This window comes from Cololabis saira, chromosome 14 (genome assembly GCF_033807715.1).
Source record: "Cololabis saira isolate AMF1-May2022 chromosome 14, fColSai1.1, whole genome shotgun sequence".
Lineage (NCBI taxonomy): Eukaryota > Metazoa > Chordata > Actinopteri > Beloniformes > Belonidae > Cololabis > Cololabis saira.
In genome coordinates this window covers 44,403,052-44,547,230 of record NC_084600.1, presented here as the reverse complement: position 1 = coordinate 44,547,230, position 144,179 = coordinate 44,403,052, and the positions used below count along the sequence as shown (strand labels likewise).

The 144,179-nt window shown below is 40.0% G+C and overlaps 2 protein-coding genes across 2 annotated transcripts; one reads left to right on the top strand and one right to left on the bottom strand.

Annotated features, from left to right (window-relative positions):
• Positions 1–47,378: 47,378 nt before the first annotated feature.
• Positions 47,379–64,768, bottom strand: LOC133460115 (lysosomal proton-coupled steroid conjugate and bile acid symporter SLC46A3-like). Its single transcript, XM_061740646.1, has 6 exons — positions 64,571–64,768; positions 57,658–58,209; positions 55,318–55,639; positions 53,555–53,638; positions 52,605–52,761; positions 47,379–47,907 (listed from the first exon to the last, which is right to left on the bottom strand). Exons 1-6 carry the CDS (start codon positions 64,766–64,768, stop codon positions 47,793–47,795), a joined length of 1,428 nt encoding a protein of 475 aa, XP_061596630.1. The 3' UTR covers positions 47,379–47,792.
• A 4,956-nt stretch (positions 64,769–69,724) lies between these two features.
• LOC133459401 (synaptojanin-1-like) lies at positions 69,725–136,693 on the top strand. The gene is given in 35 exon segments (XM_061739295.1): positions 69,725–69,821; positions 74,286–74,441; positions 77,471–77,557; positions 79,651–79,918; positions 81,715–81,940; positions 85,000–85,083; positions 88,466–88,527; positions 90,664–90,760; positions 92,139–92,314; positions 93,417–93,498; positions 94,849–95,001; positions 97,219–97,384; positions 101,732–101,755; positions 103,094–103,285; positions 107,002–107,086; positions 107,239–107,379; positions 108,071–108,263; positions 109,436–109,594; positions 111,098–111,254; positions 112,214–112,337; positions 114,988–115,200; positions 117,038–117,116; positions 118,532–118,694; positions 121,706–121,894; positions 122,768–122,902; positions 123,067–123,105; positions 127,322–127,366; positions 128,493–128,534; positions 129,541–129,590; positions 129,671–129,860; positions 130,028–130,071; positions 131,880–132,026; positions 132,028–132,123; positions 133,554–133,577; positions 136,567–136,693. Coding segments are annotated over 33 exon segments (4,053 nt in total). The 5' UTR covers positions 69,725–69,821; positions 74,286–74,317; the 3' UTR covers positions 133,575–133,577; positions 136,567–136,693.
• Positions 136,694–144,179: the final 7,486 nt, after the last annotated feature.

Below are 144,179 nucleotides of genomic sequence, written 5' to 3'. Positions count from 1 at the left end.
ATCTTGTGTTCTTTATAACACGTGAAATTTTAATATTTTCGGCGGAGGCTTCAAATAAGCCCATTGGGTTTTTTGCCTCTTCCTGCACCGTATAGTATTTATATTTGATTTTTCCTGTATATTTTTAAAACTGTGCAAAACAATAAACTAAAAAAAAAACTAAACTAAAGGTTATCACTCTGAACTGTTACAGACGTCACTGTCACTTCTTTATTCCTCCTCACCGGGTTTCCAAGTCTCAGAGAGATCTATGAACTCGGGGTTCTGACATTTCCAGAACGCTTCACACGGCCTGAGTCGGCACGTTTCTTTCTGTTTAGCTCTTTAAATGTTGTCAGCGTCTCTTTTTTTAGCTCCACTGCTGCTTTTCTCTGTCCTTCTGCTTCTGAAACTCCTCCGTTTCATGTCGGTGAAGCTTGTCGTCTGCAGGGACCGGTCGTCTGCAGGGATCGGCCGTTATTGGAGTTGTGGTTTCCCTCGTTGCTCCTGCAGGCGACCGCAGCTTAATGCCTGTATTTTCCATATTTTCCATGCATTAGCGACTTCTCCTCGTGCACTCAAACGCAGCACGCTCCCCGGGAGAACCTGGATCTGCTGGGGGAAACGCGGCGGTCGCTGCGTTTCCCATCGCTGCTCGTACTAACAGATATCCCTGAATGGAAAAGCAAGCTGGTTGTGCAGAAACCACGACCAGGGAAATCTGCTGCGCCGCTTTAGCTTCTCCACATCACACACACCGCAGCCGGCCGACTCTGTAATCACCCGCGCACGACTATTTCCGTGCTATCTGACTACGGATTACGCAGCAAATTGCCAGGGACGGCGGACGTTTCCATGGAAAAGGCTGGAAGCTCAGAGGAAATAATAAACAGAAGAGAGGTGGAGATTAGACGCAGAGAAGAAGGAGAAAGAAAGATCGAGGATGTTTGAAACATCCTAACTCTGATGTATTGCAAGTACATAAGGGGGTCCCACAAGGTTCAGTTCTTGGCCCTTTATTGTTTACTATATATACACTGCAAAAACTCAATCTTCCCAGGAATATTTGTCTTATTTCTAGTTAAAATGTCTCATTTTTAGTAAAAAAAATCTCATTACACTTAAAACAAGAGTCATTACCAGAAAAATAACTTGTTATTTGATAATTTTCACCTGTTTCAAGTACATTTTCACTTAAAATAAGTAGAAAAATCTGCCAGTGGAACAAGATTTATCTTCTCATTACAAGCAAAAAAATCTTGTCCCACTGGCAGATTTTTCTACTTATTTTAAGTGAAAATCTACTTGAAACAGGTGAAAATTGTTGTTTTTTCCAGTAATGACTCTTGTTTTAAGTGTAATGAGATTTTTTGGCTAAAAATGAGACATTTTAACTAGAAATAAGACAAATATTCTTGTTAAGATTTTGAGTTTTTGCAGTTCTTGGCCCTTTTTTGTTTTCTATATATATATAAATAACCTTGGACAGAACATTTCAAATTCAACGTTTCATTTCTATGTTGATGACACTTATGATTATAAAGAATAATTTAAAATCAAACTGAATATGTAAACTGCATGTGCTCACTAATCAAATCTGTGTATGTGTTGAAATTAAGGTGCATTTTTCTGTCTTTTCACTGAAAGTACCATGCTGTACCAGACACTGATAAGAGAGGCCCCTGAGCAATAAAAACTTGGGCCACCCCTTTCCCCCCTTTCTCAAGTGTAATAAAACTTGTTCTCAAGACAGAGACGGGCAGATCTCAGCAGGACGATTGAGAAGCAGGCTGCAGAGCTTTGCTCTGCTGTATCTCCCTCCCTCATGAGGCCTACTTTAATTCTATCCCAGTCTTGTGTCTTTTTATTTACCTTTTCCAGCTCAATTAAAGAACCCGGCGTGATGAATTCGATCACAACACACTGTCATATACGGCTCTGCATCCACTCCTGCAAAGGCTGTTGAATATCTACAACATTTTTGACAGGGTTCAAGCACAGTCGAAATTTTGTGAATAACGTTGAAATTTCAACTTTATTCACGAAATTTTGACTTTTTTCTCAATATTTTCGACTTTTTTGCCTGACTTCCTGCCTGACCCTGATTCTCTTCCGTAGGAGTTCAGACTGTCTGTATGCAAGTGTTTTAATTAATTATGTCTTTATGTAATTAATGTATTTGTTTGTTTGTTTTTTATCTTTTAATTCTGTAACTGTGTTGCTGCTATCTTGGCCAGGTCTCTCTTGTAAAAGAGACGTCCGATCTCAACGGGATTAACCTGGTTAAATAAAGGCTAAATAAATAAATTATTAAAAGGGTCTGACAGTCACAGCTGGTTCTGCTGTTTCCTCCTCAGATTCATCCCGACCCTTTGAGTCTCTTTATCGTTCGTCTTCTTCCTCGTTCACGGTTAATCTGCAGCGTAGCGACACGCTAACGCAGACACGCTAACGCAGCCAGGAGTGTGTTTTCTGTGCAGCATCTGCGTCGGAGGCTGCAGACGCTCCACCAGGGATTGGAGACGGAGCTGGATGTTACAGCTGTCGGGGAAGTGAAGTCAGCCCAACAATTATGTCCTTTAGTGAATAAAGATATGAAAACTGTCTGAGTCTGAGACGGGAGTGTCATGGTTGCTCCTCCAGCCCTCAGTAATTTTCCACTCCCCTCTCTCCTGCTCACTCCATCTGCCAGCCACGCCCACCTCGTCAGCCACGCCCACCTCGTCAGCCACGCCCACCTCGTCTTTCATCCATTCACCTGCTCTCCCAGCTGCAGCTCCTCAACAATCAAGACAGGATAAAAGCTCCTCTCTCCTCCAAACTCACTGCCAGATCGTTCATGGTTCTCATGCAAGACCTTCCGGCGTTCTCCCTTCGTCTGATCTCCCAGTTTGGACCCTGCTGGCTCCCGACCCACCGGCCTCGTCTCGGCCCTGGTAAACGTCTGGTCTCTGTCCTGGTAAAGGTCTCAGCCTTTCTGTTTTTGAGTGCATCTGAAATGCCGTACTAAACAATACTAAAAAGTATACTTAAGTTCGGCACACTGAGTAAATATCAGTACTATTATATTATATGCATTAGTTCATACGTTCTACTCAGAGCCACACGTAACTTCCTGCCGCTGGGAGGGGGGGTTGTTACCATGGTAACAGCAGCAGTAGCAGCAGTAGCGGCCCCTAGGACTCTATGTCCCCTGAAGCCGGTCCCTCGGACTCTGCCTTTAAACATTAAACAAAACTACATTAAAATATATATCCAACATCAGAAAAAGGAAAAGAAGGATGAAAGAAATAGAGACGTTGTTTCGCTGGAGACGACAGGAATCTGAGCATGTGCAGATTGTTCTAGCGGCGGCTCTCCCCCTGGGAACCATGTGTTGAGGTTCAAGTGCGACGTATCAATATCAGTCCCGTAGCCGACACCAATCACTGGAGACGAGATGTTAGACCTGGATTATCCTGGAACAGATCTGGATCCGTGGGTACCAGGACCCACATGGACCAGATGTCAGAACCAGAACCAGAGCCGTTCCCAGCAGATGAAGATGAAGGCTTTGGAAACTAATCAGCTGAACCAGGATGGAGCTGATCAATGTCCTGCATGAACAAGTTCACATGAACCCGTTCATTTCTGTGAGAACGTTGAACTGAACGCAACATATTTGCAAATAAAGAACCTGAACTTGTTCATTCTGCAGATCAGGAACTGGAATCTGTTCAGATTACGTGAGTTTAAGCTTCACTTTCATTTTTAAACTATGTGAACTGAACATTGAACTAGTTCATGAGAAGCAGGAACTTGGACAACACTGTGGAAAAGTTTCATTAGATTATTCTGATGGACGTATCGCAGAAATGAGACGCTGCTTCTCTTTCCTGGCGGCGTGAACCAGAACTCTGGTGTTGGGGTTTTTACGGCCGTCTGAACAGAGAGGCGGCGGAACAGCCATCAAAGTAGCATCCACATCTAACGCTGCTGGAGGCCTGTGAGGTTTCCTGGTCCACCTCCACCCCCCATGACCATAACCCCCCAGAACTTAGCAGCCACAATCAGCTCATAACTATCAAAGGTTCTCCAGTCCTTCCTGTGTTTGTTCCAACGTTCTCTGAAGTTCAGGAAACGAACATGTGCAGCAGGTGAGCTGCAGCTCTACGCCTCGTTAGCAGCCCAGGGGGCTGCTGGGAAACCTCACACTCATAATCATAATCATACCTACCATAACCTACCCTACCATACCACCTACGGCAGGGGTTTGCTACAGATGGATTTGTGCAGGTGAGACGAGCCTCAGGTTCTTCCAGGTTCCTCTAATCCAGCGGTCACCAAGCTAAAATGTTTTAGAGCCATATTGGACCAAAAACACAAAAAACAAATATGTCTGGAGCCGCAAAAAATGAAAAGTCTTGTATAAACCTTAGAATGAAGGCAACACATGCTGCATGTTTCTATATTAGTTAGAACTGGGTCCTCAGCTGTGTAGCATGCTAATGTACCTGCTAATGTCTTTTACATGACTCTTTTAGTTATTGGACAACTTCTCGCTACAGAGCAAACATTCAGGTAATGAATTCAATGATTCGCTCCAAGAAACCCTTTGTCCGGTTTGTTTCCAACAGCCACCTGCGTGGCGCCCCCTGCTGGTGGAAACGCGTAGCTATGACACAAATCTTCGTTAACAGAAATGTTGAAATTTAAAGGGGACCTATTATGGATCTAATCCCTATTTTAAACAGGCCTTGAATGTCTTAAAAACAAGCTTTTGATTGTTTTTGCTAAATAAATTAGAAATTCAGCCTCTAAACCATGTCTTTATCTTCCCATTCTCTAACCTCATTATCTATGCAGGATTCTGAGTGGGCGGGGCTATGATAATGAGGCTCTGTGCTGATTGGCTGCTGAATGACGCGATACACCGCTATGAAAAAATGGAAAAAACCTGCTTTTCATTATAGGTCCCCTTTAATATTTATTCTACACATTTTTACAGCATAGGAAAACGTTAAGAATGTTTGTGTCATGTTTGTCCTCCTACAGAAAACACATTAAAACAAAAAACATAATTCCCTCCCCATCGATATCCATTTTCGGACATTTTTGAAAAAGCTCCAGGAGCCACTAGGGCGGCGCTAAAGAGCCGCGGGTTGCCAACCCTTGATCTAGGTTCTCCAGGTTCCTCCAGGTTCCCTAAGTTGGGAAACCTCACACTCCTCATACACCTAATGCAGAGCTAGAAAATCAACTTGTCGTTTTGAGTTTCAGTTCCAGTCGGCACTGATGGATGGAGTCGGGGGGGGAGTTCCCGGTTTCCTGGTCCTGGTCCTGGTCCTGGTCCTGGTCCTGGTCCCGGTCCTGGTCCTGGTCCTGGTCCTGGTCCTGGTCCCGGTCCTGGTCCTGGTCCCGGTTCCACTCGGCCTTCCAAGACTCCATAAACCAGGACTGAACTCTGATTTGATTAAGACCTTCTCTGTGAATCTGTTGGATGTTTTCATGGAAGCTGATCAGTAGAAACAATAAACCCTGTGGATGACTTCATGAGAACGATCACACTGACCCGGCTGCTGCTCCGATAATTCACCGTTCTGTTTTTCCTCCGCTAACTTTCCTCTTTTCTCTTTCTCTTTCTGCCGTGATTTACATACGTTTTGCATGCAGAGTTTGTAAGTTTCAATGTTTCACGGGTTTGTTTTGTTGTCTTGTAAACGAGCTCTGACATGCCGTTGTGTAAATCTGGGACCGGAGCCGCGAGGTCCAAACATCCATCATGCACCGGGGCTAACCGGGTCCGGAACATTCCCTGCACAAACACTAAAACATGTGTGCATTCTTCTGTTCTGCAGCTCAGCTCTGATTTGTGAGGGTTTTACTTTCCTGCTGCAGCCGAGTCTGCAAGTCATGGATACGAGGGGGGGCATGTTTTCTATACTCAAACTCGATATTAGTTATAACTGGGGGAAGATTTTTTTTTTCATTATGCACTTTGAGAAAAAAGTCAAAATGTCGAGAAAAAAGTCAATATTTCGAGAAAAAAGTCGAAATGTTGAGAAAAAAGTCAAAATTTCGAGAAAAAAGTCAAAATTTCGAGAAAAATGTTTAGGAAAAAGTCAAAATTTCGAGAAAAAAGTCGAAATGTTGAGAAAAAAGTCAAAATTTCGAGAAAAAAGTCGAAATGTCGAGAAAAAAGCCGAAATGAAGAGAAAAAAGTCGAAATGGAGAGAAAAAAGTCGAAATGTTGAGAAAAAAGTCGAAATGTCTAGAAAAAAGTCGAAATGTTGAGAAAAAAGTCAAAATTTCGAGAAAAAAGTCGAAATTTCGAAAAAAATGTTGAGGAAAAAGTTAAAATTTCGGGAAAAAAGTCGAAATGTCGAGAAAAAAGTCGAAAGGAAGAGAAAAAAGTTGAAATTTCGAGAAAAAAGTTGAAATTTCGAGAAAAAAGTTGAAATTTCGAGAAAAATGTCGAAATGAAGAGAAAAAAGTTGAAATGTTGAGGGGGGGAATGTTTTCATGGTCTAGGGGGGAGAGTCGTAGTCAGGACAGCCTGAACCAAGTCAAGACCAAGACCAGAGAGTCTGCAAGTCCGTTCTGCTATCAGGCACCACTACTATGGAACCAACTTCCAATCTGGGTTAAGGAGGCTGACACCACCTCCACCTTTAAAACTAAACTTAAAACCTTTCTGTTTAGTAAAGCCTATAGTTAGTGTTTAGTAAACCTCTAGCTGGTGTTGGTAAATCTCTAGGTAGTGTAAACTCTAGTGTGTTAGAGTCAGTAGTCATAGTTGCAGCTATAGAACAAGACTATAATAGTTAGTCTCAAATATAGGTTGGTGGTAGATATGCTGCTATAGGCCTATGCTGCAGGGGGGACCGACATGATCCAAAACGCACGAAGAATCGTACGAAAAAACGTATGAAAAAACGCACGAAAAAACGTACGAAAAAACGTACGAAAAAACGCACAAAAAAACGTACGACAAAACGTACGAAAAAACGTACGAAAAAAACGTATGACAAAACGCACGAAAAAACATACGAAAAAACGTAGGAAAAATTGTACGAAAAAAACGTACGACAAAATGTACGAAAAAACACACAAAAAAACGTACGAAAAAACGCACAAAAAAACGTACGGAAAAACGCACGACAAAACATACGAAAAAACGTACGAAAAAACGTACGAGAAAACGTACGAAAAAAACGTACGACAAAACGTACGAAAAAACGTAGGAAAAATCTTACGAAAAAAACGTACGACAAAGCGTACGAAAAAACGTACGAAAAAACATACAAAAAAAACCATACGAAAAAAACGTACGAAAAATCGTACGAAAAAAACGTACGAAAAACCGCACGAAAAAACGGAGAAAATGTCGAGAAAAAAGTCAAAATTTAGTAGGGGGGGGGGTAATTAAATAATGTCTTTACCACCTTACACTTATAGAACAAGACTATAATAGTTAGTCTCAAATATAGCTTGGTGGTAGATATGCTGCTATAGGCCTATGCTGCAGGGGGGACATGATCCGCTGAGCGGTGCCTCTCACCCTTCTTCTCCTCTCCTCTTCCCTTCCTCTCTTCTCCATTTCCATTTTTATTTATTATAAATATCTCATAGCTATCATTTTTGTCCATCATTCCTGTAGTTTCTTGTGCCGGCCCCCCTTCTCTTCTCTTTTCTCTCTTTTGTTCATGGTGCAGCATCCTCTGCTGGTGGTGAAGAGCATCTCTGAATGCAAAACACCGGATCCTGCAGCGTGGGAGTGAGAGGGGCAGGGTGACGGCCCGGTCAGGGTAACGGCCCGGTCAGGGTAACGGCCCGGTCAGGCGGGGGAGAGATTTGTCCGTCAAGACTCCTCTCCCTGGCCCTGCCCCTTCTCAACCTTTCCCCGACCCTGCACCCCAACCTGGGACTTGCTGATTGGGCCGGAGCTTCGGGAGCTGCGTGCTGGCCTGCGGTCCCCACCCCTGGTCATCCCGTTGCTGCTTCCACCTGCCTGCTGTGCTGCTGACGTCCCCGACCCACCAGTCTGGCCCTCGGCTGGAAAGCGTCTAGAGACATCTGTTGTATTAGTTCAGGGGTCGGCAACCCGCGGCTCTTTAGCGCCACCCTAGTGGCTCCTGGAGCTTTTTCAAAGATGATTGGCCTTTTATTTCTTTTCTTTTCCTTTTTTTCTCTTTTTCCTCTTTTTCTCTTTTTTCTTCTTTTTTCCTTTTTTTCTCTTTTTTTCTTCCTTTTTCCTTTCCTTTTTAATCTCCACATTTCGACTTTTTTCTCGACATTTCGACTTTTTTCTGGAAATTGTACTTCAACATTAATCTCGACATTTTGACTTTTTTCTCAATATTTCGACTTTTTTCTCAAAGTGCATAATGAAAAAAAAAAAATCTCCCCCTATTTATAACTAATATAGAAACATGCAGCATGTGTTGCTTTCATTCTAAGGTTTATACAAGACTTACGGTATTTTTTTGCGGCTCCAGACATATTTGTTTTTTTGTTTTTTTGGTCCAATATGGATCTAAAACATTTTGGGTTGCCGACCCCTCTATTAGACGCTATATATGTTTTCATGGTTTAGGGACTTGTAGTCAAGACCAGACCAAGACCAGTTCAGACCGAGACCAAAAACAAACCTAGTTATTTCATCGTCCTGCGTGAGTTTTAGACCATCAGCACCGGAGTTGTTAAAGTTCCTACTTCTCATAAACTAGATCAAAGTTCAGTTCATCGTTTAAAAATGAACAGTTCACGTTCTTGGTTCACCATTTTCACTTTGAACTCGTTCAAATTCAGTTAATTTCAATATTTTTTGTTGAGAAGTTTGAATGAAACCGATGCTAAAACTGTTCCCTGGATACAATCATGTTTTTGTCCTGGTGGCTTTTCAACTTTCCTCAGAGGCTGTAAATCTGTAAAAACGCTCGGACTGGTTTTTCTCAGCGCAGGTGGACATGATTTGCACAGAAAGGTTAGATTTTTACCGTCCGACTCTTTGGGAGACGATGTGTAAAATTCCTGCAGATAATGATAAGGCTCATCGTCTGACGTCTCGCTCTCTCTTCACTGGTCGTGTAAAGATGCACCGTTGCCATGGAGACGGTGCCCGTTCATGCACAACACTGCTTATAAACGTAAAAGAGAACATGGATACAAGGTCTGGATTACATTAAAGACAGAATAAGATGTTTTTTTAATAACTTTCTGAAGGAGGTAAGAGATAATGTCGACTTCAGCGACACATTCAAGTCATTCCAGAGTTTTGGATCTAAATGTAACATTAAATTGATGACCAGATGTTGGACAGTAGGCTAAATGAAGATTAATACTGTGTCTAGTTGGATATGAATTAAAATCAGATGAAAAGTAAAAAAACTGCTGGAAAGTGAGAGGAAGATCTCCAACTAGACACAGTGTTAATCTTCATTTACCCTTCTGTCCAACATCTGGTCATCAATTTAATATTACATTTAGATTCAAAACTCTGGAATGACTTGAATGTGTCGCTGAAGTCAACATTATCTCTTACCTCCTTCAGAAAGTTATTCAAAAAACATCTTATTCTGTCTTAACCTTCAATGTTCTTATCATGTAATCCAGACCTCGTATCCATGTTCTCTTTTACGTTCATATTTATAATTTTTGAATTTGTTGTACATTATCTTTGTTACTTTATCACAGTTGTTGATGGGAGTGGAACTCTGTACAAGTTCCCTCCATGTACTGTTTAAAAAAAATTGTGCTAAATAAATAAATGAAATAAATGAAACACAAGCCCCAGACTGCTGGCTCTCATTTACCGTAATAACATAAAAGTCACTGCCCTAACTGTCCCACATCACTCCTCTTTTGAATGCTTAGCTGTAAAACTCACCGGCCCCAAATCCACCATCACTGTTACCATCTACAGGCCTCCAAAACACTCTGCTGTTTTCCTCCATGAATTCTCATCACTACTCACATTTGTGTGTGCAACGTCCCCCACTGTCCTCCTCCTTGGTGATTATTTAACATCCTCATTGACAATCCATCCGACATCCTTGCCCAACGACTTCACATCACTCCTGGACTGTCTCGGTATCAACATGTCAACCTCCCAACCCACAACAACGGCCACATACTGGACTTAATCTGCTGCACTGACATTAGTCCCACCAACCTTGATATCACGGATCTCCCCATTTCTGACCACAAAGCAGTACTTTTTGACATTCACACCCAGCTGAACAAAGCCAAAGAACAACAGACCATCTCCTTCAGAAACATCAAACACATCAACACCACAGTTGATGTGGCTGTGATACCGGTTGATGTTGTTTGGATTAATATTGCTAGTTGCTTGTTTGTCATGCTTATGCTGTATGTTATGCCTAGGCCTATATGTTATGCTTTTATTCTTGTAAGGTGACCTTGGGTCACTTGAAAGGCACCACCAAATAAAATGTGTTATTATTATTATTAAACCGAGCCGAGCCGAGCCAAGTAGGTGCTAGTCCAGGAGTCGGCAACCCAAAATGTTTTAGAGCCATATTGGACCAAAAACACAAAAAACGAATATGTCTAGAGCCGCAAAAAATGAAAAGTGTTTCTATATTGGTTAGAACTGGGGGGAGATTTATTTTTCATTATGCACTTAGAGGAAAAAGTCAAAATGTCCAGAAAAAAGTCGAAATGTCGAGGAAATAGTACGAATTTCGTGAAAAAAGTTGAAATGTTGAGAAAAAAGTCTTAATGTCAAGATTAAAAAGGAAAGGAAAAAGGAAAAAAAGGAAAAAAAGGAAAAAAAGGAAAAAAGAGAAAAAAAGGAAAAAAAATGTCAAACATTTTTGAAAAAGCTCCAGGAGCCACTAGGGCGGCGCTAAAGAGCCACGGGTTGAGGATCCCTGCTCTAGTGGAAAAGCGCCAAACTTGACCGAGTGTAGTGAGGGTTAGGGTTAGAATGTCTCATTTTTTACTAAAAATTAGACATTTTAACTAGAAATAAGACACATATTCCTGGTAATAGTTGAGTTTTTGCAGTGTGGCAACCCTAGAGTAGGTTGTAGTGGAAAAGCTCCATAAAGCTCCGTCCCTGCAGACCCAGCAGGTTCTGCTCTGCTCTGATCAGCTAATGAAGATAACATGGCCTGTGATTTTCATAAATCCCTTCATATGTCTCTCCTCCTCCTCCTGGTCTCGCTTTCATGCCGTCCATCTGTCCCACGGCTGAACACGCCGGCTGTGTTTGGTTCTGTTTTAGTTCTGTTTCCCGCAGAGAGCCGGCTCTGATGTGGTCGCGCTCCGAGGGGGTTGGAACGGCGAGGAAACAGAGAAGCAGCACGTTTCAGAGTAAACGCTGAGGCCCGTAAACGCTGAGAGAATCAGGAATACGAGTAGATCAGAGATCTGTGTGCAGATGGACGGATGTCTGACCCAGCAGGACGGCTCACAGCTTTAGCTCAGCATGTTTCTGTGGTCTGGAGATCAAATACATCATTTAATAAGCTGAAATAAATGAAAAGGTTATGGAGTCGGTCCCCCCTTTACCTCCTAGTTATTGATACCAGAGCCCATTTAAGAACCCATTTAACCAGAGTCATGTGACAGCTGAAGTAAGAGAAACCATGCAAACTGTGGAACAATAATAATAATAATAATAATAATAATAATAATAATAATAATAATAATAATAATAATAATAATAATAATAATAAAAATGACAATGATAATAATAATAATAATAATAATAATAATAATAATAATAATAATAAAAATGATAATAATAATAATAATAATAATAATAATAATAATAATAATAATGATGATGATGATGATGATAATAATAGTAATAATAATAATAATAATAATAATAGTAATAATAATAATTGTAATGATAATAATAATAATAATAATAGTGACATTAATAATAATAATAATAATAATAATGATGATGATGATGATGATGATAATAATATTAATAGTGACGATGATAATAATAGTAATAATAATAATAATAATAATAATAGTAATAATAATAATTGTAATGATAATAATAATAATAATAATAGTGACATTAATAATAATAATAATAATAATAATAATAATAATAAAGTCCTCATAATCCATTACTCTTTACCATCAAAGCAAAGTTACTTTACTTATTACTCAATGCTTGTAGTAATGTGTAATACAGTAGAACTTATACCAATCAATCAATCTTTATTTGTATAGCACTTTTAAAATCAAATAAAAACCAGGACTACCAAAATAATCACAAGACACACAGACTTAGAATACTAAAACCATTCCAGTAACCAGTACATTTGGGAATAATCTTATGATCTTCCCGTCAGATTTATTCCCAACAAATCAGAACAACTTCCAGGATGCCAATGTGGATGTTTCCACTGCTGCTGGTGTGGAAGCAACCTGATCTCACAAAAATCCGTGAAATGCCCACGACCTCTCACCACTATTTTCCGTGGTATATACACGGAAAATGGTATAATTCCGTGTGAGTACCACGGATGTTGTACCATGCAAAGCCAATGGGATCTGTTGTCGTGATATATACACGGATTATGACATCATTATTATTATTTATATATTATTCTTTGTTATAGTGGCTAAATTATGAGTTTTTGGCTGCCGCTCCGAGCCCACTACTCGACGCCGAAGAGGAAAAAAGAAAGTGTTCTGATTAAAATAAGGAAAGTTGGACTATATAACAATTGCATTCATAAGAATAAAGTTTAAAAAAAATAAAAATGAAAGAAATAGTCTCTTCTCCCCGTGTGTGTCTGCCTGTCATGCCGGGTGCACGCATGTTGTTTACCACGGAGGGGGGGGGGGGGGGGGGGGGGGAAATGTCCCCCCTATCCCCCGTGGAAATTGCGTCGTGGCACTAACGGGTAGTAACAGCGTGCTGCCACTCAATCGCTTTTTTTTATTGTATACTATTTATATACTTATTCTAACTTTTACTGTGACCACCAAATAATGTGGTTTTCCTGTCCTCCATATCATCCACAACATCTTGATCTAAGTCTCCGTGAAAGTCAGTGTCACGGTGTACGTGCAATTTTAGTATGACTCCTACGCAGTCCATTTTAAATGAGGCCCCAGAACAATAGAATTCAACGTAAAATGCTGGATCTTGTCCATTAAAAACAATATTTTTTGGAACATAGTGTAACGATCACAGATAAGATAAGGCCTTGCCCGCCTGGGCAACACATCAGCATTTGGCCGACTGGTTATTGCAGTTGACTGTGGTCTGGGAGACTGGTTAGTGGAGTTGACTGTGGTCTGGGAGACTGGTTAGTGCAGTTGACTGTGGTCTGGGAGACTGGTTAGTGCAGTTGACTGTGGTCTGGGAGACTGTGGTTCGAGACACGCTCTGGGCACGACTTGTTCGCCACGGTATTTTCCTCATTGTGTTATGGTTTTCTTTTAATATCTTTAACATTTCTAAACACAAAAACACGAAAGTGTCCTTGATAATTCAATAATGCAATTGGTTCATGTTTTAATTAGTTCTCCTTCGATTATGACATGGTATTAATGCTCAGTAGGCACAGGAGGTTTGTTATGTATTGTTATAGGTTTGCCTATGAGGCCTATTTCGTGTCTATTTTTGCACAATTCACTAACGCTTTGAGCTAGGAGGCTGAAATTCTAGACTCTGTATCAGGAGGTGACTCTCATCCACTGTGCCGAGCCTCAGACCTGTGTGACCTTCGGAAGTGTCAAAGGTCACCGCGTGTGTTGCTTTTCGGGCCTGCAAAGTCTATTTCGTGTCTTTTTTTGCATAGTTCACTAACGCTTCGAGCTAGGAGGCTGAAATTCTAGACTCTGTATCAGGAGGTGACTCTCATCCACTGTGCCAAGGTCCAGACCCGTGCGACCTTCGGAAGTGCCAAAGGTCACCGTGTGTGGTGCCTTTTTCGGGCCTTTTCTGTGTGTTTTTTGATTAATTCACTAACGCTTTGAGCTGGGGGGCTGATTTTTGACTATGTTGCAATGCAGAAGGCCCTTTGCTGGGATCTTTTGGTCCCGTGGCTGTACGACTTCCACAGAGCTAGTTGGCATTGCAGAGGGTTCACAGAGTTGAGACTTGGCATGCCCAATCTAGGCACCATATGGAGGCCACAGGTCAAGTTTTACTTGGTTTGGTCAAATGTTGTGGCAACGGCGTCCATTTGAATGTTGGAAAAGGTGAAGTTTCAAAGCCCCGCCCATCGAAAAGTACAGGTCTGATCTGCACCAAACTAACGTCTGTCTGTTCAGGGGATGCCCCCAAACAACATATAAAAAATGTGACGAATGTGATAACGTTACAAAAGCTCATAATTTATCCCATCTAAAAAGGATTATATGTAAATAATAATAATGTCATAATCCATGTATATATCACGACCACGCCTCCCATTGACTTCGCATAGTACTATATCCGTGGTGCTCCCATTAAAACCTCAATAAAACACTGCTAAAACAGTGTTAAAAACATGCTTTTACAAACTGACAGTAACAACCAGTACATTGCGCGACAAAAACTCATAATTTAGCCACTATAATAAAGAATAATATATAAATAATAATAATGTCATAATCCGTGTATATATCACGACCACGGATCCCATTGACTTTGCATGGTACAATATCCGTGGTGCTCACACGGAATTATACCATTTTCCGTGTATATACCACGGAAAATAGTGGTGAGAGGTCGTGGGCTTCTCAGTGCTACTGTCATGCAGAAACCAGCAAAAGTCATGACTCATGACTCATTTCATTTCAGTAATATAATAACTGCACTTCTGTTAGAAATTAGTTCCACTTCGCATTACAGAGAAAAGTTTATTATAGTTTATTATCACACTTTACTGCCAAACTGTTCAAAGCAAAAGAGTTCAGAAGGATGACGGTGATGCTGGTGACACCACCGCCTCGCCTGTGATATGAGGTTAACCCTCTCCCTGATGGTTAATACGTGTTTCTAGGATGAAGTTTATATGTGTTTCTAGGATGTAATAGAACTCTGAAGTATTCAGGAACAGGAGTTCCCAGATGTGTTTTATAGCAGCTTCAGGAACCGAACATCTCACAAACACGTCAGTAAATAACAGCAGCATTCTTCACATTTCTGTGTTTATCCGGAGCCGCGTGAGTCTGTGTTGTGTTTGTTTGCGTGTGAAGGCTAATACAGATCAGTGTTTCTGATTCAGAGCTGATGTGAAGGCTAATACGTATCAGTTTTTCTGATTGGGAGCTGATGTGAAGGCTAATACGTATCAGTTTTGGGAGGGGGGATTATTGGGAGCTGATGTGAGCCAAAACACCCACACCACCAAACCCCCCCCACCCTTACCCCCACCCAAGCCCCTCATTTCACTCAATCTGCCTCCCTTAGTCTCTTAACTCCACTGAAACTTTTACAATCATGACTCACTTTCCTTTGTTGCCTCATTCATACATAGATATGACCGTGTGTGTGTGTGTGTGTAAGGAAGAGTATCATGATATTAATGTTGAAGTACAATCTCAAGAAAAAAGGCGAAGTGTCGAGAAAAAAGTTAAAATTTCAACAAAAAAGTCGAAATGTCGAGAAAAAAGTCAAAACTTTGACTTTATTCTTGAAATTGTACTTCAACATTAATCTTGACATTTCGACTTTTTTCTCGAAAGTCAAAATCAAAACAAATCAAGGCAAACTAAAGCAAAACAAACGCCCAGCATTTAGTTGCGCTACTATGTATGTATGTAATAATAGAAGTAATTATGATACATATCATTACATTATCATTACATGATAATGTAATGATATGTATCATTACAATCAATACTACAATACAATAGAGAACAATAGACAGCAATGGTATAACAATATGGAAATTTCCCCTCTGGGGGACTATTAAAGGATTTCTTATCTTATCTTATCTTATACTTGAATAACTATATAAGAGTAGATATGCTGTATATACTGGTTCATATATTTACCTCCAATTATAAACATAAAAATGACTATAAATCTATATATCGACATATCTACATATAACTACAAATCCGTATTTATTGATAGAGATATAGATACACAAATACTGTACGTATAATACAACTCCATATATCCATATACATACCTACGTATAACATATCTATATCCATAATATACATCTATATATCTACATATATTAATAAATGTTCATATCTACTTGTTTATTCGCATCTGTATTTTGAATAGAATGTTTCTTTGTATCTTTTTTTAAATGGTGATATGTTTGGACTTTGTTTTAGCTCCGTGTTCAGGCTGTTCCAGTTTCACTCCCCAGGTCGACATATATAATATATAATAATATATATATACATATATAATACAGAAGCTTCTTCAGTGTATAAAATTAAACTGACCCCTGAGGTTGGAGCTCCTTCTCTAGAAGGAAATATTTTACAATCATGAGTCACTTTGCTTTGTTGCCTCATTCATACATAGATGTGTGTGTGTGTGTTTGTGTGTTTGTGTGTGTGTGTGTGTGCATGTGTGCGTGCGTGCGTGCGTGCGTGCGTGCGTGCGTGCGTGCGTGCGTGCGTGCGTGTGTGTGTGTGTTCTGATTCCAGCTACCGAGGTCTCGCCCGTTTATTACGGTTCACTTGAGCTTGTTTTTCCAGCAGATTTTTCCGTCCAGATTTAAAACTTTCCAACTTTGTGAGTCAATGAAAATGTTCAAGGTCATTTGTGTCGTTATTTTAAATATAATTACATTAACACAACAGGAGAAGTTTCAACAGACCAACACAGAGGACAGAAGTCCAAGGATAATTCAGATGATTCAATCCCTCAGATTGAACTGAGGTGGATTAATCCACCTCAGTTCAATCGTATTCGAATTCTGTCCAATTTATTATAAATTCATGTTTAATTGTGTCTTGCCGCATTTAATGTTGATGTAAAGACTTTGAATTACCTTGTGTTGAATTCTGCTGTACAGATAAACTTGCCTTGCCTATAGAACAATGGCTAATAAAGATCTAATCTGATCTAAAGTGTCGGTGGGCTGAAGTGAGAAAGTGTTGGCTTTTTAAAGATCTCTAAGAGGCTGTAACTTATAAACTCTGAGTTTGGACCCGGAGCAGCGATTGTGCCGTTTGTCCGTTTGCAGCAGCCGCCTCATCAAAGCCGTCCCACTGTTTAAAAACCCTTCCTGCCAGCTAACTTTACTTTATTTTATGTACTTAATGGACCCCAGGAAGAGTAGTGGTGGCCAAGGCGGCAGCTAATGGGGATCCATCCAATAAACTAACAAACAACTAACAAACTCGCTCCCTCACGAAGCCACAAGATCCAGATCCAGCAGAGAGGAACCAACACAAGCCGTCAGGAGACCAAGGCCCCGTTTCCACGTAGTAAAAACGGTGGTGTTTTCATGCGTTTTGGCTTTTCATTTACATTTACACACATTGTGTTTTACACAGTGTGCGAAATACCCATCCATATTCGGGGCGGGGGTCCCTAACATGCATTTTTTTTTTTTTTTTTTTTTTTAAACAGTGTGGCCCTATACAATAAACCCATACAATCTAGGACAAATACACGCACACTTTTAACCATTTTAGATTCACGTTGTTTTACTAACAGGAGGCAATATTGTGCATTACGATGCAGAATGTTATTTACAAATTAAATCCGATAATTGAAATAAATAAAAGACATTAATTGGCACCACACTGGTGCACTTAATGAATAAATACCAGACAAGACACTGGCGCACGACCAGTGCATTGCAGAAACGAATAAACAAATAAAATAGGCTAATGTTTTTTTTTAGATAAATAAAAAAAAATACAATGAAAATTAATTGTACATTCAAATAACAGTAATAACAACAAATGCCACTATCGGACACGTGCAATCAGTGCACTTAAACAGATCCTCAGCCTGCACAATGATGACTGATTATTTAACGTTATGTAACCATCCAGGAAATTATGTTTTAACACAGCTGCAGCTGTGTTAAAACATGTGAACACATTCACAAATTCCACTCATAACAGGTCATCACGCAAAATTTAAAAAAAAAATCTCAATGGCTCTCAACAGGTGGGTTCACGCAGCTTACACATAAATCACACTCATAACAGGCCATAACGCAAAATAATAATAACGATAATTAAAAAAAAAAACATTAGCTCTCAGGTGGGTTCAGGCCATATTAAGCAGGCTGGCCTCTTACCTTAAGTTAAAATAGACCAAATGTGCCTTTTCTCGACTTCTTGTGCTTTCCGTCCTGGTTTCCATTCCAGGAAGAAGAGAGGCGATGTCCCGCTTTAATCCAGCTTCTGACAAATGGAACCGGGTCGACTTTGTCCAGAGGAGGTCCGTTGAGGTCACAAACAGGAGTGCAGACAGGATTTCTTCACGCAACCTGTTGCGCGCCTGGCTGTCCGTGTTATTAACTGCGGAAAAGCCTCGTTGCGCTGTGCTGGCGCACATGGCTAATTTGCATACTAATTTGCAGGACTTGTGTTAAACCAATAAAAGTTTGGAATTGTGAATACTTGATATGGCGATCTCTTAAACATATTTCATTGACCATTAGTGACAATCAAATTATCATATTATATTATATAGCCTAATTAATTTTTTTTTTGACAAAATTGAGACCCCCCCTAAATTTGGCTTTTGAGTCCTTCAGGGGGGTTCAAGGGTTAGTCAGGGGGGTCGGACCCCCCGAACCCGCCCATATTTCGCACTCTGGTTTTACACCACAATGCGTGCAAATCCAGGAACAATGTATATTGTCACCACGGGTGATAGTTAACCGTTAACTTATATTTATAATAAATACCAGCAATGGTAAGGACAACAATACCAGAAGGTAATGGACATAATGGACATAAAGTACATACATACACGTCAGTGATGGTCAGAACTACAATACCAGAAGGTAATGGACAATACATACTTACTAAATGAGGAACAACAATTACATAAAGAGTGTTCACAGTATTAGAAAGTAATCTGTAATAATTTGTACGGTGAATTAAACCAATTTGTCAATTCTATGCCATAATTCCTGTTTTCCACTCATTTACTAGGTTTACATCTTTGGAGATCCTTCCAGCTCTGAACATCCGATAACTCCTGCTAACTTTCGTCTCTCCGGTCATTTAAGGCCTTTTATCAGCACATGTTTCACGTTGTTTGAGACGTTTGTTGGGTTTGAAGGGAGGGGTCAATGAGTCGAGGTGGAAGGAAACGTTTCCTCAACGCCGTTGACATCTCGCTCATAAATCCCCGGGAAACAACAGCCGTCTAAGATCTGGCTGGAAGAGCAGGACGTACTTAAACTAAGAGCATTTATGTTGTTTTTTTGTGTTTTTCTAGTCTTTGTAATGCCTGAGACTGTTGGTCTTAGGAAACAGCAACCATTGTGAGGAGAAGGTAATGGAAAAACCGATGGCACAAACTGCAACTTCCTTCGCTGGGAGTTTGGCACCGTAAAGAGATCAAAAGATTGAAGTGTTTCACGTGGCGTTTTAATACAGCAGGCGTTTCTCTAAATCTCCCCGGCTCTTAAATGTGCCTTTGCTTTTTTACTGGCACAGGTTTTACGAGCCGTCTCAGCAGCAGCAGCGGCCGCTACGACGGGGAGATTATCAATGAGGTCGGGGAAAGGTCGGCTTGTCTCTTTCCGCCTCATTTCCACCGAGCAAACGCTGCATCACCGACCGCTGCATCTGATACCGGGAAACAACGGAGTCCTCGGCCAGAGAGCCGGGTCACGTAATTCCCATTTAAGAAAATGGCAACACATGTTGATTCTGAACGCTGACGAGCAGCCAGGTTTCTTATCAGCCCGGCGAGTTTCCTGGCGAACGGAGGAAACCAAAACACGTTTGTTCGTCCCCGGACGGACGGGCGTTTCGCCTAAAAAGGTATCCGATGTGTTTAATCAGGATTTATAAAAGGAACATTCCAGGTTTAATTGAACCCCGGGGCTGTTATTAGAGGGGAAGGAGCGTGAACGTTCATCAGGAACCAGCAGACGTTGAGCCGAAGCCGAGTTGAGATGTTAGCGATGGCGCGTTTTTTTTTTTTTGTTTTTTTTTAATTTTCACAATTCACATTTTCACATTCACAATTTCTATTTTACCCACATTCCTACCCTCCCCATAATTGCCCGGGGGAAAAAAAAAAACAACAAATAATACAAACAACAATGAACAAAATGAGAACAAAATGAAATAAATATAAAAAAAAAATGTAATAATAAAAAAAAAAATTAAATGGCAGCAACAGCGATATCAATAAACTATATATCTATACATACAATTAAACAGTAAATAACAAATAAAATGATAATAAAAGAGGTAAAATAATAAAAAGCACAAGTTAACGATGGCGCGTTAGCGCTGGCTAACTTTTTTTTTTTTTTTCATTTTCTCAATTCACAATTTCACATTCACAATTTACCCACAATTCCTACCCTCCCCATAATTGCCCAGGGGGAGAAAAAAAGACAATTCATACATTAAGGGAAAACTAAATTAAATAAATATAAAAAAAAAAATTAAAAATTAAATTAAAATTAAAAAAAAAAAAATACTCATTGGTCCCCCTTGGAAAAGTTCTCCAGTTTTGAAAATAATGGAGACCAAAATTCTTGAAAGATATGTATTTTTCCAAAGTGAATTTTTCCAATGGTAAAAAAACTGACATTTGATGAGGGGAATCATCTTTCCAAAGTAAAAGTATATATTTCTTAGCGAAGTATGTGATCATAATTAATATCCTGCTTTTTTTTCCGGTCTAATTGAAGATCCAGTGTGTCATTTAATAAATACAAATTGGAGCTTAACTCAAAATTAATTTCTAAAACTGATTGTGTGAAGGAATGAATTGATTTCCAAAAACTTATTAAAAGATCACATTTCCAGAACATACAAATGTTCCATCGGTTCTTTTACATCTGGGACATTTTGAAGAAATATCCTTTGAAATTTTGTGCATTTTAATTGGAGTTAAATACAGTTTGTGAATAAATTTAAAATTAGCTTCTTAATTTTATCACTAGTAAATTAGAAAATGGCAACACATGTTGATTCTGAACGCTGACGAGCAGCCAGGTTTCTTATCAGCCCGGCGAGTTTCCTGGCGAACGGAGGAAACCAAAACACGTTTGTTCGTCCCCGGACGGACGGGCGTTTCGCCTAAAAAGGTATCCGATGTGTTTAATCAGGATTTATAAAAGGAACATTCCAGGTTTAATTGAACCCCGGGGCTGTTATTAGAGGGGAAGGAGCGTGAACGTTCATCAGGAACCAGCAGACGTTGAGATGTTAACGATGGCGCGTTAGCGCTGGCTAACCTTAACGGTGTCTTAGCCGACGTCTCCTTCATCTCAACGCCAGAAAAACTACAGAAACTACAGAAATTAAAGCTGCAAGCAGCGATGAACGTTCCTCCACCCTTGTGCAGGTTCAGGCGGCAGTGGAAGCTTGTAGGACTTGTAGATTCTTCAGAACTGGACATTTAGAGGATGAAACACCCACGACTCTCTATATCAAACCATTCAAAAGTTATGGTAGAAAGTAGGAACTATCAGATATGGACCAATCAGAAGAAGGGGCGGGGCTAATTTGCACCAATTATGGTCAAGGACTCTAAACTGAGTCCGATGACACCACCCACGAGTCTTTATGTCAAGCCATTCAAAAGTTATGGCAGAAAATAGGAACTATCAAATATGGACCAATCAGATGAAGGGGGGGCGCGCTTTTTGGCGTCTAGCGTCGCCACGGTAACGCTTTTGACTTTTGATGGAGTGAACATTTTTAGTGCAATAACAAAAGTCGTTTCCAGTGAATTTTAGAGGCTTTTTCTAGCCAGAATGGTGAATGCAAACAAAGTCTAGAAAACATATTTTTGCCTCAAAGGCCATGACTGGAGCTACAGTTGGAGTAAAACAGAAAAAATAACTTATGAACTCAACAGCTCAGTGACATTTTCTATTGGCATTTTATGACCATTTTCCGACTCTCACAGTAAAACGGGACAAAGTTCATCCCTTTTCAGCTCAATACGGGACTTTAGTTTATAAATACAGGACTCTACATCTGCCTAAAACACAAGGAACGGGGAACAAAAGTAGACGCCTGCAAAGCAGAATGTTAAAATGACCTCAATCTCAATCAATCTTTATTTGTAGCAGGTTTTAAAACGACCACTGTTGACCAAAGTGCTTAACGGTTAAAATCTAATAAAAACATGGACGACAGGAACCAAATTCATGCTATTACCTAAGTGAGGCTAGTAATAGCAATTACCCGTTTCCCAGGGGCTACCATTATTAGCCATGTTGGTGTGTAATCAGTTTTAACTCTTTATCGTCCTAAACCCCTTTTCCACCAAACCGGTTCCAGCTGGTTGTGGACCAGTTTATGGATTGATTGATACCTTATTTGTAAAAGTATAAAATTACATTCTCTTCAAATACAAAAAAAACAAAGCAGTTTTTGGAGCCGACCAAGATGGTAAAAGTGTTCTCATGACAGCGTTTGAACACCGGTGTGAACGTGTTGATTTCCGTGTTTGTCTCCAACCCAAACCAAACGAACCCAAACCAGAGGGAGTTTCCTGGAGTTTCCTGGAGCTGCTAATATGCTGCTCTCTGGCCGTTCCTCAGAGCTCAGAAACTGGCACCAGTGTGTTATTTGACGGTGGTTTCCAGCAGAAACCTGCCAGCGGTCGAGTGTTTGGGTTGGACCGATCTGGACAAACTGGAGTCTGTATTTACGTCCAGCTGGAGCAGCTTCACCTTCGCTGGACCGGCGGCTCTGTAGACGTACCAACAACTAAATAACTACCTTTTACACTCGCTGCAAAACGATAAATGGAGCTTTGGTTTGCTATGAAAGGAAGAAAAGGAAAAAGAACCACAAAAAAACTAGTTTATTGGTGGCACCTGCCACCCGGCCGTCTAAACGTCTCTTACGTGAGCTTGTTCATACTGGACCATGACTGAGGGTTGGGAGGTCACGACGAGATACCTGATAGGTGGTTTCACCTGATCACCTCTCTGCAAGTAAAATAACTCAATTAAACGTTAACAGATTTAATTACGTCTCACACAATGGATACACAATGGATTCCTACAAATACTGGAAGCCTTTGTGCCTCAAGATTCTGTCTGTCGAGGACGTTGAAGATGCTTCATAATTGGATTCATGATAGCAGGATTTCTGCTGATAGGAGGAGGGGGATTCCTGGCCTATCGACAAACGCGTAAGTCGTCGACAGCTGTTCTGGCTCTTTCAGAGCTGCCGGACGTGGCTGAAGGGTCAAGCACGGCTATCAACGCTCAGACTCTAACGTTGGGGGAGCAGAGCCGTAAGCTGGATGCGATTCTCGAACAGAATCGCAGGTTGCGGCGGTCTTTGAGCTCATTGGCAAGATGGATAAGACCCTGGAGAAGTTGGAAGCTCGGCTTGGCGGGAATTGATCACAAATTCGTCTGATTGGAGTCGCCATTGATGAACCAAAGACTGAAGGCAGACGGAAAATTACTGACGCTGCCTGTTTTCAATATAATTGTTGATTCTATAATCTGACCTTGACAGAGCGGTCTCAGGCCGATCGCCTCTGGTCACAATCTCCCTGGTGGAATGTAAACAAGATGACTCTGCCCCCACTAACCCTCCCCCTCTCCCACGAACACCTGTGGATCCCTGTCTCAGAACTGACCGAGCCGCCTGATAACATCAAGGACATTGGCTGAGAGCAGCTCTGGGCGAAGGTTCACGGACTCATTGCTTCACAGACACTTACTGATAAACACACACACCTCTTTCAATTCAACGCCTTCCTCGGCTCCTCCCTTTTATCAGCCCCCCCCAACACTCTCCGTGTTTCGAGCGCCAGACGGCGATCACTTGGATGTGTCGGGACCCCTTCCAGAACTTGGAGGAACCAGGAGGAACCTGGAGGAACCGGGGGAACATTGGGAACGTGAGGGAACCTGGAAGAACTTGAAGGAAGGTGGAAGAACGAGGAAGAACGTGGGGCTCGTCTCACCTGCGCAAATCCATCTGTCCAAACGCAGAACTGGACAGAAACACCTTTCCTTTATTTAGTCATTTTAACCATTAAACAAAACTACATTCAAATCCAACATCAAAAAAAGGGAAGGAAGGATGAAAGAAATAGAGACGTAGTTCTGCTGGGAGACGGCTGGTGATCTGAGCATGAGCAGATGTTCTGCATGTGTTGAGGTTCAAGAGCGACGTATCGATATCAGTCACATCAATCACTGGAGACGAGATGTTAGACCTGGATTATCCTGGAACAGCAGATCTGGATCCGTTGGTACCAGGACCCACATGGACCAGATGAACCAGAACCAGAGCCGTTCCCAGCAGATGGAGGATTTCCCTGATTGTCAGAGAGGAAGAGAAACCCGTGGGACAATAGTTTCATGTTGTGATTATTAAACTAAGAACACGTCCGGACTCTGATGTTTCTGTTCGGCTAAAACCAATGAGATTGACACTACAGCGATAGTGACCTGTCCAATAACCAGAAAACTGCATTCTTTGGGGGTGAAAATAGGCGTCTAGACCCTCTATAATCTTAATATGTGACTTCATTCTAGAGATGTGGAGATTTTTGTGCCAAAAATGACCTTGAAAATTAAATTCGACCTTCATGTAAATATTATCAGTTGTTTTGTGTTTACTATTTTTTCTCTTGTACATTGCTCATTTTTCCACATTTTATATTGCTCTTTTTTTAATTATTTTGCTATTTATTGGCTATTTCTATTTTAATTTTTTTGTATAAACCGTTGAGCGTGTGTGTGTTTTGGCTGCTGCACGACTGAATTTCTCCTCTGGGAGATCAAGAAAGTCTTCTATTCTAGTCTATTCTATTCTATTCTATTCTATTCTATTCTATTCTATTCTATTCTATTCAACATGACCTTGAAATAGGAAATTTATCTCAGAATTGAATTCCTAGCACCAAAAAAGTAGAGAAAGTGACAATATACAACAATCTAGGACTAAGAGAAGCTGAGATATGACCTTTGGTCTTTTCGGCGAGAGTCATTTTGAATTTTCTGCAAACCGGCCACTAGGGGGCGTTTTTAAAAACCTTATGTCCATAACTAACATGCCAAATACCAAACACGTGTCACCAAGTGCACAATCATTATGATTTTTATTCCCTCCCACCTAAAAACCTTCAGCTGCTGTTTTTGTATCTGGTTGATTCTCCTGCAAAGGTCGGGACTCGACCTTTAGAAAAGGTGGTGGTGAAATCTCCAGCTCACTTAAGGTGAATCTGTGAGAATTATGTCATCAAAGTGTTTCTTCACCTCCAGGATTCCTGGAGAAAGTATTTCCTGGAGGGCGTTGAACTATTGTTTCCTTCAGCAGAATGTTTCTGCATCCACCCCGAGCTTCCTCTCCTTTAATCAGACCTTCTTAATCGCACACGGCTATACTATCAAAGATCTATTATATATAAAATAGTGACTAAAATGAAATGTTAACAGTGACTGATGTTGCATAGACGAGGCTCGACATTCACACGCTTGAATCTGCTTCAGAACCACGAAAATGTAGATGTCGACCTTTTCTTTTTAGTCGCCACAAAGTCCGGCACTAAATGCACTTGTAAAAAAGCCTGTAATAGTTCTATCTGCCAGTGTGCAGTCTGTCTAACAAATTGTTCCTACATATGTTGGATTATTTTTTTTTAAATATCACAATTAATAATCATAATTAATAATCAAGGTGCAAAAAACACCTCGGCACACAAAGCAACAACATCATCACAAGACTTGCATGTGGGTGTTTGGGGGGAGGCTTACTGGGGGGGTCGGGGATCCCGGCACGGTGCATCCAAGTGATCGCTGCGGCTTCGTGGCGCTCGAAACCCGGAGACTGCGTTGGGGGGGGGCTGATAAGAGGGGGGGCCGGGAAAGTGTTGAGAATAAGGGAGGTGTGGTTATCAAAAAAAAAATAAAATAAAGTTTAAGTTTATCAGCAAGTGTGTGTGTAAGCGGTAATTCTGTGAGACTTCCCCAAAACTGCTGCTCAGCCATTGTCCTTGGTGTTATCAGACGGCTCGGTCAGTTCTGAAACAAGTCCACAGATGTTCTGGAGAGGGGAGGGTTAGTGGGGGCAGAGTCACCTTGTTTACATTCCACCAGGGAGATTGTGACCAGAGAGATCGGCCAAAACCGCCCTGTCAAGGCCAGATTATAGAATCAACAATTGTATTGAAAAGAACAGGCAGATCCCAGTAATTTTCCATCAGCCTTAAGTCTCTGGTTCATCAATTCATCACTAATCAGCTCCTCCTGACCAGGGGCGCTCATACTTTTGCATCCATACGACCTGACCAACACGATACAAGCCGTGTTCAGTGAGGCCCGGTCCGGTTCGGCTCCACGGTTGCTCATCGGGGGGTTTGGTTGAAAACAAGCCTCTCCCACCTGAAGGTTCGGGGAGGTGGGACCTTCGGACCGTCGGTACCTGGTTTCCTGGTGAAAACGGAGCAACGGGGGAAACCTGCAGCCGTATCTCGTGTTGGAAAACCGCTGGGTATGAGTTCCAGCTCATAATATTCACCTCCTAGCCCTCGTTGCCGTGACAACGGCTCTAATTAGGAGCCACATCCAGACCCTTTAACAGAGAGGAGCAGATGTGGTGAATACAGATGTGGAGGCCGGGTCACTGATGGAGGTTTACTGGCTCTGATTGGACCAGAAATCGCTCTCAAACGTAATCAGAGTGAGACGTTAATTCAGAACCTTCACCGGGAGAACGACCTGGACGGTTCAAGGCTGCAAGATCAATAACACTCAATAAATACAGGGATGAAATAAACAGAGAATAATGACAGCTCACCGTGAGGATGGTGAGGATGGTGAGGATGGTTACCACGGCAACCGTGGCTGGATGATTCCTGGTATCAGAGCTCGGTGTTTCCTCCTCTCCTGGTTATCAGCCCTGACATCAGGGGGGGGGGTTGATTAATCCGACCAGCCCGGATATTGATCCGTGACCTTTCTCTCACTTTACTTCCACAGACGTGGTGGGGGTTTGATTCTCCTGGAGACGTGGAATCACCAGTAGCTGATGTCGCCGCTCTAATGACATTCATGGCTTTCTGAATCCACGTTCCTCTTTCTGCTGGAACGATCATCAGTAGAGCACCTCCTTAGTGGAGCCTGGCTCAACACATTCATTCATTCATTCATTCATCCTGTCACCAGTCGGTACATGACGACCCAAACACAGGACAGACCAGGAGGCACGAGTTCCAGAAATAGGGGGATTTAATATCAAAAACCAATCCAATGGATGGATGGATGTGATCTGGAGCAGCTTGGTGAGAACCAGCTGGTTGGGGTTCAGAGCTGCAGGAGGTGACATGAGGAGACTTGAGGAGGGTCTAAACTGAAACTCTGCAGTCTGACACACCAGAGTCTGTGGTTTTGTGGTTCTGGGTTTGATCCAGCTGCCGCTGCGGCTGAAGTCTATATTTAAAATGTTCAGTCGATCCTCTCAAGTAGAAAATAGGGAGGTGAAGAAGGGAGGGAGGAGGGAGATGGGGGGATGAAGGAGAATAAAGGAGCCTCACATTATTGGCAGTTATCTGGGGAAGGAGTGGCGACCGCAGGAAACCACGATCCAGATGTGACGGAGAGAACGTGATCACCGCAGATACGGAGAGATAAATCAGGAAGCAACAGGACGGAGGAGAAAGAAAGTGTGTGGAGACCGTTCAACCCTGAACAGGGATTATAAACCTGGAGAGACGGGACAGAGCAGGAACTCTGAGCTGGAACATCCAACCAACCTGGAACATCCAGCCAACCTGGAACATTCACCTCACAAACACAAACACAGATGACGAGTGGAGGATGAGAGGATCACCTGATGACGACATGGACGACTTCCAACCCGGACCAGGATCAGACGAGAAGAAAGACTTGTGAAAACACCAGTTTAGTAAATTAGAGCTTGTTGAGGAGACGTAGACACTTAAAGGACCATGTTTCATAGGTCTGTACCCGTCTCCACCTAGACTTGTAGTCAAGACCGCCTAAAACAAGACCAGGACAAGACCAAGACTAGAGAGTATCAAGACCAAGACTAGAGAGTATCAAGACCAAGACTAGAGAGTATCAAGACCAAAACTAGAGAGTATCAAGACCAAAACTAGAGTACCAAGACCAAGACCAGAGAGTATCAAGACCAAGACTAGAGAGTATCAAGACCAAAACTAGAGAGTACTAAGACCAAGACCAAGACTAGAGAGTATCAAGACCAAGACTAGAGAGTATCAAGACCAAGACTAGAGAGTACCAAGACCAAGACCAAGACTAGAGAGTACCAAGACCAAGACCAAGACTAGAGAGTATCAAGACCAAGACTAGAGAGTATCAAGACCAAGACTAGAGAGTACCAAGACCAAGACCAAGACTAGAGAGTATCAAGACCAAGACTAGAGTATCAAGACCAAGACTAGAGAGTATCAAGACCAAAACTAGAGAGTACTAAGACCAAGACCAAGACCAGAGAATATCAAGACCAAGACTAGAGAGTATCAAGACCAAGACTAGAGAGTACCAAGACCAAGACCAAGACTAGAGAGTATCAAGACCAAGACTAGAGTATCAAGACCAAGACTAGAGAGTATCAAGACCAAGACCAGAGAGTATCAAGACCAAGACCAGAGAGTATCAAGACCAAGACCAGAGAGTATCAGGACCAAGACCAGAGAGTATCAAGACCAAGACTAGAGAGTATCAAGACCAAAACTAGAGAGTACTAAGACCAAGACCAAGACCAGAGAGTATCAAGACCAAGACTAGAGAGTATCAAGACCAAGACTAGAGAGTACCAAGACCAAGACCAAGACTAGAGAGTATCAAGACCAAGACTAGAGTATCAAGACCAAGACTAGAGTATCAAGACCAAGACTAGAGAGTATCAAGACCAAGACCAGAGAGTATCAAGACCAAGACCAGAGAGTATTAAGACCAAAACTAGAGTATCAAGACCAAAACTAGAGAGTATCAAGACCAAGACTAGAGAGTATCAAGACCAAGACTAGAGAGTATCAAGACCAAGACTAGAGAGTATCAAGACCAAGACCAGAGAGTATTAAGACCAAAACTAGAGTATCAAGACCAAAACTAGAGAGTATCAAGACCAAGACTAGAGAGTATCAAGACCAAGACTAGAGAGTATCAAGACCAAGACTAGAGAGTATCAAGACCAAGACTAGAGAGTATCAAGACCAAGACCAGAGAGTATCAAGACCAAGACCAGAGAGTATCAAGACCAAGACCAGAGAGTATCAAGACCAAGACCAGAGAGTACCAAGACCAAGACCAAGACTAGAGAGTATCAAGACCAAAACTAGAGTATCAAGACCAAGACTAGAGAGTATCAAGACCAAGACTAGAGAGTATCAAGACCAAGACTAGAGAGTATCAAGACCAAAACCAAGACCAGAGTATCAAGACCAAGACTAGAGAGTATCAAGACCAAAACTAGAGAGTATCAAGACCAAAACTAGAGATTATCAAGACCAAGACTAGAGAGTATCAAGACCAAGACTAGAGAGTAACAAGACCAAAACTAGAGAGTATCAAGACCAAGACTAGAGAGTATCAAGACCAAAACTAGAGAGTATCAAGACCAAAACTAGAGTATCAAGACCAAGACCAGAGAGTATCAAGACCAAGACTAGAGAGTATCAAGACCAAAACTAGAGAGTACTAAGACCAAGACCAAGACTAGAGAGTATCAAGACCAAGACTAGAGAGTATCAAGACCAAGACTAGAGAGTACCAAGACCAAGACCAAGACTAGAGAGTACCAAGACCAAGACCAAGACTAGAGAGTATCAAGACCAAGACTAGAGAGTATCAAGACCAAGACTAGAGAGTACCAAGACCAAGACCAAGACTAGAGAGTATCAAGACCAAGACTAGAGTATCAAGACCAAGACTAGAGAGTATCAAGACCAAAACTAGAGAGTACTAAGACCAAGACCAAGACCAGAGAGTATCAAGACCAAGACTAGAGAGTATCAAGACCAAGACTAGAGAGTACCAAGACCAAGACCAAGACTAGAGAGTATCAAGACCAAGACTAGAGTATCAAGACCAAGACTAGAGAGTATCAAGACCAAGACCAGAGAGTATCAAGACCAAGACCAGAGAGTATCAAGACCAAGACCAGAGAGTATCAAGACCAAGACCAGAGAGTATCAAGACCAAGACTAGAGAGTATCAAGACCAAAACTAGAGAGTACTAAGACCAAGACCAAGACCAGAGAGTATCAAGACCAAGACTAGAGAGTATCAAGACCAAGACTAGAGAGTACCAAGACCAAGACCAAGACTAGAGCGTATCAAGACCAAGACTAGAGTATCAAGACCAAGACTAGAGTATCAAGACCAAGACTAGAGAGTATCAAGACCAAGACCAGAGAGTATCAAGACCAAGACCAGAGAGTATTAAGACCAAAACTAGAGTATCAAGACCAAAACTAGAGAGTATCAAGACCAAGACTAGAGAGTATCAAGACCAAGACTAGAGAGTATCAAGACCAAGACTAGAGAGTATCAAGACCAAGACCAGAGAGTATTAAGACCAAAACTAGAGTATCAAGACCAAAACTAGAGAGTATCAAGACCAAGACTAGAGAGTATCAAGACCAAGACTAGAGAGTATCAAGACCAAAACTAGAGTATCAAGACCAAAACTAGAGAGTATCAAGACCAAGACTAGAGAGTATCAAGACCAAGACTAGAGAGTATCAAGACCAAGACTAGAGAGTATCAAGACCAAGACCAGAGAGTATTAAGACCAAAACTAGAGTATCAAGACCAAAACTAGAGAGTATCAAGACCAAGACTAGAGAGTATCAAGACCAAGACTAGAGAGTATCAAGACCAAGACTAGAGAGTATCAAGACCAAGACTAGAGAGTATCAAGACCAAGACCAGAGAGTATCAAGACCAAGACCAGAGAGTATCAAGACCAAGACCAGAGAGTATCAAGACCAAGACCAGAGAGTACCAAGACCAAGACCAAGACTAGAGAGTATCAAGACCAAAACTAGAGTATCAAGACCAAGACTAGAGAGTATCAAGACCAAGACTAGAGAGTATCAAGACCAAGACTAGAGAGTATCAAGACCAAAACCAAGACCAGAGTATCAAGACCAAGACTAGAGAGTATCAAGACCAAAACTAGAGAGTATCAAGACCAAAACTAGAGATTATCAAGACCAAGACTAGAGAGTATCAAGACCAAGACTAGAGAGTATCAAGACCAAAACTAGAGAGTATCAAGACCAAGACTAGAGAGTATCAAGACCAAAACTAGAGAGTATCAAGACCAAAACTAGAGTATCAAGACCAAGACCAGAGAGTATCAAGACCAAGACTAGAGAGTATCAAGACCAAAACTAGAGAGTACTAAGACCAAGACCAAGACTAGAGAGTATCAAGACCAAGACTAGAGAGTATCAAGACCAAGACTAGAGAGTACCAAGACCAAGACCAAGACTAGAGAGTACCAAGACCAAGACCAAGACTAGAGAGTATCAAGACCAATACTAGAGAGTATCAAGACCAAGACTAGAGAGTACCAAGACCAAGACCAAGACTAGAGAGTATCAAGACCAAGACTAGAGTATCAAGACCAAGACTAGAGAGTATCAAGACCAAAACTAGAGAGTACTAAGACCAAGACCAAGACCAGAGAGTATCAAGACCAAGACTAGAGAGTATCAAGACCAAGACTAGAGAGTACCAAGACCAAGACCAAGACTAGAGAGTATCAAGACCAAGACTAGAGTATCAAGACCAAGACTAGAGAGTATCAAGACCAAGACCAGAGAGTATCAAGACCAAGACCAGAGAGTATCAAGACCAAGACCAGAGAGTATCAAGACCAAGACCAGAGAGTATCAAGACCAAGACTAGAGAGTATCAAGACCAAAACTAGAGAGTACTAAGACCAAGACCAAGACCAGAGAGTATCAAGACCAAGACTAGAGAGTATCAAGACCAAGACTAGAGAGTACCAAGACCAAGACCAAGACTAGAGCGTATCAAGACCAAGACTAGAGTATCAAGACCAAGACTAGAGTATCAAGACCAAGACTAGAGAGTATCAAGACCAAGACCAGAGAGTATCAAGACCAAGACCAGAGAGTATTAAGACCAAAACTAGAGTATCAAGACCAAAACTAGAGAGTATCAAGACCAAGACTAGAGAGTATCAAGACCAAGACTAGAGAGTATCAAGACCAAGACTAGAGAGTATCAAGACCAAGACCAGAGAGTATTAAGACCAAAACTAGAGTATCAAGACCAAAACTAGAGAGTATCAAGACCAAGACTAGAGAGTATCAAGACCAAGACTAGAGAGTATCAAGACCAAGACTAGAGAGTATCAAGACCAAGACTAGAGAGTATCAAGACCAAGACCAGAGAGTATCAAGACCAAGACCAGAGAGTATCAAGACCAAGACCAGAGAGTATCAAGACCAAGACCAGAGAGTACCAAGACCAAGACCAAGACTAGAGAGTATCAAGACCAAAACTAGAGTATCAAGACCAAGACTAGAGAGTATCAAGACCAAGACTAGAGAGTATCAAGACCAAGACTAGAGAGTATCAAGACCAAAACTAGAGAGTATCAAGACCAAAACTAGAGATTATCAAGACCAAGACTAGAGAGTATCAAGACCAAGACTAGAGAGTATCAAGACCAAAACTAGAGTATCAAGACCAAGACAAGAGAGTATCAAGACCAAGACTAGAGAGTATCAAGACCAAGACCAAGACTAGAGAGTATCAAGACCAAGACTAGAGAGTATCAAGACCAAAACTAGAGTATCAAGACCAAGACCAGAGAGTATCAAGACCAAGACTAGAGAGTATCAAGACCAAGACCAGAGAGTATCAAGACCAAGACCAGAGAGTATTAAGACCAAAACTAGAGTATCAAGACCAAGACTAGAGAGTATCCACTGGTCAAATCCACATCAAGACTGAACTTTTTAATGCCCAGTCTCTTTCAAATAAATCAAGCCTGGTCCACGATCACATCCTTGACAAAGATATTGACCTGATGTGCCTCACGGAGACCTGGCACCAACCTGAGGTCTTTTCCTCATTAAATGAAGCCTGCCCCCCTGGATATAGTTACCTGCAGAGAGCTCGCTGCACTGGCCGAGGTGGTGGCCTGGCGGTTATCTACCGCAATACTCTCAAGCTGTCCCCTCTGTCTCTACCTGAAGTGTCCTCATTTGAATATCTGGCCTTCAAATCAAAACCTCCATCCAAGATCAATGCTGTATTAATTTACCGGCCGCCCAAACCACACCCATCCTTCATCAAGGAAATTCATGACCTTCTCACCTCCTTCTGCTCTCTATCTTCCAATAACATTATACTGGGTGATATGAACATTCATGTTGATAACCCCTCCTCCCCCCTGGCAGCTGATTTCCTTCATGTGTTGGACTGTCTCAACCTCACACAGCATGTTGATGCACCCACTCACACCAGGGGCCGCACCTTAGACCTGGTCATCTCAGACTCCCCCTCCATCAATAATCTGGCAGTATATGACCTGGGTGTCTCTGATCACAGCATTATTTCAATGGACATTTCCTGCTCATCCCACCTCCCTCAGCCTAAACGCGAAATTCATTTTCGCAATTTAAAAAACATCAACCCTGCCATTTTGCATTCTGACCTCCAAATGCTGGCCTCACTTAACTTTCCCTCAGTTATGGAATCGGTTGAACACTACAACCATTCTCTTCGCCACCTCCTGGATGTACATGCCCCTCTCAAAACAAGGACTGTGTCTTTCTCCCGCACTGCCCCCTGGTTCACCAATGAACTGCGCAGGATGAAAGCTGCTGGCCGGGCCATTGAAAGGCGAGTCAAATCATCCGGCCTGGTGGTACACAAGCTGGCCTACAAAGACCATCAGAAGGCCTACGCAGCAGCCCTTAAAGAAGCCCGGTCCACCTATTATTCAAACATCATCAACAGCAGTCCAGGAAATTCAAAACAACTTTTTTCCACCATAAATCTTCTCCTAAACTCCAAAAACCAAACCCAGACAGAGTCCACAGCCGAACACTGCAACAAATTTCTTTCATTTTTCAAGGACAAGATCAACTCCATCCGGCCCCAGCTCGCAGGCTCCTCAGCACCATTTCTGCCACCTGCCTGCCCTCAACCTGCACCCTTCAGCACCTTTGTTCCTGTCACACAGCCTGAAGTTGAGAGTCTCATCAAAACAATGAAACCCTCCACTTCCACTTTGGATCCCATTCCTACAGCACTCATCAAATCCAACCTGTCTGTCATAAGCCCTCTCATCACACAAATAATAAACCACTCGTTAAACTCTGGTCATGTCCCGCCGTCACTCAAGACTGCCATTATCAAGCCCCTTCTGAAAAAACCCAGCCTCGACCCAGAATGTCTTTCCAACTACCAGCCCATTTCCCATCTTCCATTTCTGTCCAAGGTGCTTGAAAAAGCTGTTGCCACACAATTACAGGAACATCTTCAACACCATTCACTATTTGAAACTTTCCAATCTGGTTTCCGTACTGCCCATAGTACAGAAACAGCATTATTGAGGGTAACCAATGACCTTCTCATCTCCGCCGACTCTGGATCCCCCTCCCTGCTCATCCTCATCGACCTTTCAGCAGCCTTCGATACTGTTGACCACCACATCCTCCTTAACCGTCTGCACACCGACGTTGGTCTCCATCACTCCACACTGGACTGGTTCACCTCCTACCTTGGTAACAGGACAGAGTATGTCAGCTTGGGATCTTCCAAGTCCCAAACAGCCCCTGTTACGTGTGGTGTCCCCCAAGGATCTGTCCTAGGACCTCTCCTTTTTATCTTGTACATGCTGCCCCTGGGTCGTGTCATCAGCCGGCACGGAGTCTCGTTTCACTGCTATGCTGATGACACTCAGCTGTACCTCCGGACTGACCCCAACCTTCGTTCCACCCCAGTCCCCTCATCTTCACCTACTCAAGCCCTCTGTAACTGCCTGGAGGAGATTAGGGCGTGGATGAGTCACAACTTCCTCCAACTCAACAGTTCCAAAACCGAAGCCATACAAATTGGCACCCCTCACCAGGTCCAGTCATCACCCATAACCACCATCTCCTTCTCCGGTCAAGACATCCCCCTCTCCACCTCTGTTACAAACCTCGGTGTGAAGCTGGACCCACAACTTACCTTTGTAAACCACATCAAACATCTGTACAAAACCTGCTTCTTCCACATAAAGAACCTATCCAAACTCTGCCCCTTCCTCACTTTCCCTGATGCAGAAAAACTCGTCCACGCTCTTATCTCCTCCAGGCTTGACTACTGCAACAGCCTGCTCATCGGTATCCCCAACAAACACCTTCGGAAACTCCAACTCATTCAGAACTGTGCCGCCCGAACTCTGATGAGAACCTGCAAATACGACCATATCACCCCTATTCTCCAGAAACTCCACTGGCTTCCCATAACCACAAGAATCCAATTCAAGATCGCCCTCATCACCCACCTCTGCATCTACAGCACTGCCCCTCAATACCTCAAAGACCTCCTGACCCCTCACTCATCCACCCGGAACCTCCGCTCACAAAAGACCAACCTCCTCTATCAGCCCCGCACACGACTCCGCTCCATGGGAGACCGAGCTTTCTGCACCGCTGCCCCCCACATCTGGAACTCCCTCCCTGAACACCTCCGTCAACCCCAGTCTGTGGACACCTTCAAAAAGGGGCTTAAAACTTTCCTGTTCAGGAAGGCTTTCCCTGGTCTTTCTTAGATGTTTTTTACTATTTTTATGCCTTTTTTTTTACTTCTCGTCTTTTATGTGCCCTGACTTTCCCTTGTTTATGTAATGCACTTTGAGATTATACATGAAAAGTGCTCTACAAATAAAATTTATTATTATTATTATTATTATTATCAAGACCAAGACCAAGACTAGAGAGAATCAAGACCAAGACTAGAGAGTATCAATACCAAGACCAGAGAGTATCAATACCAAGACCAGAGAGTATCAAGACCAAGACTAGAGAGTATCAAGACCAAGACCAGAGAGTATCAAGACCAAAACTAGAGTATCAAGACCAAGACTAGAGAGTATCAAGACCAAGACTAGAGAGTATCAAGACCAAGACTAGAGAGTATCAAGACCAAGACCAGAGAGTATCAATACCAAGACCAGAGAGTATCAAGACCAAGACTAGAGAGTATCAAGACCAAAACTAGAGTATCAAGACCAAGACTAGAGAGTATCAAGACCAAGACTAGAGAGTATCAAGACCAAAACTATAGTATCAAGACCAAGACTAGAGAGTATCAAGACCAAGACTAGAGAGTATCAAGACCAAGACCAGAGAGTATCAAGACCAAGACCAGAGTATCAAGACCAAAACTATAGTATCAAGACCAAGACCAGAGAGTATCAAGACCAAAACTAGAGAGTATCAAGACCAAGACCAGAGAGTATCAAGACCAAGACCAGAGAGTACCAAGACCAAGACCAAGACTAGAGAGTATCAAGACCAAGACCAGAGAGTACCAAGACCAAGACCAAGACTAGAGAGTATCAAGACCAAGACTAGAGAGTATCAAGACCAAGACTAGAGAGTATCAAGACCAAGACCAGAGAGTATCAAGACCAAGACCAGAGAGTACCAAGACCAAGACCAAGACCAGAGAGTATCAAGACCAAGACCAGAGAGTACCAAGACCAAGACCAAGACTAGAGAGTATCAAGACCAAGACTAGAGAGTATCAAGACCAAGACTAGAGAGTATCAAGACCAAGACCAGAGAGTATCAAGACCAAGACCAGAGAGTATCAAGACCAAGACCAGAGAGTATCAAGACCAAGACCAGAGAGTACCAAGACCAAGACCAGAGAGTACCAAGACCAAGACCAAGACCAGAGAGTATCAAGACCAAGACCAGAGAGTACCAAGACCAAGACTAGAGAGTATCAAGACCAAGACTAGAGAGTATCAAGACCAAGACTAGAGAGTATCAAGACCAAGACCAGAGAGTATCAAGACCAAGACTAGAGAGTATCAAGACCAAGACTAGAGAGTATCAAGACCAAGACCAGAGAGTATCAAGACCAAGACCAGAGAGTACCAAAACAAGACCAAGACTAGAGAGTATTGGGGGGGACCTGGACCAGGACTTGGACCAGGACCAGGACCAGGACTTGGACCATAAGGGGGGCAGCTGGGCAGAGCAGGAAAAGACAGAGAGAATGAAAAACAGAGAAAGGAGAGACACAATGGCGCAGGTCCTGTAGACTCTCCAGAGGATCCAAAGGTCTTTATTCCTGAACATCGGTCACATAAACCCCCTCAGATAAGTGTTGGTATCAACCAGGGATGGGAGGAGAGGAGGAGAGGAAGAGGGGGATTCTCTGGGTGTGGGAGAGGAGGAGAGGAGGAGAGGAAGAGAGGAAGAGAGGAAGAGAGAGCTGCTCTCAGCTCTGGATCCACATCACAGTCGGGGAATCGTCATGTGATGTGGTGATGATTGTTCTGCTGACTCAGCTGTGTTTGGAAACTGGAGACCCGGGACCTCCATCCCTTTAATCCCCCCCCCCCCCCAGCCCATAGCGTCAGCGCTAACCACACCTCCCTCTCTAACCAGAAACCTCAGCTCGTGGCCAGGCCTCCTGCCCCAGATGAGCTGCCTAACCTCCGACGTTGAACCCCCAACATCAACCCCCAGTCCAGCTGCAGATCCCCAAACTTCAGGAGGGAAATCAAATAAGAGCCAGCTCGGGCCAGACGCCGTGCATGCTGGGAGTTTCACACTGTTCCACAGCTGTTTCACCTCAACACCGTCCTGCAGCAGGAGACGGTTCCCTGAGGTCTCGGTGGTCAGATACCCGCCTGTCTTCACGTAAACACCGTCCTGCAGAGAGACGGTTCCCTGAGGGATCGGTTCCCTGCCAGGAAGGGTCTGATACCCGCCTGTCTTCACGTAAACATGACTCTGGGTTGTTGTTCATCAATGTTTCTTCCATCAGTCCAACGACGCTGAGCTGACGCCTCCTGGTGCATCATGGGTAGGTTTATCTTTGGAAGTGTCTTCCAAAGATGTCAGAAATGGAGGAATAACACGTTCTCGTCTGTTTACAAAATAAAAGCCTGTCCTAATCCAGGACCTTAAAACTCAACATTCGTACTTCCCTTCCTGGTTATATTTATATTTCCACATTACTTCCTCACAACAACCTCAGACCGGGAAGTAGGACATCGTTTTTTCACACGACATGATGCTGCACGAGACGGAAGTTACACAAGCAGAAACGTAACATCTCACTGCAAAAACTCTAAATCTTACCAGGAATATTTGTCTTATTTCTAGTTAAAATGTCTCATTTTTAGTCAAAAAATCTCATTACACTTAAAACAAGACTCATTACCAGAAAAATAACTTATTTGACAATTTTTACATAAGTAGAAAAATCTGCCAGTGGAACAAGATTTATCTTCTCATTACAAGCAAAAAAATCTTGCTCCTCTGGCAGATTTTTCTACTTATTTTAAGTGAAAATCTACTTGAAACAGGTGAAAATTGTTGTTTTTTCCAGTGATGAGTCTTTTAAGTGTAATGAGATTTTATGACTAAAAATCAGAGATTTTAACTTGAAATAAGACAAATATTCCTGGTAAGATTAGGAGTTTCTGCAGTGTGAACGTGGAAACAGCATCTCAGAACCAAAACAAGACCCTGAACATCTTAAACTCTTAATTTTCACACAAGAACGAGGATTTGTGGGTTGGATGCTCCAACTAGAGGCTTCATTACCTAAAAATAAAAAATAAAAACAATAATTGCAAAAAAACAAGTCACAGAAATGAAAAAGGATTAAAAAAAATGGCACCGTAGGTAAAATGAGGGACATCATGACCCTTAAGTGTTCCAGGTTAAAGTGATAAAAACATCTGTAATATATTTACTACGGAAGAGAATCAGGGCCAGAAAAATAAAAATAAAAACAAAAATGTTGAGAAAAAGGCAAAATTTTGACTTTTTTAAAGGAGAAAAATAAAAATAATATTTAAGTTTTTTCATTATGCACTTGGAGAAAAAAGGCAAAATGTTGAGAAAAAAGGCGAAATTTCTACTTTTTTCACGACTTTATTTTTGAAATTGTATTTCAACATTAATCTCAACATTTCGACTTTTTTTTTTTTTTTGTTACATGTTACTGGACTCAAGTGACCTTGTGTTGTTAAACCCGGATCAACACTGACACCTAGTGGTCAGTGTGTATATACAGTTGAGGACGATTTTATTAGCCCCCTTACAAAATAGTGCTTGTTTTCTAAGTGTTTTCCAAGTGATATTAACCAGAGCAAAATAAACTGAACACAGCTTTTTGTAGATTTCGTAGTTTTATTTTGGATGCTTACACTATTTTATATTCCACTCAGAAATGAAGATACAGTATTGTACAAAACACAAAAACTACCAGGGTCAAAATTATTAGCCCCCCACACCCTAATAGTCAATTGTGTATCCTTTTTGCTGTATTACTGCCTGCAGACGTTTGTTGTAGTTTACAACAAGTCTCTCACACTTCATTTGAGGAATCCTGGCCCATTCTTCTTTGGCAAATCTCTCCAGTTCCTCTAGATTTGATGGGTGCCTGGCATGGACCATCGGCGTCGCCAGACAGATTTTACTGGGGCACGTGCCCCAGTATTGATCTGCAGTGCCCCAGTAAAAATTTCACCTGTAAAAAATTAATTTCGGAGTTTTAACTCCACATAGCATATACCAGTGTTGTGCATGAACGCGTTCAAATTAACGAATAATCCTTCTCATTTCACCAGCGGCGCGCATATTTAAAATGCTCGACGAGCCCGGTGCAGTCTTTACGAATGTAGGCTGATTTATGGTTCCGCGTTACACCAACGCGGACCTACGGCGTAGGGTACGCGGCGTGCGGACCGTATGTTTCGCGTCGCCGCGTACCTTACGCCGTAGTCTTCGCCGTCGATTTAACGCGGAACCATAAATCAGCCTTGACGGGTGAAGAGAGACGTTGCAGACGCAGCGTCAGCGAGCCGTCAGATGATGATCCGCTTATCATTATCTGCGGGAATTTTACACATCGTCTCCCAAAGAGTCTGGCGGTAGAAATCTAACCTTTCTGTGCAAATTATGTCCACCTGCGCTGAGAAAACAAGTCTGAACGTCTGCCTCGTCAACTTCAAATTGTAAACGTCATGTGGAGTTAAAGCATCAGTCCAGTGGGAGAAAATATCTGCGAGACCTTAACAATCAAAAAAGTTCCCAGAAAGACCAAGAGGTCTGATTTCCCAGTAACAGGTAGACAAATTGATAATGCACTACAATGTTGGAGATTTACAGCCTCTGAATAAAGTTGAAACGCCACTATAATACATGATTGTATTCAGCAGGGTCTCCAACCCTGTCCTGCATGTTTTACATGTTTCCTGCATCATCACACCTGATTCTAATTAATGGTCCTAAATAGCTCGTCATCAAGGTCTTGACACTTCTGTTGATGACACAGCCACTTGTATCACGGTGTGCTGAAGCAGGGAAACATCTAAAACATGCAGGACAGGGGTGCCTCTAGAACCAGGGTTGGGAAACACTGATTTAAAGCACCATTTCAGCTTGTGCTAACATTTTTTTTTACACACAGCGCTGTGCCCCAGTACAGTCTTAAGTCTAGTGACGACCCTGGCATGGACATGTTTCTTTAGGTCCCCCCACAGATTTTCTATTGGATTTAAGTCAGGGCTTTGTGCAGGCCATTCAATGACATTCACTTTGGTCGTCTGGAGATAGTTCTTCTCCAAGAGGGAGGTGTGTTTAGGATCCTTGTCATGTTGGAAGATGAAGTGACGTCTCAGACCCAGTTTCACAGCTGACTGCCTAAGGTTCTCTTTCAAAATAGCCAAATATTTTCTTTATTCATGATTCCATCCACCTTGACAAGATTTCCTGTTCCAGACGCACTGAAGCATCCCCACAGCATAATACTCCCACCACCATGCTTCACTGAAGCATCCCCACAGCATAATACTCCCACCACCATGCTTCACTGTGGGGATGGTGTTCTTTGGGTTGAATGCCTGTCCTTTTTTTCTCTAAACGTAAGCAGTGTCCCTGTGGCCAAAGAGCTCTCAGACTGAAGTCTGGCTTGAAGGTGCCTCTTCCTCAAAAGTGGGATTTTTCTTGGTCTGCACCCGCGTAGGTCATTCCTGTGCAGAGCTCTAGTTATGGTCTTCTTCGAGACAATGATTCCTGATGTGGCCAAGTCATTTGCCAGCGCCTTGGAAGTTAATCTGGGGTCTCTAGAGACGTCTATCACCAGTTTCCTCTCCAGTCTCTCTGAAATCTCTCTCTTTCTACCTCTGCCAGGCTTGTTCTGCACTGTGTTGCTGTCTTTGGAGCGTTGAATGATGCCTCTCACTCCAGTCCTTGACACCTGGAAACGGTTGGATATCTTCGTATATCCCTCCCCTGCTTTGTGGACATCTATAATTCTTATTCTGAGGTCCACACTGATCTCCTTTGTTTTTGGCATGTTGCTTCCTCAACTGCCAGCTCCATAATGAGGCTTTTATACCATGTTTTGGCTTGAGTTAATTAACTTAACTGAATTGAGTGCAATCACCTGTTTGACCTGATTACCTTTATGCACATCACCTGCATAAAGGTGAAGGTTAAGCACATCACTGCATAAAAGTGGCTTGTGTGATGACTTAATAAATGGTAATTTCTTAAAGGGGGCTAATAATAATGTCCCTGGTCATTTTAGCTTTTTCTTACATAATAATGTTTTGGTGCACAAATATAAATGTTTTGGCCCATATAATGACGAATTGTATGTTCAGGAATGCTCTGTTAGAACCGCCTTGCTCTGCTAAAAAGGATTATGCCAGAAAGAAACTTGAAAAAACTTAAAATTCCATAGGGGGGCTAATAATATCGTCCTCAACTGTATGTATGTATGTATGTATGTATGTATGTATGTATGTATGTATGTATGTATGTATGTATATATATATATATATATATATATATATATATATATATATATATATATATATAATATATATCCATCCATGTTCCAGGTTACTGCAGGTCTGGAGACTCAGAATGGACTGAAATGACCTGGTGTTGATGAACCTGGATCAAGACTGACACCTACTGGTCAGTGTGTATATACTCTGTTTGTGTGTGTATGTGTGTTTTTATTATATATAGGCTATATATATATATATATATATATATATATATATATATATATATATATATATATATATATATATATGTTTATTTTATATATATATATATATATATATATATATAGAGAAATACATATATATGTTTATATACATATTTAATACATATTATATACATATTTAATTTCTATATATATATATATATATATATATATATATACACACACACACACACACACACACACACACACAACATAACCAGTAAAGCAGGAATTCACTAAATTCACTAAAATAAGTTAAGGTACAAAACTTTTAAATCGTGTTGAAGGTGAAACTTCCTCCTGTAGGTTCTAATGTTAAATCTTAAATCTGCAGCACACGCTCTGATAATTATATTATATTATAACATCTGTTACCTAAAGACAAGACTCTGTCTGTATGAAACTCACCCTTGACTGGATTTAGCCGGTAAAGAGTTTACACGCTAAATCTCAAGAGTTTACACGTTAAATCTCAAGAAACAACCATTTGTGCCTCTCACTGCAAAAACTCAAAATCTTACCAGGAATATTTGTCTTATTTCTAGTTAAAATGTCTCATTTTTAGTCAAAAATCTTATTACACTTAAAACAAGAGTCATTACCAGAAAAATAACTTGTTATTTGACAATTTTCACCTGTTTCAAGTAAATTTTCACTTGAAATAAGTAGAAAAATCTGCCAGTGGAACAAGATTTATCTTCTTATTACAAGCAAAAAAAAACGAACAAATCTTGTCCCACTGGCAGATTTCTTACTTATTTTAAGTGAAAATCTACTTGAAACAGGTGAAAATTGTTGTTTTTTTTCCAGGGATGAGTCTTGTTTTAAGTGTAATGAGATTTTTTGACTAAAAATGAGACATTTTAACTCGAAATAAGACAAATATTCCTGGTAAGATTGTGAGTTTTTGCAGTGCAGTAAATAAAGAAAGCAGAGCCGAGTCCCTTTTGCGGTTCTTTATTGGGTCAGTAACGACACGCGTGTCACATGTTTTGGTCCAAGGAATCAGAGGAATCACAGGAAACGTGTTTGTGCAGCTTCTGCAGGAAAAGAGACTGTTCTGTTTCACTTCCTGCACTTTTATAAAAGCAGAGAGCGCGTCGGCGTCTCAGTTCAGCGGGCTGATAACTGAAATGTGCTTGAGTTTGTCGTTAGTTAAACCTCGTTAATCACTGGAGTCTCTGTTTCTGCAGCCACTGCTTTTACTGACACTCTTTCTGTCAAAATAAAGTCCTGCCGGGAAGAAAACGACCGTTATTTGTTCATGTTTAAATGCACTTGAATGAATGAGGAGAGGAAAACCTTAATGTTCACTGCAAAAACTCTAAATCTTACCAGGAATATTTGTCTTATTTCTAGTTAAAATGTCTCATTTTTAGTCAAAAAATCTCATTACACTTAAAACAAGAGTCATTGCCAGAAAAATAACTTGTTATTTGACAATTTTCACCTGTTTCAAGTAAATTTTCACTTGAAATAAGTAGAAAAATCTGCCAGTGGAACAAGATTTATCTTCTCATTACAAGTAAAAAAATCTTGTTCCACTGGCAGATTTTTCTACTTATTTCAAGTGAAAATGTACTTGAAACAGGTGAAAAATATTCTTAAGATTTGGAGTTTTTGCAGTGTAGCGATAGTGTAGTGATACATGAAACTCTATGACGAGCCGTTTTAACATTTTAGTTTTACCATCCAGAATTAACATTGCAGATATTTACAACTGCATTCTGACTATAGTCGTAATTACATTGTGACTAGTCAGAATTTTCATTCAAGATATCTGCAATTACACTGCAAAAACTCAAAATCATACCAGGAATATTTGTCTTATTTCTAGTTAAAATGTCTCATTTTTAGTCAAAAAATCTCAATACACTTAAATCAAGACTCATCACTGGAAAAAACATCATTTTTCACCTGTTTCAAGTAGATTTTCACTTAAAATAAGTAGAAAAATCTGCCAGTGGAACAAGATTTTTTTGCTTGTAATGAGAAGATAAATCTTGTTCCACTGGCAGATTTTTCTACTTATTTCAAGTGAAAATTTACTTGAAACAGGTGAAAATTGTTAAATAACAAGTTATTTTTCTGGTAATGACTCTTGTTTTAAGTGTAATGAGATTTTTTGACTAAAAATGAGACATTTTAACTAGAAATAAGACAAATATTCCTGGTAAGATTTGGAGTTTTTGCAGTTTACATTTTGACTAGGCAGAATGGAAGTTAAAGTTATCTCCAATTTGAGATATCTCTATTTAAAATTAATTTCAAGATATCTATAACTTGATTATAGATATCTACAATTAAATTAAGACTATCCGTAATTCCTCTTCAAGATTTCTACAACTTGGTTCTGACAAGTCAAAACTTAATTTCAGATATCTAAAAAAGACGAAGTAGATATCCTGATCTTGAACTGGAATTATGACTATAGTCAGAATTAGATTGTAGATATCTGAAACTGGAATTACTGCTAATCGTAATTCAGTTGCAGATATCTGTAATTCACATTACAGATATCTACAACTGACTTTTTGACCAGGAAGAATTGAATTGTGGATATTTCTGCAACACATATCCAGTTTAGCTGGTAAATATTAAAAAACGGCTCGTCATAAAACTGGACATTCGTACTTCCCTTCCTGGTTATATTTATATTTCCACATTACTTCCTCAGAACAACCTCAGACTGGGAAGTAGGACATCATCTCTGTGGCAGCTGAAACTTTAATGTTTTAATGTTTCCACTTCTCCAATGTGGTCGTGGTTTCACATGATGCTGCACGAGACGGAAATTACACAAGCAGAAACGTAACATCTCACTGCAAAAACTCTAAAGCTTACCAGGAATATTTCTCTTTTTAGGGCCCGAGCACCGACAGTTTCCTCGTTTTTATTTTTCCGACTAAATGAGGGCCTTTTTTCCCCCTAAACGTGCCCCAAAAGTCACCAAATTTTGCACCAAGCCAGGCCTGGTGATAAATATGATATTTAATGGTTTGCATTAATGGGCGTGGCCTAACGGCTCAACAGCGCCCCCCAGAAAACTTTGTTCCTCAAGCCCCACAATACGGTTTGTCTTACATGCACGAAAATCGGTACACACCTGTATCATGTCACAACTTAAAGAAAAGTCTCTTGGAGCCATGGCCCAAACCCAACAGGAAGTCGGCCATTTTCAATTAATTGTGTAATTTTGGCGCAATTTATGCCATTCCTTCTGCCGTTAATTCAGCCCGAACCGTAACGTGCACCCAGGTGTGTTATACATCAAAATGTTCAAAAGTTCAATCTCTTCAAAAGTGTTACCGTGGCGACGCTAGACGCCAAAAAGCGCGCCCCCCTTCATCTGACTGGTCCATATTTGATAGTTCCTATTTTCTGTTAACTTTTGAATGGTTTGAGCACAAGGGTGAGAGGGCCCGTTCATCGCTGCTTGCAGCTTTAATTTCTAGTTAAAATGTCTCATTTTTAGTCAAAAAATCTCATTACACTTAAAACAAGAGTCATTACCAGAAAAATAACTTGTTATTTGACAATTTTCACCTGTTTTAAGTAAATTTTCATTTGAAATAAGTAGAAAAATCTGCCAGTGGAACAAGATTTATCTTCTTAATACAAGCAAAAAAATCTACTTGAAACAGGTGAAAATTGTTGTTTTTTCCAGTGATGAGTCTTGTTTTAAGTGTAATGAGATTTATTTGACTAAAAATGAGACATTTTAACTAGAAATAAGACAAATATTCTTGTTAAGAGTTTTTGCAGTGTGAACGTGGAAACAGCATCTCAGAACCAAAACAAGACCCTGAAACCCTTAGTTTTCACACAAAAACAAGGGGATTTGGGGGTTGGATGCTCCAAAAAGAGGCTTCATTACCTAAAAATCTAAAATAACAAACAATAATTGCAAAAAAAACAAGTCACGGAAATGAAAAAGGATAAAAAAATGGCACCGTAGGTAAAATGAGGGACATCATGACCCTTAAGTGTTCCAGGTTAAAGTGATAAAAACATCTGTAATATATTTACTACGGAAGAATATTAAGGCCAGAAAATAAAAATAACCTTTTAGAGGAGGACGATTTTTTTTTCATTATGCACTTCGAGAAAAAAGTGGAAATGTTGAGAATAATGTTCAAATACAATTTCGTGAAATTTCATGAGTAAAGTTGAAATACATTTCGACTTTTTTCTCGAAATTGTACTTCAACATTTTTCGTGAAATTTTGAATTTTTTTCTCGACATTTCGACTTTTTTCTCGAAATTTCGACTTTATTCTCGAAATTTTGACGTTTTTCTCAAAATTGTATTTCAACATTAATCTCGACATTTCGTCTTTTTTTCTCAACATTTTGACTTTTCTGTGCACAATAAAAATATCTTCCCCTCTCAGATATTTTTCTCCTTCATGGCCCTGATACTCTTCCGTAATTTACACATAAAGTCGGATCCCGAGACTTTTAGACGACATTAGCATCTTCCATCGGTCCTGATCCATAAACGGTAAATAATAAAAGATTTTTCCTCCAAAAAAACATTATTATTGTGTACAAAGACAAAATTCATAAAGTGTTTAATGTCCGAACTACGGAAGAGAATCAGGGCCAGGCGGGAGAAAAAGTATTAGAGGAGAAGATTTTTTTTTTATTATGCACTTCGAGAAAAGTCGAAATGTCGAGAATAATGTTCAAATACAATTTCGTGAAATTTCATGAATAAAGTTGAAATACATTTCGACTTTTTTCTCAAAATTGTACTTCAACATTTTTCGTGACATTTCGAATTTTTTCCTCAACATTTCAACTTTTTTCTCGACATTTCGACTTTTTTTAATCGACATTTCGACTTTTTTTAAAACGACATTTCGACTTTTTTTTTTAATCGACATTTTGACTTTTTTTCTGGACATTTCGACTTTTTTTAAAACGACATTTCGACTTTTTTTTCTCGACATTTCGACTTTTTTTCTCGACATTTCGACTTTTTTTCCCTCGACATTTCGACTTTTTTTCTCGAAGTGCATAATGAAAAAAAATCTTCTCCTCTAAAATATTATTTTTATTTTTCTCCGGCCTGGCCCTGATTCTCTTCCGTACCAAAGTGCACGTTCCCCTGAGGAGGCAAAACTCACTATTCCTTAAAAATAAAGATCCTAAACATTTATGATTGTCTGAGAAACTAAAGCTTTTGTCCCACAAACGTTTAGTCCCTTTAAACACGTCCACGTGTGAAGGAAAGAGTCGTTTTCCAGCGAAGACACAGCTGTTTTCAGCTGCAAACAGCTCGGAGAGGAAGAAAGTGTCACTAGTTCAACTGTTATTAGTGGTTTACTGCTGGTTTAGTCCTGGTTTAGTCCTGGTTTAGTCCTGGTTTACTGCTGGTTTAGTCCTGGTTTACTGGTTTTTACTGGTGGGAGTCCAGGGAGCGGCTGGGAGTCGGGTGTCGCTCCATCAGCTCAGCAGAGGACGGTTATCGTCGTTTTCCTCCGGACTTCCCTCCTCCGAGGAAACAGGCTCCGCCCCCCCGTCGCCGTCGGCAACGTCCACGCCGTACAGAGACACGGCCCTGGAACAGAAGAAACGTAGAAATAATATCATAAAACAGAGACACGGCCCTGAAACAAGAACAACATAGAAAAAATATCATTTATACAGAGACACGGCCCTGGAACAGAAGAACGAGATGTTACATCACAGAAACGAGCTTCTGTTTCTGCAGATTTAACAACATTAACTGGAGTCTCACTGCTTGCAGGAGTTGGTGTGAAAGTGCTGAAATAAGGACTTTATTTTACTATTAAAGGTTATTCTGTGACTGAAGCAGCAGAACATGTTTAACCTCTGGACTGTCAGAGTCCAACGTTACACCACCGGCGCCTTCAGGTTTGACCAGAATGTTGAATAATAAAAAACAACTTTATATGAGGGTAGAAAAGTTCAAAACCCTGAAAGTTGAAATTATATACATACATACACACACATATATAGATAGATCTAACTTATTTTGCACTTTATATAAGGACCAGCCCCTGTGATTAATGTAATTTTGTGGTTATGTAATATGAACAATGACAATAAAGAATCTTGAATCTACATTATGAATGAATCTGTATTTTATTCAATTCAATTCAATTCAATTTTATTTATATAGCGTCTAATACAACAGAGTTGTCTCTAGACGCTTTACAGAGATCCATACCCAGAACATAAACCCCCGAGCAGTTATTACATAAACAATGGCAGGTAAAAACTCCCCTAGTGGGAGAAAAACCTTAAGCCAAACAGTGGCAAGAAAAACTCCCCTTTAGGAGGGAAGAAACCTTGAGCAGGACCAGGCTCATAGGGTTAAAGGTTTTATAACGTAAAAGCAGAAATAACAACAGAGAAAAAGTCATTATTTATATAATATATATATATCTGCTTTTACGTTATAAAACCTGTAAACCCACGTGGACGTGTGCACTAAACCGACGCTGCGTCAGAAACCACATTAATGAGCTGAATAAGGAAGTGAGTCCTGGTGTTTCCTGGGAAGTTCAGTCAGTCACTTCCCTTTTCTCAGGTAGTCGACCGCGGCGGCGGCGGCGGCGGCGCACCTGGAACCTGGTTTCATGTCTGGGTTACTCGTAGATATACGAATAAATAACCTGGAACCTCAGAGCAAACACCGCTGACCCCCCCGGCCCAACATCCCCCTGGCCGATACCCCCCCCACCACCAGCTGATAACGGGATGCTGCTCATTTTTTAAAGATAGGAATGAAGCAACGAGTTGGAAAGAAAAAAACTGTGTAAACATTTCCTGGAAGAGAATCAGGTTGAGTTTCCTGCTAAAATAAACCTGTTTGGTGAGTTTTTTTTGCTTTGTGTGAAAACAGAAACAGATCTGGAGTCACATTTCCTTCAGGATTAATAAAGTATCTATCTATCTATCTATCTATCTATCTATCTATCTATCTATCTATCTATCTATCTATCTATCTATACATACTAAAGTATCTATCCGTCACGGTTTGTTACTTCCTGTTTTATTTTGAAGGCCGTGTTTTGTATTTAAGTTCTAGTTTGATCTTCCTGTTTCTCATCTGTCCTGATTGTCGTCACCTGTGTCTCGTTAACCCTCGTCTATATCTGGTTTTATCTTTCCCTGCTGGTCCGTTCCGTTTCCTCCTCCGTGTTTTAACGTCAGGTTTTAGTAGTTTTACTTTTCCACGTCAGGTTTTAGTAGTTTTACTTTTCCCCGTCAGGTTTTAGTAGTTTTACTTTTCCACGTCAGGTTTTAGTAGTTTTACTTTTCCACGACAGGTTTTAGTAGTTTTACTTTTCCACGACAGGTTTTAGTAGTTTTACTTTTCCACGACAGGTTTTAGTAGTTTTACTTTTCCACGACAGGTTTTAGTAGTTTTACTTTTCCACGTCAGGTTTTAGTAGTTTTACTTTTCCACGACAGGTTTTAGTAGTTTTACTTCTTCATGTTCTGGTTTTTGTTTCCTGCTCGGCAGCTTTGGTTTGGTTTTGGATGAATAAATCACTACTTTTTGGATCTGGGTCCGACTCCAACCTTCCTGACACTTTCTATCCATTTATCCATCTATCTATCATTTATCTATCCATCAAAGTATCTATCATCTATCTATACTGTATATATCTAAAGTATTCATCCCTAACTCATCCCTCCATCCTACCCCAGGACGGAGAGCGGGACTCCACAGAGTCCTCCCTCTAGTGCTGGGCGGTATGACCAAAAATTTATATCACGGTATTTTTCAAAATTATATCGGTTTCACGGTATATCACGGTATTTTTTTTTTCATGCACAACTGGGTGTTAACCACATTTTCTAATTATTTGGAAAGGAATTGCTGCAGTAAATTGGCTTAGAATGGCCTATTTTACTGTCATGAGGAGGAAATATTGTAGAAAAACATTAATGTCCACACTAGTATAAATACAGGTTTGCATGGCCTCACGTGTGCCGGCACTAGGACCCCGCGGACGCCTGGTGTGTGGTCGGGCTGTGTTTTCCTTCATGCTTCCCTGCAGCGTCTCATGCAAACACAAACACACGTACCTGCAGAAACATTTCTTTATATCATGTTGTCTGTCGCCCGCCATATTTTTTCCTTTTTTGGCCGGCGCCATAGTTGGCTGGCTACAAACTCTATACATCCCATAATGTATAATAATATGCCTGCGCTCTCAGCAGCGGTACTCGCATCGTTAAGGCTGATTTATGGTTCCGCGTTACACCAACGCAGATCCTACGGCGTAGGGTACGCGGCCAGCGGCCGTACGGTGCACGTCGCTGCGTATCCTACGCCGTAGGCTCTGCGTTGGTGTAACGCGGAACCATAATTCAGGCTTTTCTAGGCAACGAAGCAGGTTGACTCCCGTTGCAGAACAGCGCTGCAGAGGCGCTCCTAAACGTAAATGATGATTTTTTTTTTTTTTTTTTTTTTTTTTTTAAATGGTAGAAAAAACATGAGCATACAGTGGTAGGGGGAACACTGTCCAGCGGCGCTACGTTCCCCACGTTGTGTGCGCTACTGTACATACTCACCGGTATTACGGTATATGAAGAAAAATAAACACCGGTATTCGGTATGAACCGGTATACTGCCCAGCACTACCTCCCTCCCTCCATCTCCTACCCCAGGACAGAGAGAGGGACTCCACAGAATCCTCCCTCCATCCCTCCACCCCTCCCTCATCCCTCCATCTCTTACCCCAGGACAGATAAAGGAACTCCACAGAGTCCTCCCTCCTTCATCCCTCCCTCACTCCTCTATCCCTCATCCCTACCCCAGGACGGAGAGAGGAACTCCACAGAGTCCTCCCTCATTTTCTTCTTCCGGCTCTCGGCGAAGGCGGACGCTTCTCTGCTCCTCTCCCTTCTCTATCTGCCCGGCTACTGCTTTTTGTCCTGTCTCGTCTTCAGAGTCTCTCTTTTTCACTCCTCCGAAACTCTACAATCATGCAATTGATCAACTGGTCTCTCAGCACAATTGACCAAATTTTTGCAACCAGAAGTCAGGGGGTAAGGGAGCCCTCCTGCCCCGATGGGACATTTTTTGCTGGATATACAATGGATTCCTACAAATACTGGAAACCGTTGTGTCTCAAGATTCTGTCTTTCGAGGACGTTGAAGATGCCTTCATAAATTGGATTTATGATAGCAGGATTTCTACTAATTGGAGTGGGGATTTTCCTAGTATATCGACAAACGCGTAAGTCGTCGACAGCTGTTCTGGCTCTTTCAGAGCTGCCTGACGTTGCTGAAGGAATAAGCGTTGCGATCAACACTCAGACTCTAACGCTGGGGGAGCAAAACTGCAAGCTGGATGTGATTCTTGAACAGAATCGCAGGCTGGCGGCGTCTTTGAGCTCGTTGGCAAGATGGATAAGACCTTGGAGAAGTTGGAAGCTCGGCTTGGCGGGAATTGATCACAAATTCGTCTGTTTGGAGTCGCCATTGATGAACCAGAGACTTAAGGCCGACGGAAAATTACTGGAGTCTGTCTGTTTCCTTTCTTTCAATACAATTGTTCTATAATCTGACCTTGACAGAGCAGCTTGGCCCGCTGCTCCAGTCACAATCTCCCTGGTGGAATGTAAACAAGGGACTCTGCCCCCACTAACCCTCCCCCTCTCTCAAAAACATCTGTGGACTTGTTTTCAGAACTGTACCGGGCCGTCTGATAACATCAAGGACAATGGCTGAGAGCAGCTCTGGGCGAAGTTTTTCACAGACTTACCGCTCACACACACACTTGTTGATAACCACACCCCCCTCATCTCAGCGCCTTCCTGGCCCCCCCTCTTATCAGCCCCCCTGACACGAAGGCCGCGGCCCTCACTTGGATGAACTGTGCCGGGATCCCCTGACTTGCCCACCCCCCATACCCATGCAAGTTCTTGTGTTGATGTCTGTTGCTAGGTGTGCTGAGGTGTTTTTGCACCTTGATACTGTGTATTGTATTATACTCAGTGTATTATACCCCCCCCCTATCCCAGTGTTACCCTTTGGAAAAACAGGTGCACAATACCATCGTGTCGCCGCCGGTGTATCCGAAGTCAAAAACAGTTTTTCTAAGCTGACTTAATAAACCTGATTCAGATTCTGATTCTCATCCCCCCATCCTACCCCAGGACGGAGAGCGGGACTTCACACAGTCCTCCCTCCCTCCTCCGTCATCCCTCCATCTCTTACCCCAGGACGGATAAAGGAACTCCACTGAGCCCTCCCTCATCCCACCATCTTACCCGAGGAAGGAGAGAGGAACTCCACTGAGCCCGGCCGCCAGCAGGAACACGAACCCCGGGTTCCAGGACACGGTGGCGGCGTAGACGCTGCTGAAAACGGCGGCCGCCACGTTGTTGGTGAGAGACTCCAGGAAGGAGAGGCAGGCAAACAACGCACCTGAAATACAATAAATAAATACAAATAAAACCAGGAAGGAGAGGCAGGCAAACAACGCTCCTAATAAATACAAATAAATACTAATAAATACAAATAAAACCAGGAAGGAGAGGCAGGCAAACAACGCTCCTAATAAATACATACATACATACATACATACATACATACATACAAATCAATAAAACCAGGGAGGAGAGGCAGGCAAACAACGCACCTGATAAATACAAATAAATACTAATAAATACAAATAAATAAATACAAATAAATACATAAAACCAGGAAGGAGAGGCAGGCAAACAGAGCTCCTGAATAAATACAATACATTACAATAAAGAATTACAAATAAATACAAATAAAACAGGGTGCCTGAAAACACAAGAAATAAAAATAAAGAAATAAAGAAATAAAACAGGGTGCCTGCAAATACAATACATACATTACAATAAATAAATAAATACAAATCTGAATAAATAAACAATTTTTTTAATGAATCAATACATTGAATTTAACCGATTGCAAAATAAAAAATAGAATAAATTTAGAAAATAAATAAATAAAAAGAAATTTTAAAAGAAATTTTAAAGAAATTAATTTAAAAAAAATTGTATAAATTAATTAAAAATGTAAAAAATAAATAAATGAATAAATACAATTTCTTTTAATGAATAAATTAAATTTAACATTAAAAAGCAGCTTCACAAGTTTTCACTGAAAAAATAAAAAATGGAAAAAATAAATAAAAATAAATGAGTGGAGGCTCTGAGGGCCTCTACTCATTTATTCATCCACTCACCCTGCTGTGATTCCGGGATGATCTTTGACATCATGGAACGAAGAACCGGGAACGGAACGATGGCCAGAAACATGGGAACCCTCGCTGGAATAGACAATAACAACAAAACACATCATTCATGTAAACACCTAGAAAAGCTCCTAAATACAATCAAAACTGAACTTAAAAAAATTAAAAAGTGGTTTGATGTGAATAAGTTATCATTAACTAAAACTACATTTATTATTTTTGGAAATCCACCTATTAATCAAAGTGTACAAATCACTATTGATAATGTGGAAAGAGTTTCTTGGAGTGGTTATTGATCATAAACTGTGCTGGAAGCCTCACGTCAACTTATTAAAAAACTAAATATCAAAAACCATTGCAATTCTATATAAATTTAAAAATATTCTAACATTAAACTCACTAAAACTCTTATATCAATCTTTAATAAAACCATATATAACATATTGTATAGAAGTATGGGGACACACATTTAAGACAATCACCAAACCAATATTTTTACTCCAAAAAAAAGCAACGCGACTCAAACAAAGTTGGATACAAGCACCAACAAACAACCAATTATTTATTCAATGAACTGGTGGATTCAAAACTGCACAGATTCTGTTAAAATCAACAAGAACATGCTGCCAGACTGTGTATTTATTTTGTGATGTCATGACCGAAAATAAACTAAACTGAACATCAACACACAACAACACGAGGAGAAGCTCTGACTGGCTCTTACTGAAATTAACAACTAGAATGACATAAAACCTTATTATGCAAGACTCTAATAAAACTAATCATAGCTTTGTATCTTTTCTACGTCTCGTAAACTTCAATCTGTCAATCAATAACCGGCACTTTGTTCCTGATCAAATACATCACATACTATAATAGAGAGAAATAAGTTTGAATTGCTTTTGCATATTTTGTTCTTATTTAACATTGAAAAGCAACTTTTTCACTGAGAGTAAAATAAAAAATAGAATAAATAAATTAAAATAAATAAATACAAATTTAAATAAATATTATTTTTTTAATGAATGAATAAATTAAATTTAACATTAAAAAGCTGCTTTACAAGTTTTCACTCGCAAAAGAAAAAATAGAATAAATAAATACAAAATTACAAAATAACGTATTTAAAAAGATTAATATAAATTAATTAAGAATTTAAAAAATAAGTAAATAAATAAAAAAAATTTAAATTTAACATTAAAAAGCAGCTTTACAAGTTTTCATTGATTGCAAAATAAAAATAGAATAAATAAAGTAAATACAAATAAAAAATAAATAAAAATTAATTGTTTTAAATATTTAAATAAAAAAAACATGAATGAATGAATTAAATCTAATATTAAAAGCAGCTTTACAAGTTTTCACTGATTGCAAAATAAAAAATAGAATAAATAAAAAAAATTAATAATGTAAAAATAAATAATGTAAAAAAATAAGTAAATAAATACATAATAATAATAATAATAATAATAATAATAATAATATTTTTTTAAATAAATTAATACAAATAAAAAAATAAGAAAATAGAAAAAAGGTCACATGTCGTTATAAACTTCTATAAAAAGGTCAGCGTTAGTTTGTAGTTGCTGAGACGGGTCACCTACCAGTGAACATGAGTACGGTGAGTCTCTCACCAGTGAACATCAGTACGGTGAGTCTCTCACCAGTGAACATCAGTACGGTGAGTCTCTCACCAGTGAACATCAGTACGGTGAGTCTCTTACCAGTGAACATCAGTACGGTGAGTTACTCACCAGTGAACATGAGTACAGTGGTCCGGGCGAAGGCCAGCAGGACCAGTCCCGCGGTAACAGACAGGATTCCCAGCAGGACGATGACGAGCTGAGGAACTCCACAGTAGGTGAAGGCCGACACGCCCACGAAGCTGGTGAGGAACACGGTGGTGGACAACGCCGCGCCGTAGCCGATCAGGATCTCCGTCCAGCACAGCGGCTCGTTCAGCTCGTACAGCGTCACCATGGAGACGCCGCCCACGTAGGAGAAGGTGAAGCTGGTGAAGACGAGCATGAGGAGGACGAGGACGGTTCTACGCCGGCCGCCGGCCCCGGCAAACACCTGGTGGTAAAGTTTGGACGATACAGCCTTTTATTAATATCTCAATGTTTTTAGGCCACGTCACGATACACGAAATATATCTCGATATTTTGCCTTAGCCTTGAATTAACATTTTGATGCTACAATCACACCTGTATGATGATTCTATATGTCTATGCCAGGGCTCATCAACCCGCGGCTCTAGAGCCGCATGCGGCTCTTTAGCGCCGCCCTAGTGGCTCCTGGAGCTTTTTCAACAATGTTTGACCTTTTTTTCTTCTTTTTCTTTTTTTCCTTTTTTCTTCCTTTTTCCTCTCCTTTTTCACCTCGACATTTCGACATTTGACTTTTCATTTTTTGCGGCTCCAGACATATTTGTTTTTTGTGTTTTTGGTCCAATATGGATCTTTCAACATTTTGAACACTGCAAAAACTCAAAATCTTATAAAGACTTTAACTTCAAACTTAACTAGAACTTAAAATTTACTTGACACAAATGAAAGTTCAATTGAAACACGTAGGAAAAACAGCTAACCTTTTAAGTGATGTGTGTTATCAGGTGTAATGGCATTTTTAGGTTAGAAATAAGAACATTTCTTGGTAAGATCCTTAGTTTTTTGAGTGAATCAGTGAATTTGGTCGACTGGTGTAAGTTTTGGTGTAAGGTTTTAAATGCACAGCCATGAACCTACTGGATTATATAATTTAGTCTTAGTGATGTCAATTAACATCTAACATCTTATGTATATTTATAATTGCTCTTTAACTAAACAAATATATGTTTTATCCGATTACTCGATTACATTGCAAAAACTCAAAATCTTACCAGGAATTATTTCTAGTTAAAATGTCTCATTTTTAGTCAAAAAAAATCTCATTACACAAGAGTCATTACCAGAAAAATAACTTGTTATTTGACAATTTTCACCTGTTTCAAGTAAATTTTCACTTGAAATAAGTAGAAAAATCTGCCAGTGGAACAAGATTTATCTTCTCATTACAAGCAAAAAAATCTTGTTCCACTGGCAGATTTTTCTATTTATTTTAAGTGAAAATCTACTGGAAACAGGTGAAAATTTAAGTTTTTCCAGTGATGAGTCTTGTTTTAAGTGTAATGAGATTTTTTTTAACTAAAAATGAGACATTTTAACCAGAAATAAGACAAATATTCTTGTTAAAATTTTTAGTTTTTGCAGTGTATTGATTTTGGTCGACAAATCGTTGCAGCCCTATTGCAATATCGATCTTTTTCCCCACCACTACTGGATATATGGTCCAGTCCTACCTGGTAGAATCCCAGCAGGGCCTGCTTCACCACCCCGGCCCCCCCGGGGGGCCCCAGCTCGGGGGGAACCTCCTTCACCGTCTCCTTCCTGTTTCCTTTTTAATCTTGACATTTCGACTTTTTTTTTTTCTCGACATTTTGATTTTTTTTTTTACTTTTTTCCTGAGATTTCGACTTTTTTCTTGACTTTTTTCTCGACATTTGAACTTTTTTCTCGACTTTTTTCTCGACATTTCAACTTTTTTCTTGACATTTTGACTTTTTTCTTGAAATTTTGACTTTTTCTTGACTTTTTTCTCGACATTTCTATTTTTTTTTTACATTTTTCCCGAGATTTCGACTTTTTTCTCAACATTTCGACTTTTTTTTCCGACATTTCGACTTTTTTTCTCGAAATTGACTTTTTTCTCGAAATTTTGATTTTTTTTTACATTTTTCCCGAGATTTTGACTTTTTTCTCGACATTTCACCTTTTTTTCCGACATTTCGATTTTTTTCTCGAAATTGACTTTTTTCTCTAAATTTTGATTTTTTTTTACATTTTTCCCCAAGATTTGGACTTTTTTCTCGACATTTCACCTTTTTTTTTTCGACATTTCGACTTTTTTCTTGACTTTTTTCTCGTCATTTCGAATTTTTTCTTGAAATTTTGACTCTTCATTTTTTGAGGCTCCAGACATATTTGTTTTTTTTGTGTTTTTGGTCCAATATGGCTCTAAAACATGTTGGGTTGCGACCCCCGGCCCAGTCGTACCTGGTAGAATCCCAGCAGGGCCTGCTTCACGGCCCCGGCCCCCCCGGGGGTTCCCAGCTCGGGGGGAACCTCCTTCACCGTCTCCTCCAGCAGGAACACGGCGTACAGCAGGATGAGACTCTGGCACAGCGCCGACGTCAGGAAGGGCCAGTTAAACCCGGCGGCCCGCAGGAAGTACCCGGTGGAGAGGGCGGCCACGCCCGACAGCAGCCCGATCATCATGTCCACGCCGGCCATGCGCAGCGTCTTCTGCCGCTCGTCCTTGCACAGGTCGGCGATGTAGGCGAAGCAGCCGCCCAGGAAGGTGCCCAGGCCCCCGAACAGAGAGCTGACGAACGAGGCGGCGATCAGCAGGTAGATGTTCAGCTCGAAGAACGACACGGTCAGGAAGGCCGACGTGTAGAGCAGAGTGCCCACCAGGGGCAGCACGATGGTCACCTTACGGCCCCCGCGGTCGCTGTACGCCACCAGGACCAGCGTCACCATCAGGGACGGGATGGTGGAGAGAAGCTCCGAGTACAGGGAGAAGAGGGAGGCCTGACGCTGAACCTCCTGGAACAGAGAGAAGAGACGGTTACGTTCAGTAGAGGGAGAAGAGGGAGGCCTGACGCTGAACCTCCTGGAACAGAGAGAAGAGAAGTTCATGTTCAGTAGAGAGAGAAGAGAGAGGCCTGACGCTGGACCTCCTGGAACAAGGAGAGAAACAAGAGAGGTTGGAGATAGTTAGAGACAGGTTGTAGATAGTTAGAGACAGGTTGTAGATAGTTAGAGACGGGTTGTAGATAGTTAGAGGCAGGTTGGAGATAGTTAGAGGCAGGTTGGAGATAGTTAGAGGCAGGTTGGAGATAGTTAGTTACAGGTTGGAGATAGTTAGAGGCAGGTTGGAGATAGTTAGAGACAGGTTGGAGATAGTTAGAGGCAGGTTGGAGATAGTTAGAGACAGGTTGGAGATAGTTAGAGACAGGTTGGAGATAGTTAGTTACAGGTTGGAGATAGTTAGAGGCAGGTTGGAGATAGTTAGAGGCAGGTTGGAGAAGGTTAGAGACAGGTTGGAGATAGTTAGTTACAGGTTGGAGATAGTTAGAGGCAGGTTGGAGATAGTTAGAGACAGGTTGGAGATAGTTAGAGACAGGTTGGAGATAGTTAGAGACAGTTTATAGATAGTTAGAGACAGGTTGGAGATAGTTAGAGGCAGGTTGGAGATAGTTAGAGACAGTTTATAGATAGTTAGAGACAGGTTGGAGATAGTTAGAGGCAGGTTGGAGATAGTTAGAGACAGTTTATAGATAGTTAGAGACAGGTTGGAGATAGTTAGAGGCAGGTTGGAGATAGTTAGAGACAGTTTGGAGATAGTTAGAGACAGGTTGGAGATAGTTAGAGACAGGTTGGAGATAGTTAGAGACAGGTTGGAGATAGTTAGAGACAGGTTGGAGATAGTTAGAGACAGGTTGGAGATAGTTAGAGACAGGTTGGAGACAGTTAGAGACAGGTTGGAGACAGTTAGAGACAGGTTGGAGATAGTTAGAGACAGTTTGGAGACAGTTAGAGGCAGGTTGGAGATAGTTAGAGGCAGGTTGGAGATAGTTAGAGACAGTTAGAGACAGGTTGGAGATAGTTAGAGGCAGGTTGGAGATAGTTAGAGACAGGTTGGAGATAGTTAGAGACAGGTTGGAGATAGTTAGAGACAGGTTGGAGATAGTTAGAGGCAGGTTGGAGATAGTTAGAGACAGGTTGGAGATAGTTAGAGACAGGTTGGAGATAGTTAGAGGCAGGTTGGAGATAGTTAGAGACAGGTTGGAGACAGTTAGAGATAGTTAGAGACAGGTTGGAGACAGTAAGAGACAGTTAGAGACAGGTTGGAGATAGTTAGAGATAGTTAGAGACAGGTTGGAGATAGTTAGAGACAGGTTGGAGATAGTTAGAGACAGGTTGGAGATAGTTAGAGACAGGTTGGAGATAGTTAGAGGCAGGTTGGAGATAGTTAGAGACAGGTTGGAGATAGTTAGAGACAGGTTGGAGATAGTTAGAGACAGGTTGGAGATAGTTAGAGACAGGTTGGAGATAGTTAGAGACAGGTTGGAGATAGTTAGACGCAGGTTGGAGATAGTTAGACAGTTTGGAGATAGTTAGAGACAGGTTGTAGATAGTTGGAGACAGGTTGGAGATAGTTGGAGACAGGTTGGAGATAGTTGGAGATAGTTAGAGACAGGTTGGAGACAGGTTGGAGACAGTTAGAGACAGTTTGGAGACAGTTAGAGACAGGTTGGAGATAGTTAGAGACAGGTTGGAGATAGTTAGAGACAGTTTGTACAGCAACAGTGTGGTTCTCCCACTGCACTGAGGCAGAGCGGCAGGTGAGGACAGCAGAGAAGACCCCTCCCTGAGGGACGTCCTCCCGTTGTCTGAGCTCAGGCCATCATCACAGACTGCCCCCCCCTCCCTTTCACCTGTCGGACCTGCTACCCTCAACCAAACGCAGGTCAAACAGGTGAAAGACGTTTGAATCAGGAAGCGGGAATTCAGCGCGAGAACGACTCGCGGCTTCTTCATTTTATTCAACCAGCAATGGCAGCAAAAGTAGGTTTCATGATCCAACGCTGAGGTGCAGATATTCATAAACCTGGTGCTGAGGAGAGAATTAAAAAGGATCTAGACGGAGATAAGGAATGACCAGATCTACCAGGAGCTCTGTCACTTCATAGCTGCTCAGCTACCAACGCACTTTTCAGCAGCAGAGACAAACAAAATAAAAAAAAGCATCGCCGCTTGAAGCTTCTCTCACTTTCATTTTTTAACTTGATATCAAACACAAGCCACAGATCCAGCAGCACATCTATCATCTCCTCCAGGTTCTACATCTTTATCTATCATCTCCTCCAGGTTCTACATCTTTAGTGTTGTTGTCTTCTCTGTTTAGATTCACAATCACACTCCAACCTCCTACTCTGGGTATTGAAAAGAAACAAAGGCAAGGAGAGTGGAGGCGAGACGCACTGAGTAGGTACGAGTATAAAAGCCATAAGAGACTCAGGAACAGCTTCTTCCCTCAGACAGTTACCGCGCGCACGCGCACACGCGCACACAGTCACCACACACACACACAGTCACCACACACACACACAGTCACCACACACACACACACACACACACACACACAGTCACTGAACACACACACACACACACAGTCACTGAACACACACACACACACACACAGTCACCACACACACACACACACACACACAGTCACCACACACACACACACACACACAGTCACCACACACACACACACACACACACACACACAGTCACCACACACACACACACACACACACACAGTCACCACACACACACACACACACACACACAGTCACCACACACACACACACACACACACACACACACACAGTCACTGAACACACACACACACACACAGTCACTGAACACACACACACACACACAGTCACCACACACACACACACACACACAGTCACCACACACACACACACACACACACACACACACAGTCACCACACACACACACACACACACACACACACACACACAGTCACCACACACACACACACACACACACACACACACAGTCACCACACACACACACACACACACACACACACACACACACACACACACACACACACACACACACACACACACACACACACACACACACACACACACACACACACACACACACACACACACACTCACCACACACACACACACACATACACACACACACACCTGCTACTTGAGCTGATGTGTTTACTCTGCTCTGTTGCACATTCTTGTACACATACCGTTCTTTTTACAGTCTATTTTATTCATACTTATTCTACTTTTTTACTTAATCTGTTTTTGAAGGAAAACACCACTCTCTACTGGCTTTAATTTCGTTGTGCCCTGTATAATAATAAAACCGGTGTGTAACTAATAAAGTGTTAATAAAACCTGTGTAACTAATAACGGGTTTATGTACTTTTCCCTTTATTTTATTTATCCATTGTTAGTCTTAGCTATTTTTCTTTCTTTGTATTTTGCATTCCACATTTTATATCACTTTTTTCAGTTATTATGTTCTAAGAAAACAGAAAAGTGAACTATGACCTGGATTCTGAGCACTGATGTGTGTTTACTGGAAATGTGCAACTGTATTTTAATGTGCTCTAATAAAACACATTTGAAAGATAACTAATAAAGTGTTAATAACAGCTGCAGGTCATGTGAGCAGCTTTATCACCTGTGTAACTAATAAAGTGTTAATTAAATCTGTAAACTAATAAAGTGTTAATAAAACCTGTATAAATGATAAAGGGTTAATTAAATCTGTAAACTAATAAAGTGTCAATAAACCTGTGTAACTAATAAAGGTTTAATTAAACCTGTCTAACTAATAAAGTGTTAATAAACCTGTATAAATAAAGGGTTAATAAAGAGCTAAACTGTCATGTGAGCAGCTTTAACACCTGTCTCTCCACTTGAAACAGGATTTTCCAGTACTTTTGTTTTTCACTTCCCCCTTGGTTTTATATTTCTCTCTGATCACATGATAAAAAAAAAAAATCACCAATCTTAAAACATTTTTTACAATAGTTCTTTTAATTCATCATTCTGGGTGTGTGTATGATCTTGTCTGTCACGTATATTTTCTATATGATCATCTCTGTAACTACAGTAAGTCGTTCTGCATCACAACGTGACGGCAGAGGAAGATAAATAAAGATAAATAAAGATAAATAAAGATAAATGTCTTGTGACTGAAGTCGACTTGTCTGGACTTGACACCTTTTATCTTTTTATCTCATGACCAGTTTTAAAACAGCTGTTTGAGGGAAATTCATTGGAAAATTGATGTTGTAACAAAAAGGTACAAAACATTTTGATAGAAACAGTTGACAGAGTTGTTATTCCCCAGGAGCTGGATAACTTATAGTATATTATTATTATGTGCATGTGTGCATGTATGTATGTATGTATATATATATATATATATATATATATATATATATATATATAAAAAATTTGTTTTTGTATAGAAATTTAATTAATTTTGATTATAATGATATAAGGATTTAATACGTTTTTACTTCTTTCTCTGTTTCGAGCATGTTAATTATGATGGATGCATGTTTTTATTTATATTTTTGTCTTTTTGTTTTCTTATTTACATTTATTTATTATTGTTTTCACTACTGTTTCATGTTCAAAATAAAATTTCAATTAAAAAACTATTATAATGATAATCAGGGAAGTTGATGATGACACAGTTTATCTTCAGTGTATAATAATCATAACAATACAACTCCAAAATAAAGTGTCCTTTTATCATATTTACTGCAATTATTAAAGTATAAATGTTATTACAAAGTATTCAATAATACTAAATACATAGTATTATATCATAATATAATAAGTTATTCTCCAGCTCCTCCTGGGGAAAAAAACCAACTCTATCAACCGTTTCTATCAATAGTTTTGTACCTTTTTGTCACAACATCAATTTTCCAATAATAACTCTCTAAAATCCCCGTTTGGAACTGATGTAAAAGATAAAAGATAAAAGGTTGAAAACCAGCAGACATTGATATCGGTGGGAAAGAAACTTTCCGTCCTGCTCTAATTCTGTTACAGGTTTCAGACGAGCAGCTGTGCGTGAAGTTAGTTTAAAAATTAAGCTTTTCCTGGAGATCTGCTTGACGTTTTTATTCCGTAAACTTTTGCACGTCATATTCAGTCTGAGCTGGTTTTTGTTGTAAGGGAAATAAGAAACAGCCTGTTGCAGATTAAGTTAACGAGAGTACAGATGGCTGGAAGAAGAGACTGGTGGCTGTGTGTCTAAAGATTGATTTTTTTCATCATTACATTACAACTTTTAGTTTTTTTTTGTTTATGCACAAAAAAAAGGAATATTTTGTTGGAGACCAGGATAACTACTGCCATGTTTTTGCCTTTAAATATGTTTAAAAGTATGAAAACATTAAAATTACTTTATATACTTTCTTGGGGTTACATTTGCATAAAATGCTAAAAGCCAAATTCTCAAAAATTAAAAACCCGAAATAGACCGAAAATGGAACAAATAAAAACGGAATGTGGGAATAAATAAAACTGATTTCATCCGTCTGTTTCCTCCTGGATCTGTTTGGTAATTCTGACCCACAATGTTTCTGTTTCAGTTCTATCAGCATTCTGGGAGCTGATTGGTCCTTACAGCATCATTAGTATTTCAATTCATCGTGTAATTTTGGCGCAATTTCTTCCATTTTCACGTGTCGTACTTTAACGAACTCCTCCTAGCAGGATCGTCCGTTCCACATAAAACTCGCTCAGGAGACACAAAAGACGTTAACCATGAAAAGTTATCAAAATCGTGAGTTTTAGTGAAATGGCGTGGCCGTGGCGCCGCGTCAAACTTCAACATTAAACAGGAAGTGATACTAGTAGCTGATTGGTCCATACTTGATAGTTCCTACTTTCTGCCATAACTTTTGAATGGTTTGACATAAAGAGTCATGGTGGAGTCATCGGACTCAGTTTTGAATCCTTGACCTTTATTGGTGAAAATTGCACGTGTGCGCGAGGGCCCGTTCATCGCTGCTGCAGCTTTAATTATTTTATTTGTTTTGAGGTGCTGCTCATTCCTGGCCAGGTCTCCCTGGTGGAAGATCCTGGATCTCAATGGGCTGTTACTGGTTAAATAAAGGTTAAATTAAATAACTACTAACCTGGATGATGCTGCTGTGGTCGTTACTGGTCGTTACTGGTCGTTACTGGTCGTTACTGGTCGTTACTGGTCGTTACTGGTCGTTACTGGTCGTTACTGGTCGTTACTGGTCGTTACTGGTCGTTACTGGTCGTTACTGGTCGTTACTGGTCGTTACTGGTCGTTACTAACCTGGATGATGCTGCTGTTCCCTCCTGCACCGCTGCTGTTCCCTGCACATCTGGAGGTGTTGGTGGAGGCCGGGTAGCTGCTGTTGGTCAGCTGCACCCACAGGCGTCGGTACACGTACTGCTGCACCAGCGGGTAGATGAGGAAGCTGCTGAAGGCGTACAGCGCCACCACGGGCTCCACCAGGTACAGCCGCCGCATGCTGGGGGAAATAACATTTATGTTCAGGAAAAAACACCACGGGCTCCACCAGGTACAGCCGCCGCATGCTGGGGGAAAACTGACCAGTTAATAACATTTATGTTCAGGAAAAAACACCACGGGCTCCACCAGGTACAGCCGCCGCATGCTGGAGCCGCCCGGGAGAAAACTGACGAGGTTTTAAACATTTCAGTAACATTTATGTTCAGGAAAACAAAGAACCAAAGTTGAACAACGATGCATCTCAGTGACAGGATTAATCTGTGGAACAGCTGAGATCAGGAGTCTTCAACCCAAAATGTACGGTAATGTTTTAGATCCATATTGGACCAAAAACACAAAAAACTAATATGTCTGGATCCGCAAAAAATGAAAAGTCCTGTTGCATGTATCTATATTAGTTATAACTGGGGGAAGATTTTTTTTCTTTCAATTATGCACTTCGCGAAAAAAGTCAAAATGTCGGGAAAAAAGTCGAAATGTCGAGAAAAAGGTCGAAATTTTGAATTTTGAATACAAAAACGTCACGATCCGTGTCGTGGAGGTGACAAACTGTAGCTGATATTGGGTTATTAATATGAATATATTGTGTTTACTAGTGACATCCTATTGGTGCAGCGGGATCACGTGACGACCTCGACCGGCGGACTAAAAAAAAAGTCGAAATGTCGAGAAAAAAGTCGAAATGTCGAGATTAATGTTGGAGTACAATTTTGTAACGGGGTTGACCTTACGGCCTCAGGCTGGAGCAGGTGAAGCTCTGAGCTCTGGCACAAGATCAATAACTGTCATGTTGACTTTGGAGTTTGGGACTTTTCATAGTTGATTTATTTAATTGTAGTTGTTAAATTTCTGGAAAAGAAGAAAAATCAAGTCATATAAGAGAAACTATTCAGTTTGTGTCAAAATATTTGTACTTGTATGAAACTGAAGATCATAATTCAAACCTGACATTTACTTTTAGTTCAGTTTGTGGGAAATGGTTGGCCTGGCTTTCTCTTTAAAACTTAAACAGTTATAAAGCATTACAAACTGGAACAATAAAACTTAAACAGTTATAAAGCATTACAAACTGGAACAATAGGCAAACGTACAGCATTGTTTTGTACTTTGTGTCTTTCAAATAAAAGACAATTTTTTCCAGTCATATGTTCCTCATTCAAGATTGTTAAAAAAATACTGCTATAATATCGTATCGTTATCGTGACCTTACGTTATACGTTATACGTTATCGTATGGTGAGATTAGTGTATCGTTACTCCCCTACATGTCAATAACACAAGATGCACGTGACTAAACAAACAAAACAGACGGTTTGATCTAATGTTGGTTATCAGTGTTTGTGGCAGTTTAACTTTTACAAAACTATTTATTTGAAATGTCTCTTTTTTGATCAAATACGGTCTTGACAGCTGGAAAAATGACTCAAGACTGAATAATAATAACCTTGTGAATCTGCATTCCTGCAAAAAAAACACTGACAGATGCTGCAAGATCAGCAAAATCAGCTCACATGTATACTGAAATAACTCCCAGAACCGGACAGATCAGCGTTTATCTCTCTATTAAAAGAGTCTCAAGCATATACTTGTAAAACTTACGTGTTAATGAGTGTCTTGGATCATGATCAGCTGTGTTTACTAGACGCGCCGGAGCGCTTGTTTTTATACGCGAGAACACCAGGTTATGAAAGGCGGAGGCCCCGCCCCCACTGGGCTGTGATTGGTCCACTGGTCTTCAGGCTCGCCGTGATTGGATAGAAGCACCTGTCAATCAGAAGTGGAGAGCCGGGCAGAGCAATTTAAAGCGGTACGACCCTGGAGCGAAACGTTTTATGACTTCTTTTTACACCATGACCTGTCAAATCTCCCGTTTTTGACAGTATTTGACCCTTTTTTCCCGCCGTCCTCTCGTATTAGTATTGTCCCGTAAATTCCCCGTCTTATAATGTAATAATTTTTAAACTGCAAAATGAAATGTCACTAATCTCGCGAGAACGGAGCCCTGCTGCAGTCTGGGTGGCAGTTCTCGCGAGGTTAGTGGCGACAACCGGAACAAACCATGGATTTTTTTTTTTACAAGCTTTATTGAATAGTTCTCATATTACAAAAAACATAAACAGACTGACATACAAAACAGTCATTAATACATAAAAGTACAACAAGACAGGAGCCAGGGGGATTTTTAAACAAACACATTAAACAGAGAGCATAAATTAACAGTTTTGACAGCTTTTTTGTTATTTGAGTCAGAGATGGAACTCAAGTATTGTTTGGTTTCATTCTCAAAAATTAAAAAAAGGGGTTTTGAATGACTGAATTTGGATTTATGAATATGAAACTTTGCAAGAATAATTATTAAATTGATTACAAAAGATTCTTTAGATTTGTTTCTTTCATTACTGATGAAACCAAACAATACATCTTTCCAATACAGAGTGAAGTCAGAGTCAGTTTTATCTATAATAAATCGGGATACATCTTTCCAGAATGTGTTAGTGTAGGGACATTAAAACAGGTGTAGCAGTGTTTCAGGGGACATTTCACACAACGAACAGTCAACAAAAATATCTCTTTTGAATTTAAGAAGATAATGATTAGCAGGGTAATACTTATGTAACATTTTAAAAGAGATTTCCCTCACTTTATTTGTAAGAAGGTATTTGTATGGAAGAGTCCAGATGTTCTTCCAGTTTAAGTCATCACCAAAACCAGACCAGTAAGCAATAACATTATATCATGTTGAAACAGGGAACGTATATTACGATTGTTACTTCTTGTGGATGTAACTAGACAAACTTTGCCCACTGAAGTTTTCTTGGGGTCCAGATTTGGTAAGCAGGCTGGTCTTTCCGCCCCCTTTAAAAGAAGCAGAATTCCAGAAGGAATAGCATCTAGGACTGTAGCAAACTGCTTTACAAACCATAGATCTATAATATTAACAAACCCGGAACAACAAAAGATAACTGATCAGTCCTGATCACTCCTGATCCATATCTCCCTGATCCATATCTTCCTGATCAATACCTCCTGGTCTGGTTTCTGCATTGATCCTGATGATCTCAGGATTTCCTAATCCAGGATCAAGATCACGCAATGAGTTAATGACTAATGATGAGCAGATTTCCTGTTTCCCAACTTCAGGGTTGGTCATTCTATTAAATTCAGTTTTAAGAATCCCCCTTTTTTATTTTTATTTTCTTTATTTTCATATTGTATTTAAATTGATATTCGTCCATTATCCTCTTTGAGAGTCTGTATATTTTCAATAAAGTTTTGTTAAAAAAAATATCAGAGATGGATGGATGTAACGAGAGAGAAGATGTTTCTGCTAAAAAAAATGAAGAATTCGTGTAAATATCTCTAAAAATTGGATATTTATGTACTTTCCTAAAGAGGAGGAACAGAAAAATGCTTCTGTGTTATCAGTCATTAATGCCAGAGAGGTACATGAGTGAAAATGACAAATTAAAAGGAAATTAAAATGTTTCACTTGAAGACAATCAATGTGTATATAAACTGAAAATATCTAAAATATAAAAATATATAAATCAAAAAATAAATGTAAAAAAATGTTTTGCCTTTGATGTCAATCTTTCATTGTGTTTCAAGATTTAAATAAAAATAAATAAATAAATAAATAAATACAATTTAAAAAAATGTATTTTGCCTTTAATCTTAATCTTTCATTGTATTTCAAGATTTAAATAAAATAAATAAATAAATAATACAATTAAAAATATATATATTTGTATCTTGCCTTTGATCTTAATCTTTCATTGTATTTCAAGATTAAAGTAAAAAAATAAAAATAAATAAATAAAAAGGATTTTGCCTTTGATGTTAATCTTTCATTGTATTTCAAGATTTAAATAAAAAAATTAAAAAAGAAAGAATAAATGTATTTTGCCTGTGATTTTAATCTTTCATTTTATTTCAAGATTTAAATTTTAAAAAAAATTTAAAAGAAATTGTATTTTTCCTTTGATCTTAATCTTTCATTGTATTTCAAGATTAAAAAAATAAATAAATAAAAAAAAATATTTTGACTTTGATCTTAATCTTTCATTGTATTTCAAGATTTTAATTAAAAAAAAATAATAATAAAATTTCTATTTTGCCTTTGATCTTAATCTTTCATTGTATTTCAAGATTTAAATAAAAAAAAGAAAAAAGAAAAAGCCGGCGGGGGGCGTGTCTTTCTTCGGACTGTACCATTCACCAGCCGGCGGGGGCGTGTCAGGGGGCGTGTCTTCCCCGGACCGTACCACTGCGCTTGCGCCGGGGGGATGTTGTGAAACCAGTAAACGGGTGTTCTGCCAATTTCTGCTCCTTTGCCAAAAAGTGCTCCCCAATGGTTTTCTACCTTTGTAGCGCTACAATTTTACTGTGTTTTACCAAAGATCTTCTATACACATATATAGAACGTCTCTGGTTTTACTCACTAAACCACTTCCTCTTCCCCTCCAAGTGGTCCTTGTATCTTGGCGTAACAACCTTGGCGTCATTGTAAATAAGAATGTGTTCTTAATGACCTGCCTGTTTAAATAAAGGCGAATGACTGAATGAATATCAAATTAAGCGATAGAATTGTAGTTGTTTTTCTCTTTTTTTCTCTTTATCTCTTTATGTAATACAATTCATGGCATGGGTAGTGTATTCTGAAGGATCAAATACTCAACATCCCATATTATCAATTTAACATCGTGCAAGAAATGATTGGCGGGGCAATTCAAACGTTGGAAATCGACTGTGCGCATGCGCAGAACCACAAAGTAACATTTCTCGACAGGGAGCAGAAATTGGCACAACACCGGCAGCAGAGACGGAGCAGGACCGTACCACTGCGCCGCGGGGGGCGTGTCCTTGGTCGGACCGCACCACTGCGCCTGCGCCGTGGGGGGGTGGACCGTACCACTGCGCCTGCGCCGCGGGGGGATGTTGTGACAGCAGTAAACCAGTACCAGAACCAGAATCAGCACCGGCAGCAGAGACGGAGCAGAACCTGCAGATCCTCCTCTGACCTGATGAAACCGACCCCAGGCCTGTAGTTCGTGAGTATAAACCTGTAAACCTCGGTGCTGCTGCTCGTTAATCCGGACCGGGAGGTTTAATTCACCACCAGGAAGAATCTCCAGCTAGTGTTTAATCTAGCTAACCTGCTAACGGCTAACGGACCTGGTTCTGAACCAGCAACCTGGACCTGGTCAGTTTAATCAGGTTTAATCACCTGGTTAATCACCTGTTTAATCACCTGGTAGTTAGAGGGGGAGTCGTGACCGATCAGTCGGGCTGGGCCTGTGACGTCATCTCCTGCTGTCACCTGCCGGGATCGATAACTGATCACTCCTCAGTCACCTGCCAGGTCACACCTGATCGATAACTGATCAATAACTGATAACTCCTGATCAATCCTGATTACCCCTGATCATTCCTGATCAATAACTGATCGATATGATCGATATCTGATCACCCCTGATCACTCCTGATCACCCCTGATCGATATCTGATCAATATCTGATCACCCCGATCGATATCTGATTACTCCTGATCGATAACTCATCACTCCTGATCAATATCTGATTATTCCTGGTCACTAGTGATCAATATCTGATTATTCCTGGTCACTCCGGATCAATATCTGATTATTCCTGGTCACTAGTGATCAATATCTGATTATTCCTGGTCACTAGTGATCAATATCTGATTATTCCTGGTCACTAGTGATCAATATCTGATTATTCCTGGTCACTAGTGATCAATATCTGATTATTCCTGGTCACTAGTGATCAATATCTGATTATTCCTGGTCACTAGTGATCAATATATGATTATTCCTGGTCACTAGTGATCAATATCTGATTATTCCTGGTCACTAGTGATCAATATCTGATTATTCCTGGTCACTCCTGATCGATAACTGATTATTCCTGATGGATAATAGAATAGAATGTAATAGATTATTGTCACTGTTCCAGTAAGATTAAAAGCAGCATCACCTTTTCAGTGCAAACAGATAATAAATATCAATAATATAAAAAGGTTAAGGTTCATTTTTGAACAGTTGAATCCAGACCTGAGATCATTATCTACAGATAATATAACATAATATATATAAATATATATTGATGATCTCAGGATTTCCTAATCCAGGATCCAGATCACGCAATGAGTTAATGACTAATGATGAGCAGATTTCCTGTTTCCCAACTTCAGGGTTGGTCATTCTATTCAGTTTTAATTGTATTTCTATAGCGTCTATTACAACAGAAGTGTCTCCAGGATGTTTCCAGAGAACATGAACATAAACCCCTGATCAATTATTGCACAAACACTGGCAGGTAAAACTCACCTAGTGGGAGAAAAACCTTAAACATGAATCATGAATGAAACTCAGCAGAAATGTTACACCTTTATATTGATGAGGTGATATAAAGATATAAAGATATAAAGATCTCTGACATCCGGCAGGTTTTTATCCACCAGAACCAGACAGAGATGTAATTATTATTATCACATTCAGATGTTTATGTCTGTCTGATGGATTTGTAGTCAAGACTAAACCAGGACCAAGACTACACTGCAAAAACTCAAAATATTAACAAGAATATTTGTTTTTCTAGTTAAAATATCAAATTTTTAGTAAAAAGAAATCTCATTACACTTAAAACAAGAGTCATTACCAGAAAAATAACTTGTTATTTGACAATTTTCACCTGTTTCAAGTAAATTTTCACTTGAAATAAGTAGGAAAATCTGCCAGTGGAACAAGATTTATCTTCTCATTACAAGCAAAACAATCTGGTTCCACTGGCAGATTTTTCTACTTATTTTAAGTGAAAATCTACTTGAAACAGGTGAAAACTGTTGTTTTTTCCAGTGATGACTCTTGTTTTAAGTGTAATGAGATTTTTTGACTAAAAATTAGACATTTTAACTAGAAATAGGACAAATATTCTTGTTAAGATTTAGAGTTTTTGCAGTGTGTATATTTCCGTAGATATTGTTTGTTTCTCTACAGGAGGAAACATCCACAAGCCCTGTGGCACTTATTAACATATATACAATTAAAAAGTGAGAGTTACAGCATATGATGTGGTTTTTATTATTATTATTGCACAGTAATTGATTACCCTGAGACTCTATGAGTGATGAGATTCATCAGAGAAACAGCTTATAATTCTGCCTGTATAGTTTAGTTATTACAAGGAGAAATAAAACCAGTAAGATGAAACATAACTAGATGTTTACAGCATGATGCAATGTACATAATTGTGATGAAAAGCTAACAAAATAATCACTAATATATATATTCCTGTAGATATTTGACCCCAGCGATAATAAGGTGCTGGAAGATTTAGATAATGAACCTTGAAAGTTCTTGAATTTGACCTTGAAAAATGTGTAGGATGTTTCCAGGTCCTGGGAGTTCAGTTCAGTTCAGTTCAGTTCATATTTATTTCCAGCGGTACAACATTTAAAACATGACTGACCTGCGTGCAACAGAAAATAAATGAAATACCTTTAACAGCAGACGTGCAGGTTCAATATTCAAATTAATTCATTAACATTCTAAAGGGAGGAAGAAGTAAACGTATTTCATTCCTGTTTCTCATCAATAACATGACAGATTTTTTTAGGCTTCATCCTGTTTTAACATTTAAACCAGAACAATGAACAAAAGACCTTTATCACATTATAATAACATTATTCTACAGTTCACCTCACCTATTTACACACATTGTGGTTGTAAAATGCAAAAGCATGCAAAAGTCAGTAATACAATTACCATAAAAAAACAATAGACAGCATTTATGCAAGGAGGTCCATAAACGCTGTAGGGCTGGACAAGAGGATGTCCTTAAATATGCATTAAAAATGGACTTTATCATGGACATAAATGCATATAATAAGCAGCACATACTGTACACGCCACACTGCAAAAACTCTAAATCTTAACAAGAATATTGGTCTTATTTCTAGTTAAATGTCTAATTTTTAGTCAAAGAAATCTCATTACACTTAAAACAAGAGTCATCACTGGAAAAAACATCAATTTTCACCTGTTTCAAGTAGATTTTCACTTGAAATAAGAAGAAAAATCTGCCAGTGGAACAAGATTTTTTTGCTTGTAATAAGAAGATAAATCTTGTTCCACTGGCAGATTTTTCTACTTATTTTAAGTGAAAATTTACTTGAAACAGGTGAAAATTGTCAAATAACAAGTTATTTTTCTGGTGATGACTTTTGTTTTAAGTGTAATGAGATTTTTTGACTAAAAATGAGACATTTTAACTAGAAATAAGACAAATATTCCTGGTAAGACTTTGAGTTTTTGCAGTGTGCCAGACAGGGAATTTGATTCTGGTTATTTCGCTCACTGAACCAGATTTAAATAGTAGCAAAAACAGTAAATAGACAAATGTAACTCTTATTAACATATACAATTTAAAAAAAGTGAAAGTTGCAGCAGAATGAGGTAGACATGATTATTAAAAGGTGCATTATTACAGCACATGATTGTGGTTTTTAATTATTATTATTATTATTATTATTATTATACACACAATTATCGACTTGAACTTCCATTATTTACCATTATAGTAATCAGATTACACCGTATATCAGCATCACTGAAATGGACCTGATGCTAATCAATCACAACGATTTGCAAATATTATTGATATATTTATTCAAACAAGGCCGTTATAAACGGAAGAGAATCAGGGCCATGCAGGAGAAAAATATTCGAAATGCAGTCGAAATGTCGAGAAAAAAGTCGAAATGTTGAGGAAAAAAGTCGAAATGTCGAGAAAAAAGTCGAAATGTTGAGGAAAAAAGTCGAAATGTCGAGATTAATGTTGAAATACAATTTCAAGAATAAAGTCGAAATTTTGCCTTTTTTTTTTCGAAGTGCACAATGAAAAAAAAATCTTCTTCCTCTAAAATATTATTTTTATTTTTCTCCTGCCTGGCCCTGATTCTCTTCTTTAGTTATAAACACAAAACTGTAATAATTCAATACAGACACATGCAGATGCACCAAAACATTAAACTAGATGCAAAATACAAATAGTTTACAAAACTGTACATTAACAGCGGAAGAACTGAATCTCAGTTATCCGAGTCTGAGACCTGGAGAGACTCAGATTCACATTCAGAAAAACCTTTATTTATCCCCGAGAGGCAATTGCAAGAAAACAGAGCACCAAGACGTTGAAAATATCAAATAGAATAAAAAATAAAATAGAATAAAATGAACAGATAAATGGGGCATGTCTCGTTATGTACAAAAAATATATAAATATAAGAATGTCAGAATAATTTACGATAGAGACCCAGAGACCCGAGACTGAGACCTTAAAAGACGTGGTTTTAGGACCTGCAAGTCTCCTGTCGGATTATATCAGTGTTGATCTGTTGTTTCTTCTCTCTCTCTGTCTCTTGTTCCAGGTCCTAACGTAGTTTTCTCTCTGTCCTGTTCCAGGTCCTAACGTAGTTTTTCTCTCCTGTTCCAGGTCATAACGTAGTGTTTTAACCCCGGATAATCATGGCGTTCAGCAAGGGCTACCGGATCTACCACAAGCTGGATCCTCCTCCGTACAGCGTGATCGTGGAGACCCGGACCCGGGACGAGTGTCTCATGTTCGAGTCGGGGGCCGTCGCCGTGCTGTGTAAGCCGTCGCCATGGTTACACTGGGATACGATGGTCTGGGGGGGAAACTGCACACGGTTTATCTTCAGAACACTGCAAAAACTCAAAATCTTACCAGGAATATTTGTCTTATTCCTAGTTAAAATGTCTAATTTTTTTTTTTTTTTTTTTTTTTTTTTTTTTTTTTTTGGGCCGCTCGGTGGCGCAGTGGGTTAAGCAGCGGCTCATATACTGAGGCTACAGTCCTCCTCCTGCAGCGGTCGCGGGTTCGAATCCAGCCTGCGCACCTTTGCTGCGTGTCTTCCCCGTTCTCTCTCTACCCCTTTCCAGTCTGTATCTCTAATAAAGGGCCACTAGAGCCCAAAAAATCTTAAAAAAAAAAAAAAAAAAAGTCTCATTTTTAGTCAAAAAATATCATTACACTTAAAACAAGACTCATCACTGGAAAAAAACAACAATTTTCACCTGTTTCAAGTAGATTTTTCACTTAAAATAAGTAGAAAAATCTGCCAGTGGAACAATATTTTTTTGCTTGTAATGAGAAGATAAATCTTGTTCCACTGGCAGATTTTTCTACTTATTTCAAGTGAAAATTTACTTGAAACAAGTGAAGATTGTCAAATAACAAGTTATTTTTCTGGTAATGAATCTTATTTTAAGTGTAATGAGATTTTTTGACTAAAAATGAGACATTTTAACTAGTTTTTGCAGTGCAGAAACATGTAAAACATAGGAAAACTAAGGAAAATAAACTAAATTACTAGAAAACAAAAACAGGAATCTAATGAGGGAGAGAAGTTCTGGAAATAAATGGATAAGCTTTGATAACTTGGGCTGGTAAAAAGTTGTGATTTGTATTTGTACTCGGTTATTCTCTAATACGGTGGTAAAATGTTCCAATAAAGAGGAACGTCTGAATCTAATTGAAAATTAGGAAAAAGTCGTCCTGAAAAAGGTGGAGATTGTTTGCAGACCGAGTATTAAAGTGATGAATTTGGGAATTAAATTGAAATAAAGAATGAAAACAGGTTGGAAGAAGCTTGTGAATGGATTGATAGACAAAAAGACAAATCTGAAAAACATTCACAGTTAAAGTCATAATTTCACAATAATTATTGTGAAATAACTAAGAAATAAATATCCGTTTAAAGTGCAAAAAAGAAGGAAATTGCAACAGCTCATGCAGTAAAAAATCATTTTAGCTTGTCTGATTTATTCTGATTTTATTCTGTTTAAACAGAGAAACCAAACAAGCTATAGTAAATATAGATACTATGAACTTCATTTAGAAATTTAAGCAGAAATATCCAGCATTTTGTCTAAAGAAAAGTTCATTTAGTTCAGGAGTTTTAAAACAGCTTTGTTAAAGCTGCAGCTTCTCTTAGACGTCGTGTTCATAGTTTAATAGTTTAACACCACGATGTGTGAATTAAACGACTAATGGGGTTAAAGTTCACCGGGAGAAAATGAAATGATGATGTAACGTGAACATTAATAACACTGACTGGTAGAAACTAACTGTTGAGCAAAAGGTTGAAAGATCAATTTCTGCAAAAATGGCGAAGTGAACTCTTTAGGACGAGATCATGTGATATTTATGTAGAGTTTAAGCAAGAGTTTAAACTAGAACAGTATTTATTGTGTCAAACTCAAAAGTATAGATGGGCGATTGGTAATTTTAGGATGAATAACAGCAGAATCCCAAAAGTCACTGGAAGGTATAAAGGTTATTATTATTATTATAAAGGTCTGGATAGAAGTCAGAGATTCTGTAACTCTGTAACGTCAACTGTATTGGAGATGGGTTTCATATTTTGTTTGAATGTAAAAATGTAAATATAATGAATCTCAGACAAAAATATTTACCAAAGTACCGTATTTTCCGCACTATAAGGCTAAAACACCTAAAAGCCTTTAATTTTCTCAAAAACCGGCAGTGCCTTATATATGATCATTACGGTAATTTCTGTTACTGTAGTCAGGGGGATTGTGGGTAATGTAGTCAGGGGGATTGTGGGTAATGTAGTTGGCGCTAATAACGTCAGGAATCGTCAAAGACGTTCAAGACAACATAATAATGGAGACTTTGAGGAGACGGAGCAAAGCTGGTTTTTATTTTGTTAATAAAGTTTGACATACGGTACTTTTCTTCTTGTTTTTTTTTTTGCATTTGCTGTAGGATTTTGTATCATTTCCTGTAGCGCAGCTCCATCAGGTAGATACATAACTCAACCCCAGCCACTATAGTCGGTATTTAACAGATATTTAGTGCGCCTTATAGTGCGGTGCACCTTATATATGGAGAGTTTTAAAATACGTCATTCATTGAAGGTGCGCCTTATAGTGCGGAAAATACGGTATTATACAAACCGACCATCTATGTTTAAATTGATTTTGTTACTACAATCTAATAAGTTAAGGCAAGGCAAGTTTATTTATACATTACAATTCAACACGAGGTGATTCAAGGTGCTTTACATCGACATTAAAAGCAGCAAGACATAATTTTACAGTAAATAAAATTATGAGAAAAGGAGGTAAAATAATAAATAAAATGATAAGAAAAGAAGTAAAATAATAACAAGCACAAGCTGTTAAAAATAAAAATAAGGGCAGTAGAGTCCAGCAAGGTAAATGTTATTTATAAATGAGGCGCCTCATTTATAAATGATAAATTATTTTGAAGAATGTCCTTCCTCTGTTTAAATATTTATTTTGCCAAATTGAGTATTTTAGTTGAACATGTACAGCCCGACACTTGATATAAATGTACAAATGTTTTTATACTTGTGCTCCATGTGATCATGGTGGTGAGTTAAATAAATGATGATGATGGTGATGATGATGATGATGATGATGATGATGATGATGATGATGATGATGATGATGATGATGATGATGATGAAAAAGTCGATCTTTAGACATAAGAATCGATTTTTAGGAATTAATATGAGAATTGATTTAGAATCAGAAAATCTTTTTCACCACAGGCCTGGAGGATTTATTCATTTATCCCGGCTCGTATTTTAACCGTGTTTTTTCTTCCAGCGGCGGCGGAGAAGGACGCCATCAAGAGCTCGTACAGCAAGATCGTGGACGCCTACGGGATTCTGGGAGTTCTGCGTCTCAACCTGGGTGAGGAGTTGCTGCTTCCTGACGGTTCTGGAAGTGAAGTTGAAATTAAAATTTTTAAAATGAAACATTGGTGAAAACAAAACAAAACAATCAATAATTCAATAATGAATAAATGTAAATAAGAAAACTAAATTATAAATAAAAACATGCATCCATCATAATTAACATGCTTGAAAAGGAGAAGGAAGAAGTAAAAACGTATTATAGTTTAGATAGTTTAGCTAAACCCTAAACTATATTTCATTATGATCAAATTTAATTTAATTTCTATACAAAAAACTAAAAATATCTATACATACATATATAACACATACACACACATATATATATATATATATATATATATATATATATATATATATATATATATATATATATATATATATATATATATACACATACACATACACATAAATGTACTTTTTGGATATGACATACATTTTTTATTTATTTATTTTTTTGTACATGTAAAAGACAACAATTAAAGAGAGGATAAAAAAACAGATCAAACAAAAAAACAAAGAATTATCATCCTTTAACACTTAATATCTTAATTTACATGTGCAAAAAGGAGTAGGAAGAAGTGTAAACTTATTTAATCCTACCGCCATTCACTAATCATTTATTAACACGTATTTATAATAACTATATATATATATATATATATATATATATATATATATATATATATATATATATATATATATATATATATATATATATATATATATATATACCCTCTTCAGGGTTCCTGGTTCTTCAGCTGCTTCTGTCGTCCTTCACGTGACCTTGAAGCTCCTGTTGTCACAACAGATTTAAGATCAGACTTTAGATGTTGAGATGTGTTCGGCTGCTGAGGTCAAATTAACTCTTTCCTGTCCCGTCTTTTCATGTTTTTTTTTTTTATTTCTTAATTTATTGACCTTCAGCATCAGACATTCACATCCGGTACATCATGTATGCAAACATCTTACATCTGTTGTCTGTCCTAAATGTCTGAATAATGTTTTAGTTTTATGTCCAAACAATGAAAAGAAAGACAAACCACCAAAAACTACTATGTACCAGTAGGGAGCGATCTTTTCAACATAACAGTTATTGACTTGAGAAAATAAAATTCGGCCTATGGAGCGTGACATTTTGCAGATAAAAGCATTTGCATTTTGGCCATCGATAATTCACTTATATCTGGCCATAATCTGACTCTCTGATTGGTTTTGCATTGAACGTGTACACTGACTCTTTAAATTACCTTGAGATTACGTTTTTGTATAATTTGCAATTAAACCACATTTTCTATCTTTAATAAGTGCTTTACATTCCACTTCATGCCAGTTATTGAGTTAGGGTTAGACAGAGAGAGAAAAAAAGAAAACCCACCTAACTTAACAATTATCATGATATTTCTTCATCAAACTGGCTTTTATTATTCTTTTAAATGTAATGTTTGATTTGCATCCTTTGGCTTCTGTATCTAGATTGTTTAATAAACTGATACGTTTTACAGAAACACAACGTTCCATTAATTTAGTTTTTTTATACGAGTATTAGGGCCAAACTAAGACGAAAAAAAAATGCAAATTACGACAATAAAGTCATAATAATATGAGAATAAAGTCGTAACGTTACGAGAATAAAGTCGTAATATTACGAGAATAAGGTCGTAAAATTACGAGAATAATATTACTAATTTATTCTCGTAATATTATCACTTTATTCTATTACGACTTTATTCTCGCAACATTATGACTTTATTCTCGTCATTTCCAATTTATTTTTTGTCTTAGTTTGGCCCTAATACTCGTCGTATTTTTAAAGATCTCTGTTCCTTTTAAGTTATACTTATTTTTTTTTTTTTTCACATTGTTTCTGTATATTGAAGTATTTTCTCTATAGCTGTGAAGCAGCCTTTTCTAACGAAGAAAAAAAGAAAATTAATTAATTAAAAAAAATAAATAAATAAATAAAAAAAATTAAAAAAAGAGGAAAATTAACTAATTAAAAAAAAATATTTAAAAAAATAACAAAATAAAAAAAATAATACAATTTTTTAAAAAGATGTAGCCTTGTCTAACGCCTCCTGGTCCCTGCAGGAGACTCGATGCTGCACAGCCTCGTAGTCGTGACCGGCTGCAGCTCGGTGGGGAAGGTGCAGGAGTCTGAGGTGTTCCGGGTCACGCAGACCGACTTCATCTCCCTGAAGAACGACCCGGCGGACGAGGACCGGATCTCCGAGGTCCGGAAGGTTCTCAACTCGGGACATTTCTACTTCGCCTGGTCGTCCAGCGGCGTGGGGATGGACCTGAGCCTGAACGCTCACCGCCGCATCCTGGAGGACACCACCGACAACCGCTTCTTCTGGTGGGTAACCATGGCAACCGCTTCTTCTGGTGGGTAACCATGGCAACCGCTTCTTCTGGTGGGTAACCATGGCAACCGCTTCTTCTGGTAGGAAAACCACCGAAAAACTGCTTTTTCTGGTAGGATAAAAACACCGAAAAAGCGCTTTTTCTGGTAGGAAAACCACCGAAAAAACACTTCTTATTGTAGGAAACACCGAAAAAACGCTTCTCCTGGTAGGAAAACCACCAAAAAAACGCTTCTTCTGGTAGGAAAATCACTGAAAAACCGCTTCTTCTGGTAGAAAAATCACCAAAAAACCACTTCTTCTGGTAGGAAAACCACCAAAAAAACGCTTCTTCTGGTAAAAAAACTACCGAAAAAACACTTCTTATTGTAGGAAACACAGAAAAACCGCTTCTTCTGGTAGGAAAATCACTGAAAAACCGCTTCTTCTGCTAGGTAACCATGGCAACCGCTTCTTCTGGTAGGAACTAGGGCCGCGCTGGGGATTAAAGTTGCTTTAATCAACGAAAATTCTGACTAAATATCGTCGTCAATGAACCTTTATCACCTGAGGAAAACGAGACACAACGGAAATGCTGGTCATGTGACGATAACGATAATTAAATATATAAAGCAACATCGTCGACGAATAAAAAAATGTAGATTATAAAATAAAAAGTTACAAAAGAGTATCAGGGCCATGCAGGAGAAAAAATATTTGAGAGGGAAAGATTTTTTTTTTTATTGTGCACTTCGTGAAAAAAGTCGAAATGTCGAGAAAAAAGTTGAAAAAAAAAAGTTGAAATGTCGAGAACTTTTTTACTTTTTTCTTTTACATTTTTCTCAACTTTTTTCTCGAAATTTTACTTCAAAATGAATCTCGACATTTCAACTTTTTTTTTTCGACATTTTGACTTTTTTCTTGACATTCAACTTTTTTCTTGACATTTTGACTTTTTTCTTGACATTTTGACTTTTTTCTCGACATTTCGACTTTTTTCTCAACTTTTTTCTTGACTTTTCGACTTTTTTCTTGACTTTTTTCTCAACATTTCGACTTTTTTCTCAACTTTTTTCTTGACTTTTCGACTTTTTTCTTGACTTTTTTCTCAACATTTCGACTTTTTTCTCAACTTTTTTCTTGACTTTTCGACTTTTTTCTTGACTTTTTCCTCCACTTTTCAACTTTTTTTTCGACATTTTGACTTTTTTCTCTACATTTCGACTTTTTTCTTGACTTTTTTCTCGACATTTCGACTTTTTTCTTGACTTTTTTTCTCAACATTTCGACTTTTTTCTTGACATTTTGATCTTTAATCACTGTATTACCCATGATCCTCCAGGAACCAGTCCCTGATCTTTATTACCCATGATCCTCCAGGAACCAGTCCCTGATCTTTATTACCCATGATCCTCCAGGAACCAGTCCCTGATCTTTATTACCCATGATCCTCCAGGAACCAGTCCCTGATCTGTATTTCCCATGATCCTCCAGGAACCAGTCCCTGATCTCTATTACCCATGATCCTCCAGGAACCAGTCCCTGATCTTTATTTCCCATGATCCTCCAGGAACCAGTCCCTTTAATCTGGTTATTTCCCATGATCCTCCAGGAACCAGTCCCTGATCTTTATTTCCCATGATCCTCCAGGAACCAGTCCCTTTAATCTGGTTATTTCCCATGATCCTCCAGGAACCAGTCCCTGATCTTTATTTCCCATGATCCTCCAGGAACCAGTCCCTTTAATCTGGTTATTTCCCATGATCCTCCAGGAACCAGTCCCTGATCTTTATTTCCCATGATCCTCCAGGAACCAGTCCCTGCACCTGCACCTGAAGCATTACGGCGTGAACTGTGACGACTGGCTGCTGCGGCTGATGTGCGGCGGCGTGGAGGTGAGAACCATCTACGCCGGACACAAGCAGGCCAAGGCCTGCATCTTCTCCCGGCTCAGCTCGGAGCGGGCGGGAACTCGCTTCAACGTCCGGGGAACCAACGACGACGGGCAGGTGGCCAACTTCGTAGAGACGGAGCAGGTGAGAGGAAACTGTTCTACTGCACACTTCCTGTTAGCTTCAGTTCTACCTGCACACTTCCTGTTAGCTTCAGTTCTACTGCACACTTCCTGTTAGCTTCACCTCTACCTGCACACTTCCTGTTAGCTTCAGTTCTACCTGCACACTTCCTGTTAGCTTCAGTTCTACCTGCACACTTCCTGTTAGCTTCAGTTCTACCTGCACACTTCCTGTTAGCTTCAGTTCTACCTGCACACTTCCTGTTAGCTTCAGTTCTACCTGCACACTTCCTGTTAGCTTCACATCTACCTGCACACTTCCTGTTAGCTTCAGTTCTACCTGCACACTTCCTGTTAGCTTCAGTTCTACTGCACACTTCCTGTTAGCTTCACCTCTACCTGCACACTTCCTGTTAGCTTCAGTTCTACCTGCACACTTCCTGTTAGCTTCAGTTCTACCTGCACACTTCCTGTTAGCTTCAGTTCTACCTGCACACTTCCTGTTAGCTTCAGTTCTACCTGCACACTTCCTGTTAGCTTCAGTTCTACCTGCACACTTCCTGTTAGCTTCACATCTACCTGCACACTTCCTGTTAGCTTCAGTTCTACCTGCACACTTCCTGTTAGCTTCAGTTCTACCTGCACACTTCCTGTTAGCCTTTACTACAGTTACACAACACTTTGTGGAGATGGAGCAGGTGAGAGGAAACTGTTCTACCTGCACACTTCCTGTTAGCTTCACCTCTACCTGCACACTTCCTGTTAACTTCAGTTCTACCTGCACACTTCCTGTTAGCTTCAGTTCTACCTGCACACTTCATGTTAGCTTCACATCTACCTGCACACTTCATGTTAGCTTCACATCTACCTGCACACTTCATGTTAGCTTCACATCTACCTGCACACTTCATGTTAGCTTCACATCTACCTGCACACTTCCTGTTAGCTTCACATCTACCTGCACACTTCATGTTAGCTTCACATCTACCTGCACACTTCATGTTAGCTTCACATCTACCTGCACACTTCATGTTAGCTTCACATCTACCTGCACACTTCATGTTAGCTTCACATCTACCTGCACACTTCCTGTTAGCTTCACATCTACCTGCACACTTCCTGTTAGCTTCAGTTCTACCTGCACACTTCCTGTTAGCGACTTTTTTCTCGACTTTTCGCCTTTTTTCTTGACATTTTGACTTTTTTCTCAACTTTTTGACTTTTTTCTCGACATTTCGACTTTTTTCTTGACTTTTTGACTTTTGTCGAGAAAAAAGTAAAAATGTCGAGATTTTGACTTTTTTCTTGACATTTTTACTTTTTTCTCGACATTTCGACTTTTTTCTTGACTTTTTTCTTGACATTTTGACTTTTTTCTGTTAGCTTCACATGTACCTGCACACTTCCTGTTAGCCTTTACACTGCAAAAACTCAAAATCTTACCTTATTTGTCTTATTTCTACTTAAAATGTCTCATTTTTACTCAAAAAATCTCATTATACTTAAAACAAGTTGCCCGAGTATAAATAAAATAACTATAACACAAACATACAGCATATTCCACATGTCATTACTACATATCATTCCATACAGTATTTATATAAGCAAATACCTACACATATACATACATACACACACGCATACTGTATATACATATATATATATACATACATACACATATATACACATATATACATACACATACACACATTATGTCCATAAGTACATTCCTATATGTATTATACCTTTTGTTGTGACTGTTTTAATTTAAGCTGATGTTGTTCAGCTTCACAAATAAAGGTTGTAGTTCTGCTTTTCCAGGCGAGAGTCTGGAGGTGTTGACAGGTTCTGTTCTCCTCTCAGGGAACATTACTACAGATTCTGACACATTTCCTTCTGGACGGGACTTTTCTGTCACATCTCCTTCACTTCCTGCTCAGACACGTCTGCAAGTTTCATCTGTTTATTAACCCACGCAGTAGGAGGGAAAATCAGCTCCAAACATTGGTGTCTGGGTGGTATCTGATTTGTGCGTATTATTAGATTTCTACGTGCGTAACTTGATCGAATTTACGGACAAAATGATAAATATGAATTCAAAAAGCCTCCATCGTTAAATAATCTCCTGACACACACACAAAGATATCGATACACACAAATGATTTTCAGACTCTTTTCCTCCAAGAAACCTTGTAGATTCCTCCTACATGGTGCGTTTAAGGACTGATGGAAAGCTGGGACATCTGAGTTGTTTCCCTCGATACTTAGTTTCCTCCCCTAAGAGGTAAACCTGCTTCAGACCACTGTGATCATCACCGTCTTCCTGCCTCCAGATTTGACCCTCAGTTTTCCCACTAAGCAGCCTTTGCTTTAAAACATCTAATTACATTTATGGCTCATAAATGCAGATCTGTCCCTATAAGGAATTATAGATTATTACAGAGTAAAGGTGTTATAACCACAAGGTGCTGAGATATTCTCTCCTATCCAGACCAACAATTGTTCACAATTTATTGCAACTTTAGAGGAAACTAAGTATCGAGGGAAATAACGCTGGACTCAGATGAAACTCAGATGTCCCAGCTTTCTACCAGTCCTTAAACGCACCATGTAGGACAAATCTGTGAGGCTTCTTGGAGGAAAAGAGTCTCAACACTATTTGTGTGTATCTATAGATTTGTGCGATTTGTGCAGATGTATTTAAGGATGTGTGTAGGAGCTTTTTGAATTTTTAATTATTGTTTTGTGTGTAACTTTGAGCAAGTTAAGCACAAATCTAGTAATACACACACACCAATGTTCTGAGTGGAACTCCATAAAGAACCTACTTGACTTGTCTGTGACTCCTGGAGATGGATGTTTTCTACAGTTCTGTTCATGTATTTAACCAGTCAGAGTAAATGTTTTCTAGATGTTTCTGGGACTTTAGTCCCGTTACCAGTGAACAGAACCATGTTCTGGGACTCGTTACCAGTGAACAGAATCATGTTCTGAGACTGGTGCAGCTGCAGGTGAACTCCTGGTTCTGTTCTGGGACTGGTGCAGCTGCAGGTGACCTCACAGTTCTGTTCCTGTTTCCAGGTGATCTTCCTGGATGATCAGGTCTCCTCCTTCATCCAGATCCGCGGATCCATCCCTCTGTTCTGGGAGCAGCCGGGAATCCAGGTGAGAAAAGTCTGATTTTATCCGTAGACGCCGGGTTTAATTATTGGTTAGTTCTCTGCAGAAACATGAACAGATTACAGACGTTTAGACGTTTTAACACCCCAATGATGCTGCAGTTGGAGGTCATGTGGTCCAGGTCCAGGGTTCTGGATGGATGGTTGAATAATAAATGAATAAAACTGAATGTAATAGAATGTGAAAGCAGCCAGAATCCAATATTTGGATCCAACAGAACAGAATAAAGTAAATAAAGGTAATAAATAAATAAAGGTAATAAATCAAGGTGTGTTTGTGTTTACAGTAAACACTGATCCGGTTTTAACTCTGTGTTGTTGTTGTTCAGAAAAAGTCCATTAAGGGTGTTTTGTTGCACATCGGTGAGAACCGGAACCCTAATGGCCTGGATGAAAACCCCCACCTGGTAAACCCTTAAACCTGTAACCCCCCCCCACCTGTAAACCCCCCCACACACCTGGTACACCTGTAACCCCCCCAAACCTCCCCCACCTGGTACACCTGTGGTTTGTGTGTTTTTGTCTCTGTTGTTGCTGGGGCTTCACTGCAGACGTTGGTCCCTCTGTGCCCCGCCAGTACTGGGGGGGGGGGGGTTCTGGGGGGGTCTGGGGGGTCTGGATCAGGTCTGGATCAGGTCTGGGGTTCTGGTCCTGACGGGGCACAGACTGACCCGTTGGGCTCATGCTGGATTCACACTGAAAGCGTCAAAAACGCCTGACGCCTCCAACGCCTCTCGCAGCAGCAGCTCTCATAGACATGAATGGATGAATGGTAACAGCTCTCATAGACAATGAGTGGCAACCAGACTATGACTCCTGTGGTGCTTTCAGTGTGACTCCAGGCTCCGGCAGGGGGGGAGTGGTAGTGTTTGGTAAAGGGTTTCTTCTGTCTCCTCAGCTCCCAGACATCTTTGGTCAGGTGAGGCTGGTCTGGCCCCGCCCCCTTTGGCCCCGCCCCTTAGCCCCGCCCCCTTTAGCCCCGCCCCCTTTAGCTGGATGGGCGTCCATCACCACATTAGCAGCTGGTTTGATCAGGGCAGAGATCTGAAGCTCGTTAGTCCAGTATTTAGCTCTAGAAACACTCGTTGGGGGTTCAGATAGAACCAGCAGTTGCTTTTAACCCCCCCCCCCCCCCAGATGTGGCTTGTAGCTTCACCGTCCACTCAGGATAAACTCACCCAGCAGGGAGTCCTTGGTTTCAGGTGATGTGGAAAATGCAAAAAAAATACAAATAAAACTGTGATACTTAACATTTATATTTATTTTTATTACATCGTAGTAGACATGTAGGTCTCCAGACCACTTTTTTGTGGTCCTGGTCTTGTCTCGGTCTCAGACTCAGTTTTGTGTTTATAACGGCCTTGTTTGAATAAATATATGGATAATATTTGCATATTGTTGTGATTGATTAAGCATAAGGTCCATTTCAGTGATGCTGATATACGCTGTAATCTGATTACTATAATGGTAAATAATGTCATTTCGGTCTGGGGCTGAACTAGTCTTGGTCTTGATCTACATCGCAGACATTATAAAGCCGTGATATTTTACATTTCTTCTCCTGAACTTGTCGTGTTTGAAGACATTCCTGTTTAGTTTCAGTCCTGCGTTGTTTCTCAAAGCAAAGTCTTCACCTCTCTGTAATTTCCTCTCAGGAAACGTCTCTGATTTCCTCGATGCCCGACTGCCCTCAGGTTTGATTCTGTCGTGTTCTGCAGCCTCTGAGCTGATGGTGCCGGGGCCTCAAACCCCCACGTACTGGTCTGAACCATCAGAACAGTACGGTGGGCCTCAAACCCCCACGTACTGGTCTGACTGAGCAGAACCATCAGAACAGCGTTTACTACGGAGCTGCACCTCCACCAGGACAAGCTTTGTTGAGTCTCGGTGGTTGTTTTTGTCTTGGATCCAAAGCAAAATGGTGCTAATTTCTTCCTAAAAGATCTGAAATACTGATTCAGCTCAGAGTTTACACGGCGGCTAATGCAACTTTAAGATATAAGTATCAAACTGGAGATAAAAATCAAATGACATCCAGTGATGTCGGATTCACTACAGCCGAGTAGCACAATTCAGACACACGTGACGTGTTCAACCTACAGACAACAGTTTACGACGACATGTATTTAACACAATGACCGAGCAGACACAGCTATGGAGCCCCGCTGACATTTGAAAAAAAAATAATAATAATATTTTGCAGAGAGCATGCGCAATCTCTGATGTCACGTCAAAAAAGACCGCATTTCCCACGTCTGCCCAGCCAATTCCTTTGTCCAATCACAACGTTGTCTAATCTTTTTTCATTTATCGCCACACAGAACGGCACAAATTGCCAAGGCAGCGCGTTAGTTTTTGCTGAGCATCTTCGGTGTCTCCCTCTTCCGGATTCCTCCTCTTCTTCTACTTCTTTTTGACGTTGCAGTTCCAGTAACAGAAGTCCGACGTGAGGATTATGATCGTGTAGTCCAGGGGTCGGCAACACAAAATGTTTCAGAGCCATATTGGACCAAAAACACAAAAAACTAATCTGTCTGGATCCGCAAAAAATGAAAGTCTTGTATCAGAATTAGAATGAAGACAAATGGCGAAAGGAGAAATGTCTATAAAAAAAGTTGAAATGTCGAGGAAATAGTCAAAATTTTGTGAAAAAAATCAAAATGTTGAGAAAAAAGTCAAAATTTCGAGATTAAAAAGGAAATGAAAAAGGAAGAAAAAAAGAGAAAAAAAAGAAGGAGAAAAAGAGGAAAAAAAACAAAAGAGAAGAAAAAAAGAGAAAAAAAGGAAGAAAAAAAAGGGAAAAAAAGGGCGCGGGTTGCCGACCCCAGGTATAGTGTGAGCAGACGGGTCGTATCCGAGCATTGGGTCGTACAGTGTGAGACCATAAATCGTGGGCTATGAACTTTTGAACTCAGTGATCTAGTCGTGCAGTGTGAGATGGGGCTGAATCAAACCATTTTAAATATCGCACAGTGTCTGCCCAGCTTAACTGATTGAGACCAGTAACTAAATACCTAGTTCCTGGTGCAGGAGTCTGGAAGTAAACGGAGGTTTTTCCTCCCACCGAGGCTCCCCAGGACGCCGAGCAGCAGCCTGCCGTCCAGAGAGACTAGATCTCCTCCTCGCCCTCGCCGCTCCTGTCGGGTCATGCTTGCTTCCTTTGGTAGAATGATGGAAACGGAGAGAGAGTCTCTCGTTGGTGATGACCCGGTTCCTCTGCTGCTGCTGCTGCTGCTGCTCTCTCTCTCTCTCCCTCTCTCTTCTCTTCTTCCGTTCTAGGGTTCATCTCCAGCTCTTCCTGCTTCTCTGGGTTCTGGGTTCTCTGAGTTTTATCTTTACAACAAGGTTCTGTGTTTGTGTCTCTGCAGGTCGGATCCCACCGGGTCAAACTGTCCAGAGGGTTCGAGGCCAACGCTCCGGCGTTTGAGAGGTAAATCAGTTCTGGGTGTTGGTTCCTGCACGTCTACACGTCTGAGCCATCAATCAAAGATCACTCTGAAATAAACTTGAACTGAAATAAATCTCTATACCGACCAATAACGGGGTCAAAGTTTACAACATCTAAACATTTAAACCTGGCTGTGGTCCAGACGTGTTGGCCTTTAGCAGGTCCAGGTTCTGACAGAGATACGCAGACACGTCACCTCTGGGACGACCAACCCAAACCAGTAGTTCCTTCCTGGGAAATGTTCTCCAGAGTTCATCTCTCTGCTGGTGGTTGTTTTTATGAAATAATTAGTCTTTTCAGCTCATAAAAATCCTCCATAAAAAGTTGTGTAGTGTGAACAGGGTTTAGTCTAGTGATGCACCGAAATGAAAATTTGTGGCCGAAACCAAAAATAATAATAAACACTTGGCCGAATACCGAACAATAACCGAACATGGTTCTTCGCGGTTTTTCATTTATTTTGCCAATTTTTTCACCATTGCATAAATCAAATACATTTGATTTAGGCTTTTCAAAGAAAAAAATCTTTTACAAAATTACAAGGTAGAAAATATTTATTGAACATAAAAAAATGAAATTCTTTTTATTTTCCAGCATTATGTTGTTTTGGTTCCACCTCCTGGTGAATGTTGGTAAAATTCTTATGGGGTTAGTTTTTGGTTGGCCAACGATTTATGTTTGTGGTGCAACCGTTACGGGACAGAGCGGCCAGTCTATTTCCTTATTTTATAACGCCGTTATTAATTGTTCGGTTTTTTCCCACTTATTCCACCGAACACCAAAAGTGTTTTTTTGACATTTTCGGCCGAACAATTTCGGTTACCGAACAATCGGTGCATCACTAGTTTAGTCCAAAACTTTACAATCAGGAAGCTGTCCTGTGACTTTGCTGTAGTTGTCTCCTTTTAGTTCTTGGGACCTTTATAGAGGACTGGAGAGGACTGGTCAGGGCCCTGCAGCAGCTGTGTCATTACTAGGGGGGTGTGAATCCGTCCTGGGAGGAGATGATCTGTAATCAGGGATCACTGAACCGCACCTTAACGGTTCTGCAGCTAATCACCAGCAGCAGCTGGGAGGTGGACGGATCTGAGGACACTTTAGCTCGTCTCTGACTTTTATTCACTCGGCCAAGTCAAAAAGCTATGGATGGATGGATGGATAGATACTATAGATAGATAGATTCTATAGATATGATGGATAGATACTTTGGATGGGTGGATGATGGATGATGGATACTGGATAGATAGGGAACAGAGTTACTGAAATACTGTTGTGATGAAAGGATCACAAACTCAGTTTCTGGGATAAATGACACCAGTGTTGTAACATCGTTTCTGACTAAATGTTTGGTGGTTTGTCGGGGCTCCAGGTTCCCAGCGTTGCTTCAGATAACCAACCATCAATTACCTTGTGTAACATCTTTCCATCTTCACTCCAAGCGTGTCTGGTTCTGTCACAAACAACATAACATACATACATGTCTATAATCAGTGTAGTTATTTATTAGGGATGGGAATTGATAAGATTTTATTATTCCGATTCCATTTTTGATTCTGCTTAACGATTCGGTTCTTTATCGATTCCCTTATCGATTCTCATTTGGAAAAAAAGGACAACAATGAGGAAAATGGTGCTAATATGATCGTCAGTGTTCGTTAGTTAACTATTTACCTGCAGTATTATTAGCCAGGGACATGCTAACGTTGCTGCTGGGTTGAGAATTACTGACGTTGGTCCGGAGCAGATCGAAACCACGAGATTCATTGATTGTTATTGTTGCTGTTTGCAGTATTAGTATTTTTTTCCCTGCAACGATAAAACCACTTGGCAAGTATTGCAAGTTTCCCTGTTGTCTTGTTTTTTACTGAAATGTAACCAGACTTTTGAGCGTTTGCTCACTTGGGCGCCGTGTTTACTATTGACTGCTGGCTGTGATGACGTTATTCATGCTCACTGGAATCGAAAAGCGAATCGTCTGCAAATTTTGCAAACGATTCCAAGGAATTGAAACACTGGGAACCAGTTGTGAACAAGTTATCAATTCCCATCCCAGTAGTTATCATGTTAAACCAGCTTATTTTACGTGGTTAACCTCACCCTGTCATGGATGTTTTCCAGACACTTCACGGCTCTGCGGACGCTGTACGGGAAACAGGTGATCATCAACCTGCTGGGGAGCAAAGAAGGAGAACACATGCTGAGTAAAGCCTTCCAGGTGAGACAGAGTTCCTCAGAGTTATCTGTTAGTGGTTACAAAGTCAAAAAAAAGACAAAATCTTAACGAGAATATTTGTCTTATTTCTAGTTAAAATGTCTCATTTTAGTAAAAAAATCTCATTACACTTAAAACAAGACTCATCACTGGAAAAAACAACAATTTTCACCTTTTTCAAGTAGATTTTCACTTAAAATAAGTAGAAAAATCTGCTAGTGGACTTGTAATGTAACTTGTAATAAGAAGATAAATCTTGTTCCACTGGCAGATTTTTCTACTTATTTCAAGTGAAAATTTACTTGAAACAGGTGAAAATTGTCAAATAAGTTATTTTTCTGGTGTTATTTTTCTGGTGATGACTCTAAATGTTGAAATAGCAGTAAAACCACATTCATTGATGAAATGACATAAGGGATGGAAAGGAGGGATGGCAGTTTTACAGGGGGGATGATTTGGACCGTTTTTATTTCAGGGGGGATGATTTGGACCGTTTTTATTTCAGGGGGGATGATTTGGACCGTTTTTATTTCAGGGGGGATGATTTGGACCGTTTTTATTTCAGGGGGGGATGATTTGGACCGTTTTTATTTCAGGGGGGGATGATTTGGACCGTTTTCAGATCACCAACCATCTGCTACGGAGCTGCTACTTTGTGGTTCTGCGCATAGTGAATTTTCAAAGTTTGATTGCCCATCATTTCTTGCATCCCTTCAGTCCACGCATCAAGAGACGGGAGCATTATTTGATAAGATGTTACTGGACTATCATATGATGCTACCCCTGAAATATTGATTTAAAATTGATATTATGGGATGTTGAATATTAGATCTTTCAAAATAAAACCACCCATGACATGAATTGCATTACACTTTGCGAACATTATACGATAAAGAGAAAAAAAAAATTCTATGGCTTTATTTGATATTAATTCAGTCATTCTGCCTTTATTTAACCAGGCAGGTCTTCAAGAACATTCTTATTTACAATGACGGCCTGGCAAGAGACAAGGAAGTGGTTTAGGGAGTAAAACACGGTAGAATTGTAGCTCTACAAAGGTAGAAAACCATTAGGTAGTATTTTTTGATAGGGTAGCAAAAATCGATAGACGCTGTCGGTTTATGCGGCGGTAGCATTTTTCGACGAAGCAGCGGTCTGTTCTACTGGAGAAGTTAAAGCTGAGCTGAACTTCAGATTATGATCAGAGTGAATTCAGGTCGTTGTTTCTTTGTTCTGATGCAAATGACCTGCTGTTTTGTGCAGAGGGAGAATCGCTAGCATCGCTGCTGCGTTTGATTGTCTCTGTCTGTGTGTCAGAGAGCCACCTGAAGGCCTCGTGGTGCGTTTAGGTGTCAACACCTGTGTCTGTTTTCCCGCCCAGAGCCACCTGAAGGCGTCGGAACACGCCGCCGCCGTGAAGATGATCAACTTCGACTACCACCAGAACGTGAAGGGAGGGAAGACGGAGAAGCTGCAGAGCGTTCTGAAGCCCCAACTCAGCAGATTCATCGACGACTGTGGATTCTTCTACTACTCTGGAGACCAGGGGATCGTCAGGTAAAACTATGTTATTATTATTATTATTATTATTATTATTATTATTATTATTATTATTATTATTATTATTATTATTATTATCATTATCATTATCATTAATATCATTATTATTATTATTACTATGATTACTATGATTATTATTATTGCTATTATTATTATTATTATTATTATTATTATTATTATTATTATTATTATTACTATTATTATTATTATTATTGCTATTATTATTATTACTATTATTATTATTATTATTATTGGTATTATTATTAATAATATTATTATTATTATTAGATGATGATTATTATTATTATTATTGCTATGATTATTCATATTATTATTATTATTATTATTATTGCTATGATTATTATTCATTATTATTGAATTATTGAAAAAAAAACATGAAAAACACAAATAAATTATCCAGAAAAACGGGGCAAAAGAAAATAAAAATACCATGAAAAACTGAAAAAATTATACCTAAAAGCAGTGTGGAAGAAATTATCCCGGAAAACAGGACCAAAAAAATAAATAAATATCACGAAAAACAGAAAAATTATTCATAAAAGCAAGGTGGAAATTTTTTTCCTGAAAAACAGGGCAAAAGAAAAATGAAATACCATGAAAAACGGAAAAGATTATTCCGAAAAGGGCCAAAAAAAAGAAATACCAGAATCAGAATCAGAAAAACGAAAAACAGAAAAAAATTACGCCTCTGTAAATTTAGACATTTTTATTGCATTATTGGTTCTACTGTTGGTGCTTCTGTGATGAAACGTTGGACTGAATAGAAGCAACAGTGTGAAGTCAGAACAAAAATTCATGTCCGAACAAAAGTTCAGATTTACCAGATCGTCATTTGAAGCTGATTTCTCAACGAAGGCTCCTCCTAGACGGGGTTAAGGTTGGGGTTAGTTGTAACATGTTGGTACACCTTCTCCTCCAGCTGTTGTTGGTTCTGGTTAACTGACTCACGCAGCAGCTCCTACACACCTTATTCCTGTGTCATATGTTCCAGATAATTCAGGGTTGCATTTCATTTGTAATGTTCTTGTTGAACTAAATTACCTGAAACCCCCTGAAAACCTCTCTCCTCCCCCCCCAGGACTCAGGGAGGAACCCTCAGGACCAACTGCCTGGACTGTCTGGACAGAACCAACAGTGTTCAGGCTTTCTTTGCTCTGGAGGTAAAGTAGGAACTTCTTACCCCCCTAACCCGTCCTGCTGGTACTGACTACTGTACGTTTCCAGCATCAATAACACTTTCATAACCGGAATATCATCCATAACCCGTTTACACGGCCATGTAAATACCAATAACCCCTTTGAATAACCAGAATTTGCTCATATATTTGGTCGTGTAAACGCTAAACGGAATATATCCATCAAACGGAACAGGGATCTGGTTTCTGCACATGCTCTGTTCACAAGGAATCCTGGTCTTTTGAGTCCAGGAAGTTCTTATAAACACGGAGAAACAAGACCAGGAGGAGACTAATCACTTCATAAATGTAATGAAGGATATGAACATTTCTGCATTTGTAGACGGTAGAAAGTACCGGGATAGAAGATTTACAAGAAGGTGAGGGAAAAGTTGAAGCAGCATTTGTTTTGGATTTGGATACAGGAACGTCATGACGTTCTCTGTGTGTCGCTGGTTTGATCCAGATAAATTATTAATTACCATGTACCGTATTGGCCTGAATATAAGACGGTGTTTTTTTCATTGAAATAAGACTGAAAAAGTGGGGGTCGTCTTACATTCGGGGTCTAGACGTTATACCCATTCACAACACTAGATGGCGCCAGATATCTTTAAAGCGAATGCTGAATTTAACTCCACAGGACAAAGGAACCCCTGTCATGAAGAATAAAAATAAAAAATAGTATAAGAAAGAAAAGAGAAGAAAATAAGAGAAGAGATAACAGAAAATGGAGAAACGTAGCGACAATCTGGAGAAAAGTGGGTGGAAGATCAGCAGGTGAACCGGCAGCTGAGGAGAAGTTATGATGCAAACTTCAACATGATGGTTGGAATGAGGCAAAATAACAGGCTTTTTCTCTTGAATATATTGTTATCATTATCATTTGTTTCAGATGTACTGTCATTATTTTCTGTCTGTTTTCAAACTTGAGTCTTGAAAAGGAGAGGGTCATCTTATAATCAGGGTCGTCTTATAATCAGGGTCGTCTTATAATCAGGGTCGTCTTATAATCAGGGTCGTCTTATAATCAGGGTCGTCTTATAATCAGGGTTGTCTTATAATCAGGGTCGTCTTATATTCGGGCCAATACGGTAAACAGTGATAACCCTGTTAGCTCACGCATGGAAACACATTATTCATCCATTCATCCACAGATGCTGCCCCAGCAGCTGGAGCAGATGGGGCTAACGGAGAAGCCCCAGCTGGTTGCCAGGTTCATTCATTCATTCATCCATTCATCCACAGATGCTGCCCCAGCAGCTGGAGCAGATGGGGCTAACGGAGAAGCCCCAGCTGGTTGCCAGGTTCATTCATTCATTCATTCATCCACAGATGCTGCCCCAGCAGCTGGAGCAGATGGGGCTAACGGAGAAGCCCCAGCTGGTTGCCAGGTTCCAGGAGGTTTTCAGGACCATGTGGTCGGCTAACGGAGACTCCGTCAGTAAGATCTACGCCGGCACCGGAGCGCTGGACGGGAAGGCCAAGGTACGAAGTTACGCTAGATTATCAGAATTAAAAATAGTTCTGTTATTCCTCAGGCAAGGCCAAGGTACGAAGTTACGCTAGATTATCAGAATTAAAAATAGTTCTGTTATTCCTCAGGCAAGGCCAAGGTACGAAGTTAACGCTAGTGCAGGACTCGGCAACCCGCGGCTCTTTAGCGCCGCCCTAGTGGCTCCTGGAGCTTTTTCACAAATGTTTGACCTTTTTTTCTTTTTTTCTTTTTTTCTTTTTTTCCTTTTTTTCCTCTTTTTTCTTTTTTTTCTTCTTTTTTTCTTCTTTTTTTCCTTTCTTTCTCTTTTTTTCTTCCTTTTTCCTTTCCTTTTTAATCTCGACATTTCGACTTTTTTCTCGACATTCCGACTTTTTTCTCAACATTTCGACTTTTTTCTCGAAATTTTGACTTTTTTCTCAACATTTCGACTTTTTTCTTGAATTTTCTCAACATTTCGACTTTTTTCTTGAATTTTCTCAACATTTCGACTTTTTTCTCGAAATTTTGACTTTTTTCTCAACATTTCGACTTTTTTCTTGAATTTTCTCAACATTTCGACTTTTTTCTCGACCTTTCGCCATTTGTCTTCATTCTAATTCTGATACAAGACTTTTCATTTTCATTTTTTGCGGCTCCAGACATATTTGTTTTTTGTGTTTTTGGTCCAATATGGCTCTAAAACATTTTGGGTTGCCGACCCCTGGTATAAAGGATTATCAGGACTGTTTCATGAAAACCGTTCTGTTATTCCTCAGTGTGGATGTTGAAACTGTTTCCTCAGGGCGAAGCAGGTCCTTAAAAAGTCTTAAAAAGTCTTAAATTCCATTTTTGATAAAATAAGGCCTTTAAGTGTCTTAATTTGTCTCAATCTCAATCCAAGGGTCTTAATTTTACAGGAAATGTATCCAGTCATCATTAAAAAGTTGATTTCATCGTTTTGAGGAGAATCTCCTGCAGCGGTTCTGAACCTGTGTTGCCAGGTTGGGCAAGTTTCAGCCCAGTTAGGCTGAAAAATATATATATTTGGGCTGTTTTTCATTTATAACAAGGGGGTTTGAATAGAAACTAAGGAATGGACAGATAAAGATCTCTACGGAAGAGAATCAGGGCCAGGCAGGAGAAAAATAAAAATAATATTTTAGAGGAGGAAGATTTTTTTTTCATTATGCACTTCAAGAAAAAAGTTGAAATATTGAGATTAATGTTGAAGTACAATTTCGAGAAAAAAGTCAAAATGTTGTGAAAAAAGTCAAAATGTTGTGAAAAAAGTTGAAATGTTGAGAAAAAAGGCGACATTTCGACTTTATTCTTGAAATTGTACTTCAACATTATTCTCGACATTTTGACTTTTTTTTTCTCGACATTTTGATTTTTTTTCTCAACATTTCGCCATTTTTCTCGAAGTGCACGATAAAAAAAAATCTTCCCCTTTGACATTTTTCTTACTATTGATTCTCTCGACCTGCAACACGACCGTGATTAAACCTGAACTTGATTTTACCTGAACTGTTCAGCCTCGCTGGGCCACATCCTGTAAAAGATCTTATCGATAAGTGCAAACACAAATGTTACAGATTTATTAAGACCTCAGATATTAATCCAAAAATGTCCTTTTATTGTGAAAACGTGCAGTAATGGTCACTAGTGTATCTTTAGTATTCAGGACTGTGTGTTTCTGTCTCTAAACGTCTGTACTGTTTCTCTCCGCTGTTCTCTGGACTCCACGTGTGGTGAGTTACGAGGCCGTTGATGTTTGAGCTTTGGTCTGTAAATGGAAGCCTTTTGATTTCTGTCTGGGGGTTAAATGAGGATGATGATGATGATGATGGTATAAGTGGGATCTTTGTGATGTTTTAGTTTCCCTTGTGTCGTCTCAGTTAAACATGAACGCTCCACGGAGACACAGTCTGATCACATCAACTATTATTGATTTCTAAATTCTGAGGCAGCATCTGCTCTCCTCTGAACTGGACAAATCTGTCCGTAAATCAAACCACATTTATAATAAATTATAAAATGTAAAGTTGCACCTTGTCAAGTAATTTCCACTCTGGTTTTTCATGATTAAATCTCTCTGGAGTGTTCTTCCTCGTCTCCTTTTTGGTTCCTTCAGTGGGAAAGATAGTTGTTTTTTACATAAACTGCAAGAACAGTTAATAAGAAGATGTTTTATTTGACTATTATTAACTTTTTTCACGTATTTGCAGGGTGGGAAGTTAAAAGACGGCGCCCGGTCTGTGACCCGGACCATCCAGAACAACTTCTTCGACAGTTCCAAGCAGGAGGCCATAGATATCCTGAGACTGGGGTCTACGCTGAACAGCGACCTGGCGGACAAGGCTCGCGCGCTGCTCACCACGTCTAGTCTTTACGGTAAAAACTCCTGCTCACCACGTCTAGTCTTTACGGTAAAAACTCCTGCTCACCACGTCTAGTCTTTACGGTAAAAACTCCTGCTCACCACGTCTAGTCTTTACGGTAAAAACTCCTGCTCACCACGTCTAGTCTTTACGGTAAAAACTCCTGCTCACCACGTCTAGTCTTTACGGTAAAAACTCCTGCTGCTCACCACGTCTAGTCTTTACGGTAAAAACTCCTCCTGCTCACCACGTCTAGTCTTTACGGTAAAAACTCCTGCTCACCACGTCTAGTCTTTACGGTAAAAACTCCTGCTGCTCACCACGTCTAGTCTTTACGGTAAAAACTCCTGCTCACCACGTCTAGTCTTTACGGTAAAAACTCCTGCTCACCACGTCTAGTCTTTACGGTAAAAACTCCTGCTCACCACGTCTAGTCTTTACGGTAAAAACTCCTGCTCACCACGTCCAGTCTTTACGGTAAAAACTCCTGCTCACCACGTCTAGTCTTTACGGTAAAAACTCCTGCTCACCACGGCTAGTCTTTACGGTAAAAACTCCTGCTCACCACGTCTAGTCTTTACGGTAAAAACTCTTGCTCACCACGTCTAGTCTTTACGGTAAAAACTCCTGCTCACCACGTCTAGTCTTTACGGTAAAAACTCCTGCTCACCACGTCTAGTCTTTACGGTAAAAACTCCTGCTCACCACGGCTAGTCTTTACGGTAAAAACTCTTGCTCACCACGTCTAGTCTTTACGGTAAAAACTCCTGCTCACCACGTCTAGTCTTTACGGTAAAAACTCCTGCTCACCACGTCTAGTCTTTACGGTAATTCCTCGCACACAGGCTGGTGTAGCCTCCAAATATCAGTTTTATTTCATAAATAAATTACAGAAGAGTATCAGGGCCAGGCAGGAGAAAAATCAAAATAATTCAATTATATATTTTTTTTTTCATTATGCACCTCGATAAAAAATTTGAAACTTCAAGAAAAAAGTTGAAATGTCGAGATTAATGTTGAAATACAATTTCGAGAAAAAAGTCGAAATTTTGTGAATAAAGTCGTAATTTCACCACGTCTAGTCTTTACGGTAAAAACTCCTGCTGCTCACCACGTCTAGTCTTTACGGTAAAAACTCCTGCTCACCACGTCTAGTCTTTACGGTAAAAACTCCTGCTCACCACGTCTAGTCTTTATGGTAAAAACTCCTGCTCACCACGTCTAGTCTTTATGGTAAAAACTCCTGCTCACCACGTCTAGTCTTTACGGTAAAAACTCCTGCTCACCACGTCTAGTCTTTACGGTAACAACTCCTGCTCACCATGTCTAGTCTTTACGGTAAAAACTCCTGCTCACCACGTCTAGTCTTTACGGTAAAAACTCCTGCTGCTCACCACGTCTAGTCTTTATGGTAAAAACTCCTGCTCACCACGTCTAGTCTTTACGGTAAAAACTCCTGCTCACCACGGCTAGTCTTTACGGTAAAAACTCCTGCTCACCACGTCTAGTCTTTACGGTAAAAACTCCTGCCTTTACGGTAAAAACTCCTGCTCACCACGTCTAGTCTTTACGGTAAAAACTCCTGCTCACCACGTCTAGTCTTTACGGTAAAAACTCCTGCTCACCACGTCTAGTCTTTATGGTAAAAACTCCTGCTGCTCACCACGTCTAGTCTTTACGGTAAAAACTCCTGCTGCTCACCACGTCTAGTCTTTATGGTAAAAACTCCTGCTCACCACGTCTAGTCTTTATGGTAAAAACTCCTGCTGCTCACCACGTCTAGTCTTTACGGTAAAAACTTCTGCTGCTCACCACGTCTAGTCTTTACAGTAAAAACTTCTGCTCACCACGTCTAGTCTTTACGGTAAAAACTTCTGCTCACCACGTCTAGTCTTTACGGTAAAAACTTCTGCTGCTCACCACGTCTAGTCTTTACGGTAAAAACTCCTGCTCACCACGTCTAGTCTTTACGGTAAAAACTCCTGCTCACCACATCTAGTCTGTACGGTAAAAACTCCTGCTCACCACGTCTAGTCTTTATGGTAAAAACTCCTGCTCACCACGTCTAGTCTTTACGGTAAAAACTGCTCCTGCTCACCACGTCTAGTCTTTACGGTAAAAACTCCTGCTCACCACGTCTAGTCTTTACGGTAAAAACTCCTGCTCACCACGTCTAGTCTGTACGGTAAAAACTCCTGCTCACCACGTCTAGTCTTTACGGTAAAAACTCCTGCTCACCACGTCTAGTCTTTACGGTAAAAACTCCTGCTCACCACGTCTAGTCTTTACGGTAAAAACTCCTGCTCACCACGTCTAGTCTGTACGGTAAAAACTCCTGCTCACCACGTCTAGTCTTTACGGTAAAAACTCCTGCTCACCACGTCTAGTCTTTACGGTAAAAACTCCTGCTCACCACATCTAGTCTTTACGGTAAAAACTCCTGCTGCTCACCACGTCTAGTCTTTATGGTAAAAACTCCTGCTCACCACGTCTAGTCTTTACGGTAAAAACTCCTGCTCACCACGTCTAGTCTTTACGGTAATCCCTCGCACACAGGCTGGTGTAGCCTCGAAATATCAGTTTTATTTCATAAATAAATTACAGAAGAGTATCAGGGCCAGGCAGGAGAAAAATAAAAATAATTAAATTATATATTTTTTTTTTCATTATGCACTTCGAGAAAAAATTTGAAACTTCGAGATTAATGTTGAAATACAATTTCGAGAAAAAAGTTTCACCTTTTTTCTCAACATTTCAACTTTATTCACGACATTTCGACTTTTATCTCAACATTTTGAACAGAAAAAAGTCAATTGTCTTCACAATATTGATTTGCAACACATATCACACATATGCAGTTGCATAACTTCAGAAACTTAACGTTCCACTTCAAGGATGTAAGTTAGTTAGTTAGTTAGTTAGTTAGTTAGTTAGTTAGTTAGTTAGTTAGTTAGTTAGTTAGTTAGTTAGTTAGTTAGTTAGTTATGGCTGCTACTGTATAGCTGTCAGTCTCTGCTAACTGGATTTGATGGAGGAGAAATTTACACTTTAGTCACAAAATTGTATTTCAACTTTATTCTCGACATTTTGACTTTATTCCTGAAATTGTACTTCAACATTAATCTCGACATGAGAAAAAAGTCAAAATGTCGAGAATAATGTTGAAGTACAATTTTGAGAAAAAAGTTGAAATGTTGAGGAAAAAAGTCAAAATTTCATGAATAAAGTTGAATTGTTAGAAAAAAGGCGAAATTTTGACTTTATTCACGAAATTTTGACGTTTTTCTTGAAATTGTATTTCAACATTAATCTCGACATTTTGACTTTTTTCTCGAAGTGCACAATAAGAAAAAAATCTTCCTCTTCTCAAATATTTTTTCTCTTGGATGGCCCTGATACAACAATAATAATAATAATAAATAGACGTTTTGGACCGGGCATCTTATTTTTGTTAAATCTAGGAAACTGTGTGAATATTTTAAAGAGTCGATGTGTGTTTGTTGTAGAAAACGTTGTGTAGTGTCCAGTGGGTTAGTTTGATACACCTTTAGTCTGATGTTCCTGCTGCTGGACTCTCTTACCTGCTGAAACCAGCTGGTCTCAGCAGGAATTAACCCCCCCCTTATGGTCCTGGTCCTTGTCCTTGTCCTGATCCTGGTCCTGGTCCAGGTTTCTTCCTCCTAAAGGGGAGTTTTTACCTGCTATTGTTTATGTTATGTTGATGTAAAACCGTACTGACCTGAATATAAGACGACCCTGAATATAACGACCCCGTCTTTTTCCAAGATTTCAAGTTCAAGACTTTTTGACACCAAATTCAATTTTTATACAGAAATAATTACAGTACATCATATATTTACACCACATTTCACAGCTGCTTTGCCATTGTTGAAGACTCATTTACTACCGTGTGTTGGGACTCGGCCAGCTGCTTTGACCTGCCGATCTTCCACACACTTTTCTCCTGAGTGTCGCTACGTTTCTCCATTTTCTGTTATCTCTTCTCTTATTTTCTTCTCTTTTCTTTCTCCGCTATTTTTTATTTTTCTTCTCGGTGACAGAGATTCGTTTTAAAGATATCTGGCTCCATCTAGCGGTGTGATGGGTATAACGTCTAGACCCTGAAGGGAAGACGACCCGCACTTCTTCAGTCTTTAATGCAAAAAACACCGTCTTATATTCAGGCCGATACGGTAATTGCTCGGGGATTTATGTTTTGGTCTCTGGAAAAAGATCCTGGAGATGATTTATATTATAATAGACGCTTTATAAATGAAACTGAACTGAATTGTTAATTGAAACGATGCTTAACCCAGACTTGTCTTCCTTGTCTCCCTTTTGCTGCTGCAAACAATCTCAGTCACTGAGCCTGTCTTGCAATCAGGTAGGTGGCTAGTGGCCGGTGGCTAGTGGCCGGTGGCTAGTGGCTAGTGGCCGGTGGCTAACGGCTAGTGGCCGGTGGCTAGCAGCCGACGGGCCTCGTTGTTTCTCCCCTCATTCGTGTTTGCTGTTGTTCATTTCCATTCCAGCGTTGGTGGTGGTTAAATCTAAATCTACCGGCTGCTTTAAAGCAGCAGATTAAAAAAAACAACTTCTGTATTTTCCGGACTATCAGGCTCTTAAAATCCTTAATTCTTCTCAAAAATCGTTTTTTACTGACCTGGAACAGTTTAATGTGGACGTTAACGTCAGGTTTTTAGAGTAAACCCACTTTTCAAATGTGTATCATAATCTAGTTATAATCAAATGTTGAAATCCAACATTGTTCCAACCTCAGACCAACTTCAGGTGTCGCTATCGCTGCAAACCATGAACCAATCAGAGACCAGGACTCTCACCTCCTCTACTCTTTATTGGTGGATTTGTGGAAAACGAATGATTTAAAATGTATATTTCTGTTTTAGTTACAACTGAATGATGTTTTGAGTTGAATAAAGTTCAACTCACCTGACTGTTTTGTTTCGCTTTATATAGTTTTATCATGAACCTTAAAACCTGGTGCGCCTGATGTATGAAAATAGACCCGTTCCTTTTTTTTGTTTTAAATTTAAAAACATTTTTATAAAAAAAGCAAAAAAAAACAAAATAATTTTTAATTAAAATAAAATGTAAATTAAAACAAAAACATTTTTAATATAATAAATAGAAACGTTCTTTCTTTTTTTTGTTTGAAATAAAAACATTTTTAATTAAAAAAAATTCAATTAAAACAAACATTTTAAATTATTTTTTAATTAAAAATGTTTTTGTTTTAATTATTTTTTTTGTATTAAATCTTTTTTGTTTTAATTAAACAACATTTTTTTAATTAAAACAAAAAAAGATTTTATACATTTTTTTTAAATTAAAACAAAAATATTTTAAAAAAATAAACACGTTTTTTTTATTATTATTTTAATAAAAAAAAATGTAATAAAAAAAAAAGAAACTAGACCCGTTCATCGATGTCGCCCTTATAACCCCTATAACACCTGATGGTCTGTAAAATACGGTACCAGAATTTAATTTAATTTGATGAGCCACTACCAAGGTTTATTTATGATTATTATTTCAGCGTTTGGTTCCAGAGTTTCCATTCTCCGTTGTAACTTCCTGTGTTGTATTTGGACCCGTTCCCTTCGCCGTCGTTGGTTTTGATCGTTCCCCCATCGATGTTTCATCTCCCGTCTCGTGTACATATACACAGTTCTGCACCTGACCCCCACCTGTCCTCGTCCTCCAGCCTCCCCCAGGGTCCTACTGGGCATGTGCCAGAGCTTCCACAAATACACCCGTCCCAAGCAGATCCGGGTGGGCGTCGGTACCTGGAACGTGAACGGGGGGAAACAGTTCCGTAGCATCGCCTACCGGAACCAGACGCTCAACGACTGGCTGCTGGACGCGCCCAAGAAGGCCGGCCTGCCCGACTTCCAGGGTAACAACCTTTATTTAACCTTTATTTAACCTTTATTTATGTACTTTAGTAAAGGTAACAACCTTTATTTATGTACTTTAGTAAAGGCCTGCCCGACTTCCAGGGTAATAACGCTTATTTATGTACTTTAGTAAAGGTAACAACCTTATTTATGTACTTTAGTAAAGGAGCAGGCCTGTCTGACTTCCAGGGTAAAAACCTTTATTTAACCTTTATTTATGTACTTTAGTAAAGGTAACAACCTTATTTATGTACTTTAGTAAAGGTACTGGCCTTTATTTATGTACTTAAGTAACGGTAACAACCTATTTATGTACTTTAGTAAAGGTAACAACATTTATTTATGTACTTTAGTAAAGGTACTGGCCTTTATTAATGTACTTAAGTAACGGTAACAACCTATTTATGTACTTTAGTAAAGGTACTACCTTTATTTATGTACTTTAGTAAAGGTAACAACCTTTATTTATGTACTTTAGTAAAGGTAACAACCTTTATTTATGTACTTTAGTAAAGGTAACAACCTTTATTTATGTACTTTAGTAAAGGTAACAACCTATTTATGTACTTTAGTAAAGGTAACAACCTTTATTTATGTACTTTAGTAAAGGTAACAACCTTTATTTATGTACTTTAGTAAAGGTAACAACCTTTATTTATGTACTTTAGTAAAGGTACTGGCCTTTATTTATGTACTTAAGTAACGGTAACAACCTTTATTTATGTACTTTAGTAAAGGTAACAACCTTATTTATGTACTTTAGTAAAGGTAACAACCTTTATTTATGTACTTTAGTAAAGGTAACAACCTTTATTTATGTACTTTAGTAAAGGTAACAACCTTTATTTATGTACTTTAGTAAAGGTACTGGCCTTTATTTATGTACTTAAGTAAAGGTAACAACCTTATTTATGTACTTTAGTAAAGGTACTGGCCTTTATTTATGTACTTAAGTAAAGGTAACAACCTTATTTATGTACTTTAGTAAAGGTAACAACCTTATTTATGTACTTTAGTAAAGGTAACAACCTTATTTATGTACTTTAGTAAAGGTAACAACCTTATTTATGTACTTTAGTAAAGGTAACAACCTTTATTTATGTACTTTAGTAAAGGTAACAACCTTTATTTATGTACTTTAGTAAAGGTAACAACCTTTATTTATGTACTTTAGTAAAGGTAACAACCTTTATTTATGTACTTTAGTAAAGGTAACAACCTTTATTTATGTACTTTAGTAAAGGTAACAACCTTTATTTATGTACTTTAGTAAAGGTAACAACCTTATTTATGTACTTTAGTAAAGGTAACAACCTTTATTTATGTACTTTAGTAAAGGTAACAACCTTTATTTATGTACTTTAGTAAAGGTAACAACGCTTATTTATGTACTTTAGTAAAGGTAACAACGCTTATTTATGTACTTTAGTAAAGGTAACAACGCTTATTTATGTACTTTAGTAAAGGTAACAACCTTTATTTATGTACTTTAGTAAAGGTACTACCTTTATTTATGTACTTTAGTAAAGGTAACCTTTATTTATGTACTTTAGTAAAGGTAACCTTTATTTATGTACTTTAGTAAAGGTAACAACGCTTATTTATGTACTTTAGTAAAGGTAACAACCTTTATTTATGTACTTTGGTAAAGGTACTACCTTTATTTATGTACTTTAGTAAAGGTAACCTTTATTTATGTACTTTAGTAAAGGTAACAACCTTTATTTATGTACTTTAGTAAAGGTAACCTTTATTTATGTACTTTAGTAAAGGTAACCTTTATTTATGTACTTTAGTAAAGGTAACAACCTTTATTTATGTACTTTAGTAAAGGTAACAACCTTTATTTATGTACTTTAGTAAAGGTAACCTTTATTTATGTACTTTAGTAAAGGTAACAACCTTATTTATGTACTTTAGTAAAGGTACTACCTTTATTTATGTACTTTAGTAAAGGTAACAACCTTTATTTATGTACTTTAGTAAAGGTAACAACATTTATTTATGTACTTTAGTAAAGGTAACAACCTTATTTATGTACTTTAGTAAAGGTAACAACCTTATTTATGTACTTTAGTAAAGGTAACAACCTTATTTATGTACTTTAGTAAAGGTAACAACCTTATTTATGTACTTTAGTAAAGGTAACAACCTTTATTTATGTACTTTAGTAAAGGTAACAACCTTTATTTATGTACTTTAGTAAAGGTAACAACCTTTATTTATGTACTTTAGTAAAGGTAACAACCTTTATTTATGTACTTTAGTAAAGGTAACAACCTTTATTTATGTACTTTAGTAAAGGTAACAACCTTTATTTATGTACTTTAGTAAAGGTAACAACCTTATTTATGTACTTTAGTAAAGGTAACAACCTTTATTTATGTACTTTAGTAAAGGTAACAACCTTTATTTATGTACTTTAGTAAAGGTAACAACGCTTATTTATGTACTTTAGTAAAGGTAACAACGCTTATTTATGTACTTTAGTAAAGGTAACAACGCTTATTTATGTACTTTAGTAAAGGTAACAACCTTTATTTATGTACTTTAGTAAAGGTACTACCTTTATTTATGTACTTTAGTAAAGGTAACAACCTTTATTTATGTACTTTGGTAAAGGTACTACCTTTATTTATGTACTTTAGTAAAGGTAACCTTTATTTATGTACTTTAGTAAAGGTAACAACCTTTATTTATGTACTTTAGTAAAGGTACTACCTTTATTTATGTACTTTAGTAAAGGTACTACCTTTATTTATGTACTTTAGTAAAGGTACTACCTTTATTTATGTACTTTAGTAAAGGTACTAGCCTGCCTGACTTCCAGGATAACAACGCTTATTTATGTACTTTAGTAAAGGTACTACCTTTATTTATGTACTTTAGTAAAGGTACTACCTTTATTTATGTACTTTAGTAAAGGTACTGGCCTGCCTGACTTCCAGGATAACAACCTTTATTTATGTACTTTAGTAAAGGTAACAACGCTTATTTATGTACTTTAGTAAAGGTAACAACCTTATTTATGTACTTTAGTAAAGGTAACAACCTTATTTATGTACTTTAGTAAAGGTCATCCACAGAAAACATGTCTCACTAGAGGGTTTTTATTCAGATTTATTCTTTTAAGATTGTAAATGTGGTTCAAATTAATCTGAATGTTGTAATTCAGAGTTGATTTGTCAAAACTGAAACCAAACAGGTGTGACGGCCAAAACCTTTAGGATACTAAATACGTTTTTTTTTCTTTAGGATACTATAAGTCGCATCAGTCAAAAAATGAGTCGTGAAAAAGAAAACAACATATATAAATGGGACTGGCCTATAAGTCACATTTGGGGGAAAATATATTTTGTGACACGTCAGCGGTTATTCAGCTACACGCAGCATAAAGAACTAGCGAGTCCACCGGTTACCAGTAAGTTAGTGTATTTAGTGTTTTAAATTAGTTTCAGTGTTACAGGAGCAACACACACTGCTCACGGGCCCAGAGCGCCCCCTTGTGGCTGTAGGTCATGTTGTCTCCTGGGTCACGTCGTTCAGTGTGTACGAACATCTAAGAACATGTGAAATTATATATTTTTATATAAATAAGTCGCAGGACCAGACAAACTAGGAAAAAGGTGCGACTTATAGTCCAAAAAATAGGTTATTTACAATCATACGTGGTGGTTTTAGATGGTGGTTGTATTGAAGTGTTTTCTCTCTCCAGACAGCAAAGCCAACCCCATCGACATCTTTGCCATCGGCTTTGAGGAGATGGTGGAGCTGAACGCCGGGAACATCGTCAGCGCCAGGTATGAGCTGCTGTGGCTAGTTCCTGAGATCAGAGCGGCCGTGTTTGTGACGTCAGACACGTTTAATCCTCCCTCTCTCTCCCAGCACCACCTGTAACTCCTCCCTGTAACACCTGTAACACCTGTAACACCTGTACCTCCCTCTCTCCCAGCACCACCAACCAGAAGCTGTGGGCGGCCGAGCTGCAGAAGAATCTGTCCCGGGACCACAAGTACGTCCTGCTGGCGTCGGAGCAGCTGGTGGGAGTCTGTCTGTTCGTGTTCATCCGCCCGCAGCACGCGCCGTTCATCAGGTAACCACGCCCCTTTACAGGTAACCACGCCCTTATCAGGTAACCACGCCCCCTTATCAGGTAACCCCGCTCCTTCATCAGGTAACCCCGCCCTTTATCAGGTAACCACACCCCTTCATCAGATAACCCCGCCCCTTCTTAGGTAACCACGCCCCTTTATCAGGTATATCAGGAAGTTATGATGCAAACTTCAAGATAATGATTTCAAATAGTCAAAATAACAGGCTTTTTCTCTCCAATATATTGTTATAATCATTTGTTTCAGATGTACTGTCATTATTTTCTGTAGAAAAATTTAATGTGGTGTTCAAAGTTTCTTTCTTTCTTCAAACTTGAGTCTTGAAAAAGAGAGGGTCGTCTTATAATCGGGACAATACGGTTTTATTCTGTTTAACATTTTTTAGAGGTATTTGTTTTATTTATTTCTCTATTTCTTGTAATATTTTTATTATTATTATATTTAATTGTTGTGGACTGATTATTTTTAGCCTTAATTCTTTTACTTTTCTCATTATTTCATTTTAATTAATTATATTATATGTCAGTGTGTATTGGTCTCCCAGTTTTTATTTTTATTTTTATTATGCTTATTTTTCAGTCCAAATGTTAAGCACTTTGTATTTCATGTACCTGGATGAAAGGTGCTTTGATTGATTGATTGATTGATTGATTGACTGTTGTCCGTCATCAGGGACGTTGCCGTGGATACGGTGAAGACGGGGATGGGCGGGGCCACGGGGAACAAAGGGGGCGTGGCCATCCGGCTGCTGTTCCACACCACCAGCATCTGCTTCGTCTGCTCTCACTTCGCCGCCGGCCAATCACAGGTCAAGGAGAGGAACGACGACTACAACGAGATCACGCGCCGCCTCACCTTCCCCATGGTAACCACGGCAACCAAATCCTCGCTACCCGCCCACAAATGCTACTTTTTCAAAGTTTGATTGCCACGACCATCATTTCTTGCACGATGTAAAATTGATAATATGGGATGTTGAGTATTTGATCCTTCAAAATACGTGACCCATGACATGAATTGCATTAGACTTTGTGAACATTATACGATAAAGAGGAAAAAAACAATTATATCGCTTTATTTAATTATTTTTTTTTTTATGTTGGCTTTGTCTCGAACACTTAAAAAGAATTAAACAGAAAACAATTAAAAGCATCAAAATATAAAAAAAGCAAAACTATTTAACACACTGCAAAAACTCAAAATCTTACCAGGAATATTTGTCTTATTTCTAGTTAAAATGTCAAATTTTTAGTCAAAAAATCTCATTACACTTAAAACAAGAGTCATTACCAGAAAAATTACTTATTTGACAATTTTCACCTGTTTCAAGTAAAATTTCACTTGAAATAAGTAGAAAAATCTGCCAGTGGAACAAGATTTATCTTCTCATTACAAGCAAAAAAATCTTGTTCCACTGGCAGATTTTTCTACTTATTTTAAGTGAAAATCTACTTGAAACAGGTGAAAATTGTTGTTTTTTCCAGTGATGAGTCTTGTTTTAAGTGTAATGAGACATTTTAACTAGAAATAAGATATTTTTGCAGTGTGATCCTTCAAAATACACGACCCATGACACGAATTGCATTACACTTTGTGAACATTATACGATAAAGAGAAAAAAATCTCATTACACTTAAAACAAGAGTCATAACTTGAAAAAACAACAATTTTCACCTGTTTCAAGTCGATTTTCAAGAAGATAAATCTTGTTCCACTGGCAGATTTTTCTACTTATTTCAAGTGAAAATTTACTTGAAACAGGTGAAAATTGTCAAATAACAAGTTATTTTTCTGGTAATGACTCTTGTTTTAAGTGTGATATGATTTCTTGGACTAAAAATGAGACATTTTAACTAGAAATAAGACAAATATTCCTGGTAAGATTTTGAGTTTTTTGCAGTGTAGGGAGCATTTTTTGGCAAAGCAGCAGAAATTGGCAGAACTCCGGTCCCGGGTCCCTGGTCCAGGTCCGGGTCCAGACCCCCCGGGTCGTAGGTACCGTTGGTACCGGTACTGAGATTCTGGTGTTTCCCTCAGGGCCGGCTACTCTACTCCCACGACTACGTGTTCTGGTGCGGGGACTTCAACTACCGCATCGGTCTGCCCAACGACGAGGTGAAGGAGCTGATCCGGCAGCAGAACTGGGACGCCCTGACGGCCGGAGACCAGTTACTGGAGCAGAAGAACTCTGGACTGGTAAATATATAAATATATATAAATACAGACCAGTTACTGGAGCAGAAGAACTCTGGACTGGTAATTAATATAAATATATATAAATATATATAAATACAGACCAGTTACTGGAGCAGAAGAACTCTGGACTGGTAATAAATATAAATATATATAAATATATATAAATACAGACCAGTTACTGGAGCAGAAGAACTCTGGACTGGTAATAAATATAAATATATATAAATATTAGGGGTGTAACGATACACTAATCTCACGATAACGATACGATACGATATTATAGCAGTATTTTTTTAACCTTGAATGAGGAACACATGACTGGAAAAAAATGGTCTTTTATTTGAAAGACACAAAATACAAAACAATACTGTACGTTTGCCCTATTGTTACAGTTTGTAATGCTTTATAACTGTTTAAGTTTTAAAGAGAAAGCCAGGCCGACCATTTTCCACAAACTGAACTAAAAGTAAATGTCAGGTTTGAATTATGATCTTCAGTTTCATACAAGTACAAATATTTAGACACAAACTGAATAGTTTCTCTCATGTATGATTTGACTTTTTTCTTTTCCAGAAATTTAACAACTAAAATTAAATAAATAAATAAAAGTAAATAAATACATACAATTTTACATCATAAAAAAGATTGATTCATGCTCACCTTATAAGTGTAAGAGGAGATTTATTTTTGTTAAGAAGGTTATTTCATTATTTTATAAATCTATTCTTTATATTCTGATGTAAATCAGGGACTATAATGACACTAGTCAGTTTATCTGTAGTGATTAGTCTGTTTTAGATTGGGCGGAGTGATACGCCACAGTACGGCACTAGGTGCTGTGTTGATGTTCTAAAATCCTACACTGTTGAGGGACATTAAAGTACACTGGAACTCAGCAGAAGTTTCCCCGTGTTTATCCTACTCACCACCCCAAAAAGGTTTAATTTAATAAAGTAAGGCTTAACTCTACACCAGACTTACATAAGTAAAAGTTCAGAGCTCAAAACGGTACTAGTTTCTTCTGAGCGGAGGGAGATTTTGGTCCGCGGGTCGAGGCGGGGCCGTTACTAGTCAACACAATAGATTAATATTAATAATCCAATATCAGATACAGTTTGTCACCTCCACGACACGTATTGTGACGTTTTTGTATCGCAAAATTTCGTGGCACGATATATTGTTACACTCCTAATATATATAGACCAGTTACTGGAGCAGAAACACACAGAAATACATATTATCCTGTAAAAATTGCCCCACACACTTCACCAATAAAAATGTGGATTTAGAATCTTCTCTTCTTAGTGTATTCAATTGATTAGCCATGCACTGCAATTTTGTAATGTCCTAGAATTCGAATTCTTTATTTGGGGACCTTTAGCAGATATGAGATTAATTAGATTAATTAATTATAAATCCTGTAATTAATTTTTTTTTTTAATCCCCTGACAGCACTAATATATATATATATAAACTAATATTGTCTTCCTGCGTGTTCCCCAGGTGTTCCGAGGTTTCATCGAGGGAAACCTGGACTTTGCTCCCACGTACAAGTACGACCTTTTCTCCGAGGATTACGACACCAGTGAGAAGTGTCGTACTCCGGCCTGGACCGACCGGATCCTGTGGAAGAGACGGAAGTGGAACTTCAACAAGACGGGTCAGCTGAGACGCTGCTGCTCTAGAGTAGAGACTTAATCCTGTATGAATCCAGACATGCACTGAATTCCAAAGCCTTGCATTGATTGTTCCCTATTTATCTCACTGTGTGGAATTGTGGGGATCCACCTTTAAAACCACCTTAAATCACCTTCAATTCTCTTTGCTTTTCTGGAGGTTGGTAGCCAAAGAAAGAAAGTTGATAATATACGATAGGCCAGGGGTCGGGAACCCAAAATGTTTTAGATCATATTGGACCAAAAACACAAAAAACAAATATGTCTGGAGCCGCAAAAAATGAAGTCTTGTATCAGCCTTAGAATGAAGAATCACATGCTGCATGTTTCTATATTAGTTATAACTGGGGGAGGTTTTTTTTTTTCATTATGCACTTCGAAAAAAAAGTTGAGATGTCCAGAAAAAAGTCGAAATGTTGAGAAAAACAACATTTTGAGAAAAAAGTCGAAATGTTGAGAAAAAAGTCAAAATTTTGAGAAAAAAGTCGAGAAAAAAGTTGAAATGTTGAGAAAAAAGTCAAATTTTGAGAAAAAAGTCGAAATTTCATGAAAAAAGTCGAGAAAAAAGACAAAATTTCTAGAAAAAAGTTGAAATGTCGAGATTAAAAAGGAAAGGAAAAAGGAAGAAAAAAGGGAACAAAAGGAAAAGAGAAGAAAAAATAAAAAAAGGAAAAAAAAGTAGAAAAAAAGAAGAAGAAAAAAGAGGAAAAAAGGGAAAAAAAGAGAAAAAAAGGAAAAAAGAAAAAAAAAGTAACAAAAAATGTCAAACATTTCTGAAAAAGCTCCAGGAGCCACTAGGGCGGCGCTAAAGAGCCACGGGTTGCCGAGCTGCTTTAGGGGCTCCGTAGAAATGTCAATGCTGTGCACGATGTTTTTTGGTGTTGTTTTTGTGTCATGATTGAATAAACTTAATTCATTCATTCACCGGTTGTTCCGTCTGCAGCGGAGGAGATGAACGTGGTGGGCGGAGCCTCCACGGCGGCCGACGCCCAGGACGACCCGGAGACCTGGAGCCCCGGATCCTTGAAGTTCTACGGAAGAGCCGAGCTCAAGACCTCCGACCACAGGTAGCTACGTAGCAGAGCTAGCAGAGACCTCAGGTAACTAGCAGAGACCCAGGTAGCTACGTAGCAGAGACCTCAGGTAGCTAGCAGAGACCTCAGGTAGCTAGCAGAGACCTCAGGTAGCTAGCAGAGACCTCGGGTAGCTACGTAGCAGAGACCTCAGGTAGCTAGCAGAGCTAGCAGAGACCTCAGGTAGCTACGTAGCAGAGACCTCAGGTAGCTACGTAGCAGAGACCTCAGGTAGCTACGTAGCAGAGACCTCAGGTAGCTAGCAGAGACCTCAGGTAGCTACGTAGCAGAGACCACAGGCAGCTAGCAGAGCTAGCAGAGACCTCAGGCAGCTAGCAGAGCTAGCAGAGACCTCAGAGTATTTTAATTTGTGTACTCGCCAATACCGAGTACCGATACGATACTTCTACCACGAAAACAACTAGGCTAAAAATGCAATGAATTGGAAAACAGGTTTTATTTGAAACAGATACATTCAATAAAAATACATAAAATGAGTAGAATAACTATTTTAAACAAAAAAATAATCTTTCTGTGTAAATAAAAGTCTCCACACTAGCACTGTCTTCACATTTAAGAAAATATCAAACATATACCGCATTGGTCCGAATATAAGACGACCCTGATTATAAGACGACCCTCTTTTTCAAGTTTGAAAAAAGACTTTTTGACACCAAATTCTATTTTTATACAGAAAATAATTACAGTACATCTGTTACACCACATTTCACAGCTGCTTTGCAGTTGTTGAAGACTCATTTACCACCGTGTGTTGGGACTGAGCCGACTGGGCTTTAACCTGCCGATCTTCCACCCACTTTTCTCCAGATTGTCGCTACATTTCTCCATTTTCTGTTATCTCTTCTCTTATTTTCTTTTCTTTTCCGCTATTTATTATTTTTCTTCTTCGTGACGGGGGTTCACTTTAAAGATATCACCACCACTGACTGCAGCTCAACATCTCCCCCTAAAGTCGCTAATCAGTGGTGCCTGGTATCAGAGAATGTTTGCGAGTACGAGTTTATGAGAGCAGTATCGGCCCCGATACCGATACACAGGGTGCTTGCGCAAGTCTTGAAAGTCTTAATAAGTATGGAATTTTGAAACACTGTTTTCCAGACCTTGAAAAGTCTTTAATTTTGTGTGAAAGTTTTAATAAAGTATGGGGGAAAAAATTATGGTAGAATTTTACAGTATGCTCAAAGGCATTGTGAAAATGTGAAATTCATGTACTTGTGATTTTCATGTTTTGCAACGTTTTCATCAGTAAAAACATAATTTACTGTGAATAATGCATTCGTTCATTGAATACTAGGCTATAAAAAATTCTAACAAACATTTCTAATAAACGCAATTGGTACAATCTCAACCAATCAAGTAGGCAGTAGGCACACAAGTATACAAATACGTAAAGTTAAGGTCTTGGGAAAAAAAATATCAGTTTTAAAAAAGTCTGGGAAAAGTCTGGAATTTTAATTTGGAAAAAGAGCAAGCACCCTGGATACAGATACCAGTATCAGTATCAGGACATCCCTAGTCCGAGGGACCGGGTTCCTCCAGAATTCTCCCTCCCCCTGACTCCCCCTCCCGTCCCCCCAGGCCGGTGGTGTCGGTGATGGACGTGGACGTCCTGGAAGTGGACCCCGAGGCCCGGCACCAAGGCCCAATCCCAATACTCCCCCTACTTTCTTTCACTCGCCCTTCTTTTCTTCACTACCCCTAAAAAATAAGGGACAGATTTTAGGGCACTATCTTCCCAGGTCTGTCCCAATACTCCCCCTTCCCCTCGTTTTCATCCCTACCCCTGATCAGGAAGCAGAGAGCCAAAAGCTGTTTTAATTTCAGCAGCAGCAGTAGCTCACGTACAGGATTGATCCCCAGGTCAACCTGCCGTCGTCCCGGGGAGAAACCTGCAGCTCTGTGGAGAATTACCACTGGCTGAAATAAATCATTTAGGAAGATAAATGTTGGTTTAATAGATGAAATCTAACAGTTGTAGCTACGAAAATTTCGGCATTTCTGCCTGCCGGCTTCGGGAGCTGTTTTATGGTTCCGCGTTAAATCGACGCAGAGCCTACGATGTAGTACGGCGCGCGTCGCCGCGTAACCTACGCCGTAGGCTCTGCGTTGGTGTAACGCGGAACCATAAAACAGCCTTTATTCTGGTGAGGTTGCAATAACGGGGAAAACAAGTGATTATGTACATTCACTGAGTGAATATTATGAAAGTAAAATATATATTTCTCGCTAGAAATGTAATCAAAACGCATTTTTATGCAGAAACTAACTCAAAATATTGATTTTATTCACTAAAAAATAAGAAATGTCTGCCATGTTTTTCTGTTTGATTCAGTCAGCAAATGACAACGAAAAGCATTCTGGGAAATTTTTTGGTCCCTAGATCAGCTAGTGAGGATCGGAAATCCCTCGATCCGTAGGGACAGATTCAGCCACTACCCCTCGTTTTCTTCACTACCACTAGGTGGAAAAAGGAATTGGGACACCACTACCCTCACGGGAACGTGCAGAATTTAGGGGAAGGGATGAAAACTAGGGGTAGTGGGAGTATTGGGACAGGGCCCAGGTCTAGGGTACCAGGGTCCTCCAGAACCAGGTCCTCCCTCTAACCCTCCCCTCTCCCCAGGCCGGTGGTGTCGGTGATGGACGTGGACGTCCTGGAGGTGGACCCCGAGGCCCGGCACCAGGTCTACAAGGACGTGATCGCCCTGCAGGGCCCGCCCGACGGAACCATCCTGGTGTCGCTCTGCTCCTCCGGGCCCAGCGACTTCTTCAGTGACGAGCTCATCGACGAGCTGCTGGACAAGTTCGCCCAGTTCGGAGAGGTTATTCTCATCAGGTAAATATAATAATTATAATCATCCTTAATAATTATACTGATCAGGTAATAATAATTATAATTATAATAATTATTCTGATCAGGTAATAATTATAATAATTATCCTTAATAATTATACTGATCAGGTGATTATTATAATAATTATCCTTAATAATTATTCTCATCAGGTAACAATAATTATAATAATAATCAGGTAATAATTATAATAATTAGGTTATTCTCATCAGGTAATAATTATTATAATAATAATAATTATTATTCTGATCAGGTAATAATTATAATTATACTCATCAGGTAATAACAGTAATAATAATTAAAGCTGCAAGCAGCGATGAACGGGCCCTCGCACGTGCGATTTTCACCAATAAAGGTCAAGGACTCAAAACTGAGTCCGATGACACCACCATGACTCTTTATGTCAAACCATTTAAAGGTTATAGCAGAAAATAGGAACTATCACATATCGACCAATCAGATGAAGGGGGGTGCGCTTTTTGGCGTCCAGCGTCAAAAGTAATGCGCGTAGTCGCAGGATGGAGACGCACATTTTGATGTCTAACACACCTGGGTGCACGTTACGGTTCGGGCCGTATTAACTGCCGAAGGAATGGCATAAATTGCGCCAGAATTACAGGATCAATTCAAAATGGCCGACTTCCTGTTGGGTTTGGGCCATGGCGCCAAGAGACTTTTCTTTAAGTTGCGACATGATACAGGAGTGTACTGATTTTCGTGCATGTACGTCAAACCGTATTGTGGGGCTTGAGGCACAAAGTTTTCAAGGGGGCGCTGTTGAGCCGTTAGAACAGCACCCATTAATGCAAACCATTAAATATCAAATTTTTCGCCAGGCCTGGCTTGGTGCAAAATTTGGTGACTTTTTGGGCATGTTTAGGGGAAAAAAGACCTTCCTTTTCTCAGAACATTAAGAAGAAGAAGAATTCCTACAGATACAATAGGGCCTTCGCACTGCAAGTGCTCGGGCCCTAACTAGGGAAAGAAAGTAAAACAGCATTGTTTAGTGATAAAATGCTTTGCTAAAAAGAAATTGAAGAAAGTTGAGTGCGTTTACAAACAAAACCATGTCCTGTTCGGACTCTGTTTTGAGTCCTTGAGCATAATTGGTGCAAATTAGCCCCCCCCCTTCTTCTGATTGGACCATATTTAACAGTTCCTACTTTCTGCAATAACTTTTGAATGGTTTGACATAAAGAGTCATGGTGGTGTCATCGGACTCGGTGTGGTGACTATCTCACAAACAAAAAGAAAGTTTGATTAGTCACACTTGCGGTGGTTAGGAATGTCTTTGACTCATAGCCTTTAGTCCAACAAATCCACTTTCCAGAGCAGTTCTCCTTTGGGTCACGTTCCCATTTATTGCACAAAAAATTATGATTTTGAAAACGGTTATATTACCAGATAATGTTGAACACAACGGTTGGCATACGCTACGGTAAAAACGTGTGCTCCCTCCACCACTCTGCCCTGACTGCTGACAATCACCAACCTATAACACCTGTGCAGGTGCGGCAACCAATTACCTGTGACTGACGTAAATAGCAGAGTAAAATAGCAGAGTGAAACCTACACCCTCTAGTAGGAAAAATAAACACATACACATACAATTAAACTAGGGAAATGGCTCCTACACTCGGTTTTGAGTCCTTGACCTTTATTGGTGAAAATTGCACGTGCGAGGGCCCGTTCATCGCTGCTTGCAGCTTTAATTATTATTATTATTATTTTTAGGGCCCGTTCATCCGTTCATCGCTGCTTGCAGCTTTAATTTATTTATTATTATTTTATATTATTATTTATTTGTTGATGTTTCCTGCAGGTTTGTGGAGGAGAAGATGTGGGTAACTTTCCTGGAAGGATACTCTGCGCTGGCCGCGCTGTCGCTCAGCGCCTCCACGGTGAGTCAGCACTCCTTTACACGGTGGTAATCCATTAATAATCCATTAATAATCCATTAATAATCCCATAATACCCAGACATGTGTTTCTATTCTACTACTACTACTACTGCTACTACTACTACTACTACTGTCATTTAGCACACGCTTTTATCCAAAGTGACTTACATATGAGAGAACAACTATTCATTCAAAACGAAGATTACCCAGCATGCTCCTGGAGTTCAGGGGAAATCAGCTGATGTTGTGGACAGAATAATCTGGTAGATTTGTAGTCAAGACTAAACCAAGAGAGGTCTGGAGACCTACTAGTCTATGATCTGGTTACGTTGTGTAAAATGATTTAAAACACTTTAAGGTGCCGTGTGACATCAGGTCTAATCTGATGACAGTAAATCTGGTTTTGATTTGATTTGATTTGATTTGTTTATTTGCACAACATAAAAAAAACGGTACAAAAGTTTAAATGAACATAAAAGCATGAAAATATATGCAGGTGAGAAAGGAAGCCCTAAATGGGCTTATTCAAAGTTCTCACCAAGAAAATACATTATACTGTAATAAAAGCAAGAACAAAAAACAAAAAACAAAAAAAAAACAGCGTTCCAAAAAGATGGATATAAACAGACAATTTCTCGGTGTGCACGTGCAGATTTCTGGTTGGAACTGTTTATAGTTTATAGTTTTATTTGTTTTATTAGGGCCTTCGCACTTACAGTGCGAAGAACCTATCGTATCTGTATGTTTTTATTATTATCCTCGTTTTCCTCGTTTTTATTTTTCTTCCGACGAAATTAGAGCTTTTTTCCCCCTAAACGTGCCCCAAAAGTCACCAAATTTATCACCAAGCCAGGCCTGGTGAAAAACGTGATATTTAATGGTTTGCATTAATGGGCGTGGCCTAACGGCTCAACAGCGCCCCCTAGAAAACTTTGCGCCTCAAGCCCCACGATACGGTTTGACGTACATGCACGAAAATCGGTACACACCTGTATCATGTCACAACTTAAAGAAAAGTCTCTTGCCGCCATGGCCCAAACCCAACAGGAAGTCAGACATTTTCAATTAATCGTGGAATTTTGGCACAATTTATTCCATTCCTTCGGCCGTTTCTTCACCTGAACCGTAACGTGCACCCAGGTGTGTTATACATCAAAATGTGCGTCTCCATCCTGCGACAACGCACATTACTTTTCTCAGTCAAAAGCGTTACCGACGATAGACGACATCTGATTGGTCCATATCTGATAGTTCCTACTTTCTGCCATAACTTTTGAATGGTTTGACATAAAGAGTCATGGTGGTGTCATCGGACTTAGTTTTGAGTCCTTGACATTTATTGGTGAAAATTGCACGCGCGAGGGCCCGTTCATCGCTGCAGCAGCTTTAATTGTATTTTTTTCTCATTCCCTGCAGGTTCTGGGGAAGATGATCGATATCCGTCTCCGGAGTCCCGGCTGGATCCGGAGTCTGGAGGAGGAGATGAGCGTGGATAGAATCTGCGGCAGCATCCCGACCTCGGCCAGCTCCACGCTGCTGGCTGAAGACGTGGACCTGGGGGACGACTACGACATGGAGGGTGAGGGGGTGAATCCTGGTCCTGAGAGCTGGGACTGGTGTTGTTTCTGGCAACCTGTTTCAATTCTAGTTTTACCCTAGTCCACGGGTGTCCAACCCGCGGCTCGCGGGCCACATGCGGCTCTTTTCCTAGTGTCATGCAGCTCTTTTCCTGGTGTCATGCAGCTCTTTTCCTGGTGTCATACGGCTCTTTTCCTGGTGTCATACGGCTCTTTTCCTGGTGTCATACAGCTCTTTTCCTGGTGTCATACGGCTCTTTTCCCGGTGTCATACGGCTCTTTTCCCGGTGTCATACGGCTCTTTTCCCGGTGTCATACGGCTCTTTTCCCGGTGTCATACGGCTCTTTTCCCGGTGTCATACGGCTCTTTTCCCGGTGTCATACGGCTCTTTTTCCGGTGTCATGCGGCTCTTTTCCCGGTGTCATGCAGCTCTTTTCCCGGTGTCATACGGCTCTTTTCCTGGTGTCATGCAGCTCTTTTCCTGGTGTCATACGGCTCTTTTCCTGGTGTCATACGGCTCTTTTCCTGGTGTCATACGGCTCTTTTCCTGGTGTCATACGGCTCTTTTTCCGGTGTCATACGGCTCTTTTCCCGGTGTCATACAGCTCTTTTTCCGGTGTCATACGGCTCTTTTCCCGGTGTCATGCAGCTCTTTTCCTGGTGTCATGCAGCTCTTTTCCCGGTGTCATGCAGCTCTTTTCCCGGTGTCATACAGCTCTTTTCCCGGTGTCATACGGCTCTTTTCCTGGAGTCATGCAGCTCTTTTCCCGGTGTCATGCGGCTCTTTTCCCGGTGTCATGTGACTCTTTTCCTGGTGTCATGCAGCTCTTTTCCTGGTGTCATACGGCTCTTTTCCCGGTGTCATACGGCTCTTTTCGCGGTGTCATACGGCTCTTTTCCAGGTGTCATACGGCTCTTTTCCTGGTGTCATACGGCTCTTTTTCCGGTGTCATACGGCTCTTTTCCCGGTGTCATACGGCTCTTTTTCCGGTGTCATACGGCTCTTTTCCCGGTGTCATGCAGCTCTTTTCCTGGTGTCATGCAGCTCTTTTCCTGGAGTCATGCAGCTCTTTTCCCGGTGTCATGCAGCTCTTTTCCCGGTGTCATACAGCTCTTTTCCCGGTGTCATACGGCTCTTTTCCTGGAGTCATGCAGCTCTTTTCCCAGTGTCATGCGGCTCTTTTCCCGGTGTCATACAGCTCTTTTCCCGGTGTCATACAGCTCTTTTCCCGGTGTCATACAGCTCTTTTCCCGCTGTCATGCAGCTCTTTTCCCGGTGTCATGCAGCTCTTTTCCTGGTGTCATACGGCTCTTTTCCCGGTGTCATACAGCTCTTTTCCCGGTGTCATACAGCTCTTTTCCCGCTGTCATGCAGCTCTTTTCCCGGTGTCATGCAGCTCTTTTCCGGTGTCATACGGCTCTTTTCCCGGTGTCATACGGCTCTTTTCCCGGTGTCATACGGCTCTTTTCCCGGTGTCATACGGCTCTTTTCCTGGTGTCATGCAGCTCTTTTCCGGGTGTCATACGGCTCTTTTCCCGGTGTCATACGGCTCTTTTCCCGGTGTCATGTGACTCTTTTCCTGGTGTCATGCAGCTCCTTTCCCAGTGTCATACGGCTCCTTTCCCGGTGTCATGCAGCTCTTTTCCTGGTGTCATACGGCTCTTTTCCTGGTGTCATGCAGCTCTTTTCCTGGTGTCATGCGGCTCTTTTCCCGGTGTCATGCGGCTCTTTTCCCGGTGTCATGCAGCTCTTTTCCTGGTGTCATGCAGCTCTTTTCCCGGTGTCATACGGCTCTTTTCCCGGTGTCATACGGCTCTTTTCCCGGTGTCATACGGCTCTTTTCCAGGTGTCATACGGCTCTTTTCCTGGTGTCATGCGGCTCTTTTCCTGGTGTCATGCAGCTCTTTTCCTGGTGTCATGCAGCTCTTTTCCTGGTGTCATGCAGCTCTTTTCCCGGTGTCATATGGCTCTTTTCCTGGTGTCATACGGCTCTTTTCCTGGTGTCATGCGGCTCTTTTCCGGTGTCATGCAGCTCTTTTCCTGGTGTCATGCAGCTCTTTTCCTGGTGTCATACGGCTCTTTTCCTGGTGTCATGTGACTCTTTTCCTGGTGTCATACGGCTCTTTTCCTGGTGTCATACGGCTCTTTTCCTGGTGTCATACGGCTCTTTTCCTGGTGTCATGCAGCTCTTTTCCCCGTGTCATGCAGCTCTTTTCCCGGTGTCATGCAGCTCTTTTCCTGGTGTCATACGGCTCTTTTCCCGGTGTCATGCAGCTCTTTTCCCGGTGTCATACAGCTCTTTTCCTGGTGTAATGCAGCTCTTTTCCCGGTGTCATACAGCTCTTTTCCTGGTGTCATGCAGCTCTTTTCCCGGTGTCATGCAGCTCTTTTCCCGGTGTCATACAGCTCTTTTCCTGGTGTCATGCAGCTCTTTTCCTGGTGTCATACAGCTCTTTTCCTGGTGTCATACGGCTCTTTTCCCGGTGTCATACAGCTCTTTTCCTGGTGTCATGCAGCTCTTTTCCCGGTGTCATGCAGCTCTTTTCCTGGAGTCATACGGCTCTTTTCCTGGGGTCATACGGCTATGGCCACTTTATTTAATGGTGCAGTGAAAGACAGACACGTAAGAAGTGGAGGCAACAGCAGGGAGTGAGGGATCATGGGTAGTTGATGGAGTGAAGGATCATGGGTAGTTGATGGAGTGAAGGATCATGGGTAGTTGATGTGGATCTTTACAGAAACACAGGAACCAATCGTGGCTCTGACTGGTTGGACACCGCTGTTCTACGATATTGCATTATATATTTTATTATCGTTATCGTCACATGACCATTATTTTCGTCTTGTTTTCCTCAGGTGATAAAGGTTCTTTGATAATGTTATTTAGTCTTAGTTTAACTGTAGTTAGATTATCTGACCTGTTGTGTGTGTTTCCAGGGGACGTGTCTTGTTTTCCTCAGGTGATAAAGGTTCGTTTCGACCATATTTAGTCTTAATGTCTGTGTTTCCAGGGGACGTGGACGAGGAGCTGGAGCAGATCCTCCCCCAGCACCTGCAGCCCGGGTCCGGGTCCGGGTCGGGGTCTGGCCCGGGCTCGTCCCCCCTGGCCTCCCCCCGGGGAAGCCCCTGCCCCTCCCCCACCCACGGGGAGGCCCCCAGCCGGCCCGGCCGCTCCCAGCACCCACGCAGACCCTCGCAAGGTAAGACGGGGACCAGGACCGGGACCACCCGGACCACCGGGACCCGGTTCTGACGGGGTCTCCATTGATACCAAACATAAACATTATAAATGTTTACATGCTTTACATTAAAGCATTTTCATTTCAGGGATGTTTGTAGCCTGTTATTGTCTTATATTATTATATTTATTATATGATAATTATATAATAATAACTATTATGATGATGCTTTAGTTTATATTATTATATATTATTGCATATATTATTGTATATATAATAATATACATAATAATAATATATATTATTTATATTTTTGGTATATAGTATTATATATAACAATATACATAATATTATATATTATTATATACATTATATAATAATAAAACTATTATGATGATTGCTTTAGTTTATATTATTATATATATATTGTATATATTTTTGTACATATTATTATTTATATTGTATATATTATATATATGTTTCGACATATTATTTTATATATTATTGTTGATATTATTGGATATATTATTATCGTATATATTATTATTTATATTAGTTTATATATTATTATTTATATTATTGTATATATTATATTATATATAATATTTATATTATTGGATATATTCTTATATATATTATTGGATATATTACTGTATATATAAGACATTTGCGTTTGTAAATTGGGACGTATTTCTTTATACCAAAGAAAACAAACATTTTATGTCAGATTTCACCTTTTACAGCATCTTTTCACAGGAAAAGTTTTCAGCAACGCGTTTCTAAACCGTCTTAGTTGCAGGATGAACGTTTAGTGAAGTTTTATTAATTAGTATTAACTGTAATCTTTATTCCTAAGTGCCTCTTTGACAGATAAATATCTCCCTCGTCCTCCAGGTCCCCCCGTTGACTTCCAGCCCGGCGGCCCCCCAGCAGCTCAGGCCCTGGAGCCCCGGCGCCCTCCTCCCCCCCGCCCTGGGGGGGCGCCCCCACCCAGACCGGCCCCGCCCCAGCGCCCACCGCCCCCCACAGGTAAATCCCTCACATTTAACCCCTCACAGGTAAATGTTTGTGGCAGCAGCCCCCACCTGAGGAGACTGAACTAAAGCCCATAAACCTGCAGAGATGTTTGTTCTGAATCAGAATCCAGCAGATTTCCAGCTAACACGTTTGTCTCTCTGCTGCTCCACCTGAAGGAGGGATGAGCCCCCTGGTGGTCCGGAGGGAGTCCAGAGGTAACTGGGTTATCTGGGCTAGAGCTAGTTCTGCTAGCGTGGTTCCCAGTACTCGTTCCCAGTACTAGTTCCCAGTACTAGTTCCCAGTACTAGTTCCCAGTACTGGTTCCCAGTAGTGGTTCCCAGTGCGTAGCCCCCCCCCCAGTCTCCATCTTTGTCTTAATCCTCTCAGACGTGTCTGATGTTTTCATGCAAAACCTTGATCCCAAACCTGACCTACTAGTTACTGGTTTACTAGTTATCTAGTTTCCTAGTTCACTGGTGTACTAGTTTAGTGGTTTACTAATCTACTAGTTTACTAGTTTACTAGTTTACTAGTTTACTGGTTTACTGGTTCAGTGAGCCGGAAGTTGCCGAGCGTAAAAGTTAACTTTACCAGAGACTGAACCTGCTTCAGATCTAAAATGGATAAAACAGGAAACTGTCCTTATCAGTTTTTTCATTTTAGTTAACGAATACTGAGAAAATTAGTTGTTTTTGTGTTTTTTTTTACTTTTGGTTTTATTTTGAAAAAGTAATGATACACAGATTATTTTGCACACGTGAGCTGCTTCCCATGAACATTTAAGTTATTCAGTTTATCTCAGGTTCATGTTTTAGTTGCTGATGGACATCATGAAAGCTTCACATGAACCAGGAGCTGTTTATTTAGTTTTCTTGGTTTCCTTCAGGCGTATTTATTCTTTTCTTGAGTTAGAAAACCTTTACAGCTGTTGAAATGTTCAGTCTGGATTTAATAATTACGAGGGAAACAAACCTGCGGTTCAGAACCTGGATTTGGTTTCACGTCGCAGTCCTGGAAATTATTTCAGTTATTTATCCCCGGCCGTCAGCTCTTGATATTCCACATACTCTCCTGTTTGCTGCTGAGCTTTATTTTGAAAGCGCCTGTGTGTTTCCTGCTGAGCTTTATTTTGAAAGGCTGTGTGTTTCCTGCTGAGCTTTATTTTGAAAGGCTGTGTGTTTCCCCCCAGAGATGGGGAGTTTGAGCCCCCTGCTGGACAGGAGGGGAAGTGAAGGTAACTGGTCTGTTCTGGTCTTAGACCAGTAACTATGGGCTCAAATTAATGCCATAAGTATTTTGTATCTGTAAATAAACTTTGTACTTGTACAAATATTTTTGTGAGGGGGGATATATATTGTTTTTGGGCACTACCTTGTTCTCTATAGCTGATATAACATGAATTACTCCTCTGTGGGATCAATAAAGTTCTTATTTTTGCCATCTGAGAAAATTAAATATATTATATTTGGTGCCTAACTGTTTCCCAAGTATATTAGTGCGTGTGTGAATGAATAAATGAGACGTAAAACGTACATTTCTTTGTAGAAATGCGCTTTATGAAAATAAGTCCATTTACTTGTATTAGTTTACAGTCTTGAACATCCAATATGGCGGCGTCGTCAGTAGGAGATGCAATGATCTGATTGGCTCTCCAGAAACGCTTTGAAACCTGTGCCAAAGATCGCTGATTGGCTCTTATTATTGGCACGTCAAAACACTGCCATAACTCGTAGTTGTAAAAGCTTTGTATCTACAAGTACAAATATTTTTTGTAAGTACAAATATTTTTTGCAAGTACAAATATTTTTTGCAAGTACAAATATTTTTTGCAAGTATAAATATTTTTTGCAAGTACAAATATTTTTTGCAAGTACAAATATTTTTTGCAAGTACAAATATTTTTTGCAAGTATAAATATTTTTTGCAAGTACAAATATTTTTTGCAAGTATAAATATTTTTTGCAAGTACAAATATTTTTTGCACACGCACAAAATATTTCTACAAGTACAAAGATTATTTACTGATACAAAATACTTATGGCATTAATTTGAGCCCATAAGTAACCATCAATAACATTGATGCTCCGCTGTGGTGCTGGTGTGTAGGTGTGTGTAGGTGTGTGTAGGTGTGTGTAGGTGTGTGTGTAGATGTGTGTGTGTGTGTTAGGGTTAACTAACCGGTGGTTAAAAGGTCGGGGAGAAAGAAGCTGTAACGGTGTCTCTGGAAGCTGAATTTAAATCTACCGTCTTTACTTTGAGGAACTTTTCCTCGTAATATTTAATAATAATAATAATATTAATACATTTAATTTATTTAATGCACCTTTCAGGGAACTCAACATCAATTATTATATTCAGCATCTGCAAATTATTAGTGTCTGGTGCTTTTTCTTTAATAAGATTGCTGTCAACACAATATATTCATACTAATAACCCAGTATCAGCTGCAGTTTGTCGCCTCCACGACACGTATCGTGATGTTTTTGTATGTTTTTGAATCGTGATGTTTTTGTATCGTGATGTTTTTGTATGGTGAAACTTGGTGGTATGATCTTTTGTTCCGGCCCTAACTGGTTTGGACTGGTTTGTCTCTTCTCTCTGCTGCTCCACCTGAAGGGATGAGCCCCCTGGTGGTCCGGAGGGAATCCAGAGGTAACAGGGTTATCTGGGCTAGTGGCTAGTGTGGTCCCCAGTAGTAGTAGCCCCCCCTCAGTCTCCAGCTTTGTCTTAGAGCCTGTCCTAACTGCATGAGAGCATCCGATTATCGCGTCGCACTGCGTTAAATCGGACGCTCTCTGTCCGACTGAAACGGTTATGGGCCACCACGTTATTTTGATTGACAGCTGAAACTCTGCTGAAACGCTGGTCAGTTTCTCGCTAAGCAGAGACTGGCTATCACATTAAGGGAAATGAAAAAGACAAGCTTTAGATAATAAGCTGTGAAACTTCCAGCTCTCTGTCCATCTCCCTCCAGCAGCTGAACTTTATTGAGGTTTTTGTAGTGAAATGAGGAGGAATCATAGAGATAACTTCTCATTTCAACTAACTGGATCAGCCGTTCCTCATCATGACTGTTTCCTACAGCGCTTTCAACCGGCTTTCAACGCGAGCGGCAGGAAGAAAATACAAGCAGGTCGTCCGACAAATGTTCAGCTCAAAACGTCCAGTTAGGACAGTCCAATAGAAAATAAAGACATGGAATTGATTTTGTCGCTGACGCTCGCTCACATCACATGCAGTTATTAGGACACGGTGTTAATCCTCAGAGACGTGTCTGATGTTTTCTTTTTTTTTTTTTTTTTTTTTTTTTTTTTATCCCCGATTTTTTCCCATTTTTTTTATCACCCAGTGCTCCTACCTAAATAACAGTCCTGGGCATTTCCCCCTCTACCAACCCCGGGAGTTCCTGCACTGAGCTCAGGTCTCCTCCTGAACCTGAGGATGAGCAGCTTCTTTCCACCAGACAGGGTGGGGATTCTCCGGCCGGACGTAGCGCGTGGAAGGATCACGTTATTCCGGCCGGATCCTCCCCACCCCATCTGTTCCCCGGTTGGCCAGAGGGGGCAGTAAAGCCAGGACTGTGTCTGATGTTTTCATGCAAAAACTTTCTGTTGATCCAGTAAACAAACCCTGAAGTCGTAGAAATCATCCCAAACCTGACGTACTCCCACTAGTTACTAGTTTATTAGTTTACTGGTTTACTAGTTTACTGGTTTACTAGCTGATGTTTCCATCATGGGTCCAGAAACAAACCCTCTCCACTTGGTCGTATTTCCCCGATCGGAGGGAAACTCCAGCTCCTCGGACCTCGTTACTAAAATCTGTCCAATCGGATCTAAATGATCCTCAAGTTTTGTTTGTTTTGCCTTCGCAGTGACGGCAGACGAAGACGAAGATAACGAATACTGAGAAAAAGAGTTGTTTTTCTTTTTTTTTTTACTTGTGGTTTTATTTTGAAAAAAGAATGAACGAATGATACACAGATTCCTGAACACGTGAGCTGCTTCCCATGAACCCGCCGTCGGACTGAACATTTAAATGATTCAGTTTATCTCAGGTTCATGTTTTAGTTGCTGATGGACAACATGAAATCTTCACATGAACAGGAGCTGTTTATTTAGTTTTCTTGGTTTCCTTCAGGCGTATTTATCCTTTTCTTGAGTTAGAAAAACCTTTACAGCTGTTGAAATGTTCAGTCTGGATTTAATAATTCACCTACGAGGGAAAAGGGAAACAGGGAAACTGTCCACTTCCTAGAGTTTCTGATCCAGGCGTTTGCTCCATTATGCATTTTGATATTCCACATACTCTCCTGTTTCCTGCTGAGCTTTATTTTGAAAGGCTGTGTGTTTCCTGCTGAGCTTTATTTTGAAAGCGAATGTGTGTTTCCTGCTGAGCTTTATTTTGAAAGGCTGTGTGTTTCCTCCCAGAGGTGGGGAGTGTGAGCCCCCTGCTGGACAGGAGGGGAAGTGAAGGTAACTGGTCTGTCCTGGTTTTAGACCAGTAACATCAATAACATTGATGCTCCGCTACAGTGGTGGTGTAGGTGTTTGTAGGTGTAGGTGTGTAAGTGTGTGTAGGTGTGTAGGTGTGTGCTGGTGTGTGTGTGTGTGTGTTAGGGTTAACTAGCCGGTGGTTAAAAGGTCGGGGTCTGCAAATTATTAGTGTCTGGTGCTTTTTCTTTAATAAGATTGCAGTCTTTACACTTGTAATAAGTTTCAGTCTTAATATTTATTTATTTATTTATTTAAAAAAAAAAAAAAGTCTCTTCTATTTTTACAACTTTTCACTGGAAGTTTTTATTTATTTATTTTTATTTATATATCTATTTTTATTTATTTATTTTTCCTCTTTTTTTCCTTCTTTTCTTACAACTTTTCAGTGGAAGTATTTTTTTTTTAATTTATATATTTATTTTTATTTATTTTTTCTCTTTTTTTCCTTTTTATACAACTTTTCAGTGGAGGTATTCATTTATTTTTTTATTTTTATTTATTTTTTCTATTTTTTTCCTTCTTTTTATACAACTTTTCAGTGAAGTATTTATTATTTATTTATATATTTATTTATTTATTTTTCCTTCTTTTTATACAACTTTTCAGTGGAGGTATTTATTATTTATTTATATATTTATTCATTTTTTTCCCCTTCTTTTTATACAACTTTTCAGTGGAGGTATTTATTATTTATTTATAAGGGAGATAATATAAAACCAAGTTACTGGTAATTATCTGTTACGTCCAGGAGTCAGGGGGTCAGAAGAGCTTTACTTTATAAATGTTCCCGTTTATTATCTGACGAGTTAAAGGAGGAGGTTTTTCTCAGTCTTATAGATAGATAACAGTCCGGTATAAATACAATAGAATAATAGAATAAAAAACAAAACTGAAGTAGAAAAGAAAGGAGACTTTGTCAGCTGAAAAAAACACTAAGATAAATAAAAAGGTATTTTCCTGCGTCCTGTAAGGTTTAGAGTTTAGAGCCTCCCAGCATCGTTACTGCTCTGCTTTCCCTGAGAGTTTCAGTCAGATTGGATCATGTTCCGACCCGTGATCCGCTAGTGTGTAACGGTTGTGGTTTGATTTCCTTTGTGCTGCGAAGGAACCAAAAGCCCGTCCCTCGGTCGGCCGGACTCCCCTGCAGGTGAGTGACGTCCAACGCCGGTACCGCGCCGGTACCACGCCGGTACCGCGCCGGCCGGTACCGCGCCGGTACCACGCCGGTACCGCGCCGGCCGGTACCGCGCCGGTACCGCGCCGGTACACCAGGCCGGTACCGCGCCGGTACCGCGCCGGTACACCAGGCCGGTACCGCGCCGGTACCGCGCCGGTACCAGGCCGGTACCGCGCCGGTACCGCGCCGGTACCGCGCCGGTACCGCGCCGGTACCGCGCCGGTACCGCGCCGGTACCGCGCCGGTACCGCGCCGGTACCGCGCCGGTACCGCGCCGGTACCGCGCCGGTACCGCTGAGCCAGAGCAGCTCGTATCTGTCTTTAAGTTCTGGTGATCTGGGGGAGATGACACATATTTGTCCCCTATAACCCGGTGTTGTGTTGATAAAAAAATAAAAAAATAATTAAAAAAAAAAACGAAAAGAAATATATATATTAAATGATTTATAATTATTTATAATTTTTTCTATAATAAAAAATGGAGAAATAATTAAAAAAAAATAGGGGGAAAAAAGAAAAGAATGTCATGAAAAAAAAATGTAAATTTAAAAATAAAAAAATATATATAATATTTTTATTTAATTTTGAATGGAAAAAAAATATAAAAAAATGGGGGGGGAAGAAAAAAAATCTTCATTAAAAAAAAAAAATGCTTTTAATGTCAATATATATATATATATATAAATATAAATATATATATATATATATATATATATATATATATATATATATATATAATTAAAAAAATAGAAAAAAATAAATAAATATCATAATAATAATAAAATTAAATAGCACTCTGACCAGCACTAATCCAGCTGGACCCTGGTCTGGTACCGGTGCTGGTTCCTCCTCTGAGAACAGAGGGGGGTTTAGCAGACTGGGACGGATGTTTCATCCTCATACGTAACATGAGTTCCTGCTTCAGCGTCTCCACGGTTCCTCTCTGACCCAGTTTGACCCGTGTGTCTCCTCTCAGGTCGAGGCCCGGCAGGACCAGGACCAGGACCAGGAGGATTCTCCAGACCCGTGAGTAGAACCAGACCTCAGAGTTCCCTCTACTGCTGTTCCAGGAACTATCTAACCTCTAACCTCCGTCCTTCTTCCAGAACATTCCTCCCAGGGCCGGAGTCATCAGCCTGCCCCCCCAGGGCCGCCCGTCACCCCCCTCCCACCCTGGGGCCCCCAGGCCCGTCCCAGAGCTGCACCCTGGGGCCCCCCGGCCCGTCCCAGACACCCACCCCGGGGCCCCCCGGCCCCCCCCCGGGGGCCTGGCCAAGCCCACAGACCTGCCGTTAGGTGAGTAATAATAATAATAATAATAATAATTAAAGCTGCACCCCGGGGCCCCCGCCCCCCCCCCCCGCCGGGGGCCCGGCCAAGCCGGTAGACCTGCCGCTGGGTGAGTAATAATAATAATAATAATAATACTAATAATAATTAAAGCTGCACCCCGTGGCCCCCAGGCCCCCCCCCGGGGGCCCGGCCAAGCCCGCTGACCTGCCGCTGGGTGAGGGTTCTTTATTTCACAATAAAAGCATTTTAAATAATTCTGTGAGCATTCCCCCAGCAGCTTCCTGCAAATGTTTCACATTAAAAGCATTTTAAACAACGCTGGGGGTGACTCTTAATTTGAAAAGTTTGCAGATCGTGTTACATTTGGTGCCAACAGGTACTACATTTGCTATTAAATTACAACGAATTACACTTGTAAAAAGTAAAAGGTCATGTGACCTCTGTAGTTCAGGTAGATAAAGGTCTTGGTCACATTTGAGTAAAATAATGATCTATTTCTATTATTGGTGGGGAAAAAAATCGATATTGCAATATATTGTTGCTTTCTCTGTCGCAATAAATAATCGATAAACTGACACCAAATATGGATATTTTATTACAACACACATAATGGATTTACGTGGTTGTCACCGCACTATTGATCATGCACTTCAATTAGTCCAGCTGTTACAGTGTTTACATTTACCAGACTAGCAGCAGTGAAGAAATATACAAATGCACTTTCTTTGTACATTGTATGAAGTTTTGGCATTGAATAAATGGTTAACTACAGACGTTTTCCTTTTTATGGGTATTTTTTCTTTTTCAGTCCCATATATCGTGATATATCGTTGATAAAATTTCTTACAATATATGGAATATCATAGATATCGTGATATTATCGTTATCGTGGGCCACATATTACCACAGTATTGAATCGTGAGTTACCCGTATTGTCACACCCCTAATTTCTATAGATGTCAGAGAATCTTTTTATAGAAATATATATTTTATTATCACGGACCCCTTGCAGTTACACCCCGGACCACTAGGGGTCCGCGGGCCCCCGGTTGAGAATCACTGCTCTAGATCATGAACTGAGGTTGTCGTGGACATAAAACCATTAAGATGATGGCTTTAGTTTTATTTACTGTTTTAATATTGTAGTTTTTGAATTATTGAGTGAAAACTGAGAACTTCACACATTTACAGTGAACGTTAGGAATCCAGGAGTGATCATAGCTGCGTCCGAAATGCCAGACTAAACAGTATATACTCAAAAAGTATACTTAAGTTCGGCACACTTTTGAGTAAATATCAGTAGTATTTATGCATTAATTCAGACGTACAACTCAGAGACACACGGCACTTCCTGCCGTTGGGAGGGGGAGTTGTTACCATGGTAACAACTCCTGTAACAGCAGCAGTAGCAGCACTTTGCTCTTTCCCGTTTATCCTGGCCCAAACAAGATTTTATGCCATAAAACAATAACATTAGCACTAGCTATCGTTGGCTGCCTGTAGCTCAATCGTAAACTTTGCAAGTAAATCGACACACACAATAATGTGATAAATGATGAATCATCTGGTTAATATCTGATGGAAACCAAAGCGAAATCACACCTAATTCCTCACATTCGAATTGTAGCGTGATGCTGATGCTGCTGCAGCTTAGCTCGCTACCGCTAACGTTGTCCTCCATTTTTGTTTTGTCGCGTGCGCCGCATACACTACGCTGCAGGGTCTGCGTTGGTGTAACGCGGAACCATAAATCAGCCTTTTAAAAAGTGAGTTTCAGCTGTCAATCAAAAGAACGTGGGGCCCGTAACGCGTTCAGTGTTTCAGGACAGAGAGCGTCCGCTGCCAGTGCCACGCAGTGCGACGCGATAGTCGGACGCTTGCATGCAGTTAGGACAGGCTGTTAGGGAGGAAGGAGGGAATTTCAGACGCAGCTCATGTGACCTTGACCGAGCCGGTGGTTGCTAGGATACTGAACCATCATGTTGATCTTTTCTGATTCTGTGACCTTTATTCCTCCACCAGGTCCCCCCCCATCAGGAGCCCCCCCGGCCCTGCAGCCCCAGCCGGCCCCCCCGGCCCCCGTCCCAGCTCCCTCAGCCCCTGCAGCCCTCTCTTCCAGCCCCCCTGCAGCCCCAGCAGGCGGCTGCCCCCCCCCGCGGGGCCCCAGCAGGCGGGGGGGCCCCAGCCGGGCCTGGCCTCCCCCAAACCGCCCCCCCGGTCCCGGTCCTCTCACGCTCTGCCCCCCGAGGCGGCGCCGGCGCCACAGGTGAGTTTAACTCAGTCTAGAACCAGGAATACTAACATTTACCTGCTGCTCAAACTCAACACTAGCAGGTTACAGTAACCAGTAACTCACACTGCAAACACTCTAAATCTACCAGGAATATTGGTCTTATTTCTAGTTAAAATGTCTCATTTTAGTCAAAAAATCTCATTACACTTAAAACAAGAGTCATTACCAGAAAAATGACTTGTTATTTGACAATTTTCACCTAATTTTCACCTGTTTCAAGTAAATTTTCATTTGAAATAAGTAGAAAAATCTGCCAGTGGAACAAGATTTATCTTCTCATTACAAGCAAAAAAATCTACTTGAAACAGGTGAAAATTGTTGTTTTTTTCCAACGACATTTTGACTTTTTTCTCGACATTTCGACTTTTTTCTCGACATTTCGACTTTTTTTCTCGACATTTAGACTTTTTGTCGAAGTTTTTCTACTTATTTCAAGTAAAAATTTACTTGAAACAGGTGAAAATGGTAAAATAACAAGTTATTTTTCTGGTAATGACTCTTGTTTTAAGTTTAATGAGGTTTTTTTGACTAAAAATGAGACATTTTAACTAAAAAATAAGACAAAAAATCTGCCAGTGGGACAAGATTTATCTTCTCATTACAAGCAAAATAAATCTTGTTCCACTGGCAGATTTTTCTACTGAAAATTGTTGTTTTTTTCCAGTGATGAGTCTTGTTTTAAGTGGAATGAGATTTTTTGACTAAAAATGAGACATTTTAACTAGAAATAAGACAAATATTCTTTTTAAGATTTTGAGTTTTTGCAGTGCATTAGTGGCGGCCGGTCAGTAGGGGGCGCTAGCCGGGCTCGCCACCCGTCCCTTTTAAATACAGAATCTTTACGTAATTGGGAATTAAAAGTTGCGTTCCGCATTGAACCAATACGGACATATTATATTATGTTATATATTATGCTTTTCACCTGTTTCAAGTAGATTTTCACTTAAAATAAGTAGAAAAATCTGCCAGTGGAACAAGATTTTTTTACTTGTAATGAGAAAATAAATCTTGTTCCACTGGCAGATTTTTCTACTTATTTTAAGTGAAAATGTACTTGAAACAGGTGAAAATTGTCAAATAAGTTATTTTTCTGGTAACGACTCTTGTTTTAAGTGTAATGAGATTTGTTTGACTAAAAATGAGACATTTTAACTAGAAATAAGACAAATATTCCTGGTAAGATCTTGAGTTTTTGCAGTGTAAAAGCTGTTTTGTTCTGAAGAGTTTTGAGATGCGATTTTTCAATTTTCAATTACCAGCCGCCACTGTATTAAGACGACAGTACTGGGGGGTGGGTGTTTCTGTACTGGGGGGTCGGTGTTACAGTAATGGGGGGGGTTCTGTTTCTGAGCTGAGCTTTGGTTCTGCTTCTGTCTCTGACTCCTGTGTCTCTTCCTCACAAGCTGGAGAAGCCGTCAGGGTGAAAGGTACTTGATCAAACCTCCTCCTCATCCCCCCATTAGAACCCCCCCCCCCCCATTAGAAACCCCCCCCTGGTCTGACTGACATCACATTATCTTAATATGATGTTGTAGTTCACCTCAGGGATTCTGTATTTGTGTTAGACTCATAAAATGTGATGTTTGTTTTGGATTTCTGTTCATTAGATGTTAAATTGGGGGGTGGGAGGGTTGGGGGGGTCATTTCCTGTCACTTGTCCTTCATATGGTTTCACTCACAAAGGTTCAGGCTGTTTTCACACTCGTCCATATTCCTCCCTAAATCTAATTTCAAAACAAAACTACCGTATTGGCCTGAATATAAGACGGCGTTTTTTGCATTGAAATCAGACCCCTGTCATGAAGAAGAAAAATGAAAAATAGTATAAGAAAGAAAAGAGAAGAAAATAAGAGAAGAGATAACAGAAAGTGGAGAAACGTAGCGACAATCTGGAAAAAAGTGGGTGGAAGTTCGGCAGGTTAACGGCAGCTGAGGAGAAGTTATGATGCAAACTTCAACATGATGATTTCAATGAGGCAAAATAACATGCTTTTTCTCTTGAATATATTGTTATAATCATTTGTTTCAGATGTACTGTCATTATTTTTTGTATAAGTCTTTTTTCAAACTAGAAAACTTTTGAAAAAGAGGCTCGTCTTATAATCAGGCTCGTCTTATATTCCGGAGCTCCAGACGAACATGAACTAGTGTGAACAGCCGTCGGCTCATCTCCATTTATCCATGTTTTATTATTATTATTTATTCCTGTGTTGGTTGTTAACGTGCACATCGGTGGTCTGAGGGGTCAAAGGTCACCACGAAGGTCACGCAGGTCATTCATGAGAAAGAAAAAGCTGAATATTAATGTCTGGATGAACGTAGAGATGTTTCCAGGGAATCCAGGGAATCCAGGGTACAGCGGTTCTTAAAAAAGTCTTAAAAAGTCTTACATTCCAGTTTTGCTCAAATAAAGTCTTTAAATCTCTTAATTTGTCTTAAATTCAATCCAAGGGTCTTAATTTCAGAGAGAATGTATCCAGTCATCATTAAAAAGTTTATTTCATCGTTTTGAGGAGAATCTCCTTCAGAGGTTATGAATCTGTGTTGCCAGATTGGGCAAGTTTCAGCCCAGTTGGGCTGAAAAATATATATTTGCGCTGCTTTTCCTGGTTTTTACTAAATATTTAGGAGAAATTATTAACTAAAAAGTTTCCATTATGGCAGAGAAAAGTAGAAATATACACAATAAACTCACTGATATTTTATTTGCTTTAATCTGAACTTTTTTGGGCTATTTAATGTTGTTTTGAAGCTTTTTTTGTGATCAATTTTTTATTAAGAATCTCATGGATACAAAATGATCATGGTATTGTCATAAATGGCAAATAGAAATGTTCTTATATTAAATAAATAACTAATTATAATAAATAATTATATTAAATAAAACAAAAAAAAGAAATAAAAACAAAACATAAGAACTACAACAACATTAATAAAACAGAAAAAAAACGCAAAAACAAAACACAGCATGGAGACATGGTGTTTTGAAGCTTGAAATTTATTAGGCATTTAATAATTTACAGTTTTAACATAGAGAATGTTTGATTAAGGCTGGTTGTTCATTATTTCGGCGGGTTTTACATCACGCTTGGCCTGGAACCTGTCAGATCGGGAACGCAGGCAGGTGGAAGCAGCAGCGGGATGACCGGGGATGGGGGGGGGGCCGGGACTGCAGGCCAGAACGCAGCTCCTGAAGCTCCGGCCTGCAAACATGCACAAAAGAGAAAAAAGGGGGGCCGGCACAAGAAACTACAGGAACGATGGACAAAAATGATAGTTATGAGATATTTATAATAAATAAAAATGGAAAAGGAGAAGAGAGGAAGGGAAAAGGAGAGGAGAAGAAGGGTGAGAGGCACCGCCCAGTGGATCATGTCGGTGCACCCTGCAGCATAAGCCTATAGCAGCATATCTACCACCAAGCTATATTTGAGACTAACTATTATAGTCTTGTTCTATAGCTGCAACTATGACTACTGACTCTAACACACTAGAGTTTACACTACCTAGAGATTTACCAACACCAGCTAGAGGTTTACTAAACACTAACTATTATAGTCTTGTTCTATAAGTGTAAGGTGTTAAAGACATTATTTCATTACCCCGCCCCCCATACAAAATTTTGACTTTTTTCTCTACATTTTCTTCGTTTTTTCGTGCGTTTTTTCGTACGTTTTTTCGTACGTTTTGTTGTACGTTTTTTTCGTACGATTTTTCCTACGTTTTTTGGTATGTTTTTTCGTACGTTTTGTCGTACGTTTTTTTCGTACGATTTTTCGTGCGTTTTTTCGTACGATTTTTCGTGCGTTTTTTCGTACGTTTTTTCGTGCATTTTTTCGTACGTTTTTTCGTACATTTTGGATCATGTCGGTCCCCCCTGCAGCATAAGCCTATAGCAGCATATCTACCACCAAGCTATATTTGAGACTAACTATTATAGTCTTGTTCTATAGCTGCAACTATGACTACTGACTCTAACACACTAGAGTTTACACTACCTAGAGATTTACCAACACCAGCTAGAGGTTTACTAAACACTAACTATAGGCTTTACTAAACAGAAAGGTTTTAAGTTTAGTTTTAAAGGTGGAGGTGGTGTCAGCCTCCTTAACCCAGATTGGAAGTTGGTTCCATAGTAGTGGTGCCTGATAGCAGAACGCCCGCCCTCCAAATCTACATTTAGATACTCTAGGAACTACGAGTAAACCTGCACTCTGAAAGCGGAGAGCTCTGCCAGGAACATAAGGCACTATCAGGTCTTGTAGAGCCGTTTTGGGCTTTATATGCAAGTAATAAAATTTTAAATTGGATTCTGAATTTTGTACCTCGGTCAGACCCGTATTCGCCCTGGTGTCACCAGGTTTGAGCAGATTATTGTGACTATTTGAGTCGTCTGACGGTGTTTTTCCTCCGCAGAGCAACGGCCTGAACGGGTTCCAGCCAGAAGCCCAGCGGAGACCTGACCCCGCCCACTTCCTGTCCTCCGGCCCCGCCCACTTCCTGCCGTCCTGCCCCCCCCTGGCCACCCGGTCCCTGAGCCGGGGCTGTTCCCTGCGTCAACCGCCCTCCCTCCCCTGTAGCTCCGCCCCCTCCCTCCCCTCCGCCGCCACGCTGCCCGCCTTTAGCTCCGCCCCCTCCGCCCTGATCCCGCCCCCTCCCGCTCCATCCCGGAGCCGCTCCCAGGAGCTGCTGCGTGGCTCCTCCCCCGGCCCTGCCCCCCGGGCCGAGGCCCCGCCCCCCCGGCCCAACAGCACCAACCCCTTCACCGCGCCGCTAGCTCAGCCTAGCCGCCGCCCGCTAACGCCGGACTTCAGCCTGGCCACGCCCCTCATCCCCCTCCCAGGCCCCGCCCCCCAGCTCGCCAGGACCATGTCCCTGTTTGGCCCCGCCCCCTGCCTGCCCCTGGCCCCGCCCTCCTCCCTCCCTGGCCCCGCCCCCTCCCTCCCTGGCCCCGCCCCCTCGAGACGGTGGGTCACGTTTGACGACGACGAGCTGGACTTCCCCCCCCCTCCCCGGACCAAACCCCCACACAACCCCTTCACGGCCCTGGAGGAGTCCACGGAACGATGACCCCGCCCCCTCAGGGCGGGGGCGGGGCCTCAGGGAGGGGGCGGGGCCTCAAGCTGGGGGGGCGGGGCCAGACCTGTACAGATAAACAGATAAACGTGTAAATTGTGTGTTAATGTACAAAAGAGACAGTATTTAAGAAGTCGAGCCCTTGAGAACCGGAGGGGGGGTTATGGTACCAGGGGGGCCGTGGTCCTGGTTCCCCGGGGGGGCTGTGGGACTAGTACTGGGGGGTTCTGACGGGGGTTCTGACGGGTCCAGCCTCCTCCCTGATTCAACCACCTGTTTATTTGTATTTATGGCAAAAACACGTGAAATATATCCAGATGTTTATGTACGTGTGCAATATCAGGACCGGGTGGGGGACAGGGGGGCGGTACCGGTACCGGGGGGCCCGTGGTACCAGGGGGTAAAAGTCTTAAAGTCTTAAATGCTTCGTATCATCTGCTTCCTTTTTCTCAGTGAATGTATCTGGATTTGAACCGACACACACACACACACACACACACACACATATACACACATACATGTGTATATATATATATATATATATATAAACACACGTATATATTATAGGTGGGACTCGATTAAAAAAATTAATCTAATTAATTAGAGACTTTGTAATTAATTAATCGCATATCAATATTTGACACGAGAAGCAACATTTTTCAATTTAAATGGATTTTGGTATATGACTGAATCCTTGAATTGACACATAAATAAGCTTAAACAACAGAATTGTGTTTATTTTGATAACTGAGTGTTAACAAGTGCAATATTAATAATAGGAATATGATTAGCATCGTCCACAAGGCACAAACTTAAACTCAAGTTAGCGACATTCAAGCTTTTTCAAGAATTTTTGTAAACTGTCTCTGTCTTAAACACATTTGTTTTTGTTTAGTAAAATGTAAAAAACCCTGTTGAGTTCTGTGCATCAGTGTTACGGGGAACTTATACCGGGAACTCGTGCAACGAGAAACGTTCCGCACTGTTTGGAGTGCAAAAGTAAATTGCGATTAAATGCGTTATTTTTTTATTATTATATTTCTGTAATTAATGAATCATAATTAATGCGATAAAGTCCCAGCCTTAGTATATATATATATATATATATATATATATATATATATATATATATATATATATATATATATATATATATATATATATACACACACACACACACACACACACACACACACACACACACACACACACACACACACACACACACACACACATCTACACACACACACTAGTTTTTCTTGGTTCTGCTTCGTCGGGTTCTGTGGTGAGAAAGTGACGTGTCGTGTTTGAGGTGATTTTTCTCCGTCGTTGTTGTTTGTGTTTGGATGTTTACAGGCGTTATGGATCTGTGGCCCCCCCGAGGGGGCCGGTGGGGGGGGGGGGGGGGGGGTAGTAAGGGTGGGGGGGTTTCTGGGGGGGTAATAAGGCCGGGGGGGCCGGGGGGGGATCAGCCGGTTTCAGCTCCAGCTGATGGGGATCTTTTCTAAACGCAACTACGTCTATATTTAAATCACCACTTACTGAACTGGCTGCTGGTGACGTCACAGGGACGTCACCGTGACCGTGACATGGTGCCTGATAGCAGAACGCCCGCCCTCCAAATCTACATTTAGATACTCTAGGAACTACTAGTAAACCTGCACTCTGAGAGCGGAGAGCTCTGCCAGGAACATAAGGCACTATCAGGTCACCGTAACGTCACGGTGATGTCACAGTGATGTCAGTATTTTGGCCCCGCCCACCCGGCCCATCAGGAGGTATTTAATCAAAAGCATTTCTGGTTTGACGGCTCGTCTCAGACCCAAAAGTACCAGATAAGTGTTTTGCTTCTGCACTATTTCCGTGGTAAACGTGACCCGAGCGGAACCTGCAGCTGCTTCTTCAGCATCCACAGATGTGCTAGTAGTCCACACATCTGCACACTGCAAAAACTCACAATCTGTACAAGAATATTTGTCTTATTTCTAGTTAAAATGTCTAATTTTTAGTCAAAAAATGACAGTTTCAAGTAGATTTTCACTTAAAATAAGTAGAAAAATCTGCCAGTGGAACAAGATTTTTTTGCTTGTAATGAGAAGATAAATCTTGTTCCACTGGCAGATTTTTCTACTTATTTCAAGTGAAAATTTACTTGAAACAGGTGAAAATTGTCAAATAAGTTATTTTTCTGGTAATGAGTCTTGTTTTAAGTGTAATGAGATTTTTTGACTAAAAATGAGACATTTTAACTAGAAATAAGACAAATATTCCCGGTAGGATTTAGAGTTTTTGCAGTGCGTCCGCAGAAACTCGCCAGCGTCGCTTTCGTGTCACGTTCACAGTTCGAGGTTTGAGACTTTCTAGGAAAAACGTCTCCTTTTTTGCGAGTCGGGTTGTGTCCCGTTTTTATGGCTTCTAGTCCATCGTAGGTGAGAGTCCGTGTCGTGAAAGCATTCCTGTATGTATTAAAGTAAAATACATTCAAGCTGTAATTCATGTTAATATACCAATGGTCCATATTTTATGTACACAGCAGATGGCACATTCATGTACGGAGCAATTTGTGTTGTATGTATGCTAAATAAATGTAAGTTGACATGGTCTGTTTTGTGTTTTTAAGGCTCTAACTGACTTTCAGTTGTTAGAAGTACGTTAGTCTTAAACCTTTAACTCCACTAGTACATCTTTTATAGTATAATATTCTGTGTCAAACCACTGAGTATCTGTATCTGGCTGTTCATCCACGTCCGGAAAAACATTTTTATGCTCAATATTTTGGCTAAATTGATCTAATAAAACAGCAATAAAGTAATAAGACACTGTAAATAAATGATTTATAATTTCCACAAGTAAATGCCGTATTGGCCCGAATATAAGACGGTGTTTTTTGCATTAAAATAAGACTGAAAAAGTGGGGGTCGTCTTACATTCGGGGTCTAGACGTTATACCCATTCACACCGCTAGATGGCGCCAGATATCTTTAAAGTGAATGCTGAACTTAACTCCCCAGGCCATAATCAGGGTCGTCTTATATTCGGGACAATACGGTAAATGTAGGTTGACATGGTTTTTTTTGTGTTTTTAGATGTACGTTAGTCGTTTAAAGGTTCTTTTTCACGTGTAAAGGTCAGCTTTAGACTCAGTAGCTCCACTCCACACTAAAACACTAACAACCAAACCCACATCCCAATGGATGAACACTAACGTCAAAAATTTGAAAAGAAACCGCAGGAGTGCAGAGAGGAAATGGAGGCAGACAAAACTAACATTACACTTTGAAATACTCCGGAACAAACTCAAAAAGCTACAATAAAGCAGTAAGACAGGCAATAATTCCCCATTTCTCCCAACTCATCACAGATAAAAAGAATGACCATAAATTCCTCTTTTCCCCAATCGCTCGTTTAACCAATACTGATTTTAAGAAACCCTCCATGGCACCAACAAATGATCTATGTGAGGACTTTGCAGACGATTTCAGAGGTAAAATCGATGGCATCAGATCCACTCTTTTAGAACAAAACAGTGTTGCTTTTAACAGACCTGAACCATCACTTTTATCTGAGGAGATACTGGAGCATTTTGTCCTGGTTGATGCAGAAAAACTCGGTCCAGTTTTCTCCCGAATTAACCCAACTACCTGCCTTTTAGACCCAATTCCCACATCCCTCTTAAAACTATTTTATGTGTTCAACGACACCTTCAAAAGACGCATGGTCCTTTCTTGAGCCAGCAATAGTGCATACATGTTATTTATATACAACTTATGTTTTATTTTTTACACAATAAAGTTGCCATTTGTGAAAATTCAGTGTTGTGATTTATTTTACAGTTAACATGGTTAATTTGTCTTGTAACATAAATGAAATGATGAGGAATCGGAGTAAATAACCGTGGTGTACCTGTTTAGAATTCACTTCTCTCAAATCTTCCTGTGTGAAGACGAGGTGACTAAAAGCTGATTTATGGTTCCGCGTTACACCAACGCAGAGCTTACGGCGTAGGGTACGTGTCGATTTAACGCAGAACCGTAAATCAGGCTTTAAGATCCGTTTACACTGTGTCTTAACTGACAACTATCACGTCGAGCTGCGTGACATCGGACGCTCTCTGTCCACACTGAAACCATTAAACTCTCTCTGTCCACACTGAAACTGTTAAACTCTCTCTGTCCACACTGAAACCATTAAACTCTCTCTGTCCACACTGAAACTGTTAAACTCTCTCTGTCCACACTGAAACTGTTAAACTCTCTCTGTCCACACTGAAACTGTTAAACTCTCTCTGTCCACACTGAAACCATTAAACTCTCTCTGTCCACACTGAAACCATTAAACTCTCTCTGTCCACACTGAAACCTTTAAACTCTCTCTGTCCACACTGAAACTGTTAAACTCTCTCTGTCCACACTGAAACTGTTAAACTCTCTCTGTCCACACTGAAACTGTTAAACTCTCTCTGTCCACACTGAAACTGTTAAACTCTCTCTGTCCACACTGAAACTGTTAAACTCTCTCTGTCCACACTGAAACCATTAAACTCTCTCTGTCCACACTGAAACTGTTAAACTCTCTCTGTCCACACTGAAACTGTTAAACTCTCTCTGTCCACACTGAAACTGTTAAACTCTCTCTGTCCACACTGAAACCTTTAAACTCTCTCTGTCCACACTGAAACCATTAAACTCTCTCTGTCCACACTGAAACCATTAAACTCTCTCTGTCCACACTGAAACCGTTAAACTCTCTCTGTCCACACTGAAACTGTTAAACTCTCTCTGTCCACACTGAAACTGTTAAACTCTCTCTGTCCACACTGAAACCTTTAAACTCTCTCTGTCCACACTGAAACTATTAAACTCTCTCTGTCCACACTGAAACCGTTAAACTCTCTCTGTCCACACTGAAACTGTTAAACTCTCTCTGTCCACACTGAAACCGTTAAACTCTCTCTGTCCACACTGAAACCATTAAACTCTCTCTGTCCACACTGAAACCGTTAAACTCTCTCTGTCCACACTGAAACTGTTAAACTCTCTCTGTCCACACTGAAACTGTTAAACTCTCTCTGTCCACACTGAAACCTTTAAACTCTCTCTGTCCACACTGAAACTGTTAAACTCTCTCTGTCCACACTGAAACTGTTAAACTCTCTCTGTCCACACTGAAACTGTTAAACTCTCTCTGTCCACACTGAAACTGTTAAACTCTCTCTGTCCACACTGAAACTGTTAAACTCTCTCTGTCCACACTGAAACCGTTAAACTCTCTCTGTCCACACTGAAACTGTTAAACTCTCTCTGTCCACACTGAAACTGTTAAACTCTCTCTGTCCACACTGAAACCTTTAAACTCTCTCTGTCCACACTGAAACCATTAAACTCTCTCTGTCCACACTGAAACCATTAAACTCTCTCTGTCCACACTGAAACCGTTAAACTCTCTCTGTCCACACTGAAACTGTTAAACTCTCTCTGTCCACACTGAAACTGTTAAACTCTCTCTGTCCACACTGAAACCTTTAAACTCTCTCTGTCCACACTGAAACTATTAAACTCTCTCTGTCCACACTGAAACCGTTAAACTCTCTCTGTCCACACTGAAACTGTTAAACTCTCTCTGTCCACACTGAAACCGTTAAACTCTCTCTGTCCACAATGAAACCATTAAACTCTCTCTGTCCACACTGAAACCATTAAACTCTCTCTGTCCACACTGAAACTGTTAAACTCTCTCTGTCCACACTGAAACCATTAAACTCTCTCTGTCCACACTGAAACCATTAAACTCTCTCTGTCCACACTGAAACCGTTAAACTCTCTCTGTCCACACTGAAACCATTAAACTCTCTCTGTCCACACTGAAACCGTTAAACTCTCTCTGTCCACACTGAAACCATTAAACTCTCTCTGTCCACACTGAAACCGTTAAACTCTCTCTGTCCACACTGAAACAGTTAGACTCGCGGCCAGTTATGACAGTCCAATACAAAAAAAATAAAGCAATGGAATTGATTTTGTCGCCGAAACTCGCTCGCATCGGACACGCTTTGTGTACGGAGCCGCTGCTCTGGCCGGAGAGGCTTTGTTCCCTCCCCTGCTACATGTCATTCAAGCAGCCAATCAGCACAGAGCTTATAGATAATGAGGTTAGAAGCGGTAAAACTAGAGACATGGCCCACAGGCTGAATTTCTGATGTATGCAGAAAAAACAAGCTTTAGATTGTTTTTAAGACATTCAAGGCCTGTTTAAAATATACATTAAATGCCATAATATGTCCCCTTTAATACCATGTTGGTGCCTTAAGTGCCTATTGAGACTCAGCCTTATTTTATTTCTGTATCTTATTTATTTGTAATAATGCTCCTGGCCTAATTGGTTTACTGATGAGCTTGAGCTTTTTCTTTTGAATTTCATTTATGAAACAAACTTCACCAATAAAAAATGTGGATTTCAAATCTTCTCTTCTTAGTGTTTTCAATTGATTAGTCATGCACTGCCATTTTACAATGTCCTAGAATTCTAATTCTTTATTTGGGGACCTTTAGCAGATATGAGATTAAAATGTGATTAACTAGATAAGGCAAGTTTATTTGTACAGCACAATTCTACCAAAAGGTCATTCAAGGTGCTTTACATCAACATAAAAAGCAGCAAGACACAATTAAACAGTAAATAACAAATCAAATGATATAAAATTATAAGAAAAGAGATAAAATAATAAAAGCAGCAGTTGTTAGTCAGTAAGGGCAGTAGATCCAGCAGGTTCATCTCATTCTTACAATGGCAAGAATTACGTTTCTATACGGTCAAAACGTACAAAGACCGGGTCAAATACAGTATTAATTAAGATTAATTATCAATCCTGTAATTAATTTGATAAATTTGTTTAATTGCCTGACAGTACCATATATAATATATATCATATATATTTTAATATATAATTTTAATAT

What these genes read in the sequence shown, in the direction of transcription:
- LOC133460115 (XM_061740646.1), bottom strand. Translation starts at nt 64,768, where the DNA reads ATGCGGCGGCTGTACCTGGTGGAGCCCGTGGTGGCGCTGTACGCCTTC. An exon ending in CCCTGCTGGGATTCTACCAG is followed by an intron (nt 55,640 to 57,657) that starts GTACGACTGGGC and finishes CTTTACCACCAG; the next exon opens with GTGTTTGCCGGGGCCGGCGG. An exon ending in CATCCCGGAATCACAGCAGG is followed by an intron (nt 52,762 to 53,554) that starts GTGAGTGGATGA and finishes ATTGTATTTCAG; the next exon opens with GTGCGTTGTTTGCCTGCCTC.